Source organism: Pyrus communis, chromosome 5, assembly GCF_963583255.1.
Source record: "Pyrus communis chromosome 5, drPyrComm1.1, whole genome shotgun sequence".
NCBI classification, from domain to species: Eukaryota; Viridiplantae; Streptophyta; class Magnoliopsida; order Rosales; family Rosaceae; genus Pyrus; species Pyrus communis.
Window position 1 is genome coordinate 23,408,463 of NC_084807.1, and position 136,549 is coordinate 23,545,011.

A 136,549-nucleotide genomic window follows, 5' to 3' on the forward strand; every position below is an offset into this window, starting at 1 on the left:
GTACTATTGTCGAGAAAAAGTTATGCAACAAGTTTTTTAAGTAGAGATTTGTTAATATGCTTGGAATACGGAGTGATACACCACATGTCATTATATAAGTAGAGGGAAATTTTATTTTTTAAGTGTTACTCTACTTGTATAAGTGTAATGTCATATGGTGTACCACTCTATATTCCGAATACATTAAAAAATTTCTAAACAGTTGAGATGTTTAGTAAGGTAAAGCCGTAACTTGACCTAACTCATCATTATATACTTCGTAAACTTGAATTGCAGCACTGTAACATAGGAACAATTGTACCCATATATGCAATTTACTAATTATTTTTAATTTTAAAACCTTGAACTAAACTAATTAATTTATGCCGAGTAAAAAAAAACAAAAATTAATCCCAAGAAAAAACAGGCAGGAGGGGCTGCGGTAGTCGATGAATAGAACCCTAAAGGACCTCTTTGTTGGAACCAAATCCTGGCCGTCATTTCTCGTATCCAACGGCTCAGATTCCTCCACCGCTCGTGCTTATCATTGCCTCTTTCTCACTTCACTGTCTCCCGTCTCCCTTCTCTCCTTCGTCAAAAAATGGCTGAATCCATATTTTTGATCATCTAAGCTTTCGATTGTCGTCTCACTCACCACAAAAATCGACACTTTAAACTATTCTTTTCAGCAATTCTGAGAAATGGGTTCGTAGTTTTTGATAGAGAAAATCACTTTATCCGATGTTTTGGAGCATTCACATTTGTTTTGTAGCCTAAACCCGAGCTGAAAGTTTCAATTTTTGTTCACTTTTCAGTGGTTTTTATTCGATTTTTTTATGATTTTTTTATGTTGTTGTTGTTGATTGTATGATATGGTCACCGATACTTATTCGATGATGTCCGACATGTCTATGAAATCGATGTTGAAAAGCGGCGAGTACAATGAAGATTTGAGCATGTTGATTCGCGAACGCCAGCACGAAGCAAGTGAGCGGGAGAAGGAACTGAATATATACAGAAGTGGGTCGGCGCCGCCTACCGTGGAAGGTTCGTTAAACGCGGTCGGTGGCTTGTTCGAGGCGTCCTCGCTGTCGGGTTTCACGAAAAATGACAGCAAAGGGTTTGCAACCGAGGAGGAGCTTCGCGCCGATCCAGCTTATGTGAATTACTATTATTCCAATGTCAATCTCAATCCGCGGCTTCCGCCGCCGCTCCTTTCAAAGGAGGACTGGCGTTTTGCGCAGCGGTTGCAAGGCGGAGGTGGAGGTTCGGCGGTTGGAGATAGGAGGGTAGGTGGCAGGAGTGGTGGTGAAGGGTCACTTTTTTCTGTGCAGCCGGGGATTGGAGGGAATGAGGAGAATGGTGTGGCGGCGAGGAAGGGTGCTGCGGAGTGGGGCGGTGATGGGTTAATTGGGTTGCCGGGGTTGGGACTTGGGAGTAGGCAGAAGAGTATTGCAGAGATTATTCAGGTTAAGTGTTAGTAAAGTTTTTTTTTTTACTGGTTTATATGATAGCTTGTTATCTTGAATGTTGAATGTTGTTTGCCTTAGGATTATATGTATTCATGTTAGTTTTCTTGTTGTAATAAAGTTTGATGAGCTTAAGCTTATTGGAGTATCAAGTGATTAGATGTCATCTCTAATTTGTGTTTTATAAAGGCTTAGTCTTTACGTTTCTTCGTTAATTTTTTTGCTTATGTTTTGTATTTTGACCATTATATGATGATCACTCGATAGCTAGCTCAGCTCCTCTAAGTAGGGTGCGCCTTTCGGTTATCCTGATGAAATGGAAAAAGTCAATGATTACTGCCCTTGACAGGGTTCTCTAAATCGTTAGCCGATGAGACTAATTCCATGAGATGGAAGTGCTCATTGGGACGAGAGATTGAACTAATTCTCCTGATACTGGTTCAAGTTGTTTTAATTTATCAGGTTATTTTCTGTAGACACTGATATTGAAAGTGGAATTGTTTTTCAGTAATGCTTTCATCTTCCTTGTTAGTTATAATTTTCATTTTGCATAAATGTTTCACCAGTAAAATATAAAGTAAATTGGAATGGAAACTCTTTCTGCTTAAGGTATTTCGATGTAGTGGTCTTTTTGTTGTGCGCTTGTTTTTCCTGGTTAAGTTTGATTGTCTGCTACAAATTTTGCAAAATATAAATTGAATTTGTTTATCAGATATGCTGTCTAAAACTCTTGATATTTTAATGCAGGATGATATACATAACACAAATGTCTCAAGGCACCCTTCTCGTCCAGCTAGCCAGAATGCGTTTGATGTTGATGCTTCAGATACCCAGTTTGCCCATTTACAGGGAATGTCAGCTGTTCAGAACGGGGGTTCATCCAGTTCTCACACATATGCTTCCGCTCTGGGTGCTTCATTGTTGAGAAGCAATACACCAGACCCTCAGCTTGTAGCTAGGGCTCCTAGTCCTCGAATTCCACCAGTTGGTGGAGGAAGGACTTCCTCCATGGATAAAAAAGTTGGCAATGGTCAAAACTCATTCAATGGTGCCTCGCCCAATGTGAACGAGTCTGTAGATCTGGCAGCTGCTTTATCTGGTATGAACCTGTCAACTAATGGTAGGATGGATGAGGAGAATCATGCACGATCACAAATTGATAATCACCATAACCGTTATGATATGCAAGGTGATCAGAATCATAATAAACAAAATTCGTACTTGAATAAGTCTGATTCTGGGAGTTTTCATCTGCATTCTGCTTCCCAATCTTCTAACAAGTCTTATCAGAATATGGCAAGAGGCAGTGGATTTGGTAGGGATCTGAATAGCCCTTCATATATGTCTGATGATCTAGTTGATATTAATAATCCTGCTGTATCTTCTGCAAACTCATACTTAAGAGGACCTGTGCCAACTCATCATGGCCGAGGAAGCTTACACTCCCACTATCAGAATGTAGACAATACCTCATTTCCGAACTACGGCTATTCTGGTAGTCCTTCGTCTCCATCCATGATGGGTAGTCCCCTTGGTAATGGTAGTTTACCACCCTTATTTGAAAATGCTGCTGCTGCATCTGCAATGGGTGGCTTGGACTCCGGAGCATTTGGAGGTATGTCTCTAGGACCAAATCTGTTGGCAGCAGCCGCTGAATTGCAGAACATTAGGGTTGGAAATCATGGTACTGGGAGTGCTCTTCAGGTTCCCATGATGGACCCATTGTATGTTCAGTACTTGAGATCAAATGAATATGCAGCTGCACAGCTTGCAGCCCTTAATGATCCCACAAAAGATAGGGAAGGCATGGGTAGTATGTACATGGATTTACTTGGTTTGCAAAAAGCTTATTTGGGGCAATTCCTCTCACCCCAAAAATCACAATTTGGTGCTCCCTACGTTGGCAAGTCTGCTAGCTTGAATCACGGTTATTATGGAAATCCAGCATATGGGCATGGGATGTCTTATTCTGGAACACCATTGGGTGGTCCCCTTCTTCCAAACTCTCCTGTTGGACCTGGTAGTCCTGCCAGGCACGGTGAGCGGAACTTGCGCTTTTCTTCTGGGTTGAGGAACATGGGTGGAGGTCTCATGGGAGCTTGGCACTCCGAAACTGGTGGAAATTTGGATGAAAGTTTTGCGTCCTCTTTACTAGATGAGTTCAAAAGTAATAAGACTAGATGTTTTGAACTTTCAGAGATTGCAGGGCATGTTGTTGAGTTCAGGTAAATATTTGTCGCTGTTTCTTTAAAACTTTGTGCCTTATATGTTTCCAGATATCCACAACTTAATTCACTCATATAATACCTTGAACAGTGCCGACCAGTATGGAAGTCGGTTTATTCAACAGAAACTTGAAACTGCCACAATTGAAGAAAAGAACATGGTTTTTGATGAAATCATGCCGCAAGCCCTATCTCTTATGACCGATGTGTTTGGTAATTATGTGATTCAGAAGGTACCTTTTCCCCTTAGTTTGATTTGCCTTTATGTGCTATGTGTTCTGTGTATTAGCATGTCCATGATATGCAGTGGTTTAGTGCCTGAATGAAAATAAGTTTTGCAGTTTTTCTTTTATATGTCTGACTTTTGCACTTTGAGTTCAGTTTTTTGAATATGGAACTCCAGCACAAATAAGAGAACTTGCGGACCAGCTCACCGGGCATGTGCTGACCCTTAGCCTTCAAATGTATGGCTGTCGAGTGATCCAGAAGGTATGTATAGTTAGTTGACTGAAGACAGTAACTAATTTATCATATTGATATTCCCTTGCAAGTTTTACTATCTGGCTATCATACAAACTTAGAAGGATTACCTTCTACATATTTGTATGTGTTGCAGGAGACAAGATAAGTATCTAACCTAATATGTTTGGGGGTATCCCTGGAAATTATTTGTTAGTAAAACGAACAAACTTTTTCAGTCTGTTAAGAAAACTCCATTTAATTTTGGGTTTTCTCAAGTTTGAATTTCATGAGTCACAACAGTTGAGCTCATTGTTCTTGTACTTCCTGGGAATCGGAATACGACCTAGTAGATATAGATCATCTAAGATTTTAGAGAAAAAACATAGGTTTCTTACTTTCATAATTATGTAGATTCTTTTCTTTTTTAGGTTTCGAGGAAAAATAAATGGTTGATGATATCTATCAAATCACCAGAACTCGGCTTTCATGTGCTTTCATTTTGCTGTTCAGGCTATAGAATTTGTTGAGCTGGACCAGCAGACTAAAATGGTAGCTGAACTGGATGGTCATGTTATGCGTTGTGTTCGTGATCAAAATGGCAACCATGTTGTTCAGAAGTGTATTGAATGTGTACCTGAAGATGCCATCCAGTTTGTTGTTTCAACTTTTTATGATCAAGTCGTGACACTCTCAACTCATCCATATGGTTGTCGTGTCATACAGGTTAAGAACCTCTGCTTTCTGACTCACGCCTTCATACTTTTGCATATGCCTATTGATCATATATGTTGGATATGTTGAAGATAAATGATTATGAATGCAACTATCGCCATTCTAAATGGTATAGTAACTTTGATTTGATAGAGAGTTTTGGAGCACTGCCATGACCCCAAAACGCAGCAAATAATGATGGATGAGATTTTGCAGTCCGTTTGCATTTTGGCACAAGACCAGTATGGAAATTATGTCGTGCAGGTTTGTTTCATTTCTAAGAAACTTTTGTCACTCTACCTTCTTATTGTTAAATAAAATGAGCCCACAGTGGTTAGATGGAATCTGTTGTGAAGTATCAAACAGACCTCTTAATTTAATCGACTAACTTTCATTGTTGGATGTTATTTTGGTTCTTATTTTATACAGTATAGAGGTTCAAATTTGATTTCTCTACATTCTGGTCTCACCTTAAGCTCAAATTTTTTTGGGCTCTTCATGAATTTGTGACTTCACTTAACCTGTCAATAAAGTTCCGTATCATACTAATAATGGGACTGTTAGTGTCCATCATGTTCATTCTATGGGCGTGATTCCAGCCTTTTCATCAGTCACAGTTCAATTTAGCCTGGATCTGGAGTGTTAAAAAGAATAATACCCCATTGGTGAGATAGGGTTCTTGATATTAGTATCAAATAGAGCTCTCTATTTAAATGAGATGATTTCAGCTCCAGTCCACCCCTCGCCCACCAATTTAGTGTTTTCATATTTGTTTTCTCTGAGCTATGTTTATACACCTTACTTGGCTTATTGATTGAGTTTATGCACCCATACTTGATTGTTTCCTGGTGCAATTTATTAACTCAATACGGTTTTGTTTGCATTTACAATGAGTCGAAAGACAAATAATATATTTGGTGATGATCTGTGGAAGTATAGTTTGGTAGATGCTGTTGTTGATTGAACCGTAATCACATGCTTTGAACTGTTACTCAGAGAGTTACCTCCCTGCCTCTGGTTTTGTACCAGAGCCATTACATCAGGTTGATGACATAATATTTTTTTAAAAGAGGTAATAAATGTTTTATACCTTTGGTCCTTTGTGCTTTATAAACTTGCTGTAGATTTCAGAATAGGTTTGCATAAGCCAACTCAGAAACCGTAAAAAAAAAATAAAAAAAAAAGCTGCCACTACAACTGATCCAATGTCCCCCAAGTTGGTAGCTTGACGTTTACCTCAAGGGCGTGCATGTAATAACTGGTTTCGTGAACTTTCTTTTTTTACTTATCCCAGAAAGGAGTTGTGGATACTTTAAATTGTGGTTGAATTTGGAAACAACAATATGTAGCCTTTGCTGTATAAAGTAAATTATGTGTTTTGTTCTTCGTTTACATTGAACTCAGTTTAACTGATTGTAATTACTTTTACAGCATGTGCTGGAACATGGAAAGCCACATGAACGGTCATGTATAATTAAGGAACTAACCGGGCAGATTGTTCAAATGAGCCAGCAAAAGTTTGCGTCAAATGTCATAGAAAAGTGTTTAAGTTTTGGAACTCTTGCTGAACGGCAGGCCCTTGTAACTGAGATGCTTGGTACCACTGATGAAAATGAGCCCCTTCAGGTTTGCTGGTTACTATAAACTTTTTAGTGCGGTCAATGCCTTCTTTCATTGTATTATAATTTTCTGTATTTTTTTTATTTATCTTTACTGCTTTTCTTATCTCAATGTGCAATCTTCTAATAATCGGGTCAAGTTTGCGTATTTGGGTTTCCCGAACTAAGTGGGATCCTTTTCAAAGTGCTGAAGAGAGTCAACGTCTCTAATTTTTGGGGATTTTATGATAATACTCATAATACTGTTACAATTTGAAGTAACTTATCTATACACATCCGAAGCTCTTATGATTACTTTTATTATGATTATGCTGTTACCTGAAATGATGGTTTCTTAGGTTGAACTTTTGAATTCATTTGAATACTAGTGAACTCGTTGGGTTTACCTCCAGTTATTATCTTTGATCAACAGCTATCTGTTATATCTTATGACACATAAAAGTTAACTGTTACCTCTAAAAGTCTCAACGACAATTTGCCTCATCTTTGCGAATCATTTGCTTCTTGATGCATCTAGCTGTTTCGGCAAATTATTTGGATCGTGTCCTTAGTATGTAATAAAGATTGAACAATGTGCTAGTAATGACTATTCAAAGCTTGAATTTGTTAATGCATATCATTTTCTATTTTTAGTAACATTGCCTACTTTTCGAATGAGGTCGACAAACTTTTAAATTGTGATGGTTTTTCAGTTTGTTATTATCAAACTTTCCAAATACTACGTGGCTCTAGGAAAATGATTTGCCAGGGATTGGTTTTTAAGACGGTAATATGCATAGACTAGGGTCTTTCAATATCCTTGCTTATTCTTGTTCTGTTTGAATTTAGGCGATGATGAAGGATCAGTTCGCAAACTATGTTGTACAGAAAGTGCTGGAAACTTGTGACGATCAGCAACTTGAACTAATCCTTAACCGAATTAAGGTTCATCTGAATGCTCTGAAGAAGTATACTTATGGGAAGCATATAGTTGCACGTGTAGAGAAACTTGTTGCTGCTGGGGGTACTTTTTCGCTATCTTTTTACTTCTTTATACTTATTGATTGTTGTTTCTAGCATAAATAATATGATTTTCTAACGTAAGATGTATTGTTATTCCTCGTTCATGTTTGGATTCTTATGCTACTGATATATGAATCCGGGTTTTCTCAAATTGCTAACAAGGTGCCCAATCTTATGCAGAGAGGAGGATTAGCATTCTGGCTCCCCAGGCATCTGCTTCTTAGATGGGGCACGGGAACGAAGTTGTACAGCTAACTGAGGATAATGTGAGCCCCTCTGTTTCATACATGTCAAGTAAAGGCTCTGTCTATGTATTGAGATGGATAAGGCTCAACGGAAATAAAGATTGTTGGTTGTACTTCAAACTGTACATTGTTAGTTTGAGGGTATACCTTAGAGTAGTCGCGGCTCAGACGGTGAACACACCTGAGGCCCCCTGCAGAGGAGATAAATTTAGTGTACAAGTTTTAAGGGTGTAAAAAGCGAGGCGGTAGTAGAATTTGTGGTCGTGACTGTACAAATGTTTTACCAGGTGGAGTCCTCCATAAATTTTTTTGATGTATGGCACCCTTTTCATTAGTTTTCCTTATTTTCTAATCAACTTTTTTTTTCTTCGAATAATTTTTCGAGTTCGGATTCCATTTACAGATTCATTATGTGATGCTGTTGTATGAAATCTCAAATGTTTCGTTTGCCCCTTAACGAATGTGCATTGATATTGTCGTAAATGCATCAACAACGTATCAATAAGTTTCATTAACTCATTTGCGACAATGATATCGATAGGTAATCCATGACATACCAACAAAGAACAGACATCGGTTCCATACCGGACTAGATTCTAGTTAACCAAATATAGAAACTGGAGCCAGCAACAAATTTTTGTTCAAAGAAACTGAAACCACAATACCAAAGAACCAAAGTAATACATAGCAATGACAATACAAGAAAACCCCACCAAACCTACCCAGCATTTTGCATTAGGGTTTGGTCTGCTCAAATCAACCATATTTAGGAGGGCAAAACGTAATGACATACCTAGGAGCCGAACAAGTCTTAAGCCCTGTAGATTCATCAAAGGCGTAGCTATAAGCCCTAGGACAAATAGCCTTAAAAAGATGCCCAAAAACAGTAGGCTTGCAACTCTCTGGGTCTGCAAACTCCCCTCTGCAGCAATACCGGTCCGATTTCCCGGCCAAGCAAGCGCTCTTGCACCCCACAACCCTACCTTGTTTCTTGACCACCAAGGCAAGCGGGCAGCAAACGTTCAAGTCAGCCTCACAGGCAGCAACTCCACACCCACCACCGCCGCCACCACCTACTGGCCTCATCGAAACTGGCACATTGAAACCGTCAACCAAACTCACATCGTAGTAATGCAAGGCGGATTTCGAGGTTCCGAGTGTCATTTCAACGAGTGTGGCTGGAGGGACTCCGCCGAGTCCCCTGCATTGTAAGAGCCCGACACAATCACCCGTTTGGCATGTGCCTTTGCCGGTTTTTTCATCAAAGCAGCAGCCTTGCCTGCCCCATAGTCTGCCTGACCAGTTTTCGGGGACGTTAAGGACTTGTTGCTCGCCGCTGGAGAGGTGGAAGCCGCCGTCTTGAGGTGTTGTGTGGCCTGCATTGCCAAGGATTCCGGGCCATATGCTTTCCTTGCAGTTGTTCACTATGATGAGTTGAGTCCCATCTGCACACAACAATGCTATTTGTCAATCTAAAATTTACAGAAACCACCAAATAAGGAACGTTCAGCGTTCGATTCTCTCCGATGTAACCGAAAAATTTCGCATAAAAAAGGAGAGACAATTTGATCACCTGTGAAGGAGAGGGAGATGAGAAAGGAGAAGAGGAAGAAGATTTCAGGTGAGATTGGCATTTGTTCATATGAGCAACGGAGATGTGAGTTTGGTAACTGGGAGGCTCTTTTATTTACTACGTGTGGAAAAGTGGAAAGGGGAAGGCTCCTTCTTTCTCGCCATCACGGAAAGGAGTGGTAACTTTGCGAACAACTGCACATGCAATGGCGGTTTGCAAATTGCAAGAGTTCTAGATTTTCCTTCTTATTAAAAAGACTAGCAGATGCCCACACTGTGTAAACAATTTAATTTAATTTAATTTAATTTTATTATTATTAAAAAGTGTGATTAGTTTTTAAAATTTAAAAAACAAATCAATTATGAAAAAAATGAAACAATGATGGAGCAGTTTCTTTTAACGCCGGTATATTTTTTTATTTTTATTTACTTTTTAATTTCATAATAAGGCATGCTATGTTTACATGGTTGTGTTGTTGGCGTACAAAACAACAAAATTTATGTGCAGGTAATTACTAACTTTCTCATGATTTCCATTTTTGTTCAGTTTTGGTGAGAGGTTAAAATGGTAATATGATAGAATTTTGGTTGATAAATATGATTTCATTAATAGGTAATTTGAATGAGATTGATATTAATTGAGCCATTGAACGTGAGTTAGACGAGTTGATCAAAACATTACGCTTGCATTTGCACTTAAATTTGAATTTTTCTTTCTATAAATCTGAGTAGTTTAGTCTGTTAAACAAAAAAGCTACCAAGGTATTTGTTACCTTTTGAGATAATTCGAAAAGCTAAAAGGAAGCCATCCTACAAAAGCTTGAAGGAGGATGACATGATAGTTCACATAACCAATGATGCTTTCCACTTTTAGAATAAGTTTATCCTTTTTTGTACTAGAGTCCCTTTATAATAGCAGTTCTGTTCATGTGGATTGGATCTGTGAGCGTCATGAAGCTTGTCGATATAAAAAGAGGATTGCTTTTTAAGTGAAAAAAAAGTGAAGAGATGATGTTTGGGAAATAATGTGTATGAATAGTTCCAATAAGTAGGTTCGGAGAAAAAAAGAAAAAGAAAAATATTACATGAAACAAGTGCATTTCTTTGTTTTTTTATTCATTAATTCTTTGATCTATTTAATCCTGAAACTACAACAATAATGAAGATGTGCATGGTGAGAGGGAGTGCAAAAATCACTTCTCTCTAGTCATGTAACATCCCACATTACCCAGGGGAGTGGATCATGTAAGCCTTATATGTATATTCTCATCTTTACCTACCACGAGGCCTTTTGCGAGCTCACTGGTTTCGGAGTTCATCGGAACTCCGAAGTTAAGTGAGTTCGCGCGAGAGTAATCCTAGGATGGATGATCCTTTGAGAAGTTCTCGTGTGAGTTCCAAAAAATAAAACCGTGAGGGCGTGGTCAAGGCCCAAAGCGGACAATATCGTGCTACGGTGGAGTCGAGGCCGGGATGTGGTGGGGGCCCGGGCCGGGATGTGACAATTTGGTATCAAAGCCAATCCCTGGCCGGAAGTGTGCCGACGAGGACGTCAAGCCCCTAAAGGAGGTGGATTGTAACATCCCACATCGTACAGGAGGAGTGGATCTTGTAAGCCTTATATGTATATTCTCATCTCTACTTAGCACGAGGCCTTTTGGGAGCTCACTGGCTTTGGAGTTCATCGGAACTCCGAAGTTAAGCGAGTTTGCGCGAGAGCAATCCCAGGATGGGTGCTTATTGGGAAGTTCTCGTGTGAGTTCCCATAAACAAAACCGAGCAATCCCAGGATGGGTGCTTATTGGGAAGTTCTCGTGTGAGTTCCCAGAAACAAAATCATGAGGACGTGGTCGAGACCCAAAGTAGACAATATTGTGCTACGGTGGAGTCGAACCCGGAATGTGATGGGGGCCCGAGCCGGGATGTGACAAGTCATGTGTACCATGTACATGGAATGAAAAATATAAACACAGAATTGAACAATGTTATAGCTTTTATACATGTTTTCTCACTTGAAATGTGAGAAATCATGAATCGGGGAGCAAAATAAGGAATCAATACAGATTAATAAGTTGATTGTAGAAATTGAATTACTGATTTAATGTTACGTTTGGTATGCGGAAAAAAAAAATGTTGGGGAATGGGAAAATGTTGCATTTCCCATGCATAGTAAGTTCAGGCTTGAGAAATGATTTTCCGGCCTATAGAAAAATTGGGATAAAGTGAATCCTTCCACCCCCTTGGTATTCACTTTCTTTCCTCAAGGAAAAAAAAAAAACATTAATTGGTATCTTTTTACAACAAATATGTCCTCATTGACAATTTAAAATGCCCATTAGATCCCAAAAAGTGATAATATTAACATTATTTTTCATAAATTCTTTTAGCGTACTAAACATAACCATATGAAACTCACTATAAACGTGTTAGTAAATACTTAAAAAGTCATTAACTGAAGTAATTTCAAAACCCATGTTTCATTAAATGCTAGAAGTTCATAATCAAAATAATTTTGATACCCATTTGACGTAAATAAACATCATTAATTCTAGTTTTGTATTCATCAATTAATGTGACTTGCAAACTGTACAAAATAAAAAACTACGAAAAGTCAGCCAAAAATTTTACATACTAAACAATGTAATTAGTGAAATTATTTTTGAATTGAACAAAATAAAGAAATTAAAAAAAATATTGTTAGACAGAACGAAATAGAAAACCAGACTTAACTACCACGAATCGCCGGTTCACTCAGTTTCCCGCGGCGGCCGGCTCGAGTTTAGAGTACAATCACGGCTCGTCAGCCGGGCAACCGGAAGGTTCGGTTTCTCGTTATCCAAAACCGCTACAACTAATACCTGACCGGGTCTTTCGGACAAAAAAAACCCAAAAATTCTAAATAATGGCCAAAATAACCGGTTGAGCCAACCCTAACCGGTCCATCCGGTCTCCTCGCCCCCTTCTAACCTCCCTAACTCGGTTCTGTTTCCCTTCCTCTCTGTTTATCTGGAAGCATTCAAACCAGAAACAAGTAAGCTCTCTCTCTCTATCTCTCTCTCTCTCTCAATTTTAATTCAATTAATTTAATTGAGTGTATTATCTGCTTCATTTGGTTGCTGGGTTTCTGTTAATTATTTGGTTTAATTCTAATTAAAGAAGAAAGAAGAAAGTTCATGTCTTTGTTGTAATGGGTTTTGGCATTTTTGCATAAACTAATTAATTCTCAGAGGTTTTAGCCATGGCGTCGGGTCTGGTAATGGAGCCCGTGCCGATAACGTCGCAAAAACACGACCCGGCATGGAAGCACTGCCAAATGTTTAAGATTGGGGAGAGGGTTCAGCTCAAGTGCATATATTGTAACAAATTGTTTAAGGGTGGTGGGATTCATAGGATTAAGGAACACCTTGCCGGTCAGAAGGGTAATGCTTCAACTTGTCTGCGAGTTCCGCAAGATGTTCGGGCTCAAATGCAGCAGAGTCTAGATGGGGTTGTGGTGAAGAAGAGGAATAGGCAGAAGCTTGATGAGGAGATTACTAACATTAACCCCTCACCTCATGGTGAGGGGGAATTGATTGCTGTTCAGAATGATGTGAGCAATGGGGTACAGTTGATTGGAGTTCCCGAAACGCTTGAGCACAAGGGGTTGTTGGGGAATCAAGAAGGAATGACAAGTGGGAGGAGTTTGGAGAGAAGGAAAAGGGGGAGAGGCAAAAGTTCTTGTGCAGGACATAGTGCTCTTGTTGTTAGTAATAGTGTTGCGTTAGGTCCTCCAAAGGTGAACAATTTTGTTCACGAGGCAATTGGAAGGTTTTTGTATGATATTGGGGCCCCTCCAGATGCAGTGAACTCTGCATATTTCCAACCGATGATCGATGCAATTGCTTCAGGTGGTTCAGGGGTTGTGCCTCCTACGTACCATGATATTTGCAGTTGGATATTGAAGAATTCAGTTGAAGAAGTGAGGAACAATATTGATAAACATAGGGAAACATGGGGAAGAACTGGTTGTTCAGTCTTGGTCGATCAGTGGAACACAGAGTCAGGTAAGGTTTTGCTAAGTTTTTTGGTGTACTGTCCTGAAGGAACAGTTTTTTGGGAATCTGTGGATGCATCAGACATTATAAATTCATCGGATGCCCTTTATGAACTGCTTAGGAGAGTGGTAGAAGAAGTTGGAGTAAAAGATGTGCTGCAGGTGATTACTAGTGGTGAAGAGCAATGTATGGTTGCAGGGAGAAGGTTGACTGATACTTTCCCTACGCTATATTGGACTCCATGTGCAGCTCGGTGCTTAGATCTAATGCTCGAAGATTTTGGTAACATTGAGTGGATAAATACGGTCATTGAACAAGCAAGGTCCATTACAAAGTTTGTGTACAATCATAGTGTAGTGTTGAATATGGTCAGAAGGTCCACTTTTGGCAATGATATTGTAGAACCAGGCGCCACTCGCTTCTCAACAAACTTTACAACACTAAAACGACTGGTTGATCTAAAACACTGTTTACAGGTTATGGTTACTTCACAGGAGTGGATGGACTCCCTATATTCAAAGGAACCGGGGGGAATGGAGATGTTAGATCTTATTAGTAATCAGTCATTTTGGTCCTCATGCATCCTGATTGTTGGCCTGACAAATCCTCTCTTGCGGGTTTTGAGAATGGTTGGTAGTGAGAAGAGGCCTGCAATGGGATACGTGTATGCTGGAATGTATCGGGCAAAAGAAACAATTAAGAAAGAACTCGTCAAGAGAGAGGAGTACATGATATACTGGAATATCATAGATCAACGATGGGAACAGCATTGGTGTTCTCCTCTTCATGCTGCAGGCTTCTACCTTAACCCCAAAATATTTTATAGTTTCGAAGGAGATATGCATGGTGATATCCTCTCACATATGTTTGATTGCATCGAGAGATTGGTTCCTGATACAAAAGTCCAAGATAAAATCATCAAAGAGCTAAATTTGTACAAGAGTGCTGCAGGAGATTTTAAAAGGAAGATGGCAATTAGGGCTAAAGACACTCTGCTTCCTGGTGAGGGCCTAATCTTTTCGATTGTTTTGTTATTTCTAACTTCTGTATCATGACTTAGCTCGCAATGATTTAAGTTCTAGCACATTCGAATAAAGAAAAACTAACTAAAAGTCCTCAAAAACTTTAGTTTTAATCAAAAGGACAAAATAAAGGTCTAAGTGAATAGTACCAGGAGTGACTTTTTAGGCTAAAAATGTCCTTAACGTTAAAAGTGAACAGTACCAGGAGTGTTTCATTAAAACTCCCTTCGAATAATCCATTCGATATACATTCGTGCATGCTAACTGCTAAGTGAGATAAATATTTCTGTTCCAATTCAAGTAGCATATATGACAATATAAGCATTTTTATGTATTAGATCAATTCAAGCCTTCAATTTTGTTTACTGCCAGTAAAACGGAAGCTCTTTAATCTTTTGGGTGTATTTGGTGTAACCACGATGCCAAATTACCTTTCTTCCACATATTGAAAGTATTCTTGGAACAGAAACTGAACTTGTCATCATTGTATTCTATTCTTTGTTTTTGAACCTCTCACGTTTAGCTAATTTTATCCACAATGTACTTTTGTCTTAGCTGAATGGTGGTCAACATATGGAGGAGGTTGCCCAAATTTGACACGCTTGGCAATCCGAATTCTCAGTCAAACTTGCAGTTCGATTGGGTGCAGGCGAAATGAGATTCCTTTTGAGAAAGCACACAACACAAGGAACTGCCTTGAGCGTCAACGTCTCAGTGACCTTGTCTTTGTTCAGTATAACTTGCGACTGAAACAAATGTAAGCACAAAGCAATACTGTTATGGAATTAAGAATGGCGGTTTAAAAATAGTGGGGAGAAATTCCTTTCCTTTTGCTAATAATAATTTTTGTTTCCGCACAGGGTTGATAAGAACAGCGAACAAGATTTTATGGATCCTATATCATTTGAAAACATTAGTGTGACAGAAGATTGGGTTACCGGGAAGGACATGTGCTTAGATGACAATGGTAGTTTCGATTGGATGGAACTCGATTCAACCTCTGCCAGCACAATGCTTTTAGGGCCGTCAAATGATGATGCCGATGACTTGGGCTCTGGTAATTTTATACTTGGAAGTGGACAATTGCTAAAAATCAAATGAGCTTTGTTCTTAATCACATTGTACACTGATTAACCTTGGTCTATATATGCAGGTTTTTATGATTATGAGATCTTTAGTAGAGCAAAACACGGTGAAGAGGAAAATGTTGAAGACAATGTAGAAAATCATTAGAGCCTTATCCATGAGTAAGTTATCGACATCAAGGACCCATGGTTACGAATCATCGCCTTGTAGTTTGCAACCGAGCAGAGGAAGATGTCGTTAAGTAGATGTGCATGTTGTGTCTGCAAGATTTTGTAGCCTCCACACAGGTTGTTTTCATTTTTAGAGTGTAGTGCATTGTAGCTGATAATTTTAAGCAGATAGTTTGTAGCAACTAAAATGTTGTTAGAAAGATGAAATTTCCAATCTAGTTCTCGTCCAGATGAAATGTAAAAGTATTAGAAAATCTGTTCACTCTATCTTGGGTAAATTTAAAATTAAGCTGGTTTTATATGTGCTATGTTTCATACTACCAGTTTCTTTGAGATCGAAGAAGAAACGGGGTTTTCTACAGTACACTCGTGTATGAGGTGATACCAATTAACGCAGCAGAACAAAAAGAAAATCATTTAAAACTTAAAACACACCAAGAACACGACCTCTAAAAATATTATTAGTCGTATATCATTTTATTGTCAAAATTATTAAGCCATGTAAATTATGCGTCTAACACAGGTGCATTGTAGAACTTTTGAAGAAAACGAAGTCCTTTGGGACTTGAAAATATTGGATATTACCTTATGGTATTTAGAGAATGTGACAATGTATCTTCCTTGTTTAAATAAAAATTTCATTGCAAAGATTGTTTAATTAATTTAAGATCGGAGTCTACTCCCCTTCATTATGTACATTCGAACATACTTTTTAGTTTTTACGCTACAATAACGTACTGTCAATTTCCGCAGCCTACTTCCTCCTTCGAAATAACATCGTAAGAGAAGATGTAGGGTTCTTCTAATCCTTTTGGGCAGTCATCTAGCAGCCCGGTTAGGTCCCAATCGGTATTTGGGCAGACTTGCAGCGCAAGTAACAATCCTTTTGCTCCCAAGACTTTTGGTTTTGGCTCGCAAATAGGGAGTTCCACGTTTGGAGGAACTTCAACTGGTGTATTTGGCGCAACTCAAGCTTCTTCACCTTTTCCTTCCTCCACAACTTTCGGTCATCAATATCGTCACCAACTTTTGGAAATATTAATACAACGCCTACTTTTGGACGAACTTCAACTTCTAGTCCTTCATCTTCACCTTTCGGTGGTTCATCAGGTTTTGTCAGAAGCCCGTGTTTGGAGCATTTCGGTCCAAACCTGCTCAAACAAGTCCTTTTGGTGCTACCACCACCCCATCCTTTGGTGCTGTAAGTGGTCCAGCCTCTGGTGCTACCCTCCACCCTCCGCTTTTGGTGTTATAAGCACCCCAGCTTTTGGAGCAACAATTTCCCTTCTGACCTAAAAAAGAAAATTGAATTCCCTAATTCTGATCCTTCTGAAAATCAAACCTAGCTTGAACCAATCATATGGTCTTACATGTTAAGATTAAAATTTAGATAAGTGAAGGTATAAACTAGTGAAATTTATAATTTCACATTCGGGTTCATATTAACCAAAGGAAGAAAGTCCATGGGAGAAACGATAGAGATATAAGGCAGCACAACAAGACTAAATACAAGATTACACTACACCAATCCAACATACGAAGACAATGCAACAACATTAATTGTTTACCCTTAACATCCTTACAAAAGTGCTTCTCTCCTCCCTCCCTCCCTCCAATTATAACCTAAAAGAAAAGGACTTAAATGTGTACAAGCAACTTCCATCATCACTCCTAGACGTTGGATCAAAGTTTTCTGCAGTTGGATCAGTACAACCTTCAGGAACTGGAACATTCACTTGCTGCGCTGCTTTGCCTGCACAAAGACCAATTATAAAACCTTTAAACACACACATATTTTTTCTTTTTTTGGTGAACCCTTGTACATTTTGTAAATTTACCAAATCAAGCTAATGGATGCAAACCTCCCACAGAGGGATCTAACCGTAGAATGTTCTATCTGTCCATAGCATCTGAGTTGGCATCACCAAGAGCAGCCTCGCTCAAGTACTTATCAGCCAATTGAACTCTCTTCACATTCTCTTGCTCTTGGATAAGCATGTTTCCGTACTCGAGGAGCTTTTCGATTGTCATCTTCGGCTGCTCGAAAGTTCGGGGTCCTTCCTTTGAGTTCACAAGCTTCTTCCCAATGCCCTCCACGCCAACACCCGAAATCCACTTCCTCACTTCATCATCGTAAACCCTAGCCCTCGAGGCACCAAAGAAATCTGCAAAATCATGACAGAGGGTCAGAATGACTATCTGATAACATAACATGTCAAATTGTATGAAGACATGACATACAATGTCTGACTATCTGATTATATAACGTGTCAGGCTGTTTAAGGTACAGGAAAAACATTTAGCATACCAATAGATTGGCCCGGGAAGGTGTCAACAAGCTTGACAATGTCTTCCTTAGCAACATTGTCACTCCTGAAGATCCCAATGCAGACTCCAATGCAATCTTCGCGGGTGGGAGCCCAGTAGAACTTCTCCATACGGCCGTCACGGATGAGAGGAGCGTAAAATGTTGAGAAACCGTTACTGGTGACAATGATTGGGACACGGGGGTTCTCCTCCTTGTTGGACATACCCGGGAGCTGGACGTTTGTCGGGTTATCAGCAATGTTCATGAGGGTGGCATTAACCATTTGGTTGTTGACCGTGTATTGGGTGGTTCCACCAAGCCGACCAGCTCCTGCATCAAGATCGTTGATGAAGAGTGCACACATTTTACCCTTCTTGATAATGTCGGCCGCTTCACGGTACCTTTGCCTGATCAGATTCGCGGGTTCTCCTGCGTTTCCACTTTCCAATTCATTCTCCGGCACTCATCATGATAGGGCCGAAAAAATGTCATCAAAAAGCTAGGCTGAGTAAGAAGCAAACTTACCTGACCAAGTGACCATAAACTAGTTAGTTCAGTTTTTAGTTTTAAAAAAAAAAAAAAAAATTGGGAACCAAAATATCAAGCCAAATTTTGAAAACTCATTGAAGTAATTTTCAATTGAAAAAAAATATCAGTTCTAAGAAAAAAGTTACTAAAGAAATTTTCTGTTTAAATAAAAAAAATTGATAACAAAAGCGAAAACTGGAAAAAAAAAAAAAAAAAAAAGTTATCAAACGACTCCTTAGTTACTTAAATTTCCAATGTTGACATTTCGAGTCTAACACATGGATAATTTAAACTGAGTGACGTAGAGAATGTGTGACAAATGTACTAACCTGATTCCCATCTTGGCAAAGACAAGCTCACACTGGAAAAGATTTAACTTGACCCTTGCCTCCCCAAATACCCAAGATGAGAGGAACCTGCAAACAAAATTAAGTGATGATTCAAGTTAAGTTCCTGCAATTAATATATTTTTGGAAGAAACTCATAGTTAAATTTTTGATAGTGATATTTACCCGATGTTAGGAAGGGTCATGTTGGCAAAGTTGTACTTACTCAAGAACCATCTCGTTACCATGTTAACAGCTGTAATAACCCGAAACTTGGAAACAATTATATCGGTCGTGGATTTGGCAACGTGAAATATTCATAAGAACATATATGATCTATGAGCTTACTGTAGGAGTTTTGACATCCCTCTTGTCCCACATCGGGCAACAGTGGTTTTTCACTAGCCTTTATATAGGCTTATTCCTTCTTCTTAGTAATTAAAATTTGGACCATTTGGAAATGGATTGAAGGCTTGGGCCTTATGGTTGTGTGAATTAGGCTTGATGATTATATTATAATATTAATATTAATTAATCAAGACAAGGGGGCACTTGGGGCCAATGAATTAAAATTAATCTGATTAATTAGTTTTAATTTCGAATTAAATTTTTAATTAAATTAATTAAAATATTTTGATTAATAGACACAACTCTTTGGAAAGAGTTGTATAGCTTCAGATACATCCAAAACATGTTTGAAGAGGTATGAAAGAGTCTATATAACTGGAGTCCTCAGTTCCATAAAAAATCATCTTTTCTTCCTCCTTGTCTTCTATACAACAGTTCCATAAAAAATCATCTTTTCTTCCTCCTTGTCTTCTATACAAAATTTCCAGAGAGTAAACACACAAAGCAATTCGCTAGAATTCTATATTCCAATACGGGTTGTAGAATTAGGTAGTTGTATCCTGGTCGAGTTAATATCATTCAAGTTAATATCATTTTAATTTTTTGTATTTATTGTGTAATTGCATTCTGTATTGCAAGTATTTTTGAATAATAAAGTATAAGTATTTCGGTTTTGTATTTCGGTTATTTTATTGTTTCTAAATTGTTCTCCAACAATTTACTAAGAAGAAGGAATAAGCTTATATAAAGATTAGTAAAAAACCACTGTTGGCAGATGTGGGACAAGATGGGTCTCAAAATGCTCATGATGGCAAAGTGAGTTCCGGCTCCTTGAGGTGCTTGGTGATGAAATTGAGGTTCCATCATAAAACCAATTGGCAATATGAGGAGTAGCTCAAGATCATATAAGCACATAGCAAACCTTGTCCCTCACTGATGTAGGACAACTGTCAACACACCCCCGCACGCGTGGTGGATTTTCAAGCCTACATGTGGACAACAGCTGAGTGACATGGAGCGCATGTGGCCATTTGGCTTCACACGAGGACAACCCACTCTGATACCATGATGAAATTGAGGTTCCACCATAAAACCAATTGACAATATAAGGAGTAGCTCAAGATCATATAAGCACATAACAAATCTTGTCCCTCACCTATGTGGGACAACTCTCAACACCTGGAAGAGGGAGTCCACCGTACCCTTTCCTCTTGTGATGTCTTGTTGGTCATCGGAGGTGTCGAAGGCAAGGCCTCTCCATTTGTCCTTGTTGGCTTTTCTTCTTCCACCTCCGCGACAATCCTGAGGCTTCCGGAGGAAACCTTGGAGCTGGTGAACCTTGAGTTCACTTTCTTCAAGGTGCTTCCCAAAAAGGTTGAGCTTGGAACTGAAGCATTGCTGCTAGAGCCATTCAGGCTCAGCTGCATTAAAGTGCAACCAGTATTATTGTGATCAACTTCCATACTGATCACAAACCCATGCCTAATTGTTTCCCAAACTCACATAGGTATGAATAACTTCCCTTTCCCAAAATATGAATATGAAGTATTTATTAAGTTGATTCTTGGTTATATATGTAGTTTGGATTCATAGGACAACATAAGTATTTATCTGGAAGACTTGAAAACATTAGCCTGACAGAACATTACCCTAAGTAGGTAACTAAAATATAATTAATGACAACCAACCACTGTTTAGCTTCCAAGCAGGAGATTGTACATACAACGCGCACACAAAAAAAAAAGAAAAAAGTTAAGCCACAAAATAGGCGGAAAAGGTGTAATACCGGTGCTCGGTTGACAGCTCCAATGGTAGAGACAGCAGTGGCCATGATCTCCGTCAGATCAGACGGTTGTTTTCTAGTGTGAGTAACAGAGAGGAGGGGGCACTTCCGGTTGCCTGCAAGCACAGTATGCTATTCTTGTGTTTTGGAGGGAAAAGAACTGAGAACTGGTTTGTACTTATGGTACTTGTTTTTTAGTGCAAAGAATTTGAAATCGTTTGGATTTGCTTGTTGAATGGTTTGAGACCATCGAATCAAGATTGCCTTGATGACACGTGTCAAACAAGGAGTGCATGGAAACTCAGTCATTTGACTCATTTCTTGGCACTTGAGGTTAGTGTTTAAGCTCTCTTCTTCTACACAAAAAATTAGGCAATTTTTGTAACAAGAAAAAGTAAAAATTAGACAATTTATTGGCTACAGAATTAGAAGAGACTGGAAAAGCCCATGTCTACCATTGTGGGGTTTTATTTTGTTGTTTTCTTATAATGGAAATGCATGGAGAGATCTAGCTAATTCCGGTTGGAGGTTGCGGAACAGAGTCATGTCCAAATTCTTTTGGCTTGGGTTCCTCCTCCGTCTAGGACTTTACGTTAAATGTGAATGGTGCTAGGCTTGGTTCTATTGGGGTGATTGAAACTGGAGGATTAATTAGAGATTAACACAGTGATTGAATCACTGGTTTTATTGCTAAAAAAGGAGTTGGGGAATTTCACATCTTATCGTGAAGGCTGATTCTGCTTTGGTGGTCTCTCACATTCATGGTTCCCCTAGCCTTAATCATCCTCTATGCGGTCTTGTCTCGGATGCAGAAGTTTGATCAAAGAGAATTGGAGCTGCAATTTGCAGCATGTTCATAGAGAGCATAATTTTGTAGCTGACGGGTTAGCTAGCCAAGTTGGGTTTAAATAGTGCGATGAATTTTCAAGAGCTTGCGGAGCCTCCTCCTTGTTTAGTTAAAACTCTTTCCGATGACTGCTCTAGCGTCGCTAGAGCTAAACTAGTTGTTCCTTAGTGTTTTTCTCTCTCTTTTCTTCCATGTTACAGAAAAAAAAAATGCATGGAGAAATAAGGTGCACCATGAATAAAATTTGTGACTAGCAACCATTCATTTCCTTAAAAAAATGGATTTGTGGAAGAATTTTAACAAAAATGTTTGTGTTATGCTAGGAGCCTAGAGCACAAAGTTCAGTCAATCAAAATGTTTACAGAGTTCAAGGCCTAGATCAGATCATATTGGGCTGGCTATTTTGTTCCTATGAGCTAGAGTCATGGCCTCATAAATCTACACTGAGAGCAACTCCAGTGTTGGAGCCCTCCCTCCTGGCAATACACTATTCAATCCACCTAATGAACAGTAACTGCCCTTAATGAACAGTAAGTAGCCCTGGCAATAGAATTTGCATCTCCACCGTTACACTTCAATAGCCCTGGCAATAGGCAATAAAATATTAGTATTTTTTTTATTTATAAAATAATACAAAATAATTTTAATTGTAATATCGGATAAGATTTTTAATCGTTCTCGTTGCGCCACGTGTCATTATCCGAAGTATTATTAAATAATATGTTTATGTTATTTTATTTGGTGTGTTTTATTATTTGGTATGTTTATGTAATTTTTTTTATGTTTATGTTTATGTAATTCTTAGTATGTTTATGTTTATGTTTATGTAATTTTTTTATGTTTATGTTTATGTAATTTTTTTATGTTTATGTTTATGTAATTCTTAGTATGTTTATGTTTATGTTTATGTAATTTTTTTATGTTTATGTTTATGTAATTTTTTTTATGTTTATGTTTATGTAATTCTTAGTATATGTAATTCTTAGTATGTTTATGTTTATGTTTATGTTTATGTAATTTTTTTATGTTTATGTTTATGTAATTCTTAGTATATGTAATTCTTAGTATGTTTATGTTTATGTAAAGGACTTTTAATTAGAACCATGGACTTTTAATTAGAACGATGGACTTTTAATTATTTTATACAAGGACTTTTAATTAGAACGATGGACTTTTAATAAATAACTTACCAAATTAATTTGAATAAGGTAGATGATAATGAGAAGGTATTTATAGAAAAGTAAAAACAATTTTTTTCAGATATTTTTTTGAATTTTTTTGAATTTTTTACAATTTTTTTGAATTTTTTATTCAATTAATTAATCTCTGCCGTTGGATATAAAATTTTTTTGAATTCCAACGCTCCAGATTGTGCCACGTGGCACAACGGTAACTTTTCATATTTTTAAAACTATTTTTTCATTTATTTTTTTATTTATAAAGCATTTTAATATCCACCGTTGATCTCAGATCGAACGGTGAATATTAAATCTGACTTAATTTTTTTTTTTTACCGTTGAGATCTAACGGTCCACATTAAGTGACCGTTAAGATCTAACGCATCATGGGAAGCCACGTGGCTTCCCAACGGTCATTGACAAAACCCTTTTTTTTCTGATTTTTCTGTCGGGACGCGCCCCCACGCGCGGGTGGGGTGCACGCGCCTGACACAAAAAAATAAAATATTAGGCTGACGCCACCCTGGCGTCAGCATGACGTCATCCCCACCTCGGGCTCAAGGGCTGGCAAATCCCTCACGGGCCCTTTGCTCGGGCCTCCCCCTTCCGCCGGGCTTCCTCATGCTGGAGGCCTGCCACCGGCCCTCGGGCCTTTGTTTTGCACACTGTCCCCCGAGCAATTTGCTACGGTGGGAATGCTCTGATAACAATCTCTAAGGGCATGTTTGTTTGCCCTTATTAAAGTTCACTGGACTGAATTGCTTTGCTAAGACTACTAATCCAGTGTTTGATGCAAACTGGACTAAACTTAAATGAGCCTACGTTGGACTCGTTTCGACTAAGTGCTTCGCTAGTTCGTCCTAGTGAGACCCCCCAAAAAGCATGGGATTCCTAATCCCGTCTCCAACATCGTTTGCACACCCTTGTCGTCTGCAACTCCGACTCCCTTACCCATGCCCAGATTTCAAACCCACTGCCTAAATCTCAAAATCAATACCTAAAATTCAAAACAAAAAAATGCAAAACCCCTATAATTAAGCACCTGCAGACGAATCCTCCATACATATTCAAAACAAAAAAAAAAGGCAAAATCACCAAAAAAATTTGAGATTTCCTAGAAATTAGTGAAGGTGTTGGGTGGGGCTCCGATAAATCCTCTGCACAAATCTTTGCATAAGGAAAAGAAGGGGAGAGTGGACGAGGAAAAATGGGAGAGGGAGGGAGAGAGTGGGCGGAGGAAAATAGGGAGAGGTATACAGAAAGGAAGAGAATTCTAGAAAAATGGTGAAACAGGATACAAAGAGGGAGAGACTGGTTGAGGAAAAGAGGAATGGGTTAAGATGATTTTAGAAAGAAAAAAAAATGAAAAGATATCGGGTATTAGATAGAGATGATTCTAGAAACAAAAAAAATGATAAATTCATAATAAACTATTAATAAATAAAGATTAAATAACATAATATTTGAGTCTTTTAGTTATCCTGCTTCTTAGTCCGACACTGCATTAAGTTAGTTCAGCTTAATCTAGTCTGAGCCAGTCCAGTTTAGTCCTTTAAGCTAGTACAGATAGTCCAATGCAATAAACGCATCATAAGAGTCCTAACCTGGCCCATACTTCAAGACTATTGACCATTTCACTCATTAACACGACATAACACAATTTGATTGTGCAGATAAAACTCATCAAACTATTACAAGTGGTGGATTGCTTGCAATCAAACCTTCCTCATCTCTATAGTGTATATTTTTGTATAATATCACTTGCAACAAAAATAAAAACTCTTCCAACAAGCTAGTAACTTCATACGGCTTTAACCACTTATTTAAACCTACTGCACAACATTTTTCATAATCTGAACCGACAATTCTCTAGGTTATCAATGAAAAATAATCTGGGCAAGTTTCATTAAAATTGAGCACCATCATTCAGTTTTCCGACTGCGACCTGATAAATAGATAAACAATAAAATTTACAATAGTAGTTAAAGGGCTAAATATTTCTGATTGAGTAAATTATTGTAAGAAGGATCTATCAATGAGGACCAACAAAATGAATGATTCAAATCAAGAGACCACTTTGTGGAGCGGGCTTAAACGAGTGATTAGTATCGTATTAAATTATTAATTAATTAGCGCTTAAGCAATGTTTTTTCTGCAACCTTTTAACTCGTTATCACGACCACACGTCTCAATTTCACAAGTAGAAATCTTTAATCATATGAAGACATATATAGACTATTTCAAAATTTCACTCATTAAAACGACGTGAGAAAACCTATGTTCCATTCTAATCCTGTATATTAATTGGGACTATATATAAAGGAGAAAACTTATGTTTGTCAGTTATAATACTAATATAAGTATGATAAGTAATGCTACGTACTTTTACCACATTATTATGGGAGCATTTTTCCTCATCATCATAACTATGGTGTATATTCATCATACACCTGATCATCTGCCATATGTCATTTCATAGAACTCTAGTTAATTTTCATGTTAAATATTACTTTTTGAGTTTTGATAAAAAATTAACTAAGATTATGTGAAAGGATACATGGTAAATGATTAGGTGTATGGTGAGCATACACCATATTTTATGGTGGTGAGCAAAAATGCTCTCCATTATTATATGATATTATTCATCACCTTATGCGGCAATTTACATGGACATGCCACATCTTTAGTTTTAATTTTATTATCTGTATAATTTAAACACATTCTTTTAAATATATATATATATATATATATATATAATTAAAAAGCCTAATTAGAATTGATTAGGTCTCACGTTCCGTTTTCCAGTCCCTCTCACGCCCAATCTCCTCCCTCCTTCCCCTTTCAACCTTCTGCAATCTCCATTTTTTTGTCAAATTTTATTTCATTTATAGTTGATCATATTTGTTTTTCTTTTCATTGTCGTAAAATAAGGGTTAGCTAATCGTTTTATTGAACAATGCCTTTATGTGCATGTTTGAAAAATTGGAGGAGTCAAAAGGAACAAGTTTTCTATCAGATTGAAGGTTATGGGGTCACTATCCTTGAAAAATCCTCAGATTTGTTCTGCCATTGCTTTGCTAGCCAATTATTGAAATGGGGTGTGCTATCGACACACCCCTTTTTACTTCTCACACACCCCTTGTTAATTTATGTCCGTAGATCTTCTTCAATTCATCCGATCTGACGGCTGAAAACTAAAAAGGTGTGGGAGAAGTAAAAAATGATGTGTGAATATCACACCCCTATTGAAATTAATTGTGCTTTCTTCTTCTTTCTCAATTGGCCTTTTGTTTATTTTTTAATTATGTTCTTTCTATTTGTTCTAGAAAAGACGAGTAAGGAGGATGAAGAAGCACAAGAATCCAAGACAATTAGAGGAACCTTAAGGAGGGAGGAGGAGATTGAGGATCACAAAAAGAGTATTTGAGGACGACTGGGCGAGAGAGGGAAAAATATAAAAATTGAAGTGTTTTAATTCAAATTAATATCTCATCTCAAAAAGTTCAAATTAATATCTGTTTCCTACCAAAAACTAATAAAAATTAGTAAAACCTATATAGAAATCCAAGTATACTGTAATTAAGTGATGTGTATGTCCAACTCAGTCACCACATAAGGTGGTATAATAATGTGGTAAGAATAGCATTATTGAAGTATGCATCACTGTTGTAAAAATCCCCGCCTAGGAGCTAGGTGGCTGGCCACCACCCTGATTAATGTCTAGGCGTTTGAAAATTAAGAAAGGGCACCTAAACCTGCTGAGGCGCCTGCATAGGCCGACTAGGCACTCGCCCAGACCCGCCTAAGCACCCACTTAGGTTGCGACTCAATTAGACAAAATAGATATCTTTCATTTTGCATTTTATTTTTTTTCAATAAATTGTAAGAGACTTGTTGAATACTTAAATGAACACACATTATATGCTTGTTCCCCATATTTTCATTATGTTATAATACTTCATAATATATATGTCATTTTATTTTGTAGATTACAATGAAATTATATATATATATATATATATATATATAATGTATAAATTGACACTTATTTACACAAAATATAATAGATTTACTTAAATCCGCCTAGTCCGCTTAGGCGCCCGCCTAACCGCCTAGACACTAGACCTCAGCCTGCTACCTGACTAGCGCCTAACGTTTTTTAGAACCTTGGTAAGAATATTGGGCCTTTTTAAAGTTTTTTCCTTGCCGTTTATTTAAGATGGTTAGTCACACAACATAAACATGATATTGAAAACAAAAACTGATTGACATACACAACTTGTAACAAACAGAGACGTTATTAAAAAAAATTACGTTCATGTCTTACTGAAACCATTTGCTGTTGAATATGCAGGACAAGAAAGAAAACGCAGCGCGCAAATTAACATATAGAAAACCTGGAGCAGAGACGTGGGCTAGTCAAGGCAATGTGCTCCTGCTCTACACTCAAGTTTGAATCTCCATTCCCGTTGTTTAGATTAATTTAACCTAGAACATCCTTAGTATATATAAAAATTAAAAATAAAAACATGGAAAAACTGGAAACCACACTTCTTAATCCAGATGACTCACAAAACCACATACTTCCCAATTCCCTTGATTCTTTTAACTTTATTATCTTTTTTCTTATGATTAAATACTCTTAAATACTCTCAAGACTCAGTAGTGTGCGGTGGAGAATTAAAATGAGAAACTGTGATCAACTTGATTACTTCAGTTGATGACAGCTCAAATGTTTATCAAGAACACAAGGGAAAAAAAGGATTCACATGCAGCAGCCTTAAAGCCAGAAACTATGGCATTAGGAACAAACAAGCACAAACAGACACCAAAAAAATGTAAGCTAAGCTAGCAAACCCTAGCTAGCTACCATTGCAGCTGGGTAAAACTAAAAAGGATCGATGCATAATTGAGCCATGATAGGGAAAGACACTTTCATCGTTAAACTCGAAACCCGAAAACGGAAAGTTCCCGCCCCACCATCCCCCTCATACATTCCTTTCTCATGCATCAATTAATTCTCACTCGACTCCAAAAGGAATTTCACAGTTGTGAAATGTGAAATGACAGAAAGCAGAAAAGTTCATACATTTTGCTGAAAATAGCGTTTTGTCCCCTCCAGCTTACTCTCTCATTTGCCCTAATATTTCTGCTTTTATAACCTAGGGTTTGTGGGGGGATTTTAATTAAGCACTTATTACAACTCCTTGCCAAACACAGGAGATAGCTAGGGTTTGTTGGGGGATTAACAGCTTGCTATTTTTGAAGCTTTTTGTGGTGTTCCAGAGACAAGAACAGTCATCTTAGACCGGCCCGCCAGGAATTAAGTGGCCAACAGCCAACCTGATAATGTAAAATTAAAATATAAACATGGGGGCTTCAGACGTCGTATTATGGATTTAAAACAAGGTTAATAATGGAGAATTGAATAGCATAACGACAATTAGACGCCATGAGTCACAGGCTCTATATTCAATCCCTATGCTAGGAAACTAGGGTTAATTAATTAATAAGAAAACTAATCTCATTAGTTAAGGAAAGAATGACATAGCAGAAATCCACCAACCCCATCATTTGATTTTGACTCAAGGTATATTATAATTTGCAACAAAGTGTTTTTTCATGAGCTCCTCATGCACTGGCTTATCGACTCGTCAAATGGCTGCCCTAGTAAGTGGAATAGAGGAGAATTCCATGGCCATCTACTACTAATGAACTTTTAGTAGAGTAAAATAGTTTAATTACATTAATGAAGGTTGTAGAAAAGTAGTTCAATTTGATATTTGCAACCCTGAAATTCTGACTAATAATGGCTTCTTTTATCTTTTACAATTCGATATTCTAAACTATTCTAATTTACATTGAAAAAGATTAACGCGACAGCAAGGAAGTGAAGATCCACTACTCTAGCCAACTGTTAGAACCCACATTTGCTACAGAAACAAGATTAACTAAGGTTATCTCTATGGATCGAACCCTTTTAAGTTTAAAAAGTTTCTTACCCTTTCTCATGCTTTACCTAATTAAGTTTATTTTGGGCAAGATATACTTTACATATACGGGAAAGAAATGTATGGCTATTGTACTTGTCTCTACTAGATATTCAAGAATAATGTACTCATTAGAGCTATATATGATTCTCATTTTCCAACTTATGATGATAACGATTAGGTCTTCCATCAAGTATATTGGACTCATTCTTGAAGATTCTTTAAGAATAAGGACCCTTAATTTAGAGGCATTAATTAATCAGGAAATGCATACCCAATTTGAGATTGATGATGTACCCCATAAAGGAGACCCAAAAGAACAATACCTTTCACTAAAGTGAGGATGTCCTCTTTAGAAAACAAAAGGAATACTTGACCCTTCCAAGTGATGGCTATAAAGACAATCTAAACTTTGGATAAGAACCAGTCAATTTATAGTACCACCTGAAAAAAACCCTTGTCATCACAGGTTTAGTACTAAAAGCTTAGGACTATGACAGGATTAGGTTTTTCATGTGGAGCATGCAAATTCCTACGGCGAAAATGCACAAGCGAATGCGTGTTCGCTCCTTACTTCTGCTATGACCAGGCTGCAGACCACTTTGCAGCAGTGCACAAAGTGTTTGGTGCAAGCAATGTGTCCAAGATGCTACTACACTTACCGGTACAAAATCGAAGTGATGCTGCCATCACCATGTCTTACGAAGCTCTAGCTCGAATGCACGATCCTGTGTATGGATGTGTCTCACAAATCTTTGCACTCCAGCAACAGGTTTCCATGCTGCTAATTTACTCCAAACTTCTCATTTACACCTGTCAATACATAATTTTGTGCGCGCCATTGATCCATCAACCTTTCCTTGCAGGTCGCATACTTACAAGAGGAGATCGAAACTCTTGGGAACCAAATGGTTAATTTTGCAACTTGCCATCCAAGTAATAGCAGCAACACATTCACTGATCAGTTGCAAGTACTTTCACAAAATGGTGCTGTTGATACACAACATATCCAGAACCAGTTACCAGAACTACCAATATTTCCACACATAGGAAATGCAGCTTCCAACCAAGGGTTTAATAGTGAGATGGATATAGAGATGCCTCCTGTACATGAATGGGAAGAAGTGAAGTTATTTAGTGATCACTCTACACCTGATCCTTTAAAAAGATTTCTTGAAGGCATGGAGCAAGACATGTTGGGAAACAATGCATGGTCAAATGAGCTGCTACAAGGGATTTATATTAATTAGCTCTCAGAAAAATGCAGGAGGTAGTTCAATACGAGCGTAGGTTGACAGGAGAAAAACTTATCTGCAACTAGAGATTTATTCCTTTGTCTCTATCTCTCACAATCACGTGAGTGTGAGATAAAAAGCAAGCGGATAAATCCTCGTGTTGGTGCTAGAATTCCGTATAGGAAAAGGCAAATGTTCTACTAGTTTGTTTCTTCTCCTTTGGTTTTTGTTAATCGATTCAGGTTCTGAGTCGTTGAACCTTCTTAGCTTGAATATGTAAAAATATCCTGGTATTGCATCAGTTATGCGTGGCTACCCTATTTTTACCTTTTCCAAGATCATATTCAGCATGAAACCTTTATTATGTTTTACAATACCCACGCCAAACTTTTGTAGTCAGTTGAGAGTGAGTATCATTCAGACTCTGATTACGGGAGTGTTGAAAGTTGATTTCAACTAACTAATTAAAGCACTTTTTATAGTGTTTGACAAAAATAAATCTAAGTGCTTTATGAAATTAGGTGTTTTGAGGCCCTTGAGGAAGTACTAAGATGTTAATGTTTATGAAATTAAGAGCACTTCCATCCGTTTTACTATTGTCCAGGTAGGTAATGGCAGTTCAATGATGTTACTGTTCATTGTAAAAAATATATAATTGTTTTTGTGCAATTCTATATGTTTGTCATTGCCATGGCGAAAAGTAATTGCCTTGGTGCACAATAAAGTTATTTAATAATTAGCGAACATGTTAGATTATTTTTTGTTTTGGAATGAGAAAGATGGTTGGGTATTTATAAAAAAAAAAAATATATATTATATATGATGTTGTCATATTTAAAATAAGAGTATGATTATGTAAATCCTAGTGTATCTAGGAATATCTTTAAATATTCCTTTTAGTAGTTAATATCCTATTAGAGTTGTTATCCTAAAAGGGTAAGGATTTAACCTATCCTACTACTATAAATAAGGCACAATGGGGTGATAATACAACACACATCACAATTAAATCTCTCTCTTTCTCTCTTATTGCAGTCGGCCTCCATCTCTCTATTCCCTAGAATAGTTCAGTCAAATAGGTCTACAACACGTTATCAGCACGTTTTTGCCAAAAGCTAAGGAACTGAAGGATCGTAGGAGGAGGCTCTCTTCTACAAAATTCAAAGCCTTTTATTTGCTTTCTGTCAATCAGGTACGCTTAAAATAAAGGAAGATATTTGAAACACGAAGCATGAAAACATTCCCCATGATGCATGAACCCCTCTATATTTATATTTTCCTTCCGATATATATATCGTATATGTTTCATATATTTGTCAATATATATATATATATGTATGTTTCATGCATTACGTAATTATATTACTATGTGGAATCTGAGAGTCAAAGCATATAAATAAATTAGAAGCAATTTAGGGTTTTCAAACCCTAGTTACGTCGGGAAAAAAAAAAACAATTATGGAAAACTCTACTGCACGGCCACCACACCACCACCGTGGCACCGCCGCTACCACTGCATTAGCCTGCAGCCTAGTCGCGTGGAGCACACCACCAGGACGATGTCGTTTTGACGTCTGACCCATGGTTGCAACCCGTTGGGCTTGCCGCGAGCAAAGACAACCTGACCTCCTTGGCCTGGGTTTGGTTCGGATTGGGTTTGCAGCACCAGCCCACCTACTAACACACCCCGTAGCCATTTGCTGGGCTCTACCCTCGCACCCATGACCCATTACCAGCAACCCGTGTGTTGCTGGGCCTGGTCCTGCATCTTTGGCCCACTTGCAGCAAGCTTGTTTCACTTGCTGGGCTTTGCCTATGCCTCGACCCACTTGCTAGTAACCTTATGCTACTAGGCTTGACTTACCCTAACCCAAAAACCAGAAACCCAGCTTCGGCTGGGCTTCCCCGCACCAACCTGCAAGCCAGCTTTGGGCTGGGCTTGATCCTTGCATGGTTTTTAGGCCCAAACGAGCAACTTTTGCTACTGGGCTCACCCAGATCCCTGGGCCTGAGGCCTGTAGTCCTCCCCGTGGCCCTATGGCCTGCAACCATGCTGCAGGGCCATCCCTATATCGCAACCAGCCCATTTTTGGTTGGGCCGCATTACCTTTTTTGACCCAACGCCAATTTTAGGGACATGTCAAACTTGAACAAACTCGATTTCACTGCTTTGGAAGTATCTAGAAGAAACTACCTGAAATAGGTATAAGATGTGAAGCTTTATCTTACTACAAAGGCTATTAGAGCCACCATCGAGGCACATACCGACGACAAATTTGTTAACGAAGCTCAGAAAGCTACTGCAATGATCTTCATTCGAAGACACATCCATGATGCACTGCAGACCGAGTACCTCCCTAAGGAAGACCCACGCATCCTCTGGCTTGCTCTAGCTGACCGTTTCGATCACTAGAAATACATTTACTTGCTTGAAGCAGGACACGATGGTAGCATCTAAGCTTCCAAGACTTTAAGTCCATGAATGAATACAACTCTGAAGTTTGTAGAATCCGATCACTGCTTAAGTTTTGTAAAGTGGACTTAATCGAATCAAATCTCCTGAAGAATACCTATTCGACCTTCGATGCCACCAATATTGTCCTGCAACAACAATATATGGCACATAAGTTCACCAATTTTTTGGATTTGATCTCTATTTTACTTCTCGTTGAAAAATAGAACCAGCTTTTGATGAAAAATCATCAAGCTCAACCCACTAGCTCTAACGCCGTGCCTAAATTGCATGCAACCAATTCTAGCAGCCACAAACGATGCAAAAATCGTTGTGGCCGTGCTAATGGGTGGCAAGCCCCACCACGGGCCCAAGGTCAACAGAGCCAAGGCCCACCCAAGGGAGGAAATTTGATCTAGAAACGCCAACACATTGCCCCTAAGGCCCCAAACTTTAAGAACAAGAGAAAAGTTACCGTTCAATCAGCTTCTACTAAAATGGATATGTGCTACCGTTGTGGATCAAATGATCATTTCACGAGTATGTAGAGATACCCCCTAGGCCATTGCCAAGTAATATTCCAATCATGAGTCTAACTTTGCGCATGTGGATCATCCCAAAGATGCTACTACAATCTTGGAGATATCAAATTTTCAGGAGGCATCAGCTCTTATGGACAAATAAGTTTTTATTCTTCTAGACATGCTTTTAGGGTGTTTTACCCCTAGTGGCCGAACCCACTAGGAGTGGCCCATAATTTCTTGGTTTATGATTTAATTTTTGGACAATTTTTCTAAGTATTTGGAATAATTTATTTGGTTTTGGTTTGTTTTGAATTATGGAATATTGTTTTATGGATATTATTTCTCGAATTGATTAATTGAATGAATGGAATTATATTTATGCATGTGAGCAATTCAATCAATTTATTTCTAGGTACGTCTAATGGGGAAGTTAATTGTCTGGCTAATAGTGCTACCACGCACACCATATTGTGTGAGCAACATTATTTTACTAACTTTGTACCTAAGAACACACATCTGACAACTCTCCCAGGCTTATCCAACCTAATTGAAGGATACAGAAAGGCTCGTATCATGTTGTCCAATGGTACCGTCTGAACCATTAAAGAAGCCCTCTATTCTCCACATTCCAGAAGAACGTTGCTGATTTTTAGAGATATTCGAGATGATCAATATCATGTTGAAACAACTGAAGACAATGGTTCTGAATTTCTTTGTATCACTTCTTATGAGTATGGCCAAAAGCGTATTCACGAGAAGTTGGAATATCTCCCGAGGAGGTTGTACATAACAACCATTCGAGGCATAAAAGCCCACCATGTGGCGGGCCCTGTGCCTGAGTTCCAGAGCACTTTACTATTTTGGCATGACCGTATGGGACATCACGAACATGACATGATGCGCCGTATCCTCAAATCATCACATGGACATCATTTACCTCCTTACGTTGGATTCCCACCATGCAAAACATGTTCTTTAGGGAAGTTGGATACTCAACCCTCAATTACAAAGATTATTCACAACCATCCTAAGTTTCTTCAGAGGTTTCAAGGGGATATTTGTGGACCTATCCAACCAACATGCGAACCATTTAGATACTTTATGGTGTTAGTTGATGCATCAACACGATGGTCACATGTTTGCTTGTTGTCCACACATAACGCTGCATTTGTGAAACTCCTAGCACAAATTAATTAGCTAAAGGTTCACCACCCTTATTATCTGATCAAGTCGATTCGACTGGATAACGCTGGAGAGTTTACGTCACAAACATTTGACGATTATTGCATGTTAGTAGGGATTGAAGCAGAACATCATGTACCCCATGTTCACACCCAAAGCAGCCTGGCAAAAACTTTCATAAAACATCTTCAATTGATAGCTCAGACTTTGGTTATGCAAACCAAACTGCCGATATTTGCTTGGGGCTATGAAATATTGTACGCAACTATGCTGGTCCGCCTAAGGCCCACAACTACCCAACCTCATTCACCGTTACAATTGGTTACTAGATACAAGCCTGATGTCTCGCATTTATGTGTGTTTGGTGCGCAGTCTATGTGCTAATAATGCAACTACGTACCAAAAGGGGTCCTTGGAGAAAAATGGGAATCCATGTCAGTTATGATTTGCCATCAATTATTCGTTATTTAGAGCCCTTGACAGGAGATCTCTTTACCACACGTTTTGCGGATTGTCACTTTGATGAAATAGTTTTCCCGTCGTTAGAGGGAGATAAGCATGCTAACGTTCCTGGAGAACGCCACGAATTGTCGTGGTATGCTCCTACTATATCTCATCTAGATCCTCACACTGCCCAGTCTTAAACTAAAGTGTGACGATTTATAGATCTTCAGATTGCTCAGAGTATGCCAGATGCTTTTACTGACCTAATTAAGGTGACAATATCACATATACCTGCTGCAAACGTACCTGCAAGGATAGACGTACCTTGTGTACGTCGTAACACTACCTGGGAAAGCCGAACCGTCCCTGAAGGTGGAAATGCTGCAACTTCCACGCGGCCTAGTACATTGGCGGCTAGCCAATCATTTGCTCCTACCCTTAAGCATGGCAGACCCCTTGGTTCAAAGGATTCACAACCCCAGAAGAGGAAATCAGCACCAATTAGTGACCCTAGTTTGAATCAGACCATCGCTCACCCATATGTTCCAATGCATGGGGTTATTCTAGATTACAATGATGCCTTAGATGAGACAACCCGACCTCCCGAGAATCGCGACCCACTACGCAGTATTGGATAAGGTTTGGAATCGGAATGAGATGATCGTCGATGATGCATTTACATACACAGTAGCTACTAACATCATGCTTAGCGATGACATTGAACCAAGTTCCGTTGATGAATGTCGATGTCAAATAGATTGGTTAAACTAAAAACAAGCAATCCAGGTTGAACTCGATTCACTTGCGGAACGTAAGGTGTTTGGACTTATAGCTCCTACTCCATCACATGTGAAGCATATGGGCTACAAATGGGTTTTCGTAAGGAAGTGTAATGAGAATAATGAAATAGTGTGATACAAAGCAGGCCTTGTAGCGCAAGGCTTCTCTCAGTGCCTTAGGATTAATTATGAGAATACGTATTCCCCTTAATGGACATCATAACGTTTCACTACCTAATCAGTTTGGTAGTTTCTGAAAAAACTGAATATGCAGCTTATGGACGTGGTAACCGCGTATCTCTATGGGTATCTAGATTCAGAAATCTACATGAAAGTTCCAGAATGACTTCCATTGACTGATTCAAATAGTTCTAGACCACGAAACACTCTCTATTAGATTGAGGAGATCACTTTACGGATTGAAACAATCCGGCCGGATGTGGTATAACCATCTGAGTGAATATAACAAGTCAGGGTTATGTGAACAACGAATTATGCCCATGCGTGTTCATAAAGAAGTCACATTCTGGATTTGCGATTGTTGCAGTTTATGTCAACGACATGAACCTCATCAAAATTCCTGCAGAGCCTAAGGAAATTACCGTTCACTTGAAATCAAAATTTAAGATAAAGGATCTTGAGAAAACTTAATATTGCCTCATCCTGGAGATCGAGCATTGTTCGAATGCAATCCTAATGCATCAATTGAACTACACCCAAAAGGTGTTGTGATGTTTTAATGAAGATAAAGCAAAGTCTTCGAGTACTCCTTTAGTCGTTTAAACTCTAGATGCTAAACGAGATCCCTTCCGTCCAAATGAGGATGAGGATGAGATTTTGGAACCCAAAGTTCCATACCTAAGTGCAATTGGGGCTTTATTGTACTTGGCTCAATGCACTAGACCCGACATCTCTTTCCCTGCTAATTTATTGGCTAGATACAACAATGCGCCCACACCCAGACACTAGAATGGTGTTAAAGACATTTTCCGCTACCTCAAGGGTACAATGGATTTGGGCTTGTTCTACACCCACAAATCCTCGAGAAGTGCCACCCTCTCAGTTCTTGGGTTGATTCTGATTACGCAGATGCTGGATATCTGTCTGACCCATATAGGGCAGTTCTCAAACATGTTATGTCTTTACCATTGGAGACACTGCTATATCTTGAAGGTCATATGTCTTTACCATTGGAGACACTGATATATCTTGAAGGTCTACCAAGAAAACGCTAGTTACGACTTCTTCGAACCATGCTGAGATTATTGCCCTGCATGAAGTATCGTGTGAATGTTTTTGGTTGAGAGCAATCATGGAACATATTCAAAACACTAGTGGTATTACTTCTGTCATTGACCTCCTACGACAATCTTTGAAGACAATGCAGCATGTATCAAGCAGTTAAAGAATGGATACATCAAGGGAGACAACAACAAGCACATATCGCCGAAGTTCTTTTATTTTCACCAGCAACAATAGCATTAGAACACTGAAGTCAAGCAAATCCGTTCGCAGGACAACCTAGCCGTTCTCTTCACCAAGTCATTGCCCAAGTCTACTTTTCAGAAGCTCGTCCAAGGAATCAATATGCGTAAATTATCTGAGTTGAATTGCTTATAGTTCTCTTATTTAGAAGTTATATCTAACTCAGGAGGAATATCCATAAGCATACTCATTTGATCTTAATGTACTATTTTTCCTACGATTATGAGCATTTTTCCCATTGGGTTTTTGCTACCTAACGAGGTCTTGATGAGGCACCCATCATGAGATGATCATACTCCGTTGAGTTCATTACTTTCGTCCTCTTTGACGTTTTTTTTAGACATTATGCATACTTCTCACTTTTCTCCTTAGTCTATGGGTTTTCACCTACCTTGAGTTTTACCATAGCAAGAATTTGTGAGTTTTACTACCAATGCATACTTTATTTAGATTTGAGACTCGCATTTGCCCGTTGTACCGCCGACTTCATCAACTATTCTACCTTATCTACTGAAGATCTGATGCGATGTTTTGTTTAAGTATTTACACACTCAAGGAGGAGTGTTGCAATCATATTTAAAATAGGAATATGATTGTATAAATCCTAGTGTATCTAGGGATATCTTTGAATATTCCCTTTAGTAGTTAATATCCTATTAGAGTTGTAATCCTAAAAGTGTAAAGATTTAACCTATCCTACTACTATAAATAAATGCACAATGGGGTGATACAACACACACCTCACAATTAAATCTATGTTTCTCTCTTATTGCCGCCGACCTCCCTCTCTCTATTCTCTAGAATAGTTCAATCAAATAGGCCTACAACAATATAATATTTTTGTATTGTTATAAATAGTGTTCTCATTAACTTTTCAAATTGTTTACAATTTTTTTTTTAATTTTATAAATTGCATATTATAGAATCGTTCGATCTCCTGACCGTTGAAGATTAAACAACAGAGGACAAGTCACATGGAAAAGCTTTTGCTGCTTTGTTGTATTAAAGCCATGCGGGCCCCACGATAACAAAAGTTATTGGCTTCACTTTCTCTTCAGTGCTAAACAAAAATAAAAATAAAAATAATAAATAAATAAAAAGCCAACAAGATCCTCTTCGGATCATTTTGGTGAAATTCCTGAGGATCCGGGAATCATGTATGTTCATCGTACATCGTGCGGTCAGTTTTTGTCAAGTACTATTTGTGTTTAATTTTAAATAAAAATATTTAAAATAATTTCTGATCACACGATGTACGATAAACGGACAGGATTGACAGATCCCCGGGATCCTCACAAAGAGAATCCAACAAGGATCCGGATTAAAAATAACTAAATAAATAAAAAACATGGTTGACATCACAACGATGTTAGCATCGCCAATTGATACAACCACAAACAACCATCAATTGGGTAAGCAGTCGAGATCTATGAGTCCCACGAATTACCCCCCATTTTTGCAATTGGTAGAACATTTTTTGTCCGACAATATTTGTGCGTGCATCGCTGGAAGTGCTTTAATTAGTGATTTCATAATAGTAATTCCACCTGTTGGAGGAGGGTAAGGGCAATGATATGTAATTGTCAATATGAAAAGTAATTACATTTGTGCAACTCCACCTGTTAGGCAAAAGTAAAGGTAATTACTATTTACAAATATATATTTTTTGCTTTTTTATGCCTTTTAGTGTGTTTAAGTATGAACTATGTAAGTTTGTTATTTGAAAATAAAACTTCATGTTTAACTCCAATAATTTAATTTCAAATACAAAACAAAACATAGCATTATAACAAGCATAATTAATTAAAAATAAAAGGCGAATCCTAGCGTACTAATATAACCAAATACAATATTAAAACAATATTATTCTCAATAGCCTACAACCTAGGGCATCCAACGTTAGATATTGTGCTTTGAATTTACTCGAAGAATTGTGCGTGAATCTTCTTCCACATTTGTCGCATACTCACCTCATTTCTCGTGATTAGGTTATGAGCAACACGCACCCAAGCCTCAAGCAAAGAAACGTCTTCCCTGATAGTGAAAATATTATTTTTTTTCTTTCTATTTTTCCCATTTTCTACTGTTAGATTGATCCTAACCGTTGATTTCCTTACTCATTTGAAAATTAGACGCACCAGGTCGTGCCACGTGACATACCGATCATATTTTCAATTTCTTTTACCGTTGAAAACCCAACGGTCCAGACCATTAGGCCTTTGAAAAATCAACGGTTGTGGCCAAACCTTGCAAAGAGCCATTGGGCTCTGATTTAAAGAAAAGGTTTGAGACCTGCTTTTTGGTAGCTAACGCCATGCTGACATTACCCTAAGCCAGCAGACGCAAAGCCTGGCAAAGAAGGACGGGCATTCAAAACGGCTTGATGGAGCCTAACACTTGTGAAAAGAGGTACTAGGTGGAATATCCTGCAAATAAAAATTTAACTTTACACAGTAAACTAGTCAAATGAGCTAGTCAACTAGCTACAAGTTAGTTAGTGATATAAAGTGCAGTTGCAAGAACAAAACTTAATTGACCAATACGTTCAACTAATCATAGTTTGTCCAGATTAGTTTCACAACAATAATTCATACGCTTGAACACATTTACAAATCAATTCATTATGCAAACATCAATGACAAAGCAATTATGAATTAAAGTATGTCAGATTGACTAGTCAAGCTCACTAGTCAACTAAGTACAGATTCATCAGTTAATCAACGCAATTCTACAAATCAAGCTTAGTTCACTACAAGTTATCCTAGTCAACAACAATTCAGTTCATTGCTTATAATATGCAATGTAAACTTAGTTTGACACTATCAAATAACAATTCATAGGATGCATGAAACATATGCAAGAAAATAAGATATGTGGACAAGCTTAAAAGACAACAAACACAATAAATTTTTGGCCAGAAAAACTCACATCTGGGTTTAAAAAACTGGGGACTCTCCACTGAGTCCAATCCACTAGTATAACCAAGGTTCATACAAAGACCATACAAACTCAATTCCTAGATCCATATCTACGGAGCAGTTTTACCTTTGTGCCACATTGCCTTACATGAGATGGATTTCTTCAGTCTTCACGAAGTGGCAGCTCCTTTTGAGCTCTTCACCTTGTGGCACCAAAATAGTGTTGTCTCCAATCTTCACAAGATGACAGCTCTTCTTGAACTCTTCACCTCGTGGCACGGAGAACAACACACAAACTATGGGTTAAAAAATTGGGGACTTTCCACTGAGTCCAATCTACTAGTATAATCAAGGTTCATACAAAGACCACACAAGCTCAATTTCTAGATCCCTATCTACGAAGCAGTTTTATCTTTGTGCAACATTGCCTTACACGAGGTGGATTCCTTCGGTCTTCACTAAATGGCAACTCCTCCTGAGCTCTTCAATTTGTGGCACCGAAATAGTGTTGTCTCTAGTCTTTACAAGGTGGCAGCTCATCCTGAACTTTTTACCTTGTGGCACTGAGACCAACACACAAACTATGCATGTGATGATATGGAAATGATATGCAGATCTAAGTTCGAATGTCTAGTCAGTTTCACCAGTCAAACACTTGAAAGATGAAATTGACACGAATCCAAAAAAGATGTCAATTTGAATATTTGAAACTTGAAATTTTGACCTAAAAACAAAGATCAAAATCACAATTACAATCTACCCTGATATGCAATGATGTAGGTATTTAGTGCATGAATGTGATTTTGTGGCTAAGGTTTTCAAGTAAGAATAAAGAGGCAACTCCAAGCTAAAAATAACTCTTTCATGAAAATTTAAAACTCCTAGCCAAAACAAATGAGCATATAAAACGAATTTAAGAAAGCAATTTTAAGGTTTTTTAATCAAAATGGTCCTTGAGATTTTCATAACACATAACTTTAGTCCGTAAGATTTAAAATCAATAGAAGTTGTCTCTGAGATTGTCCATCATCCATTATTTTGGTCATTCCATTAAAAAACTCCGTTAAGTGGTCCCTGAGCTTTTTAATGGAATGACTAAAATGATGGTTGGTGAACAATCTCAGGGATCAAAGTTATGTGTTATGCAAATCTCAAGGATCAAAATTATATGTTATGCAAATCTCAGGGACCAAAGTTATGTGTTATACCCTCAACTTAACAGAGTTTTTTAACAGAATGACCAAAATAATGGATGGTGAACAATCTCAAAGACCATTTCTATTGATTTTAAATCTCAACGACCAAAGTTATGTATTATGCAAATCTTAGGGACCATTTTAACTAAAAACCCCAATTTTAAAGATAGATTTATAAATATTCGATGAAGAACATTACCTATAAAATATGTTTGATGCTCCTAGGAGATCTAGGATGAAGATGAAAAGAAGGCTCTAAAAAACTTTTCCAATCTCAAACCCCAAAAACCAAATGAACCCTAGCATGATCGTTATAAAGAGAGGCATGGATATTTCAAATAAAGGGAGCAAGCCAAGTCCATAAACAATCAGGAAAGATCTAAGGTTAAAAATCACTCTCGGGAAAAAGTGTCAGTTGACTTATGTGGGTTGTCTTAAAGTATGTGTCCAGCAAACTGGAAAGCAGCGAGATATTTTGACAAGACAAAACCATTAGACAAAATGAACTGGAAATATTAGCATGAAATGCACATGTATGAACAAACCTTTAATGTGAGAAGTTAAGCTCTTGAGATGAATATTTCTAGCAGTATGATCCCAAAAGAAGCATTTTAACCCTAAAACTATGTAGAACATGTGTGGTACAATTTAGAAGAATTAAAAAGGAAAGCCAAACAATAATTATAAGAACAAGTGAAATTTATCATGGATAAAAAGCTTGCAAGATATGAACACAACTAAAATTTTTCTCTCCCATTTTGTCATGGTAAGACAAAGTTAAGGCAGAATATCACAATTCGCCCTCCATTATTTGGACCGTTGTAGGAATTTTGGTGGGTTTGGCGCATTAGAATTGCCCTTGCTTTTGCCTTTCTTGGACCGCTGAAATGCTCTAAAACGCAAACGCACGTGAATATGTGGAAAGCCCTTAAATTTTTATTGAATGTTTTTTGTTTTTCATTTCTATCAAAAATGTCATTGTCTGGATAAGACAATAAACATAAAATTTAGACAACAATTAGAAGGAATTCCTAAGTACTTTTACAAGGGAATTACTGATAATTTCGGAAGCAACTTTTATCCCATATTTTTTTTAGTAAATTGTATCAATAGTCCTTCAACTTTAATTAAATTAGGGCAATGGTCTCTCAACTAAAAATTCATTACAATTGGTCTATTAACTCAGCAAAACGTGTAATTATAGTCATTTTCGTCAACTCCATCAGAATTTTGTCAAAATGAGTTATGTTGGAAGGATCATTGCTACAATTGGCTTAAAGTTGAGGGACCATTGCTCCAATTGTGCTAAATTTTAGGTACAATTTCTCCAGTTGGATTAAAGTTAAGAGATCATTGATACAAATTTTCTTATTTGATTTTTCATATTTGCCCCTTGATTTAGCCTCACATGTATGACACGTGGCTTATTTTGACAGAGTTGACAAAAAGACCATAGTTGCACATTTTGATGAGTTGATGGATCAATGGTAATAGATTTTTAGTTAAGAGAGCATTGTTTCAATTGAAGCATAGTGGATGGACCCATATTACAATTTACTCTACCCTATTTTTTTTATACAAATAATATGATAAGTTACATTAAAATCATCTAAACTGCAAGAATGAGAGAGTTTAAATTCAAAACACGACGCAATGAATTTAAGAGGAAAATCTTACCCATCAAAGCAATCCACTATTTGCTACCTTTTAAATGTGTTGATAATTACATCTAATACAAAAGTTAGATGATGCTTTAATTTTATAGTAAGTCCTTTTTGAGTCCCCATTAGTACGATCTCATCAAATGAAACAGAACTCTTTGGGTAAAAAAGACACATTCCTTTTTTTTTTTTGGAAAGTAAACTTGGAGGAGAAGACATCACTATAGGTTGTTTGTCGTTTATTCTGTCTCTGGGCGAGGATAGGGTTTGCCCATTTACAAGTTAATGATCTCTTCTTGGAAGAATCCGTGTTTATAAATTGAATAATGCTTGTGTTCCCTTACGGAAGAACTTACTTGTTCCCTCACCTATGATTATAATTTGAATCATTCATTCTCTTTATCATCATCTAAAAATTAGATATGCAAAAAATTATTCAATTTAGAGATCGTTTAGCCATCTATTTGTGTCACCAATCAATGATTTTTATAACAGGTAGCCAGCATTGTCATAATGAATTGTTCATTTGTTTGATGCACATGAATAACTAAACGATCTCCAAATTGAAGGAATTTTCTCATATATGATCTTTAGATAATAATAAAGAGAATGAATAGTTTGGATTATTATGTTCGTCCGGTGAAGATACGTTAATCATATATGGGGAACTAGGAACACGAGCATTATTCATTCTAATTCTCCTTTATTCAAACTGCAATTCATCATTGAGAAAATAACAAATTTATATACAAAATGCCTCAATCATACCAACACGTAATACCTAGGAGTGTGCTAAACTATTAGCAAAGGTGGAAACTACAACATTGATTTTCCCATCTACAATTTCCACCAATAGGAATATTCTTCTTCAGTTGTAAATTATAAGCGAGATATTTTAGATTTAAATCTTGTGAATAGTAAATAAGTGAATAAGCGTCTTTGTTTACATTCCTTCTGACTTACTTGGCTTGTAAATCAACCTCAAAACCAAGGTTTCCCTTAGTACTCATGATTGTATTGGATTTTCATTAGGAGATTGAATGAGATGGGATAGCACTAGATTGGATAGGACAATTTTAATAAGGAAAATTTTATTTGAACCCATGTAACCTCTTTCTACACCCAATTTATTATCTACACCCATATTAATTTTTATTAAAGAATTAATATGTCTTTAAACCCAGAGTTATTACCTAAACTATCATCCCAAACCCAGTTCAAAATGTAAAATGATCTTTACACCCATTTATAGCATTTCCCATGGCTACAAATGCAACCTCCTTCATGTTTCCATGGTCGCCATCCTCGACACATACGCATACGCATACACATGCTCTCTCTCTCTCTCTCTCTCTCTCTCTCTCTCTCTCTCTCTCTCTCTCTCTCTCTCATCACCAACACCAAGTAGTCATAGTAGTTGTGCATCAAATTCAAGTTGTTAAGTGTTTGATGCTTCAGGGATGTTCAGTCTATAGACGGAGTTTTCAAGAAATGGGTTGTGTAATGGCGTGAAGAACGAGCATGTAAGACCGAGATGGTGGCCAAGAGGTCCAACAGTACCAATGGTTGTTGGAAGCAGTAATGATGAAGCCCAAGTGGGTGTTTCAAATTTTTTTTTTTCAAGGAAGGGGGGGGGGGAGGGGGTGTGTGGAGCGGCTTTATCTCGAAATGGACTTGGGTACCTTCGGAACAAGGTTTGCGTTGATCGACATACAAAGGACTATTCATGCTGAATGAAAGAGAGAGTGCCCTTTGTTTTTTTTGCTTTGAAAAGTTCCACAAACACCAAGTTTTCAATTATGTGTTATACGATGCTCGAAGAAATCTCACCTCTGCAGCCTCAAAGTGCACTGAAAGCTTGCAGTTGGAAACTAACATTTTTCTTTCACCTTGTCTGGTTGCAACTCCTTATCAACAGCTAATGTTGCACAACCGATAGAAGCACTTTCCTCGGACTGAAAAAAACTTGTTTTTCTCTATAAAAATTATAGGATTTTAGCCGAAATGAACATAAGATAAACAAGAAATCATGGTGGAGTTTAATTATAATGTGTGGGATTATTGATAAATTTTGGTTTTATTATTAATTTCATATTATACTTGATGGTAATTATAGAATGGGATTAAAAAAAACAATTAACATCTATAATTTAAGTTGAGGGTAGAAAGAGATTACATGAGTTTAAATAAAATTTTCCTTCTAATAACCATACAATGTTAATATTTTGCATAACATAAGATTAAAGAGGTGTCTTCATTGAACAATATCATTTGAAGTTGCGTTTTGATACCCTCGGTCCGGTCTTCAAGTGCTAGGTCCTAGGTCGGTGTCCAGCTTAGTTAGGAGGTCTTGGGTCCGAAATTTGAGTCCAGAGTAATAAGATTGAGCCGTAAGTGCTAAACATAAGATTACATTAAAGATAATCCAATACTGCTGCTTATGGCCACCAAATGGTTTCCGACTTACATAAATGAGTGCAACACCATCGTAACGTTCTGATAGCGGTACCTAAATGCTGGTTTGGTATGGGATACTAAACCAAAAATCGCATATCAAATTCCGATCCGAAAAGTTTCAGGACGAAAATCTCATGACCGATCCCGAAACGAAATTTCGGGATTCCCGAAATATTTTCGGTATTTCGGAATTTCCCGAAACCGAACCCGCATCAGAATCCAAATCATCTATATTGAAATTGAAATCATCCGAACCTGCATTAAAAATCCAAATTGAAATTAGAGACAAAGTGACAGTGAATCAGTGAAGATTGATGGTCGAGAGAGAGACAAAGTGAAGAGATAGACCCGAGCCCCCAATTCGAAACCCTAAGTTTAATTCGAAATCCCACACACAGAGAATCACTGGAGAGAACCGGAGGTGGGGATGAAGCCGTGAGGTGTGGTGGTGGCCGGAGTGGAGAGAGTTCATCGGAGTGAGATTATCATACGGTGGAAGATGAGAAGGGCAAAATGAGATGAGAGAGAGTGAGTAGGGATGTTTCTGGGTTAGGCGGTGTTGGATTGAGTGGAAGGTGCCGGTTTCTAGGTTGTAGAGAGAGAGAGAGAGTGAGAGATAGACAGAAAATAAAAGAGAGATAAAGCGTTAGGTGGTTTATGGGTTGTAATTGTAGAGAGAGATGAGACAGAAAATAAAAGAGAGATAAAGGGTTAGGTGGTTTATGGGTTGTAATTGTAGAGAGAGAGAGAGAGTTCTTCTGTCTTTAGAAAGCAAAAGCACCCGTGACCCATCCCATTCCCATGTGTTTGATAAGACTTTTGTCAGCACGCCACAAACTTAAATCATTTTAATAATATAATAATAGCCAATTGCACATTCCAACATATATATATATATATATATCTCCTAATTAATAAAATTTTATTTCTCAACTAAAACATGATAACAGGACAAATTAGTCTTCTATCACATAAAATGTAGTTTTATATATCCAAATTTTGCTGTTTTTTATTAAAGCATCACTTATAGAAGATGTTAAAATACATCCAATATTAAAAAAAAAAACCTCTCACTCCCCCACGTTCTTACTCTCTTTCTCTCTCCTTCTTATTTTCTAAAAAAATATGTTTATACAGACAAAGTATGTAAGCAAATGATATATATAAAATATTTAGTAAAATTTGATTCGAGACTAGAATACGGATTATTTCAAAGTGTGAGACCAAATCCCATACCAAACAATTCAGGTTCGATTCCAATACCAAAATTTTCGAGATTTTTTGTTCTGTATTTTTTCGGTTCAGTTTTAATATGATTTGAAATTTTCGGTATTTTTTTCCAACTTTCATTTCATGAAAATCCTTCACCAAAAGGACTAATTTAATGATGTGACTTTGTATGTATACGATTGAGACCGGCGTAATCTATACGGACCAAGTCTACCTTGATAATGCGACCGAGAGAAAAAGGTTGGGCTGAATAATAACTTTATTGTTCCAGTCAAGCCTGAACTAGATCCAACCTACCCCTGGATAAAAAGAGGAGAACAGACTTGTTGGGCAGCCCAAAAATGTATCCAATCAACATCTTTAAAGGAGATGTCAAAATGTACACATCAGTTATAATATTAAAAAAAAAATCACACTAATATTCTCCAACTGAAATGTCAAATCTTATGTGGCGATAACATGGATTGCAGCAAAAGAGGTAGCTGTTAAATTTGACAACATCTTCAAATATTTTTTTATTAATTATTAAACGTATTTTATTAATTTTTAATTAGTTTAATCATTTATTACAATTAATGTTGAGTTAACCAATGCAATTATCTTACTTTTTTTTCTTCTTTTCAATTAAGGAAGGTAAACAAATTACTGATTAAATTATAAATATCCTTTATTAAATTTTAATTAGTTTAATAATTTATTTTATAAATTAATAATTTAATTTTACATATCAGTTAGTTAGAGAACAAGATTTTAAAAAATATCAAAATACCACGTAAATGGTCAAAATTTAAATTATATGTTCAAAATTTACCATTCTTTTTAAAAATGGTCGTACTTGCATCAACTTCTCGAAGCTGGTGGGACGCACACTTTCTTGGGATACTCAACCAACGACTAAGTGCACTTTGTGTTGAGGTAGGCAAGAATCTGTGCCAACTTTCTCGCGGTTTGTGTATATGAATTTCATTCGCGAATTATGTAACACTGTAATGGTGTTATGGTGGGACTCTCAAAGGCTCACTGCTCACAGTTGGTGGTGATTTTTTTTTTTTTAAATTCTTTATAACATGATAATTTAACGTTAATTTATGTACCAATATTATAAATGATTGTGAAAAAACATAAGGTGTTATAGAGTTCATATAGAGTCCCACTTTTTAAATGGTCTCTCCAACATTTCTCTTGTTAATATAATGGTATGAACTTGATTTGTAATAATGGTATAACATTGTTATAGTAATGATTTTAACTTTTTATATAATTGGCCAATTAGTACTACGGTCTAGTGGTATTCCTCTTTACTTGTAAGTGAGATACCTTAGATACGATTCTCGCTAAAGATGAATTTGAACCATATTATCGCTAGCCTATTGTGAGGCTTAACCCACTTCCCTACCTAGCAGGTTTAACCCATTCCCCCACCTCCTTCATATACAATCGATGCATTACAGTAAAGAATGAATGCGTTTTTATTCAACTCAAAGTTTCATGCTTAGTATACCAAGTTTCATCTATTTTCAAATATCAAACTCATAATGACAAATTCTAATGAGACTCTTTTAAAGTGAAACTTTTTATGGACTCTTTATCACCTTACTGTTTAACATCAATTTTCGTGCCAATCTTATAAAACATTGTGGCAAAAACATGATATGACAGAAAATCCATAGAAAATCCAACTTTTGAGAGAGTCTCCTAAACATTTTTCACTCAAAATTTCCAAATCATGGAAGGCCTTATAAGCTCAACTAAAAAGACTGGCAATACCCAAACGCACAAACGAAAACATACAATGCTAGCAACCTTCTCATTTTAATTTCTCATCTCTGTAAGTGTTATATGATATCCAAATCTTCTATTTTCCAAATTACTTTTTAAAAGTATTTTCTACAAAAAGAAGTAACTAAATTCAAATTCAATTAATCATCTCCCTATTATTATATAATAACTAGACCCATCTCAATATTTTAGTTTCTCACTCACAATATAATCTCATCTTTCACAAAAAATTAAAAAATTTAAGTGCTATTTTTCCATCCACTATTATTCCTAAAATAACCTCTAATATATATCTAAATTATTTTGTTAGAATAATAAATATTAGAGTGCTGATAAGCCTACCGTTAAGGCCTTCCTTCCCGATTTTTATTTCAGTTAATATTTCAAATTTTGGTCAGTTCCTATATCTCTAACTGATTGCAACTCTTCTTTCCCTCTCCACCACCAACGCAACCCCCTTCCAAATCCCACGACTAAGCCTCATACCGAATCCCAAAATCTCATCCTCATGTCCCATTTCCAAATTCGCAATAATCCGATTCCACTCGTCCAAACCCAATTTCTTCTTCTGGTCTCTCATTTCATTTTTCAAAGATTTAGATAATTATTTTATTAGTAAAATGTTGTGAATAACTCTTATATGTGATTAAACTAGAAAAGTAGAAAATGAAGAAAATGTTTTTTTTCTTTTTGGAAACAATGAAGAAAATGTTTATTTAAAAGAATTGAGACAGTTGCAGTGAAATGGTGAATAGACAAAAGATTTTTTTTTCTTTCTTTTTTTGCTTTAGTCCTTAAATATTATTTTACACGAGGTAAATTGATATTAATTTATTTATTAAAATGTGGGTAAAAAGAATAGACAAGGGTGAGTTTATGAGCATTTTATAATAAATAGGCCATTACTTCCTTTCTTTTTCAGCATTATAACTAAATAATAATTAAACACTAAAAAGCGTTAACTTTGTTAATCGGAACATTTTAACAATTTCTAACATAGTAGATGATGCTTTAAAAAATGGTCATACTTTTGCACTCTGGTGCAGATTCTGTCTCATTGTTCCCCTTCTTTCTTAACAACTAACAATTTGACTCACTAATAATATCGTTTGTAAAAAACATAAAATTTCTAGCATGGTTAATTTGTTGTAGTTAATCATTAACAAAGATGTAAGAATAAACGGTTCTGATCATAAACTAAAATCGTAAAAAGAAAAAAAAAAAAAAAACGTCATTAAAAATAGTCCAAATCAAGGATTGCTAACATCCACATTCATAGCTGACTTTCGTACCCCTTTTGGACTCGCACACCCCTCTTTAAAAGTTCTTAGAGGGATACGTGGAATGTGTTTATCCTTTTCCTTCGACGTATTTCGAGTCCTAACACGACTCAGTCATCGGTCATGTTCCTGCAGCGTACATTTATTTCCAGCATGTTCAGTCAATTCATGCTGATCCAGAAAAAGAAGAAAAACACCATGACGCTGCATTGTTTTTCAGAAAGTACACATGCAGAAGTCAATTGAATCCTTGGAGATGTTAACTGCTCCTTATCCTGTCCTTAATTTTCAATTTGATTTACCAACTTGGCGACTACCATACTCTTGTTTAACCACCCTTGACCCGGACCAACATTTTTTTCCTCCTTTGGAGGGGGAGAGTTGGTGAAGAACCAAAAGAGGAAAGTACCCCAAAATTATAGCGGAATATGCCACTGTGATCGTATTTTATAAGAAAGTTAAAACACATAGCAATGTATATATGAGTAGTTTAGAATACCGTTACAATAACATCCCCATTGTACATATTTGGGAGATGATAATCTCACAACAGTTTTTCTCCTACACCTCTCTTTACTTCTAAGCACCTGATTTGATAAAAACATGATTAAACAGAAATGCGTAGAAAGACATCGGGCGTATAGCCATCATTTCCCTATGAGCTAACAAAATTCCGTGTCAAATTTCCAAATAATGCAAATTGACTATCATGCACTGACATTAGTGAAGTTTTCCCACCATTTTTTTTCTTGACGTCACCTAAATAAATATTATAAATTAAACAACAAAATAAATCCTAACAACTCACTTCTTCTAACAAATGGCAATATACTCCAAATAACTTGATGAGCTAAAGCAGTCAAGTCAGGCGACCAACACCACCAATTATTTCTTTCACCACTTGTTTAAAGAAACTAGTGTCAGGAAAAAAGGAGAATGACAAAAAACAAAAAGATCTAATTCTAAACCAAACACCATCTCAAATTCATCTAAAAAATTCTCACATCCAATTGTACCAATGATCCAAAGTTTCTTGTTACTCAAACATTACTTGATCAATACCGCAAACATGAAAGGAAAGCACATACAATCATCTGAGTAAACTCTATTAAACAAAAGGCACGTAAGTAATTCACAGACCCTGACGTAGCCAAGTTGACTAAAGTTCTCTCTACTCAAATTCGAATCCTCCTCCCGTAGTTTAATTAGAATACCACTCGACATGCAATCAATTTGGATGATTGGGAACTGTCATCTGTGAACTCCCTATTGTCTCCATAATCCTAAAGTGTCTCTAAACAACTTAACTAAGAACTATGGCACTATATTATTCTTCATATATGAGCATATCCTTGTATAAACAAGATGTTTCTCGTGGATTAAAGAAGAATCAATTATGTAAACAGTTCTCTTAGACCAAACAGGAAGTCTCTACACACTGTCAAATCTGTCGATCGTCCCATCAAATCATACAGCCCTAAACCCTAAAACCTGGCAAGCATAAAGGCCACGATACCAACCTGCTATCAAGTTATCTCCCATCCAAATAAACCTCAATGATATTCCTGTCGGAGCATGCACTTAACTGGAAACTCGACTTTCAATAATTATCCATGAAACGACATTTTTGGGAAGATGCAGATGACAATATGCAGAAGATCAACGGTTGGCATACATTACTGAATTTAACGGTGCATACACGCTTATGAATTCATAATCCATGGGACGTTATTGAGTGAACCGGAGACACTAAAGCAATGCATAGAAAGACTCTTGGAAAGCTTACCAATAACGAAGAATTTTCACAAACGATTTGCAATGGAAATTTCAATAGCTCCAAACCCCTCCATCTTCTTGACTATTTCTTCTTCTTTCCCCCTACAGATAATTAAACGAAAGATCGAACGAACAAAATACATTCATATGATCCACCGGTTTCGAAACAAAGCTCTACTGATAAACAAAAAGTAAATAAAACCTAACAACAAAACTACAGACTTGAGATTTAACAAGCAAAAGATATAAACAAAATAGACCTCCTACCTTTGCTTGCTGTGCCTATAAAAGCTGCCAAAACATATTTTTGCACAAAACCAAAAAACAAGTCAGTGATCACACCAAATCTCTCTTTTTCTTTCTCACTCTCTCACTCTAAATCTTTGTTGTCTCAGTAAGATGGAGGTCTCGTAGGGGGAGGACCCCAGAAAACATCATGAGGGATCTGACCGCCATTCGCAAGTAAATTCGGAGGCAGATTGTAAACAGCCATTGCACTAGCATTCTCACCAACACCTCGAGATCCCGAATTCACACCTGATTGCTGCTGTTCCTGCGGTATCTGCATTCCTCCTTCTCCGCCTTGCTCTTCCTCGAGTGGCAGCCTCTCATATGTTGCATTTGTGAACGTAGCTGCAATAACAATCACCGGACCAGAAGCCACCAATGCTCCCATCACGGTGCCTCCCACCACCTGCCCCTGGCCGCCCGCCAAGTACACGGTCAGTCCTGTCGCGCCAGGCGGTGATGGGGCAGGTAGGAACGCCCCTGACAACGATAGAATCTCAAACCTTCCGTGCAATGTAATCACTCCAGTTGGCGCTGCTGGTTGCCGAAGAGTTACATTAGCGACAATGCCGCTGCCGCTCAGGACAGAGACGCCTCTATGCCGTCTTTGAGAAAAGGTGGCAATGCTGTCTACAATGTCGCTGCCGCTGCTGATTTCCAAGACGTGGCTTCGGAGAGCGTTGGGGCTCTCTTTAGTGATGACAACGGGCGGTTTGGGCTTGTTTTTGGAACCAGGGGGGCGGCCACGCGGCCTCCGGTTGCTACTTCCTGGCTCGAGGCTGTCATGGCTGCCGCTACCGGTGTTAGGGCCTTGATCATCGCCTTCCAGGTCATTATTGTCCCGACCATCTTCGTGGTGCTTGTTGTTCTGCTTGTGAGGGCTGGTGCTGCTGTTGGTGGGAGTAGTGGTGGTGTTGTCTTGCTCGTCGAGTTGTTCCTCGGTGTTTCTGAGGTGGAGAGACGGCGGAGTCGAGGAGATTGAATCCACATGACCTCCTCCGCCCATGGAAACATTTCCAGCCCACCATCGATTCGCCATGGCCTTATAATTAAATCTTGGGAAAATATATAATAAAAAAACCTAGAAAACAAAATCCAAATCCGAGCAAGAAAGGAAACAAATCCAAATCCAAGCTCTTGCTTTTACACTCTTTCTGTTTTTGGATGCATAACGACAACCACGGTTGAACCACCTATCTAGCTAATTAAGGAAGGTAAAGATAAAATCTTTATCTTCTCTCTTTAATATTGCACCTCTCTCTCTCTCTCTCTCTCTTCTTCTTCTTTGTTTGCTTGCTTGCAGGAGCAGATTGAAAGATCTCTCTCCAATAAGCAATATAAAAACAATCTCCAAATCCAACAGATAGAATCCAAAAACCTTATCCCTTTTCACAAAACCCACCTAAACCCAATCTCCTTTTTATTACTTGAAAACCCTAAAAGCTAAAAACCCAGAAATATTAGATCCAACAAACCCCATTTAGAATCCAACAACCCTAACCCTACTTGTTCAAAAACCAAATCCAACCTCAACAATCTTCATAACCCACCACCCAAAATACCCAACGATTCACATATTTGAGCTCACAACAGTAAAATATATATATATATGTATATTTTTGGGTACCCACAAAGTGCATCCCTTGTGTTCTTCTCTGATAAGCTTTTTGAGTTTGAGCAGCTTCTAGCTTTTCTTCTTTCTTCCTTGGAGCTTGGTTTGCTTTGCCCTCTCTCAAGTCTAATCAATGGGAAATCTTGGGTTGGCCAGTACGAGCAAACTAACCCAAAGATTTTGTTTCTGTGGTTGGGGCCTCTTCTCCTCTGTATTTTCAGTTTTATCTCTCCTCTTTTCTTTCTCGTTCTCTCTCTCTCTCTATTTCTACTGCAAGACTGCACCTTTTTACCACTTTGGGGGCTGCGGGGGGGTGTACGTTAAGGGTCCCAACGCTCCCTGGCGTACGATAACATATCTTTAAACTTGTAAAAACAAAAACAAAACAAAAACAAAATAAAAACAAAACAAAAACAAAATAAAAACAAAACAAAAAAATTATGAGGGAAAAAGAAAAAGGCGGTTTTGCAGAGTACCTGGTTTTTTCTTGTCCCTCCGGTTTTGCCTTTACAAGTTCCGAGCTTCCAAGTTGAGTGAGATTTTAATCCTCTACAGTCATCACCAACTGGACTCTCCAACCGCAGCCAACCACCAGGAAGAAAAAACGCACCTTTGTATATCGAAATTACCGTTGTGCCCTCATGAGGTGACGTGCGGGAATTTGATTTGACGTTGAGAAAGCAGGGATGGTGGAAAGGTGCAGGGCAAGTGTGCAAGCCAAGGTTAAGAATTGGAGTTTATCTCTCCTTTTTTGAGTTTATACAGACGGAGAAGAGAGAGAGAGAGAGAGAGAAGGAGTGTGGGGGTAACGTGCGCTTGGAGTAGTGGGAAGTCGTCATTGTCTGCGAGTCGCGACACGGTATCGAATGCCAATGTCTGAAAACATCACCGCCAGAAACCGCGACCGATGACCCATACTTAATGCCGTCTCCAGTCATGTAGGAAGCTTAGAGAATACGGAAAAGAGGATCCTCGCCGGATCCTTATCTTACGGATTCTAAGAGTTTCATGATCTCATCCGTTGATTGTATATTGTACGATCTATTTTTGTTAAATATTATTTATATTTAATTTTAAATTTTAAATTTTAAAATAATTTATGATCGCACGATATATGATGAACGGATGAGACCACGAAATCCTTAGAAAAAGATCCGGTGAGGATCCTTTCCCAAAGAATACCGAACACCAGTTTTATCCACCTCCAATCATACCAGCCTAAATTTTTCCAATCTCACGTAAAATGAAGATGTTGAAGCTCGTCGATACCTAATAAGAAATGTCAAATGATGACAGTTCGGTTAATGTAACAATTTAATGTTTTATGTCAAATTTTATGTTTTTTTAATTAAATTGTTAAATATTATTTTATTATTAATGTAAATCTTAATGGTTGTTTTTACTTAAAAAATTGTTGAAAGGTTAATAGAATAAAGGACTTACTATTAATTAGTGAAAAATAAATTTCACGTTGATGTTAAAGACAATCAACAGTCGATAGGCTTAAGGGCTTTATGCATTTAGCCTTAAACTAAATTTAGCTCTGGTTTTTTAAGGCCATCTCTAAGTTAAATCGAGAAAGGGATCATCTTCAGATTCATTTCATATAATCCTTCTTAGTAAATAATTTGGACTTTTGAAATTTGATACAACGGTTACAAACAAGGATCCACTTTAAAAGTTATAATAACTTTAGTTGTTTAATCAAATTTTAAGGACCCGGATTGTTTGATGAGGAGGATTAGGTGGAATGGATCTGGAGATGATCCCTTTCCGTTATATCGAGCCTTTAGCTATTTTTTAGTTTTTTTTTTTAATTAATATTTTAAATAATATTGTAGAATTAAATTTGTTTATCTCCCGCCATGTAGAGTCAAATTTTGTTATTTGGCTTGTGATACACATGTTGGGGCTGTTGAGGAGCTTGGAAACCTGGTATACATGGTCTGTACTTGAATAACCTTTTATTTATTTATTTATTTAACAAACGATATTATTTATAGTAGAGTAAGAGAGTGAGTTAATCATTACAATGGATTAGCCATAATAATATGATTCAAATTCTCCTTTAGCGAGAAACAAACATAAAACCTCACTTACAAGTGAAGAATACTACTAGAAAAATAGTACTAAGTGGCTATTCTTGACTAAACTTAGCCCTAATTCTTTTTAACAAATTCATGTTGGCACTGCTGCAGGGACAAAGCCAGAGATTTGTATGAGCGGGGGTATCCTCAAATAACAAAGTCACAATTAAAAATCTCAAGAATTTATTGAACAAAACATTAATATATTAATCCATAAAGTTTTTCATACAATATATTACAATATTCCTCGAATTGTTTTCATGTTTTGAAAGCGTTGTATAACAAATCATTACCATACCATTAAATATCTCTTTATATAAAAATAATTATGTTATCATTCATCCATTGATCTCTAAATTAGAATGCTAAATTCTAAATTGAAATGCCAAAAACAAATTAATGAAGTAAAGTCGTATAGAATACCTTGTGGAGTAAAATTCTTGTGTTGAATTTTAATAATTGATTACTTGAACACCAACTATCTATAACAGTCCAAATTCAATTGAGTTTAGGTTGAATGAAAGGGGAGGAAAAATCTGAAGAGGTTGATGACTGGAATTGTTTTGTTGTACGTGGTGTAATGAGTTTTGTGTGGATTAACGACCTAGGGTTAGAAAAACGGGGAGGCACAATTAAATTAATTGTTAATTAAATTGTCATCAGGCAGGGCATTTGAAATCCAAAAACGGTAGACTAGTTTAGCTGCCTACCAATTTTTTTAATTATAATTTAATTAGAGCTGGTTATTGAGAATTGAAACCCAACTGTACATTTTTTTTAAATGAGTGGGGGCTGCTGGAGACAAATTTTGCAAATTAGGGCTAAAAGTGACCTATAATCTTTGGTTTGAGATGGTCTTCGTATATATGTGTTGGCCTTTGGTTGAAACTAAAAATGGCGTGTAATTTATTTACTGGAAAGGCCTACATTGTCAGACGAGTCATATGACTTGTTCGTCTTTTAACACAAAAATTTAAAAATTTAAGATCCGTTATCCAAATATATTAATGAATTCAACGATTTGTAACATGATCTGAAAAAAGTCAAAACCCTTATATTACATTGCAAATTGTAAGAAGAAAAACCTCGAGTTGGGCGGCTAATCAAATCAAATAATGTTGAATTGTCATTGTCAGTTACTTGCCCCTATAGTTTCACCATTAATATTGTCAAAAGTGATATCAGTAGTTTTGTATCCAAACAATGTCAAAATGTGAGTGCGAACCTAGAAATAGGCCGAATTTATTTTAAAAAATTTTAACAAAAAATTTATAGTACTATTTATTTTAATGAAAAATTACATTTTTACATTAAAAAATTAATATTAGTACTATTTATTTTACTCTTTATTATATCCTTATCGTTAAAACTTAAAGTTTTTAAATTTTTTTTCATTAATTTTTCTTTTATATTACTCTTCAATTCGAATTAGCAAAAAAAAAAAAAAAAGTAATTTGATGGTTGAGTAGCACAACTTTAATATATGCCATTATACCAAATGATCAGGATTATTAACCAATTGGTCCAACTGTCTTACAGCAAATTTTAGATGCTTCGGGTTTAGTTTTTACTTTAAAAAGGCGAATTCCATTTTTTCAAGCTTCAAAATTCAAGAACATTTTAATCACTTACTATTCAATTTTAATTTTGAAGAAATAAATATGTATCATAAAATTTATGGAGGTTTTAACTAAAAATCTACAGTATTGTTTATTTTAATAAAAAATTATATTTTTACATTAAAAAGTCAACTCTAAAACTATTTATTTTATTTTTTATTTTATTATTATCGTTAAAACTTAAAAATTTTCAAATCTTTTTCGCTGCTTTTTCTAAATTTTATTTGGGGTTCGTATGTCGAGTATTTCGTTTTGTTGGCTTTACCAATGTTAAGCCTAATGTGACAGTCCTAAGCCTAGGCCTAGGTAGTAGCTACTGCGGACACTCCATTGGAAAGTTGATGTGGGCTTATGAACAAACTTTGGCCACCTGATATGTGACAGGTTTTTACCATTTTTAAGGACGCAACTTACCTTCTATTGTTCTACGTACTATGTAGTATGTCATGAGTGGTCGATAATGAATTTTACATTAATAGAAGGATAAATTTTGCGTAAGTATATAATAATTTGAGCTACTTTATATATTATCAATTAGTTTTTATAGTGAAATCTAAACTTTCTTTATAATATCATAGTAGGTTGGTTCACGTGTGAAAGTCAACGTGCATGTGCTCCAATGTTATCCATGTGTTAGACTTGAAAATTTGTCACACGTGTGGAAGGTGTGTTGAAAATGGATCTCACATAGATGGAAAGAGAGACTTTGCATGAGTTTATAAGTAACTCGGGCTACTTTCTATATTACAAATTGATTTATAGTTAAATCTCAACTTTCTTCATGAGAAAGTAGGAATTGAATAATAAAATTATATTGATTATGCCACGTGAAAAAAAAAAACCACCGTTTTTTAACAAAGGTAACAATCTAATTTACAAATTAAAAAAGGAATTATTATTAACACTTCAAAAATCTTATTTGGCACTCTAAACTTTCTATAATTAGAAAGAAAAATACACTTATAAGCAGTGTAGAATAAAATTTTTGAAGTGCTAATAACATTTTCCATTAAAAAGTAGCGATTGATCTAGTATATTTATAACGCTACTTACTATTTCTTTAAGTTAGCAATTTGGTTTCGACAATATATTTCATTTTGAGATTTTAAGATAAATATAAGATATAAAAATATCAAAATAACAATTAGAATACGGTGAGTTAATTGAAGAATGAGTTGACAAATAGATGAACGAAGGACAATTTATAAGAAATTTTCTCTAACTTCTTTGGAGGAGATAGTAATTAGCAACTGGCATATGACAATGTGTGTATGAATATTTTTTATTTTTGTTTTTAAAAGATAAAAAAAAGGAGAGAGAAAGAGGGATTGGAAAGGGAGGTTTTTGGTTTTTGTTTTTATTTTTTATTTTGTATTTTTTAATATTAGATATATGCTAAAATCAGATGTATGTGAGTTTCAATAAAAAACAGTAAAATTTGGTTTTGTGAAGTTATATTGTTGCTCATCAATAATTTTTTTCTGTAATAGAAGACTAATAATCTTTTCATCGTTCTTTAGTTGACAAAGAGAATTTTAATAGGCAGTGTAGATTAGTATACCCACATTTCAAGTATTAACCCATTTTTACATTTTTACCCCTTATGTTTTGTTCAGGATAGTTTCTAAAACTAAGTCATGAAAGGTTTTATCCTCACACGAGATTTTGAAATTGCATCAGTTGATATTTTATCTATGTTCGGTGCATGTCAAATGTTAGACTCCTTTATAGACTACGGAGATGGAAAAATCATATTTGCATATCACGTTGTGCATCTAATTGTCGTTTTGGAATACAAGAAGTCAATTTGAAGAATAGCTAAAAGTAAAACTTCATGATTATTGTTGACTATTGTTGGTTAACATAGTGTAAATGTGACTTCTAAATCAACACAAAAATTACATAAAACAATAAAAGAAAACTAAAATTTTGTAAGAGCATCTTCAATCGTGCTCTTATTTCTTGATTAAGTTTTAACTAAAAAGGCTATAATGTAACTTAGCCCCCTAAAAAAAAATTTGGTTATACTCTCTAGTTTAAGCAGTCGTAATAATTGTGGACAAATAAGAATATAATTCTTGTTGAAAAATTAGTAATAAACACTGGGTGCTTCTTTTTCGTTCTCTAGATTTAAGAGCTCTTAGGTGAATCTTTAGAGTGTCAAATATGATTTGTCAGAGTTTTATTTGAAGATTGATGTGACAATATTAAGTTGATGTCAAAATTTCTTTCATTCGAATGCAGAACGTATCCGCTTTGATCCCAAAGCAGAATATATCCGTTTACATGTTTGCGATATCCTTTTTATCTTTCTCTTTTCTGCAGTTGCGCATACTTAATTATGTTTATCCCTATTTATTGTTTTATTTATTTATTCAATTCGATAATCAAAATTACAGAAAACGAGAAAAAAAAAAGTATGATTATCATTTTTCTTTATCAGTGGAGAATATTCAAATCAGTATCAATAGGTTGATGCACTGGTAAGCACGTCACTACTTATGTTCACTTTCGTAGCAACATCACTAGTCTCCTCATGAGTCATTTGGTATAATTTTGAAAGTTAGAAAAGCGATTGGCAACGAAAGAAAATAATTTTGACGCTAAAATCAAACTACCTTACAAGTTTAGAGTCCGTCTGATAACCATTTCAGTTTTTAGCCAGTTTCTTGCATTGACTTGATCAACAAATTGCGATTCATCAACCTGAAAATATCAATGTCAAACACGAGCACAAAAAAAAGTTCGACGCCGGGTAAAAGTACTAGTTAGAACTAGCAATCTCAAGTTCTGTACATTGTAAACAAATCAAACAAAAATATTTCACCACTCTGGCAAGAAATGAATCCTTCCCTTCCAGATTTTCTCGACGTAACAAAAAATTGGGGTGTGGGGAGTTAAAAGAGGGGCCTAAGTACCCTACTACGAAACACGACATATATGATATCTTCAGACAACAAAGTTATAAGGACGGCGTAGAGAAGAAGATAGTATATGAAGGAAGTTGAAGATGATTACTATGATAAAGTTTGATCCGTTTGGGTTTTCCCCGACCACCGGGTATAGCAGTTCCATGTGTGCTAAATCCCGAGTCTTGCAACTCTATGGCCAAAATTAAGAGGTAGCATGCCAGAACATGACCGCCTCCCTCAGTACTACTAAATGGTGACGACCATGTGTGCTTACTAATCTATCTATTCTATTAAGAGAAGAGGGTTTGTCAACTTTTTACCCTCTTTTCTTTTAATTTTGTCCTCACTTTTAAATACACAAGGTTGACATGAGGAGGGTAAAATAGTAATTTTGTATATTTTGAACTTTTTCCCCCTTTTTTCTATTTTTCCCTCACATTTGATACACAATATTTACATAAAAATGGCAAAATAGTAATTTTATATCGAAATATTTACATAAGATTAAAAAAATTGCCCCCTTTCTTCCAATTTTACCCTCACTTTGAATACACAATGTTAACATGAGAAGGGGCAAAGTAGTAATTTTGTATCTTTTGAACTTTTTCCCTTTTTTTCCTATTTTTTCCACACTTTAGATACACAATATTTACATAAGAAGGGCAAAATAGTAATTCTATATCGACATATTTACATAAGATAAAAAAAAATTCAGTTATTAAGAGAAATTATCTCACTATCATTTTTTCATACACGTAAGTGAAATCATGATGTTTTTTGGATAGTTTGAATGAAGTGAAGCGGTTGCGCTTGAGGAAAACGTGAGAGGAGGTGGACGGTTGTACACACACACAACGTGTGCTCATCTGCTAGTATGCCTTAAAGAAAACAGATCCGGTTCCAATGACTATACAACATTTTTAACCACCACCGCTAGAACCTTCAGCAGGAACGGTTTCAGTTGGAAGCATGGTGCCCGTTGCATCAGAGACTCGCCCTGATTCACCCTGCTTAGTCTCTGACTGCTCTAAAATCGGATCACGGGAAACTTCAGACTGCAAGGATGGAGCAATTTTATTTACATGCAGCCATGTCAACTCCCACAAGCTATCATCTCCTACGTCACTTTTCTCCACAAGAACTCCCCTTAAAATCATTACGATTAAGGTGTTCTTAAGTAGCTCCGGCACTTGGTCCCGTAGCTTCTCACATTTTCTCCCTCCAACTTTCACCTTCATATAATTTTCCATTCGATTGAGAACACCCAGCCATAGTTTGCTGAAGGTTGTTAACTGCGATAGCTCGGGTAGTAACTCCAGAAAAACTTTGGACAAGAGCTTCAAGGCTAGGATAAGCGTGCCTTCCATGTAGCGGTATTCCTTTGGGGAGTGTCCCTGTGCAATTTCAAGCAAGTCATCAAGCATTGTGAAGATCACCGTGTCAAAGCACTGTAACCACAGGCCATGTGGAAGAGGAATCCCATCCACTCCAGTCAAGCACTTCCGTAACATGGACAAAGCATGGTTCCTAACCTCTTCTCTCTGGTCCAAACAAACTTTTCTCAACCCCTGAACAAGCCGCAACCACATTCGCCCAATATCCTGAGACATTTTCACAGCTTCTTCCTCATTCATAGATTGGTTAGCGTCAGAGGCCCACCTTGATAAACAATCAACAGAACCTGCCATAAGATCCAGTGCGCACACAGATCGCTCCACCTCTCCAACACGAGACTCAGCAAACTGCCTTGATGCGTCAACACAGAAAACATAATTGGCAGGAAACAAATGAGCTCCTTCAGACATAATGAAGAACAGTGCATCGAACCCAGCCTCTGAAGCTTCTGGGTGCGGAGCAGTAATGGAGAGTAGTGATGTAGTTATGCGCCACCCCAATTGTGATCTTATGTGAGAGGCATTTGCTTTCACAAGGCGACCAACTTCCTGCGTAATTTGCTCACAGTATGCATCCGCAACCCGAGCATCAAGCTTCAAAACAAGTTGCAATGATCGCAAAAGATCATCAGCAAGGTCCTCCTTATAGGGAAGCAGCCGCTGGCAAATCCGAAGAAGTCCAAAAACAGCCTTCTCTACCAGGGCACAAGGCATCACGGTAGACTGAACAATGTTCGATATGTGCTCGTACACAATCTGCCAAAGAAGCATAATCCTATCCCTGTTATTTAGGGTAACAGCTATCAGCAACTCCAAACAGAAAACTGCAGTATCTTCATCCTCAGGTGAGCTGCTCCCTTTCTGGGGTCGTCCTCCAGCCCAGATGAGTGCCCGTGCAAGCTGTAACAGGGATTTAGCCTGCAGAAACTTGCTCTCCGAAAATATGCTATCAATGTGGCACTTTTGAATTGTTTGAAGGGTGCGCTGATGAACCACAAGTTCTTCTTCAGTAGGCTGTGATCTCGGCTCCTCAGTGTCAAGAGATAATAGCTGAGTAAACCGGCCCATCAATCCAGAGGATTTCCTAGGAGTACTCAGAGGGGGCATAGGAACGGATGACAGAGAATTGGTTATGGCCTTGCCATGACCTGTGTCAGCAGAAAACTCAGAATCACCAGCTGCTTCACTGGCCACAAAAGCCGACAGAAGACCAAGTTTGTGTAATCTTAAGATACAGTCAAGAACACCTCTCCAGCCTGTGCGAATGTGATCACCATATGTATTGGCAATCGTGAAAACTGTCACTGTTGACATTCTAGCTTTTGGGTCATCACCAAAGGCTAAAACAGGTTCCTCATAAGATGACGAGTTTAAAAGGGTTGTAAACTTACAAAGAGACACAACCAGATCGTCGAGCACATCTTCAAAATGATAGCATGCTGCAATCTTTGCAACAGATAAAAATCCATCAATGCATTTTTGGTAAATCTCTTCATGTTCTGCATGATCAAATACCACAGAAATGGCAGCAATTGTGGGGCCTGACATTATAGCAAACATATCCTGGTCAAGGTAGGCTCTGGTATCGGATTCAATGAATGGAGCATTCTTCTTAGATTTGTGTATTAAATCAATCCAACGGCTTGGGTTCATTTCAGGATAACCAGCACCTTGTTCTGGAGTTGTGCGGATCTCATTCTTGCATATTGAGTGGTAAAGCTCTGAAAGGAATTCTCGAGGTAAATCATCACCTCCATTGATGTGTCGATTATTCCGAATGAAATCCTCCTCTGTCATCTTCTTCTTCACCTGAACATTGTGCTGGTCCGTGTTGAGCAATATAATTGAATATGATAACACGAGAGCAGAATCCTTGTTAGCCAGAATTTGTGGTGATTGCTCATAATATCTCTCTGAGAATGCTTCAAGCACCCTTTGTATTTTTTGTGATTCTCCAGGCAATCGAAATGTCTCCAGAAACAGTCGCAGTGCAGTATCCAAATGCATGTCTTGGAAATCAAAGGTACCAGCAAATTTATTAAGAACCTGAATACAAAACTCATCATGGTTTCCCAGGAAATCCCCAACAAGATTCTTGTCCAACCCAGCAGTGTACCTGAAAAAACAGGCCACACTTTCAGGATCAAGTTTGTCAGGCAAGAGATGGGTTCCTTGGAGGAACTCCAGCCCTTTCTTTGGGTCATGGTTAAAATGATCAGCTCCAATCATTAGTCCTCTCTTTATGTGCTTCCTTCGGCGAACAAATGGAACCCAATGAGTCGGATCACTGTAGTTGTCACATTTCATCAACCAGAATGGAGTATACTCATCAAGATTCATAGGGGGAGCTTGAACAGCACTAACTGAGCCATTCCCTGCCCTCTCTGCCATTCCCTGAATAATAGCAATAAGACCATCCAAAGCAAGAATGTGAATTGAAGACAAAAGCAAATTAACAGGGAATGCACTCTTTGACAACATTTTAGCAAGCTCTTCAAAGACATTATTGCAAGTTATGTCACAATCTAAGTTCGCGTACATCTCCACCATGAAAGTTTTCTGTCGGCAGAAGTCCACAACAGACTCCATGGCAACCTCCTGCTGCTGATAAGAAGCCCCATACCTGCTTTGCACAAGCCTCAATATCACACATGAAAAGAAAGCCTCAAGCTGTAGCTTAAGTTCAGTGCGGAGATGGTGATACAGATTGAGGACAATGCTGCATACCATTGAAAGAATAAGTGGACTTGTTGATAGGCCAAACTGCATCAAATTTTGAAACAATTCATCCTGAACCAAACTTAATAACTTGGTGTGATGCCGAATGGAGGACCCGCCTAACTCTATAGCGCAATTAACCAAACCCAGTGCAAAAAGGGGGACATCTTCGTCAAAAGCTATGGTATTATACCTGGGACCCGTTCCTATATGCTCAACCACATTTAACAATGAACACAGGAAGTCAAATATTTCCACCATGCAGGGAATCCCAAATGGCTCAGCCATGAGTTGCACGTCATATTGATCAGCCTCCTTCCTGCTAGAACCACCAGCTGTCTTTTCATCAATCCCAGATTCTACAAGACCTGAGGAAGCATGCAAAGCAGGATTTGTAGATAATAGATGACTATCAAACTGAGAAATCATGTTATCATTCTCCAATTGTCTACTCCCAGAAGCATGCTCATTATTTTGCCCTGCAATCTGCACAAGAAAAACACCATAAATTCGTGAATAAGAAAAGTATTTAAGACTGGACATCTGCAGGTCTAACTTCTTGTTTCACTCTCGAGAATTAACAGATCACCTCTATGCTAAGACCCAATAATACTTGTCAATTTTGATATTAGAAGTACCTCTCCATTGATGGTATTGCTTCCATTTGGCAATGCATGTTCAGCATGGTGAACATCTGGAAGGTGTGAGAAAATACATCTAATAATTTCATGAATTGTGTGGCGAGCTATCCGCTGCAACAACTCACCTTTTGTTCCCGCTTGATGGACAATACGGAAACATGTGTTCACTATAATGCAAACATGCTGATTGGTCAAAATAACAGATGCTTTACTCTTCATGCAAGCTAGAAGAACCTGCAGTATCTTCATCAATACCACTTCTTCTGATGCAGGATCAGTCACCTCAAATCGGCAGCCAGTGACTGCATCAACTAATAAGTGCATGGCATCTTCAACATTTAAGGAATTTTGATTGATTACATCAAGTGTTAAGATATTGTAAACAGAAGACAAAGCCACACCAGTAATTGGTGCACCAGTTTCATCCGATCTAATCACATCCAAAAATGGCCGGAGATACGCAGAAGGATTGATGGAATGCATATGGTGCTTCCATGAAAAGATTTGCCTGCGTAACGCCTTTAAAGATTGGATTAGAGGGTGTTCCAGTTGATCATCACCAGACACATAGCGTCCTCCCCATCTTACATTCCTCCTCATAACCGCTAATACAGTGCCTATTTCTGAATTAATGATGCATGCTAAAGTAGCATGATTAGAATGCGTTGCATCACATTCCCCATGTTCTTCCTCAATTTCCTGGATTCTACTTTGCAGCTTCAGACGCCCCATCGTTCAACAGAACCCAGATTCTACCAGTATTTCCCAACTTCTACGACCGAAGCAAAGTAGCATATGGGGTATCGCATACTTTCAAGATCTACCAAGCTTAACATACCCAGTAGAAATCCAACATATCAGCTAACCGGGCAATGAAACTACACAAAAGTTCATAACTATTAGCACCAAATTCGAACAATCACGACCGCCATGGAATCATTCAATGACATTATAAATCTTCATAAAACCTTAAAGTATTCGACAATTTCGATTCTAATAATAATATAATCCATATTCCAAAGACTCAAGATTTGATTCTAATTAGAAAATTTGAAACTAAACAAATGCTAATCAGCAGCTCCCAAAGAAATGGGAGTGAAAAGGAAAGTGGGGATTCGTAGTGATCTTTAACATTTCGAATCCCACAGTTTGGGTGCCTCAGATTTGGGTGAGAAAAGGAAATTCAAATTCCGAATTTCATATGGGCACTAACCCGGAAGATTCCCGCCCTTCGACGGCAACGGCGATCTCATGCCGGAAGCCTCTGAGTCCGGTTTCGCGGTGGTTGCCGGCTCTAATCGTCAAGTTCGGGTTCGACCCGTTCACCAACCACCTTGGTACCAGATGTCTTGGTGAACTGTATAACAATGGTTTCCGCTGTTTTGTGCGGGCCATAAAATGGGATCTTCCAATATATTCTCATCAAATGTGGACCGTCTGATTTCTTTCATTTTTCATGATGCCCATAAAAAAATATCTTTTTTTGTTTAATACAAAGAAAAATTATTGCCCTTCAAGATCAAAAGATATGTAGTAAAATCATAGAGAATTCGAACGTACAACAAATATTATGGGTCAAATTTGAGACTTCAAAGATATAAAAACGAAAAGTATTACTAAACTGTATATTAATTAGTATAAGAATTGTTATTGGCATTTCAAAAATCTTATTTGTCACTCCAAACTTTTTATACTTTGAAAGAAAAATATACAATAGTGTATAATGAGATTTTTGAAGTACGTTAATTTTGATTTATTCATAATTATAAACTTGTTATGATACGGCTAAAATTCAACATATCATGTTATTTTGTAAATCAACTTGAGGGCTCAGAACGAAAAAGCCAAGCTCAGGTTTGCCTCGTAAAATTTGATTTACGTTAACGGAAAAGAAAGAGAGTTTAAACTCAAAATGCAGTGAGTTAAAAAGGTGACGTAACCTTGTAGTTTGCTTAGAATGATGGTTTTTACAATAATTATGTCGAAGCAATTTCATCGAATAAATTTCATTCCATATGACTTTTCGGTCTTTTCCCACATTGTTGAACCCCTCTGGTTGTGAAAGCGTCAAAAGTTGAATTCAAATGCTGGGGGAAGAGCTGTATTGCCCGTAATCTAATTCCTTCTCTACCCACACAAGACTCAATACCGCATCATCAAATACCAACTTTCGCAACCAAACATCTTTCAGACAACCGCATCAGTAGAAGTCAGAACGAACCAACAATTTGCGATGCACGAAATTGGAATCATCGATGTCAAACATGGCACGATAGATGCCGAGTAAAAATACGAGTCACGTGTGGCAATCGTTGAATTCTGTACATTGATGAACAAGGCAGTACAGAAACATAGATGGATTCACTAGCTACCTTTAGGCAAAGAGTAACACTGCAACAGAATTATCCGGAGGCAAATGAAGGAAGACGAAGATGAGTACAAAGAAACGACCAATCCGCCAGGTTTTTCAAACACTAGTATGTATATCAGTTCCCTCTGTAATAATCCACATCTAGCAGCTCTACAAAAAAAACAATCAAAGATGTCGTCTGCAAGTTTCTGTAACATAAAAGTTTCGTAACAGGATGCCTCCTACAATAACTAAGTATTCGGGATCACGCGTGCTTATTAACGTGCACGAACAGGACCAGTTCTAGTTGCAAGCAACTATACAACAGGCTAATTTGCAGTGCCAGAAACTTCTGGCGACGCCATTTCAGTTGGAAGTACATTACCCTTTTCATCCGAAACTAGACCTCCGTTTTCACCCAGCTTAGTCTCGGGCTGCTCTGAACCTTGATTGGGGAAAACCTCAGATTGCAAGGATGGAGCAATGTTATTGACATGTAGCCATGTCAACTCCCACAAGCTGTCACCTCCTAGAGCGCTCCTTTGCACGAGCACTCCCTTTAAATTCATCACAAGCAAGGTGTTCTTAAGTAGTTTGGGTACTTGGTCCTGAAGCTTCTCACTTTTTTTCCCTCTAACTTTCACCTTCATATACTTTTCCATTCGACCGAGAACACCCAGCCATAGTTTGCAGAAGGTTGTTAACTGTGATAGATCAGGAAGCAGCTGTAAGAACACCTTGGACAAGAGCTCCATTGCAAGGATAAGAGTGCCTTCCATGTTGCGGTAGTCCTTTTGGGAGTGTCCCTGTGCAATTTCAAGCAAGTCGTCAAGCATTGTGAAGATCACCGCATCAAAGCACTGTAGCCAGAGACCGTGTAGAAGAGGGATCCCATCCACTCCCGTCAAGCACTTCTGCAACAACAACAAAGCATGGTTCCTGACATCTTCTCTCTGGTCCAAACAAACTTTTCTTAGTGCCTGAACAAGTCGGAACCACATTTCCCCAATATCCTCAGACATTTTCACCGCTTCCTCCTCGTTCACAGCTTGCTTAGCCTCACAGGCCCACCTTGCTAAACAATCAACAGAACCTGCCATAAGATCAAGTGCGCGCACAGATCGTTCTGCCTGCCCAACGCGAGATTCTGCAAACTGCCTTGAAGCATCAACACACAGAACATAGTTGGCCGGCAACAAGTGGGTTCCTTCTGACATAATGAAGAACAGTGCGTTAAACCCAGCCTCAAAAGCATCAGGGTGCCGGGCTGTGATAGAGAGTAAGGATGTAATTGTGCGCCACCCACCATGGGATCTGATGTGAGAGGCATTTGCTTTCACAAGGCGACTGACTTCCTGTGTAATTTGCTCACAGTAAGCATCAGCAACCCGAGCATCAAGCTTCAAGACAAGCTGCAGGGATTTCAAGAGATCATCAGCAAGGTTCTCTTTATAGGGAAGCAGCCGCTGGCAAATCCGAAGAAGTCCAAAAACAGCCTTCTCTACCAGAGCACAAGGCATCACAGTTGACTGAACAATGTTCGATATGTGCTCATACACTCCCTGCCAAAGAAGATCAATCCTATCCCTATTATTTAGGGTAATAGCAATCAGCAACTCCAAACAGAAAACTGCAGTATCCTCGTCCTCAGGAGAGCTGTTCCCTTTCTGGGGTCGTCCTGCAGCCCAAATCAGTGCACGTGCAAGCTGTAGGAGGGATTCAGCCTGCAGAAACTTGCTCTCAGTAAATATGCTGTCAATATGACACTTTTGAATTGTCTGAACGGTGCGTTGATGAGCAGCAAGTTGTTGTTCAGTAGGCTGCGATCTCGGCTCCTCTGTCTCAAGAGATAAGAGCTGACTAAACCGACCCATCAATCCAGAGGATCTCCTAGGAGTGCCTATGGAAGGTACATGAACAGATGAAAGAGAATTTGATACAGGCTTCCCAGGCCCTGTGTCAGCAGAAAACTCCGACTCATCGGCTGCATCACTGGCCACACGAGCTGGAAGAAGACCAAGCTTGTGTAATCTTAAGATGCAGTCCAGAATATTTCTCCAACCTGTGCGGATGTAATCACCATACCTATTGGCAATTGTGAATAGAGTCACAGTTGCCATTCTTGCTTTTGTGTCATCACCAAAGGCTAACACAGGCTCCTCAACAGATGATGGGTGTAAAAGGGTGGTAAACTTACAGAGTGATACAACCAGATCATCCAGAACATCTTCAAGATGATGGCATGCCGAAATCTTTGCAACGGCTAAAAATCCATCGATGCAAGTTTGGTAAATCTCTTCATGTTCTGCGTGATCAAATACCACAGAGATAGCAGCAATGGTAGGGCCAGACATTATAGCAAACATATCGTGGTCTAGGTAGGCTCTGGAATCAGACATGATAAATGGAGCACTCTTCTTAGATTTGTGCATTAAATCAATCCACCGGCTTGGGGTCATTTCAGGATAACCAGCACCTTGTTCTGGAGTTGTTCGGATCTCATTCTTGCATATTGAGTGGTAAAGCTCTGTCAGGAATTCTCGAGGAAGATCACTGCCTCCATTGATGTGCCGATTATTCCGAATGAAATCCTCCTCCGTCATTTTCTTCTTTACCTGAACATTGTGTTGATCTGTATTGAGCATTATGAGTGAATATGACAGCAAAAGCGCAGCATCCTTGTTAGCTAGAATTAGTGGTGATTGCTCATAATATCTCTCTGAGAATGCTTCAAGCACCCTCTGTATCTTTTGTGATTCTCCAGGCAATCGAAATGTCTCCAAAAACAGTCGGAGTGCAGTATCCAAGTTCATATCTGCGAAATCAAAGGTACCTGCAAATTTATGAAGAACCTGAACGCAAAACTCGTCATGATTTCCCAAGAAATCCCCAACTAGATTCTTGTCCAACCCCGCAGTATACCTGAAAAAGCAGGCCACGCTTTGTGGATCAAGTTTGTCGGGCAACAGATATGTTCCTTGGAGGAACTCCAGTCCTTTCTTTGGGTCACGGTTAAAATGATCAGCTCCAATCATTAACCTTCTCTTTATGTACTTCCTCCGGCGAACAAATGGAACCCAATTACTAGGATCACTGTAGTTGTCACACTTCACCATCCAGAACGGAGTATACTCTTCCAGATTCACTGGTGTATGTGCAGAAACAGATCCATTCCCCACTCTCTCGGCCATTCCTTGAATAACAGCAATAAGGCCATCCAAAGCAAGAATGTGAATTGAAGACAAGGGGCAATTGACAGGGAATGCACTCTTTGACAACAGATTAGCAAGTTCTTCAAAGACATTGCTGCATGTTATGTCACAATCTAAGTTAGCATACATCTCCACCATGAAATTTTTCTGCCTGCAGAAGTCAACAAGAGCCTCCATAGCAACCTCCTGCTGCTGATAAGAAGCTCCATATCTACTTTGTGCAAGCCTCAATATCACACAAGAAAAGAAAGCCTCAAGCTGTAGTTTAAGTTCAGCTCGCAAATGGTGGTACAAATTAAGAACAATGCTGCACACCATTGAAAGAATAAGTGGACTCGTTGACAAACCAAACTGCATAAGATTTCGAAACAATTCATCCTGAACTAAACTCAATAACTTGGGATGATTCTGAATGTGGGATCCACCCAACTCTAAAGCTGAATTAATCAAAACCAAGGCAAAAAGAGGCACATCTTCATCAAATGCTATGGTATTAGATCTAGGTCCCATTCCCATATGCTCAGAAACATTTAACAAAGAGCACAGAAAGTGCAATATTTCCACCATGCAGGGTACCCCATATGGCTCAGTCATGAGATGCAAATCATATTGAACAGCCTCCTTCCCAGTAGAAACCGCGAGTGCATTTTCATCAATCCCAGGTGCTACCAGGCCAGAAGGAGCGTTTGATGCAGGACTTGTGGATAATGGCTGACTATCATACCCAGAACTCACATTGCCATTCTCCAATTGTCTACTCCCAAAAGCATACTCGTTATTTAGGCCGGCAATCTGCACAAGAAAAAACAACCACAGATTCACAAAGAAGTTCTAAACATTGGACACCTGCGCATCAATTAATAAGTTTACACTGTATAATCAACAGAACACATCTAGGCTAAGACCTAATGCGTGCAAACTTTTTTAGTCGCAGTACCTCTTGTTTTCTAGTAGTGCTTCCATTTGACAGTGCATGTTCAGTGTCGTGAACATCAGGAAGGTGTGAGAAAATACATCTAACAAGTTCATGCATTGTGTGGCGAGCTATCCGTTGCAACAACTCGCCTTTTGTTCCTGCTTGATGAACTATACGGAAACATGTATTCACTATAGTGCAAACGTGCTGGTTACTCAACATAACAGATGCTTTACTCTTCATGCAAGCCAGAAGAACCTGTAATATCTTCATCAATACCACTTCCTCTGATGCAGGATCGGTGACCTCAAATCGGCAACTAGTGATGGCATCAACTAACAAGTTCATGGCATCTTCAACATTTAAGGAATTTTGATCAATCACATCAAGTGTTAAGATATTATAAACAGATGACAAAGCGACACCAGTGATTGGTGCACCAGTTTCATCCGATCTAATCACATCCAAAAATGGTTGGAGATACACTACAGGATTAATGGTATGCCACTGATGCTGCCATGAAAAAATTTGCTTGCGCAATGCCTTTAAAGACTGTACTAAAGAGTGTTCCAGCTGATCATCACCGGATATATAGCGCCCACCCCATCTTACATTCCTCCTCATAACCGCTAATACAGAACCTATTTCTGAATTGATGATGCATGCCAATGTAGCTTTATTTGAATTCATTGCCTCAAAGTCCTCGGATTCTTCTTCAATTGCCTTGATGCCAGTTTGCAGCTTTAGACGCCCCATCTCTGAACAATATTCTTTTGAATAGAACCAAAGTTCTAGCTGTATTTACCACCTTCTATATAGAGAAGGCAAAGAAGCATAGGCAACACATACCTAGTTGAAATTCAACATATCAAGTAAGCTAACTTAAGTACAACAATTAATCAACAAGCGTAAATCAAAATGATCGTAATCATATCATATGCAGACATTTAAACTTCCATAACCACTACCACTGATTTTCAACAGCCATGACTGGCCGGCACCCACCCTCACTGCCACTGTAACCAATATCACAACCATAACTTCCGGTCTCGGTCTATAATTTAAATGTCTCGCTCTATAATTCATATGTCTTTAAATGTACACATACCATTTAAACACACTATAAACAACATTTAAAACCTACACTGCCTTCACTAATAAAAACATAGTCAGGTGGTATGCATCATACTTAAACTCCAACTATCAGTTGAATAAAACTAAAATTTCAAGCAACGGAAAATTACTCGTAAATTTCCATTAGAAAAAGTAAAGATTTGAATCTAAACAGATAACTTAAAACCTAAAACAAACACTAAGCAGCTCCTCCCCCCCCCCCCCCCCTTCCGACATTGGCCCTTCCAATGCTGAATCCCAAATTCGGACGCCAAATGTGCTCCAAAACATCAGATTTAGCAGAGACTGAAAATTCAAATTCCAAATTTTCGTTTGGCTACTTACCAAACAGTCCTGCTTTCCACCTCGCCGGCGATCCCGAGCTTGACGCCTCCCAAATCCGGTTCCTTCCTCTCCCCCACCGGTTCGGGCACAACTGCAAGCTTCGGGTTCGACCGCTCCGCTTCTCTGGTAACAGATCCGGCGCGATCCATTAAAATCAGGAAAATAAAAAACGCAAAAAAAATAAAAATTCGGAATGCGAAGGAGACTTCATGCGAGTGAAGTTGCGTGAGAGAGAAGAATTTACCTTGGTTGGAAAAATGGAAAAGCGAGGTCGAATCCCTAGAGTCCGGCCAAGGATCTAGAGGACGAAGAAAAGAAAAGTAAACGAGGAAAAGAAGAAGAATTCCACCGTGTTTTATTAGTTTGGCTTTTTTTTGGGTCTGAAAAGATAAATGTATTAATCCGATATTATGGTACAGGCTAACTCAAGGGAAGGCAAAATTATTCAAGTACGTTTGGGTGAAAAAAAGATATATAAAAGTTCAGCTCAATTAAATAAATTAATACGGGAACCTAAATCTCTAATTTTTGACCACAGAATGCAGTGTCTGTCACTGTTACAGCCATACCGAAATGGTAACACTAGAGAAAACGATCGAGGGATGAAAATGAACAATACATCGTAGCACAAAAGTAGCAAACCCACAACAAGAAGCACACCACATCCATCCAGATTTCTTCATCAAAGATGCAAAACCAAAAGATAGGCATTAGATCCAAATCCCATTCACAAATCCCAGCAAATATATATGAACATAGTAACACATTGATAGAAGGTTAGGCTAAAGGGTAAGTAAAATACCCTTACTTTGGCCGAAACCACAATACACTTGGCCTTGATGGAAATCCGGTAAGTCGTTGGGGGGGGGCATATTTGACCCAAAGTCTGCAAATCAAAGCAAAGGATGGGATGAGGATGGTTGGGGAAGGGATGCAGAGGGGAAAAGTGAGGGGATATGGAGTTTTGGAAAAGAATGGCCAGAGGAGAGGGAGGGGTAGAGAGGAGGGACATGAAGTCCAAAAGTGAGACAAACTCACGGAAAAGTTTGAGACAAAACTCAAGGAAACTGAGAAAAATCTTAGGGGAAAATTGAAAAAGAGAGAAGATAATCAGGAGAAAAAAGGAAAGAGGAGAACAAGTAATTTGGACAAGGATAGCCACCGGCACCCAAGCCAAAGGCTAGGGCCGACGGCAAAGGAGCTTGCAAGGTTGAGAAACCAGAGAGAGTCTCACACGTTTTCTCCGTTTTACTTTTTAGCCAAAATGGTTATTTTAGATTGGCATAACTCATCACTTTAATCGTAAGGTTTAAAACCAATAAAAGTGATCCCATTGTCAATCATTTTAGTTCTTTTATTAAAAATTTCCATCAAATTGAAGAAACCACCCGCTCAAGTTGAGGAGTTGATTTGGCAAAAATACTCTCAATAAATCTCAAGAACCAAAGCGAAGAGTTATACCAATCTCAATGACTGTTTTGGCTAGAACACCTATTATTTAATTTGTGTTTGGGAGATTGTGAGAGAAAACAACTTTTTTTCCGATTGGATACTTAAGTGTTGATTACTGTGCTTGTTTTCTATTTGTGATATATCACAAAATTTGCTTATTCTACGATATTAAAAAACTACCACTTAGTACTACGCTAGTGATATTTCTCTTCACTTGTAAGTGAAAGATCTTAGGTTTAATTCTCGTCAAATGCAATGGTAAACCACAAACTTCACCCACTCCCTTACCTCTTGAGAATAAAATAATATCGTTTAAATACTTACAAACAAAGCTACATTGTGATGAGTCTCTTTAACAAATATGCTAATAAAGTTTGTTATTACGATGATATATTTCTCTCTAGTTATAAGTACACGATGTCTTAAATTCCACGTATAAATTCAAATTGCAGGATTTGGGGCTCTCACTCATAGGTGCGAGCAAGCGGACAGAACCCCGGCCCCATTTATCCATATTCAGATCTCGCTCGTTATCCGCTGACACAAAAACAGAGAAAAAAATCCGACTGGAAATTCGCAAATGGCGCTTCTCAACGTCTCCATCTGCTCTTCCAAACTCCCCCCAAAACCCTCCCTCTCTCTCCCCCATAAACCTCACCCTTCCCGCCAACACCTCCCTCTCTCCGCCGGCTATCCTCCGCCCCAGGTACACTGCGCTACCTCGCCTCCTTCTCTCCTCCATTTCCGCTTATCTCGCACTGCGCACACCCGCGTACGTTAGCCAATTCGCTCTGATGAATTCTCACTTTTCAAATTTCCTGCACAGCTTGTAAAGAATCGCCTGGAAACTTCTGGAAGTTCTGTGTTGTCGCTGGGAGAGTCCGTATGTAAGGCGAGCCTTATCGCTCTGCTCTCGGCCTCTCTGTTCGTAGCCAATCCTGCATTCGCCTTTAAGGTAAGTGTTTAATCCTGAATTCCAATAATCTGTTTGGTTCCGGAGAAAGTGAAGGAAAATTACTCAATGTACTAAGATTTCGTCTCGTTGTTGGTGAAAGGGTGGGGGTCCGTACGGTGCGGAGGTGACTAGGGGCCAGGACCTCACCGGCAAGGACTTTAGCGGCAAGACTTTGATCAAGCAAGACTTCAAAACGGTCCAAAATCGATCGAATTTGTTATATGCAAAGCGTTTGATGCTTTTACATTCGAAAATTTTGAATCTTTGTGTGTTGATTTTGTTGCAGTCGATATTGAGGCAAGCGAATTTCAAAGGCGCCAAGTTATTAGGTGCTAGCTTCTTTGATGCTGATTTAACAGGTACATTTGTTTTCAATTATTTATCATCACGAATGCTGTAACCTTCGAGTGGCGTTGGTACGTGTTGCAAATGTTTAGGAAGAACATGGTTAATGGGTTGTTTTGTTTACTGTGATATTCTCTTTCCAGGGGCTGATCTTTCTGATGCAGATCTAAGAGCTGTGGACTTTTCTTTGGCCAATGTGACAAAGGTGAACTTTGATGGAACATTCAATTTTACATTTGATTAATAAGAAACCCTAATTTAGATGTTCTGGCGTTCCACCATCAGTTTTGTGGTAAATGGTGAAAAATGTAGATAAGGGGATAATAGTGGGACTGAAAATGTTCCCAGTAACTTACGAATGTTCAGTCGATGAGTCTGAAGTTCCGATTTCCAGGAGTTATGGGGTTACAATGTGGAATAATAAGCAGAAGGATGAGAGAATCCTGGCTGTAATCCGTTGTTTGAGTCCTCTTAAGTTGGCAACATAGGGGGGCCACTTTTCTGGAGAATTTTACTTCTTTTCTCTACTATTTAATTTGGCTCAGTTTTGTTTCTTAGTAAGATTTGCAGCTCGAATTGTTAATCATGAATACCTCCACACCTTTAGAAAATTATCAGTCGGAAGCTCTCTTCGTGTTGTCATTTTTCGAGGATATTAGAGGGAAAAAGAGATTTGAGGTAGGTTAGAGTGATGGAGTTTCATGCTTTATCAGGTTTGTTTTGATCGGGGTCTGGTTAACTTGTGATGCAAGTGCCCTTCAAGCAAGTTCGCAATAGCATTCTTAATGGAGTTTCATTTGTTTTCTGTTTTTGAGATTGCAACGAGAATGAAATTGGTAGAGCTTTCCAATCAAGTTCATTAGAGAATTTTGAGGAATTTACCCTAAAATAGCATCATATTTAGTAGAAAACAGTTAAACCAGTCATTCAATCAGACAGCTAGCCTTCAGTAGTGGAAAATGCTTTCATCAACTAGTTTGGCTGAACCTTATAAATTTTCCACTTTCCCAGTTTTACAGTTCTGTTAGTTTCCACCCGAATGCAGTTACGTTCCCATCCCTTGGTCAATGCCTCAGGTGTTGGTAGTAACAGTTGGGTTCCACTGGTCCCAAAGTTCGAATGTCCAAGCATAAAAAATGAAGTAGGAAAGGTTTCCATAATGTTCTAACTTCTCACTCGCACATGTTCCACTTCTGCAGGCGAATCTGAGCAACGCTAACTTAGAAGGTGCAGTAGCCACAGGCAACACATCTTTCAAAGGGTCAAATATTACGGGTGCAGGTATGTCAAGATTTTGCTCAATGCTAATATTTCCTAATGCTTTGACTTAACCCTTACCATTCGGGACTTCATCTCAAGGTTTACTCTAATCCATTCGAGCTACGTTTAATACTACAAAGAAAATGGAAAATTAAACAACAAAAAAAAAGATAAGCTTTTCATCTCGTTGCTGTATCTAGTTTTCTTTCCAGTCTACACAGCAGCTTCAGTTTTCTTTGGCTAGTTTCCATGGAAAATAGATAATGGAATGTTTCCATTTCCTTGGGGCAAACCAAGCATATCTTAATTTTCTAGGCTGCGTAAATTCAAATCGAGTGTACATAATCAATTTTGGACGATTTTCTATGTATGTTGCCAGACTTCACAGATGTGCCTCTGAGAGAAGATCAACGGGAATATCTCTGCAAAGTTGCCGATGGGTAAGAATACGATACTTTATATCTACACATTCATCTTCACAAATCTGCTCCATTTTACAATGAAGCCACTGTTCTGTTAACAGGGTGAATCCGACAACTGGAAACCCAACACGTGAAACCTTGCTTTGCAATTAATAGATCATTGATCAAAATATAGGACGACATTGTAAGGAGGGAGTTGGTTAATATTGGATACACAGGAAGCTGCAATTTTCACGAATGGAGCGTGTTACTTAATCTGATGTAACTATTGTATGGTATGTAAGTAATTGTTCGTTCCATTTATTCAAACGCATACATGAACACACGTAAACTATGGCCAACCAGGTACGGTTTGATATACTTTTATCAGTTAACTTTCTGTACCATTCACCGTGTCACCATGTTTCATGTAAGTAACCATTGTCGGAGGCTGAGGTGGGCAGTCAGCTGAACTCTTGTCTGTTCATTGTTTCTCCTCCATTGACAAGGAAACCATTATTGGCATCGTCTTTCACCAGGTATTGCGTCTTACATTTATCGCAAATTTTCTTCGGTGACAGTAGTAATCTGCTTTTAGCTTTCACTTACCAATGGAACAAAGAGAGTTTAGCTCCACCTAGATTAGCAAATAGCAAACAACAGTAAACCTGTTAATGCTATGCGTTATCGTGTGTATTCTTCATTTGCTAGTAGTAGTGCGGCTGCTTTCAGGCCATTTGGTGTGTTTAGCTCCAACTGGTCAAGTTGCAAGTGCAATTTTAACTTTTGTTGTTGATATGAGCCTAAGGCCACTCCCATTCGAACTTTGAAAAATTGACACACACACATACAAGGACATCGAAAAATGACACGCTATTATTGTGTGCTATAAGAATACGATCACGTGATATAATTAGTTTGTGTGGTATAATTTGGGGTTTGTATGAGCCTGTTTAGATACATTAGCTTTGCCGTTCGTTCGTATTAACACAAGTAGACTAGTTATATCATGTGATCGTATTCCTACCAAATGCTTCTTGAGGATTACTTTCTTTAGCAGAAATAAAGAAGAGAGATTGAGATACAGAGGAAGAGAGAAATTACAAGGGGTAGTTGCTTAAGTGTGGACTAATCTAAGCCTTCGATTATTGCTTGAATTAGTTACATAAGTGGAACGGTTGAATAGGCTAATCTAGGATTTTTAGTCAAAATGGTCTTTGAAATTGTTATAACTCCTCACTTTGGTCCCTGAGATTTAAAATCGATAAAAGTGGTTCCGGAGATTGTCCACTATCAAACATTTTGGATATTCTGTGAAAAATATCCATGGAATTGAAAAAACCACTAGTTCAAGTGCAGGAGTTGATTTGATAAGAATATCATCAATTTAACGGATATTTCTCACGAAATGACAAAAATAATTTATGGTAGACAATTTCATAAACTATTTCTATCGATTTCAAATTTCAGTAACTAGTTTGGCGCTAATCTATAAGTAGTATGCTAAGCCCCCACAAAAGGCCTCTAAATTACGTAGTCCCGCAGCATTGCCAAATATCCTAAACAGACATAGTGATTGATTCTGTGGGTTTGCATGTCCTAATCCTAATCTCCAGATCTCCATTCGTTATGACTCCGCGGTTCTTAATCTCACAGCATTGCCTACGTGGAGCCGCCTCCTACAAAATCACACCCATTAGATTATACCACTAATCACAAATTAATCTGAAAACATATCCACTAATCTACTGTGCAACGTGGGAACAAACTCCCCTACAACGGGGATGATTGGGGAAGTACGTTAAGTTAGTTACTCCTGTCGTGTGAGTAACATATGATAATGCATGATTAATTTGAATTACTGTCGCAATAGCATTCCTAATGCATATAAGTTTAGGGCTCGTTTGGAAGTATTTTGAAATGATCGAAAGCGCTTTTGGTGAGAATATTTTTAGAATCAATCCTTTATAAAAACGTAAGTAAATCCTGCAAAAGCACTTGAATTACTTATTAGAAGAATGACACAACTCTAGGAATCACTTCAAGTTCTTTTACAACCCCAAAACATTTTCTCTGAAACCGCTTTCAGTCATTTTAAAAGTACTTCCAAACGAGTCCATCCAGCAAAAAAAACTCAAAACATATATAGGACCCATGTACAAAACAAGAGGAGTATTATCATTTATGAAAAGAGCTAGGGTTACCTTTGTCCAATAGCGAGGGTCCATCTTCTTTGAGGAGACTACAATCCTCTGCGTTGCATGGGCATATTCTGCTCTGTCGCATTGCTTTCCTTCACTAGCCACAAACCTCCTGTAAATAGTCACAGACCCGCCCCTAACAAATATGACCTGGTCCAAGAAATAAATGATGGGCTGCTGACACAGGTCGGAACTCACGGGTCGGGTATTGAATGTGAATGGTCCGTCACTCCAGGTCCCCCACGTCTTGAACGTCTGCAACGGCATCTGAAGATCCATAGCACCGATCAACGACGGGTAAAGCTGAATGGTGTAGCCCCATGAAACGGACATCGACCATTTACGCCGGTGGTCGTAGCAAAAACTTTGTTGTAGGATCCGCCCCGGGTCGAGCCGGTATGCACGAAGGAGGGACTTGAGTGAGTCTAAATGGGTCTGGTTCGGGAACATGGGTTTCATGGAGTCCAGGTGGTGAAGTGACACAAGTGGTGTCAATGGGTGCGCAGCTAAGATACCGTACGGGTCACCTCTGATATCAAACTGAAAAATTACAATATACCAAACAAAAAATACGATAAGCGTTTTGATTTATAAAATCATAAAATATTAACGTAATGGCGTGATACTACTGTCTTACTAAGTTTTACTAAGATTGAATACTGCTAGACTAAATAATCGTGTTTAGCAATTGAATTATAGGATATTTTTTTTTATAATTTTAACATTCTTAATAAGATGAGAGAAAATTGATTAATATGGTTTGAACATGTAAAACGAAGACCTACAGACACTCTGGTTAGAATATACAATTACAAGACAGAGGCTTAAGACCAAAAGGGTAGAAGAAGATCTGAGAAGACTTGGACAAAGACTCCAAGAAAATATTTGGATTACTTGATCTAACGGAATATTTGGCACAAAATCAAGCACAATAACTTTTTAAAATTTATACAACCAACTTCACTTAATAAGATAAAACTTTGTTGTTGTATCATTAATTTCGACCATACAATTATGCCGGTGAAAGCTAGTGCCTTAGCAAAATTCACCCACCAACCATCTTGCGTAAATGGTTGGAAAATTTGAAATGCGACGAAGCATGGAGGAAGATAGCACACAAAGACAAAGCAGAGCCGTTATTTTCACCGGGGCCACCCGAGAAACCTCCGACAAATTTTGAAACAACCAGTATCACACGTACGAGCGACGAAATTACCGTTCATAGTTGATCAACAGTGATCGCGAAATAGCTCAACCTTACGAGAGATATCACAAGTATTATACATTTCTATCTCAAGCCATGATGCACAAAAATTTTAATTTTCTCTCATGTCAGTGAAATTGTGCGAGACCAGTTTAAAATAGGGATATGATATCCACACATATTATTTTACTTTTCACACACCTCTGATTAATTTTTATTACTTTATTTTTTTCATTTCATTTGATTCGAGGATCTAAAATTAAGAAAATATATGAGAAATATAAAAGGGTGTGCACACCCTTTAAAATATGGTTATTGTAGCGTTTCAGTTGCATGGAACGGAACTGGATCTCCTCCTGAGCATAGGGTGGGGATCCTCCTAACCGGGTCATCTGGGTTTTGAAATTTGATCAATCTTACAGTTAAAGTGTGGACTGGAATGCTTTACGACTGACGTGTGGAAGCAAGCATTAGCTACCAACTTTTTTCAATTGCATGGCTCCATAAACGCCACAAAAACTGGTACAGTAAGTGGGTACATATTCCAAAAAATAATTTTTGATTACTAAAAAATGAGTAAGAACTCTTACTCTAAAAATTCTAGTTGGACAATCTAGTGTAGAAATGCATAGGTTGTTCGTAATACTTTTACCAATTATGTTCATCTGTTTTTCTACAATTCGATGATTAGATGATCTTAGTTTTAATTGAAATTTTGCAAAGACAATATTTGAACAGTGATTCATAGTGTGAACGATTCCAATCATAAACACAAAGTTTCATAAATTGAAAACGAACAATTTTAGATAAAAATCTTACGTATTGTTTGGGTAACCAAATATTATTCTATTCCAAAGTTTTTCTAAGTAAAGTGGTTAAAGACAAAGGAGATCGATTTCATGGTCATTATGTTTTGGGCCACTAAACACGCTAATATCTGTCGTAATAAAGTAATACAGAATATTCACGAAGAAAGTAATCCTATGAAGAAAAAAAATGCAACTTCAAGGACACGTATCCAACCTTTTTGCTATAAGACACGACAAGCCAAACACATGCATGCAGCTTTTAAATTCCTCAAATATTTAAAAAAAACAGAGCAACTATAATACTACCAATTATAATATGGTTCGGGAGCTTAAAATATTCACTTACCTTTTTAATAATAATAATAATTTAAAACAAGTTCATTTATATTTTCGAGTCAATGTTTTTTTAACAAGGGCAAAACTAAAATTTTTGTACAGTGAGCTATTATTATTTACGCAAAGATCAAAGTAAACTTGAAATTGGGCGTGACGCTCTAAGTAGCATTAAATTTCTTTCTTCCAAATTTTACATTAGAATTAGAACGTATTCTAATTCTAGTTTTATGTCGCTGTTTGTGAAAGGTTGTCAACTTCTTATGTAGGATTTACTCATTTGAAATCCAAAGAAAAATACTGCTACACCAATAATTCAACGGTGTTTAGCTCTAATAATTATTGTTGTCTGAGTTCAAATTTTGATTTAAGCTTTCTAAACGTGGGTTATCAAGGTTTTCCAACATAATTGACACTCGGGTCAATTAATTAAAACTATCTGTTATGATGATTGATGAGGTGAGGTGGCGGCTCACCATTGGGTCATCTAACCGAAATTCAATGACCCGCCCACTCTTGCCGTTAAAAATGCGTCACAAAACATTAATATTTTCTCGTATTTTGGACTTTTTTTTTTTAAATCTTTCCACGAATAAAATCAGTAAGGAATGTGTTATTCATATATTTTTTTGTTATTCTTAACATGTTGCTTATTAATTTATGTTTTTGATTTTTTTTGAATTCATAAAATAAAAAAAGTGTGGGAAGTAAAAAAAGGGTGGCGGATAGCATAGACTTTGTATTCCACCACCTTGTCCCCTAGCAGCTAAGTAAAACCACCGAGCACCGCCGCGTGCAACCAAAAAAGGCAAGAAAAGTATAACGTACCTGGTGGAACCCACCGAGTTTAGTGAGCGGCACACCCATCTCGCTGACGCAGGCCGATACCCGCTCATCGGAGCCGTAGAAATTAGAGTACCTCTCCAGACAGCCGTCCATCAGCTCGACCAGCTGTGCCGCGAGTGGGTAGCTGATCGCGAACCCGCCGCCGCCAAACGCCATGTCGTACGCGTGCATCACGTCCTGCTCCACGCTCTCCGAATTCCCGCCAATGTAGTACATCCGGCCGTGGTCGTACCTCGCCAGCACCGAAACCAGGTTGTCGGTGAAAAACACCGTGTCGTCGTCGCCCATCACGAACCACCGCACGTTGGGCAACCCGAGTTTAAAGCTTTCGTACACAATCCGGGCGATACGAACCGCCGATTGGGAACTCGAGTACCTGAACCGGGTCCAGTCCTCCGACACCCGATACGGAATGGAACCGGAGAAGTCCGTTTCGTTTTTGGGTTTCGCGTCGAGCCATACGAACCCGCGGGTCGTGTTCGGGTCCCACCAGAGTTCCGCTGACAGGCTGCGGTCACGCCACGTGGTGAGGGAGGCGCCGATGCCGAAGAGAATGTGGGTTATGTTAGTGGGTTCCGGTTCGGGTCCGGGTCCCGGTGCTACAGAGTCGGCTTGGGTCCGGACTAGGTCCGGCATGGGGAACCAGTGTGACTTGGTGGAGAAGGCGGAGAAGAGCGCGAGTGAAATCGACGTGACGAGGCAAAGGAGGAGGCCCAAGCGCAGGCAGAGGACCAAGTAGTCGCCCGTTTTTTCCTGGAATGCGAACAAGTTGGAAGCTTTGAGCTGTTCCTGCCGAGTCGGACTCGTTTTCTGCATTTTTTTTCTCACTTTTGCCCCAAAAACCCCTGCACAAGTTTTAATTTGAAACCGGTAAGTTCCCGGGGAATCGGGTATTTATGAAATTGCCCCGGACTGCAGAAAAATCTCTCATGTACGCCCAGACCCAGAAATTCTCGTATCAGAGCTTCTGGTTGAGAGACGATGAAAGGGTCAGGGTAGGAGGAGGAGTAGGAAGAATCCGTACGATGATAAAGAGTAAGAACAAATGGGTTTTAGAGAGAGAACGTATGTGAATTGTGTTGTGGGAGGAAGAAAAGAAGAAAATATATGAAGGAGGAGTGAGAAAGCTGGCTTTTACTGGTTACAGAGATGGGAAAATTGGGTGTGGTTTGTGCTGGCAGAGGTAACTATACGTACGCAATTTTTGGGGCGTCGTTCGTTTTGATTTTTTATAGGTGTAAATATTGTAAATATGGAAAAAATATGAGATGGGGAGGGTTACATATTTTATTTGATTTTTAGAGCAACTCCACTGTGGGAGTTTGCTCGGGGTACAGGCCAGGAAAAAGGGCCCGAGAGCATGGCATGATAGCTCCAGCGTGGGGAGCCCGATGGACAGTGGAGGCCCGAGCACCAAGACTGTGAGGAATTGTCAGCCCGCGAGCCCGAACTGGATCTGACGCAGGGTTGACATCTGCCCAATTTTTTTTGTCAGGCACGTGCACCTCATCCGCGCGTGGGGGCACGTCACCCGACACGGTTTCAGCGCCTGGGGCCCACGGCACAGTTTCAAAAAATTACCATTGGGAAGCCACGTGGCTTCCCATGGTTCGTTGGATCTCAACGGCTATATAATGTGGACCGTCCGATTTGCAATGGTAAAAAAAAAAGAAAAAAAATCTTATTTAATATCAACCGTTGGATCTGAGATCAAAGGTTGATATTATTCTCCTTTATAAATTAAAAAAAGTTTTAAAATTCAGAAATGTTACCGTTGTGCCACGTGGCACAATCTGGAGTGTTGGAATTCAATTTTTTTTTTTAAATTCAACAGCAGAGATTAATTAGTTGAATAAAAATATTTAAAAAATTGTAAAAAAATGAATAAAAATCCGAAAAAAAAATTGAAAGTTTTTTAAAAAAATTGTTTTTACTTTTCTATAAATACCTTCTCATTATCATCTACCTTACACCACAATTTCATATTTTCTCAACTACTTTCTACCAAATTCCTATCTTTCTCTCAAAGTTTCAATCCTTTTTTTTTTTCAACCAAATGACTACTGATGCAGGTACGAATTGGATGCCTCTTGAAGATATTGCATTGTGTACTAACTGGGTTGAAGTTACTCATAGTTCCCTTACAAGTAATGAGATGCAGTTGCGAGAAATGTGGAGTCTTATTCATACCAATTATCTTGAGAAAATGGTTAGGAAAAGAACCAAAGAATCGATGTACAGTGGTTGGAAATTACTTAGCTAATCGTTTAGTACGTGGAGAGACGCCTTGGCACAAGCCAGTACTAATATTCGAAGTGGGGAAAATTTCGCGGATCGGGTAACAATATATTATTTATTTGTTTGTACTATACCCAAATTTACATTATAAATATTTGTTTGTATTATTTATTTGTTACCTACCTTCATTATAATTGTGACAGCCCGTCCCTAAAAGTATGATTTTTATAATTTTTATTACGTGAAATTCTGGGAAAATCCTAGGGGCAAAGCATGATTTTCGAAGACGTATGTGATTCTCATATATTTTGTCATATTTCTTGACATATTTGGATAGAGCTCGACCTCACGGACGCGTAGGCATAGGTAGAAGTGAATTTGGAGTTACGGTTGAAGTTTTATTGAGTTATTGATTCAGCCGTACAAGTCACATGAGGTGACTCCGGCTAGCATGTTGATGAGCTGTTAGGTAGCATGTTGATGAGTTATTAATTCAGCCGTACATGCCACAATAGGTGGATTCGGCTGACATACCATTTCATAATGATTTATTTCACCTAGGTTACTTATTCTTGTTGAGATATTTGACACAACATAGCTGTGAGACTGTTATTTTGGTTATGATTTTGAGTTATAGTCATGCCTGTTATTTTCTGGGAAATTATACAAGTGTTAAGGCGAGGGGTTATTACTTTTGATAAGTGAATGGTTTTTGAAAAGCTTTGTTTTCACCCACTCACATTTTCTATCTTTGCAACCCTCCAGGTTCTAGTAGTAAAGTTTCCGTATCGACGATGATTCGTGGCACTTCCCAGTACAGGTGGCTTCTTATGATGGTATAATCGTTATCTTACCTTACTGTACTCTACTTATGCTCTGTATCACGTGTGTATGGGTCGTGTATTTAGGCACTTTTAGGTTTAAATTTATTTATAGTTTATACATTATCACACTTTATGGCTTTGTCACCTTCCAGGTGTTGGCCAGCATAGCTTGATTCGGAGTCCTAGTGGACATTCTGAGTCGGGGTGTGTCAAATCTCGAGCTCACCTCTCACAAACCCCTTTCGAACCTACACGAATCTTTGAATCTTCATCAATGGCATCCTTCATCTCAAAGCTCTCCGACGAGTGCAACAAATGTAAGGATTTCATCGACCGGAGCGCTATCAAAACGCTACACTTGGAGAGTGACCTAAACACGACTCATCAAATTCTAGGGCCACTTTTCAAAGACGCAGTGCCATCGTGCATCACCAACCTCCTCAAGGAACAGTGCCTGACACCCTTGCTGTTTATTTGTTACCTACTTTCATTATAATTATTTGTTTGTATTATTTGTTACCTACTTTCATTATAATTATTTCCTATCTCGCATTGTGTAGCAACTTCAAGCACAAGCTTGGTATGGTGCCAAAACCAAAACAAAAAATAAATCATTCAACCAGTGGGAATGTTGGAATATTGTCAAAGATTATCCTAAATTCAAAGTTGTACATGTCGGTCCAGAAGTTTTCATGAACATCACGCCTCTACACTCTACACCTTATCGTAGCTCGCATGTTCACGAAGATAAAGCAGAAGAAGTGCCTCAAACGCCCCCCTGAACAAGCGTCGGGATCGACCCGTTATCCAATTAGGCCTCAAGGTAAGAAGGCTTCAAAGAGAAAAATGAGTGCTTCGAAGAATGATTATGCAAAGTATATGAAACAACTTGCTCGCCAAGGTGAATTGACTTTGGTGAGGGAAATGGTGAAATTTGAGGCTGATAAAGCTAGAGAGGAGGCAACATCCTTTTGATTGGTTAAACAATTCTTCCTCTTGCTGATTGATTTCCCACAACATCCTTGAAGAAGAAGAAGAAGACATTGTAAAAATGAAGCAGAAACTATGAATAATGATAGAGATTTTGGTGAAGAATGAAGCAAAAACTATGAATAATGATAGAGATCTTGAGAAAACTGGTGTGAGATTTGTGAGGATGGATGGTGGATTACATGGAGGATTCATAAAGGATTAGGTTGTAGATAATGCCACGTGGCATGCCGTCATTCTTTAAAAATCTGATGGAAATCTATCCTCAAAGATTGTAAACAGATTATGACACGTAGCGCGACATGATTGGTTAATAATCTTATCGGAAATCCATAACCAATAATTGTACTTTTAGATAATGACACGTAGTGCAACGAGTACGATTAGAAATCTTATTGGAAATCCATCACCAATAATTGTCTTTTCGGATTTTATGACAAGTGGTGCAACGAGAACGATTAAAAATCTTATCCGAAATTACAAATAAAATTATTTTGTATTATTTTATAACTTTTCGGATAATGACACGTGGCGCAACGATAACGATTAAAAATCTTATCCGAAATTACAAATAAAATTATTTTCTACTATTTTATAACTTTTCGAATAATGACACGTGACTCAACGACAAATAAAATTATTTTGTATTATTTTATAATAAAAAAAAATATTAATATTTTATTGCTTATTGCCAAGGCTATCGAAGTGCAACGGTGGAGATGCAAAAGGCGATTACTGTTCATTAAGGGCAGTTATTGTTCACTAGGTGGATAGTATAGTGTATTGCCTGGGAGGGGTTCCCACGCTGAAACTGCTCTTAGGGTCTGTAATTAGTAAATAAGAAAAATGTTAAGCAGATCATTATTTGACGTGACAAGCAATGTGTACTATTTAAATGAATGTTGTATGTATTACGTTATTTATAAATAATTATGTACTATAGCAATTTCGTTAAGGAGATTGTGGTTCTTGTTTCAAAGAAACCGTCATGCGTTATTTCATGTAAATTATTGAGAAAAAGCAAAACCTATGTAAAACATACAAAAATATAACTAGAAATTTTCAATGCAAGATGTCCGGACAAGTCCTCTTTCAATTGGGAATGGGGACGTTCGCTAGACTAGTTATTCGTATAGTTGTGCATTGAGTTTTCAAGCTTTTTTATGTTGGTTTTGATCTATTATCGAGTTACAGTTGTATACAGCCTAGAACTTGAGAATTAAAAATTCAAATTTAACATATTAACATGTGTAAGATGATCGGTGAAAACAAAAAATGCGCAAATAGATGGCGGGCGGCATTTGTGGAGGTGGATGTCGTTTTAAGAGAAAAACATAACGTATGAGGTTAAATTTGATTTTCATATGTATTGAATGTCATTTTCTATCGTTTTCAGAGAAAAACATAACGTAAGACGTTAAAATTTGATTTTCATATTATAGGATGTCATTTTCTTGGTATAAACATTATTTGTACCATTGGAATCAAATCATCCATTAGTTAGTGACTAAGCCTCAATACTTGTCAAATTACTCATGGAAGTTATTCATGTTCGCATGTTCATAAACGACTCAAAAAACTTTGATTCTGAAAATGAATCATGGTGGAGGAGTGAATGCCGAATCACTTGAGTTACAAGTTCGATATCTAGCAAATTAACTAAATATTTTGAAAATTAAATCAACGCCAATCAAATCTTCGCATGTGAACTACCCTCATTAAGCATCCAATAGAATCAATGGATAATTTAGAAATGCTTATAAAATGGTTGAAAACGTTTTTAGATAAAATGTTTTTACGTTTCAAAAGCACTTGAAGTGCTTTCCAATGTTCACTTACATTTTTGTCAATGATTGATACCAAAAACATTTTCACCATAAATTCTTTCAATAATTTTAAAAACACTTTCAAACCAGATCCTCTTTAATTATTACTAAAATGAGAGATTCGATGAACAGAGAAAATGCCACCTCCTTGTTCTTCTTTTTCCCTGCACAAAACCAAACCTTTACTTTTTTAGGTGTTTGGGACGATGAACCCAACTAAATGGAATCATGAGGGAAGGTGATTCCTCTGCATGATTAAAAAATCGGGTAGAAAACACAATATTTTGACAAAGATAGTGATGGAACGTACACGTGTCCCCGCATACATGGTCGAATTAATTGTTTCTCTGATTTGAATATAATTGTTTATTTTGTCCCTAATTTAACAAGAAAAAAATGTTAGAGAGAACATATTTTGTAAATTCTTTCTCTAATAAAAGTGAGACATAGAAAGGCGGAATCTATATAATGTCAAACAAGGAGGTATAACTGACGACTTCTACGGCGGCAAACTCAACGGAGTCATGTATTGTGGAATTTATCTTTATTACATAGATGGTTTAGATGTGGTTTACAAAATGTGGTCTCACTGACATCATTATGGGTGTGCACCTCCAGTTAAGAGGATTCTAGAGAGATCATATTTTGTAAACCACATTTAAATCATCTTGCTAATAAATGTAGAGTTCACAATCAAGTAGATCACACTACTATTAAAGAGATGTTTTAGACGTGGTCTACAAGATATGGTCTCTAACATTTTTCCAGGGAAGATATTTTTTAGTGTACCCCAAAAGTAGAGAATGATTTACATGGTACTAGTACACTGCCAAGATATCGTTACGTGTTAACGAAATAAAAATATGTGAAAGTTTTTTTATCCACTTGTCTTTGTTTCTGGGCGTGGGATTGTTAACTACATTGTAAAAGATAAAGAATTGGTACATAGGAAGAGGAAGATGATAGAGAGAAACAAAAGAGATTCTAGAGAGAGAGTTTAGAGAGAAAATAGGATTCGTATTAACTAACTAAATGAAGATTACACACACTATTATTATAAGAGAAATCATAACAACCTTACTAACTATATTAATAACTGTATTTCTAACTGTATTGCACTTGTACCCGTAATACTCCCCCTCAATCTCAACTGGGGAAACCCAGATTGAGATTGGAAGAACATCTGCAATCACTACTAGGAAACCCAAAAAAAACAGAACAGCTTGAACCAACTGCAACCTTGATTCTGTAAATATGGAAATTCTCTCGAACCTTTTCTGAATAAAGAGTTTGTTATAGTTGCAGAGCAAAGGCACGAGTGTTATATCGACAAGAACCTTTTATGACATATACAAGCTGCAGAACAGCAGTGAACATCAATCCGCCCCAAATACATTCACTGACTCACTGCAACAAACTCAGTCTGCCCCAAACTCAATCAGCAAGCTCAGTAGGAAGCACATCCAAAAGTCTAATATTCCTCTGCCTTGTGCAGGAGCTTCAATCAAAGAACAACCTCTTGTAAAGTTGTAACACACCCTCATACTGGTTATAACAATTTCTTGCGGGTTTACCCTTCGTGGGATTTACCATCAACAATCTCATTCAACTTGGCTTCGGCCTTTAATATTTACAAAAACAAAAAATTAACAAACTATAGGGTGGCATCGGACTTAACTATAACACCACGGGATCACCCTTCATGGATTTTACCAAAAAACAACTTCTTTGAACAATGGCATTGGCCCTCACAATTTCAACAACTGAAAATCAACATTTATGTAGGATTACCCTTCATAGGATTTACCTACTCAAAACACGGGATTACCCTTTGTGGGATTTACCTATTCACATCACGGAATTACCCTTCGTGGGATTTACCGTTTACAACTTCTTCAAACTTCATTGTATAACCAAACTTACTATAGATTTATGCTAACAATTGAATTGGTTAGACTCTGAAATTATAGGCTGAGATAAGAAACATACAGCACAAGCAATGCCTGAACAACAACAACAAGAACATGGACTAGGTTGGTCTTATGGAAATTATGTTCCTCCTGATCACCTATCACCAGTCCTGAGCCTTAGAGACTCCACTCAGTTTCAAGAACCTGTTGCTGCTCTATATGCCCAAGAAGCCATTGCAGCACGACAAGGCATGCCCCAACAGACACCAGAACAAGGCATAGGTTCATACTATAGAATTCGCAACTCTGTCACTTGTAATATCCCAAATATCACAAACACTGATCTTGAAATGAAGAATCTTGAAAGCAAATATCACAACCAACTGGAAGAACCTAGAAAATGAATGACTCTATATCAACTGAATGACTGCACATATCAACAATTTTCATAGGCAAGAAACATATATGGCTTTGTGCCTCAACAATTTTCCAAACAATTCAACACTTTTCAACAACTACAGAGACTAGAAATGGCTTTGTGCCTAAATTTTAACCTCAAGAACTGATCAATTTTACTGTGAATCGAAAAGAAATGACTTAATTTCACGTTTGTCTGCAGCTTCCAAAAGCATAGCCATTGCTTCAAGAAAGAACATCTTAAGGGAAAGAAAGGAGACATCTGAACCAGATTTTTCAAAGACCCATCTTGAAAAAATAATCGCAGAGCCCCAATTTGCAGAACCCTAAGAAACCTGCGAAGAAGAAAGAATCTCCAGCACCGACAAAAACCACCATCTCGAACAACTCCGATTTGAAACAAACTTTGCAACGATCTTCACAAGAAAATTTTGAGCTAGGCAATTCGTCAAACACTTGGGATGCACATAGGTCTAAACGTTCTTCCATACCAGAGAACAGAGCACATATCAAAATCGTAGAAAATAGAATTTAGAAATCCAAGATCTCAATCAACAGTGCAAAGAATTAGTCCTGCATCGACTTATTTCCCATAAATCCAAACAACCCATCTCTCCAAGAAGCCAGAGGATTCCCCCGTTAATCACAACATGAAAAGCTAAAAGAAGCTTACTTGTCGCCGCCGCTGCCATATTCAGAAGAAAAAAAGAAAAAAAAAATCTCGATGGCCCTAGTTCGTCAAACCCGGAAGCGGACCTGAATCCCAAGCTTCCCGACCGAAATTCAGCAATCTGAGACTTGAGTTTTGCTTGCATTCGCCATTGAAGATGACCCATCTTGACAACAGTCCGCCAACGGCGGGAAAGTTCAAGATGGAAAAGTCGCCGTACATTCACCACCTCCGCTGGCATGGCTCGCTCGCTAAGCTCACGTTCTGGTCCTTCGTCTTCCTCGGCATGATCTTGATCTTCTTCTTTTGCTCGCCATCCTCCAATTCTCTGTTGTTTTGTATTCCTTATGCTTAAACACCGACAACGACTGCCCAGTACCCATTGGACTCCGCTGCGTACGAACCATGTCCAACGTTGGTCCAGGAACCAATGGATCTTAGTTCTTTGACGGCAAGTCTGTCGTCAACAAGGCCGCACGTGACTTCCCCAAGAACGATCAACCTAACAAGAAAAATCAACCAGAAAACACCGAAAAATCAACCCACAAACAATCGCAGAAGCGCCAAAAATCTAATGGAAATTGAAGAGAAACTAAACTAAGAAAAAAAAAGAAGTAAACTACTACTAAAAGAAACCACCAGAATCCATGGCGTGAGACTGATGGCTCTGATACCATGTTAACTACATTGTAAAAGATAAAGAATTGGTACAGAGGAAGAGGAAGATGATAAAGAGAAACAAAAGAGATTATAGAGAGAGTTTAGAGAGAGAAATATGATTTGTATTAACTGACTAAATGAAGATTATACACACTGTTTTTATAAGAGAAATCCTAACAACCTTACTAACTATATTAATAAATGTATTTCTAACTGTATTATACTTGTACCCTTAATAGGGACGCCACATAACAGTATGTCTATGTAATATAAGTTGTTATGCTAAAAGTGAGACATATAAACCTTGTGGTCTAACTAAGCAAATATTAAATCACATAATATAAATTTTATCCCCGTTCCTCGTACATGATTTTATGTGTGGATGTAATGAGTTGTTTATGTCGAAAATTGAAGAAATTTTGTAAGAATTTATAAGAACTTTTGGGCACCGTATTTGTCAATTACTTTTAGGATTGGAACCTCAACTTATTATAATAATGCTTTTATTCACGTGTGAAACCTAGTACTCGTAGGTGCTCTATGTTGATTAGGTACATGCTCTTAATTTGAACCTTAATTTTTCGTAAAGATATCATGCATGTTCACTCATGTGAGAATTGTGAAACTTAACAAGCATACATACTTTACATTAACCAAATAATAGTAAAATAAAATGAGCAACGTGTGCAATATATAGTATAATAATTGTATCGTTGTCAAATTAAAAAAAAAAGAAACTTTTTTATTTAAAAGAAAAAAATGATGACAAAAATAAAGAAGAAAAGTTTTAAATTATATTAGAAAAAAGGCCGGCATCGGTTTGTTAAGGATTATTGGGCCACTGGCCGAAATGTTAAAAAGCCCAAATTAAATGGTATTAGTCCACAGCATGACCAATAAGCCCAAATTAACTGGTATTATTGATGGGAATATGGGATGATAAGCATCTAAGAGCATTTTCATCTTTTAGACCATCTCCAATTTTTACGTTAAAATTGAAAAAATTTAACCTAAAATTTTAACCTAAGAGTTGGAGATGGTCTTAGAACGATATAATTGCCTAGGCTATTGGGTAATTAGCAATTATTGCCTTGTTGAACAATAGTTGCCCAAGAATATCTACACCCTGTAAATAAATTTCCTGAACAATTGGCATAAAAAAATTATTTAGAAAAAATAATATCATGTTCAATTTTCAAAGAAGATTTTCAACTAATCCCGTCATGCCACATGCTATTATTGAAATTACAATTCCATCCCATTCATTCCACGGTTCATATTCTCTTAAATTTTATTTGTTTGTAATTATTTATAAGTTTTAAACATTTATTAATAATAGAACTAATATGGACGGTTGGATGACATTTTTATTTCAATCCAAGAGTCTAGGTGGTGCCACATGGACAACAAAGTCTTTTATAGATTTTTTTTTGAGTTTTTTTTTTAAATCAGGATTAAATAGACTGTCGGATTTAGAAAATGCAATTGTCTAGATTCTCGGATGACTTGCGCCCATGCACTTGACACAAAAAAACTTTATAACGTGGGTGGCGTCAGCCTGACGTCATATTGTCTCAAGCAGGGCCTCATGCCAATCTCGCCTCAGCTGCTTGCTTCGTAGGAGATGGGCCCACCCAAGAGGTGAGGCAAATGGCATGGGCTGGAGCAGATTTTGGAGGAGTTGGGGGATTCCATCACTCAATAGGTGGGGCAATTTGTAGGAGTGAGGTTGCTCTAATGAATTGGTTAGTGTCAATTTTAACATTTATTTTAATTATATTGTTAAATGCATCTTAAGGTGAGTTGATCATTCACGTGCGGACACCCAATACAAGTTAGGAGTATTTGCCCTTTGCATTGGCCTTATTGGATATTGCATGTGTTTGTTTTTTAGGGTAACAACATCTTAACTTATTTCCAATTTTTTTTTTTTAAATGTAGAATTCTGAAAAAATGAAAGAGACATCCCCTAAAACTTTTATTAGCATGATCGTATTAGATTCTAAAACAACCACTAAACTTCTCATGTTACGTTAACAAGGGAAGACAGCTAAAATCTGAGGCTTCAATTCAAGTAAATGTATTTTAATTTTTTTTTTTTAAAATATAACAAAATTTGGATTTGACTATAACAAGTACCTGTATTTATTAAAATCACTATCTCCACGGTTAAATAGTGATTGTATTATATACATATATTTATAAAAATTATATATGACCGTCAAATACTGATTGTATTAAATACATGTTAATATTATAGCCTAGCCCCACAAAGTTTAAAGGTAAAAACTACAAAAGAAAATTACAGCCTCATGATATTTGTGCCCTTAATTTTTTTTTTTTTTTTTTTTAGGGGTTTCCAAAAGTTTAGGGGGAGGGGAGGCTACCCCATCCCAGGGTGAGGGTACACCACTAGCCTGTTTGAGGATTTATGAATACTGTCTTAGCCTCTTTTTTTTGTTTTTACAAATCTTCCTTCAAGAGGGATTGCCGGCAGCGGAACTTGAACTTAACTAGACCTTGATCTAGTAAAAAGGACAATCTTTATCAACTCAACCAACCATTGTTAGCCCTCAATTAGTTATTATGAAAGACAACATTGAACGATCTTAAAATTGTGACATACTAATTTTTTTCTTCCCAACAACCGAGATCGGATGAGAGAGAATCAAACATGATAATACTCTCCATTGGTTTTGCTCTTGATTTCTTTTATCAAGTTGGTTTTACTCTTGAATATGGTCCATGCATGATTATTACTTGTTTTAGTCGATTACTTTAACCTAATTATACTTGATCAACAATACTATACTTATACAACTTGAATTAGTCACAATATTCAAACCTTACTTAGTTGAACTAGTGCTTTAATTTTCTTTCTTTTTAGTCACCAAGTGTCACGTCATATATACGAGTCCATGACTGGACTCTTTCTCTCAGTCGGCACATGGAATATTAAAATTACAGATCCCTAAATAAATGGTTATTCTTAATTAATAAGGTTTATTTTCAGTTCTTTCCTTCTTGTTTTTGTAATCAAAGTTATAAATATCAAACATTATCGAGTTCCCTTTCAAATTTTCTTGTTCCACAAGTTGAGAATGAAGACATTTTAGATAGAACCCTACAAGTAGAAGACAATCCTAATAGTGTTTTTTTTTGTTTTTTTTATCAAATTAAATCAAGAAGGCATTCATATATATTCTTTAGTAGTCAATGTTGTGATCAATTAAATGGAGCGTTCTATGTTGTGTACCTTTTGTATTTTGTTTTTATTATATATTATTGAAGGAGAACAAGCAAACCAATACAAAGAGAACAACTAGAAGTAAAAATCAATGGAAGTCGGTGAAGGATTAGGTCAGTCGAATTACACATAAAATTTTGATTGTCGAACTTCTATCATAGCCTACTTTCTTCCCGCTCATAGCAATTTTTTAATAACCAAGCCTCTGGATTTTCCCTCCAACACACCATAATCAGAGCAAGTAACTGAAATCACTTAAAAATATAATTCTGTACTGTAGCCTTACTCTCTAATTTGTTTAGGGTTTTTGATTTACACAAAGCTTGGCCAAACCCAATTAACAGAAAACATTTGAATTATGAAACATCTGGCCACTACTAAATGAAAGGGAATCAAATCCAGCAAATTATCTCGCTCTAAGCTCCTAGCTTGAGTATGTATAACGTCCCTACCATGAAAGCATTTTTTGTTCTATCAAATAGGATATTTGACCATTCAACAACCTATTATTTTAATTTTGACTTAAATGTCAAAATGGTTCTCGTGTTATAGTCATATGACCAATTTAGTCCATATGTTTTTGATTTGGCTAATTTAGTCATTGTGTTTGTCTATGTTAGCCAATTAAGGATATTTCATTTAATATTTTTTAAAAATTCATAAGAAAAATTATATGAGATATATTTACCCTTTCTCTTTACAGAAAAATGAAAATCAATGAGAAATAACACATATAAGAGATAAAACTTCCAATCTGAAAAATGATTACGGTTGTGACATAGAAAAGAGAGAGGGTAGTGTAGGGAGGAGGTCGGGGAGTTGGAAGGAGAATAATTTTTCTTTTAATTTTTAATTTTATTTTATTTTTAAATATTTTAAATCAAATAAATAATTTTATAAATAAGTTTATAATAATTTATAATTTTTTTTTACAGAAATTAAGTGGAAATGTCATTAATTGGCTAATAGAGATAAACACAAGGACTAAATTGGTCCAAATGAAAACACATAGACTAAATTGACTTGATGACTAATCTAATCTTAGGTTTATATACGTGTTAATTGAGACACTTAGTACTATAATTAAGTTATATTTTTTTACATTTGTAACGTTGAGTTCTTAAGATTGAATATCATGAATATCGAGTTCAATTGCACCTCTTAATATAAGTATACCCAAAGCCTAGTAAAAAGCGAGCAAGAATTTGGAACTTCCAACTCGAGTTCGAACTCCCACATGTATTCCACCAACTACCTAAACTACATGAAAAGGTAATTAATTTGTTATTAATTTGTTATTAATATGTGATGAGATACTTCTTATACTCATATGTATACATAATTAATACAATGATTACTTAACTGAATACGTTAATTCATTTGGTCCTTGGGTTGGCAGGTGGCTCGTGCACTGGCTTGTCAAAAAGTTTAGCATATAGTGAGATGATAAGGTCAACAAATAGCTCGAGTTCCAATTTGTCATTTTGTTTCATGCCTATTGTATTCCTTAGACCATCTTTAAAGGAGATGTCAAATTTTGAACACAAAATTTAAATTTGAATGTTTATGTGGCATATTGTTATTTTTATAAATTTTGTTCTCTAACTGATATGTCAAATTTAAACTATTATTTATTACATTATTTACTTTTTACAGTTGTGATTAGTATTTTAAAACAAAAGATAGCTATTAAAATTATAAAAAGTATTTATTAATTACTAAAAATAGATTTGAAGCTGCTGTCAAATTTGACAGCAACTTGCTCTGCTGCCTTTCCATGTCATGCCACATAGAAATTGACATTTCGGTTGGAAAACACTAATGATGTCTTTTATTACCGTTATTACTGATGTGGACTTTTTGACATCTCCTTTGGAGATGCTCTTATAATTTTTTTTTTTTTTTGTTTTGTCAACCATCATTTTTCTAATTTAGTGTCATTCATGTGAAATCTCGTTCCAAATTATGTGTATGTTCATTTTAACGGAATTATGAAATGATTATTTTACCCATTTATCCCCTCACCCTACACGGATCTTCCCTTTCCCTTTTGGCATATTTTCCTTATCTTTGTCTGCCACGTGGCACACCCACCTCATTTCCCCCCTTCTTTCTTTCTTCTTCCCCCCCTCCCCCCCCCCAAGTACACTCTCTCTTAGCTCACTTTCTCCTTCTCTCTCTAACACATACAACAACCATAGTGACCTCACCATCTGGACTTCCCTCATTTCCCTTACTTTTCTTCGATCTCACCCTCTCCCTCCTTCTTGACACTGTGCAGTCACTGTGCTTGTGACTCCGATGAGATTCCAAGTTTCTTCGATCAAGGTAAGCATCCTAGAACCCTTTAGATTATGTTCTAGTTTAGATTAGGTTAGTTTTGAGAACTTTGGTGACATTTGAACGTAGAAACACCTCGAGAGGAACACTTTTCAGTTTTTCAGCGAAAGACCGTAAGTTGCAGGCCATTTTCCAGCCAATCTCGACCTTGACTCTACTCCATCTTGGTACGACTTGAATCCTTACTCTCTTATCTTCATTTTTGGCTTTTGAATGGTGAATTTTGGTTAAGATTTGACCCCAAAACGAAGTCGTGGGGATTTCTCGGCCAAAACTCCGGCCTTCTCCCTCGCAAAATCAGGTCAAAAGCCAAACCCAAGCCTTGGGCCGGGCTAGCAGGCCCAAACCTCTTTAACCTAAAACCCAGCGCCTTCGGCCCACTAAGCCAACCCAAATCAAATCCCTTGGGCTGGGTTACAAGCCCAAAACAATTAAGCCCAACCCATTTCCCTAAGCCTAAAAACCAAAAGGAACTCAGGCATTTGGGCTGTGTAAGCTTGGGCCTTCGGCCCAAGGAACCCAAGCCCAGAAACCCTTTAGGCTTAAGCCCAAACCCAAGATTACCCCAACCCTGAACCTAAGAGCGCAGTAAAGGGCTGTCGGTGCTTGCGCGTGAAGCACACTCGCGGCCGTCGACCTTTCAGGCGAACTTTCCGGCAACCCATCTCGGCACGTGGCGGTCGGAGCTGCCACAAGGGGGTACTCGAGGTCCCCCCTTATGTTTTTCGACATCTTGAATTCGTTTATGACGTCCATTTCCCGAAATTCAATCGTTATGGTAGAGTTTTATTAATTAGACCCTTTATGTGCTTAGGTGTGATTATTAGTGGCGTTTCCATCCTTCCTATTTCGCACGGCTCTTCAACGATGGAGTATCTGTGAGTGGACCCCTTCTAAAATGCATATTTTACTATTAGAAATGCATATATGAAAAGCATGATTTAATGGTTACGTTTTATGATTAAAGTAGATTTTACTTATTATGAGATATCATGCTTTACTGAGAATATTTTAGAATACCATAATTTATCGATTTTCATGTTCTTTGTAGTATATATGATGGATGACTATATACTATGAAGATGTTTTGAGATATATGTACTTATGTTGGAAATATTATATTCAATGTTTTGTGCTTATCTAGTGGTCACTGTTCTACTACAAGCGATGATATTTATATTGGCTTCGGTCGGGTGATGTAGTGGCCTACGGGTCGGAAGATATTTATTTTGGCCTACAGGTCGGGTGATGTAGTGGCCTACAAGTCGGAAGATATTCATATATTTGGCCTACAGGTCGGGTAATGTAATGGCTTCAGTCGATTATGGTACCACTATTTAGCACATTATATATAATATATGTTATATGAAAGGTTTAATGGCATGCTAGGGTTTTCGGACAACCTATTACATGTTATACTATTGGGTTTTCATAAACCTTAGGTGTTAGTATGTTGATGAATAACTGTTTTAGTATTATATATATCAACTTGGTCTACTCATGTTTGTTTTGCGCCCCCTCAGGATATAGGAATGAGGCCTACGATCCGAACTACGAGGCATTCCCCTACCAGTGATATTGTGCCATCTTCTCTGCTTTTGACATCACTTGTAATAGCACTTTCTGTCACACCTTTCGCTTGTATTCTGAATTAGATGTATACCCTGAACATGTCATGCATTATCACTATCATTTTTATTTTACGGCTGAATATTTTTATATTATATTGAGTAGTTCACAATGAAATTTGTATGCATGTTTCACATGTTCTTGGCATATGCATTCACTAAATGGCTTGCGTCACCCTCGGGTGTCAGCCAGCATGTGGCCATCCCGCTAATTTATGTGGAACAAATTGATTTTTTGTTTACAATTATTATATTTGAGTCTTATATATAGATAATGTGGATGAGTTTGATACCAAATACATAGGTAATGTGGATGGGTTTGATACCGAATGTGTAGATAATGTGGATATACAAGTTTTGATACCTATCACGGAGGCTTTATGACCGACGAGTCTTGCTTTCCTAAGGTCGTCATTTTGATGACCTGAGAGGACCAAATGCATATTAGCCACAAGATTATATTAGTTTTGATCTAGAAGCTTAAAATGTTTGACAACTTAATAGATCAAAACCAACTTAAAATCCATGAACCATTAGAAAAATCAATTTCTTGTTCTTCGTTACTAATATAAACTAATATAAACCTTAGAAAATATAAATTAATATTTTAAATTGTCAAATATTTTAAGCCTTTGAATATAAACTAATATAATTCTATGGACACTAATATGTATTTGGTCCTCACAAATTCTCAAAATGAAGACCTTAGAAGAGTAGGACTCTATGACTAACAAGTTGTTTTTTATGAATTCAAGTTTTTAAGGGAGCAATTGCAAGTTTTAAAAAATTTAAATTCATATTTGATCAAATAATGCATTTAATCAAGATTTTAAAATTTGTTTTTTTATTTATCTAAAAGGGAAAATTCGTCACTAAAAAATCAATCCTAACATTTGATAGAAATTAATTACCAAAATATTTAATTTGGATTTTCTCTAAAATATGGGGTGTAAAAAATTACTTGTAGGGAGGATATACATACGATTTAAGTGTACATGTAGCAAGGTTATTTTATTTTATTTTATTTTTTTTGAGTTGAAACGATAGTGGTTTATTAAGATAGAAATAATGTCAAACAGAATCGAAGAGGGCCTCCACAAGGTAATATTTATTAAAACGTCCGCATGCATTCATGCTATGTACTTTTTACTACTATTGTCAACGTAGGATTTCCATATTATGATCATGAATATGCTCCATTGCATATACATATATGCTATTGAAGCAGTCGTTAACTGTCAGATTATAAATATTGACAATTGATCAAGCTATTACGAAGATAACTAATTTTATACAATGCCTTGGGGAGAAGAGAATTGATAGTTCTAAGTGAAGAAGTAATCTTACCCAACTTGTAGTACTTAACCATTTCTAATTATATAAGTAATCGGTATATTTGACATTTTAAATTCTTTTCTTGAAACCCAGTTCACCAAAAACTAATTTAATGGATATTTTAATATTAACTAAGATAACGAAACTATAAGCAAACACTTAAAGTCTCACTAATTCTGCATTATGAAGTAAAAATATATTAATTATTATTTATGTTGAACAAAAATGTCATATATATTGACTTGTTAACTTGGCGTGATATGGAGGAAAGTTACAAATTATGATTCTGCACACGTGCTCTACAATAAGAAGATAATTTGATATGACCATATCAAGACTGATTGGGTCTTTCAAATGAACAAGCATAATCATGTGAAATTTATGAAAATGATGCTTTCACCACATTCAATTTATGTGCCATAAACCTTGGTGCTTGATCCAACATGTGACATTGGGGTAGACGAGGACCTACGTACTTCTAGGGTTGTGTAAACACAAAAGAAAACAAAAAGAATAAGACATGCGTAATGGAGTTGTATACTATTGTATGCATCTTAATAAGGGTATAACTAAGTAGAGGCGGATGCAGGACTTCATCCTTGTTGCATTCCAACAATAGCGCACATCACACCAAATATTTTCTTTTAGTTTTTATTGTGAGTCATTTCGTTAAGCACTTGGTTGACCCATACTATTGTGCGCTTAGTGCACATTATTGCCCTTTAATGCTCTTTTAGTTATGTTTTTATGAATAAAACAAAGAGTTAACTCATATATGTATAGGGATGGGAGATCAAATTTATAAGACGAATGGGAGGAGAGATGGTTAATGGGTCTTCTTCTTATTGAGCTACCGTAATCAACTCAAATATTCACCTCCTTATGGTCTTGGACGAGGATCAAGTGATAGAGTTGCACTGGAGAGATGAAGATGTTTAACTTTTGTTGAACTCATCTGTTTTTACGGCAAACAAACGATTGAAAAAGAAATATTTTGGGAACTAAGTATATTTTTTTCAAACAAAAAACTGAGAGGGGTTAGGGCACGTGCCCCAGACCTTGATCACATTCGCCTCTAAAGAGAAGTAGTACACTAAACTCTAACTGTTGGAACGAAATTCGCACACAACCATTACTCTATGAATAATGGAACAAAATTCGCGCACAGACATTGGTCTATGAATAATCGTCGAAATTGCATGAACGTCTGTGTATAAGGGGTTTGGGAGGAGAGGGAGTGATTGAATATGGGAAGGATTGCCTACATATCTCCTCGTGAGAGAGGGAGCATCAAATCACATGTAGTTCCATGTATGAGCATGTAATGATGAGCTGACCATGTAGAGATGCGCTGAATGAGTTGTGGGGTATCGTGAGGTATGAGATCCTCTCTTGAGATATATACCCCCCCCCCCTCCCTCCTCTCTATGAATGTGGGATTATCCCTTGAGACATGGGATACCAGTTTCTTTGAGCTCTAGATGGGCATATTTATGGCGTTCAATGAGAGTCCTTATAAGAATGGATATCCATATTAAAAGTTAGGAGAATCCTAATAGGAAATCTAGAAAGAGATCATTTCCTATTAAGTTAATGATTACTTGAGATGCACACCAATCCCATGATAATAGGAGAACCCATGATTCTCTTATAATCAGAATATGATCATGATACATTTCTTGAGGACCAATTACGTCGTTCTTAATAAGGGCAGACCTTATCTATCGTTTCGATGCTTATTAGATTGACTTGTTCTGATAATACCTTTAGATGATCCGATCAAATCATGTAGGTTATTAAAACCGTCTTTATCTGATCGTGTAAGGCAGAGGGTCCGGAATTGAATCCTTTTCAAAGCTCTGCTAATTTCTCTGAGGTCCAGTCTTTGTAGCTTTCCCCGCCTTGGTCTGATGGTCCGAAAATCATGATCCTCCACTAACTAGCCAATAAGGTAATACATTACTAATGAGTTGTTCGGTACCCCTACCATTTAACCTCATAGTTTACGCTTGAGCGTTAATCACTGTGCCATGGTACAATGACGGTAAGTCAAGATAATAAGAATGTAATTATATGGTTATGTATATAATTAACGTGAGATTCAGTTTGTTCATAGTTGAAATCTTCTTCTAAATAATAGTCTAGATAACGTCCTAGGTGTTTACTTACCACGAAAAGGACTAAATGATTAGGACAATTTGCACTGAAACCATTGATCAAAAAATTGATTTACATGTCTCATCTAGCTAACCAGAGATTCAAGAAAATACACCAATTGGACCAAGTTAGCTATATAATATATATATATATATATATATATATATATATATATATATGTTATATGAATTTCACCCTCGCTTCACAGGTCTTTGTCTTGTCTGTGGAACTCTCTTTCTCATCATGGATTTGTCTCCCTTCCCGCTTACGGCGATGGATGGCTCCTATCCTACATCTTATTCTAAGCTAAAAACAAAATGGTTCCCATAGAGTCATCATGCTCTTCTTCTTTTTCCATTTTTTCCCCTAATAATATCCCCAAATATAAATAGTTTGTTGAGTACCTTTATTTTAACAGAAGAATTTTGGCCACTCAGTACTACGGTCTGGTAATATTTTTCTTCGCTTATAAGTAAGAGGTATGAGGTTCGAATCTTGTAGATGATGAATTCGATACCAAATTAAGTTACCCATTGTGTGGCTTAGCTAAACTCCCTCCTCCTCTTAATGTAAAATATATTGTTGTACTAAAAAAAAACTGAATAATTTGTATGACATGATGACAATGTCGCATGCAATTTTTTCAATATAACATGGTATTATTAACATGAAATGTCATAGTGTGACCGTATCGTAAAAATTTTAATCTCAATTCAGAATAATTTTGTGCGTGTCCGGCTACCTAGCAAGCTATAGGTAGCTTACATAACTTAGGCATTTGATTTTGAGCAGTATTTGCGCACATTTCTATTTCTTTTCCTCTTTTATATATATATATATATATATATATATATATATATATATATATATCAATTATCAATTAACGATTGTTAGTGTTTTCATGCATGTGGATCAAAGCAAATGCATGACAGTTGCTTGTAAAGGGGGCCCTCTATAAATTCCCAAAATAATACTAGAAACAAGAACTGTGTAGAAAAGGAGCTAAAAACCAAAAGAGTAGCTTCATTGCTAGAGCCAAAATAGAGGAAAGTAGGAAAGCCACGGCGTAAAGTTAGTACCAAGACCCTTTCATCTGACCTCTTTCTCTTACTCATATATTCTCAAGTTCCCACCATCATCATCTTCACAAATGAGACCAATATGAGAGAGATAGGAGAGGATTCAAACTCTAAACTTGGTTGCAAGGGTTAACGATGATCTCTCCTATTAAAGCTCTATGCCCCACATCACAGTATTCAATTCTATCAATTTTATTATTATCGATCACTTAAGTTACAAGTCCGGTTCACGAATCAGTATTTACTATTTAAGTTATTCTCAAATTATATATTCAACTCAGGATCTCATAAATACCTCTACTTTAGTCTTATAACACTGGTCTCTCTCTCTCTCTCTCTCTCTCTCTCTCTCTTTGGTGGGCTAGCTCTTGTGGATGAAACAAGTTCAGTGCTGGGTGTGGCTCAACTGCAGGAAAGAGAAGATCTTGAACTCATCATCAGCACCATCAATGAACTCATCAGCACTCATGAGTGGTAGCTCATCAACAACATGGGAAGAGAAGGCTTTTGCTGAAGATGCAGCAGGGCATGGTCCTCTTGGTGGTTGCATATGGCCTCCAAGATCTTACTCATGCAGTTTTTGTATGAGAGAGTTCAGGTCAGCTCAAGCCTTGGGTGGCCACATGAATGTCCACAGGAGAGATAGAGCTAGACTTAAACAATGCTTTAACCCTAATATTACTGCCACTACACATGATCATCATCATGTCCCACATCATCATCGTCATCATCATATCCATGATGTACATGATCATCATCATCATCATCATCATCAGCCTATAGCCTCCTCAGGTCACAATCTTGACCCTAATAATATCTCGTCAATATCATGTCCTTTCTCTTCACCACCTTCTTCTAGGGTTCCCCCATCTGCAGCTAATTTACTAGCTATTCAAAAGGAGAATTCAGGTACTGAAGAACCAGCTTTTTTTCTCTCTCCTCCTTTTTCTTCTACTACTACTGCTACTGCAGCTCCATCTTGGTCATCAGATAATTCAAAACCTGATGACCAATTGGAAAAGGAGAATATCAGGGAAGACGCCATATCCCTTCAAGGTAATTATGATCATGGCGATCACTTTAATGTGGAAACCGACTTGTCGGTGGGCTTGAATATTTCGGCTGTCAGCAGAAGCAGATCACAAGGTGGTTCTTGTGGGGAAGAAGCAAGCATAAGTTGTAAGAGGCCTAGGAATACTACTAATAGAGCTACTTCTTCATCATTTCCATTTTTTCTACAACCAGAAGTAGAGGTAACTAGAGCACTTGCGGCAAGCTCCATGGAAGATTTGGATCTTGAGCTCAGGCTTGGTGACCCTCCCAAGGTGAAATGAAAGTATGTAGTTGGCCTGGCCAATCGGCATGCAGTTGTATTATTGGCTAGCTAATCATCTTGATCATGTTAATTGTTGCAGTTAATGTTTTAATTAGTTTTTAGGAGAAAATTAGAAGAAATTAATCACTTTCAATTTCTGTTTTTTCTCCTCCACCTTTTTCCATCTCTTTCTTGGAAAAACCCTTAATTAAAGATTCAAGGGTAACAGAACATGCCAGATTGAGGTTCCATGTGCACATAATTGAATTCAAGATTAATTGATTGCACTTTATTTTCATAATTATTTGTCTTGTCAATCAAATATCCATTTTTCAGTTCTGATCGATGGGTTTTTGTTTCCAGTATATTAGTTACTATATATTGCTAATATTGATGTGATGATAACATGTTATGCTTGAAACTGGAAGTTAAATGACAGAGAGCAAACTGAAAAAGCTACACAAGAAGTAGTTGGAATTTTATATCTTGATATGGCAGGGAAAGATATGATAAGTAGTGTTGCATTAGGGTTTATGAGAGGTGTGATATATATTCCATTCCACGGTTCCACCTGTTAGATAGCTAGACAGATGAAGGTCCAAAGATATATAAAGTTCCCATAAATTTTTAAAATCTACCAGGTTTGCTGTTGCAGTTCAGGTTTTAAAAAATTCAAACAAGTACACAGTAGTTACCATTAGTTGACTGCCTGTTCTCAGACTACTTGAATCATGAGAGAGAGAGAGAGAGAGAGAGAGAGAGAGAAGCTTCTTTGTGCTTGTTTTTATGTTTATTTCCTTTGTTGTTTATCTTCCTGCCAAGAGAGGTAGAGACTAGGGAACTTAACTGTGAGAAATTTTTCCAAGTGCCGGGAACACCATGACACATGGTGTTCCCTCACACATTAGGATTTTGTTTTATTTATTTATTGAAATATAAAATTGAAGGATATCCAACATGTCAAATCCTAATGTGTGAGGGAACACCATGACACATGGTGTTCCCGGCACTTGGAAAAATTTCTCCTTAACTGTATCTGTGAAGCTGCAAATATTGTTGAAAAAACTGACTACTAGCTGACATCAAAAGTCATTTCAGCTACAATATCCCATAGTGTACTGAAAGTAATTCAGAGATCAATTAATACTATATACATTATAGTATATAATTAACATGAAACAAATCAAATTCCAAGATTTTAAGAAGCACTTCTATGGAATATCGATCTGTTGATCTCTTCTGTAATTCTATGCTATGGTAATCACTCTCTAATCGTCCAAATAGTCCATCAACTCGATGGAATCAAATTCGATTGATTAATGTAACAAACAAATTAAGAGCACCATTAAATAATCCGGGCACAGAGAGAAACAAATAGTCCATTGTTTTTACTTTTGGAACCATTTTAGCTACATGTTGAAACCCTCAACGACCAATCACCAACCGCCCTATAGATATATAAAATAAAAATAAAAAAATCTTAGAATGGAGAGCAACTTTCATGGCACATGTACACTATAATTATAGCGTTTGGTGTCAATGATACGATGTCATGCGAAAAGCAACATACAGGTGGCATCATATCATTGACACGGGACGCTACAATGGCCGTGTACTTGTGCCATAAAAATCTTCTCTTAATAAGTTTCCAAAATTAATGTCAAAATTTCAAAACCCTATATAGACGAGACTCCTATCTGGTTATAGTAATGCCGTAACCCTAGAATATACATACAATGGTTTCTTCCTGCAGAAGGGTTTTAATGAGTGCGTTTTTTCAACGTTTTCTTTATAAGGTAAAAGGATGATGAAACATCTCTTTTGATGCACTTTCAGATGGTCTCTACTCTCTGGAGGGAATTTATGTAACCCCAACAATATTTTTACCACTTTTAGGCGATGGAAGTGAAAAATGGAAAGACTTTACTTTTTGATGTGCATGCTTTCATCACACACACATGAACATTTCCATGAGCATGCATGAATTTCGAGGTGGGTAAAAAGGATAAACAGGTATGGAGGTTTTGGTTTTACTTTGGTTTGGATGAGGGCGCTGTTTCTGTGTAAGGAGGGACGGAGGGAGGGTTTGAAAAGTTAACGGTATTATTTTGGGGCAGTGTCTGGTCTGGCTGTTCGAGTAGTTCGGTTGGTTTGGTTTTACTTTTTGCCGGTTATCGAGGTCTGAAAATATTATTGAGAGATGAGTTAATTTGAGGTGCAGTTGTAGAGCCAGAAAATCACATGGATATGAGATGTCTCTCTCTCTCCTCTGTTTATTTCCTTCACTGAATAGGAAATTTTTACAAGGGAATGAGGAGATATTGCAGTACTGATCAGCTTTAAGTGAGCTTATGACAAATTGGATAGTGATCTTCATAAATGGCTTGTGGTTTTTGGTTGGTTACTTGGGTTTGGTGCTTTGTTTTGAAATTTTTTACAGTATATTGGTGTATGGATGCATTAGTGTTTGAACAGTTAAATTAAGATTGTCAAAATCTAGTCATGCAAATGAATCTAGCCGTCTAGTATATTGGTGCATCGTACACACCGAAGCAGAGTAGCATTGTAGCATTTCGGCTTTTGCATTTATACAGACATCTGACCCAACTGTTGTCCTTGAAGGAAAAGCTAGATTCGGCCTAAAAGTCCAAAACTTGAACTGTGATATGAAGCCCTAGTGGTGCATGGTACGTACTTGGATTGGCCGGAATTGGGCAAAATGCTTATAGGATTGTGTATTTGTTTGAGAGTTTATAGGATGCATGTGGCCCAAACGAACATGTATCATTGATGGAATGAAGATTTATGGCATTGAATTGGTAACATTTTCGTATTTTCTTTAATTTCTTTTTTTTATTAGAGAGAGAGAGAGAGTGAAAGTCTCTATCCACGAAATAAAAAAGGTTTGAATTTGGGATGCTATGGGCTAAAAAGAGGAAGATTCTGGTAAGATTTTAAGTCAAGTATGATTCACACTTATTACCGAGTTCTTTTGTAATAAAACTCAACATGCATGTTCTTCTAAATTAAACACATGTTACTAGATGTTAAGTTTTATCAAAAAGACCTTGATGATATTAAGTGTGGAATTTTTACGTATAAGATGTATATTATCTTTTATATTTTTGACGTGGGACTCTATTCTTCAACAAAAAGCTGTGTTATTTTTTCAATAGACCTATTCTTGGAAGATTGGTGATTCAAACATTGCACTTCCTCGGTATGGAGTATGTTTTTAAATGCTTGAGCTACAATCTTTTTTTTTTAACAAACTTGAGCTACAAACTCTTTGAAAACTCAAAGTTGTTTTTCATTTTATCATCATCACATCACATGTACATTTCTTCAACCTCTGTCACACTAACGCTTATCACTATAGTCTTTTTTCTTTATTATTTATTTCTCATATTCCTCTTCGTGTCTAATAAAAAAGGTTTGAATTTGGGATGCGATGGGCTAAAGAGGAAGGTTCTGATAAGATTTTAAGTCAAATATGGTCCACACTTAATATTACCGAGTTCTTTTGTGATAAAACTCAACACTTATGTTCTCACAATTTAAACACATGTTGCTAGATGTTAGGTTTTATAAAAAATACCTCGATGATATTAAGTGTGGAATTTCCACGTATAAGATGTATATTATCTTTTATATTTTTGACGTGGGACTCTATTCTTCAACAAAAAACTGCGTTATTTTTTCAATAGACCTATTCTTGGAAGATTGGTGATTCAAACATTGCACTTCCTCGGTATGGAGTATGTTTTTAAATGCTTGAGCTACTTTTTTTTTTTTTTTTTTTTTTTTTTTGACAAACTTGAGCTACAAACTCTTTGAAAACTCAAAGTTGTTTTTCATTTTATTATCATTACATTAAATATACATTTCTTCAACCTCTATCACACTAACGCCTATCATCATATTCCTTTCCGTATCTAACATAAAAAATGAAAACAAACAATAAAAAATATATATATATAAATCAATTTTTTTAATACAAGATATATAAACATTGACGGCCAGAGAATTTGAGTTGTACGGTGAGTCTGTTTTAATAAATTATTATCAAACTCGGTATGCAAAGTATTTTTATGAGCAACTCATTATTTCTAAATCGGTATGAGACATTTAACATTTAAATGCTTAGTTTTTAGTCCCCCAGATAGAAATAATGGATTGCTCATAAAAAACACTAACCATTGACAAATAACGCTTTACTGTAGTGGTGTAAAGCAATCATGCCTATTCCCTCTAGATGTTTGTATAAGTGCCCCAGAGAAGAAAACGGGTTGCGGTTGTGACTTCGATTCTCGAATTAAATAGGTACCTTTTGTAGAATCTGAAAAGGGTTTCTTTGGGTTTTGTTGTGGGATTTAGGTAAAACAATGTTGGGACTAACATCAGGAAGCCAACCACTGAGTGCACTTCTGAAGAATATTCATCACTCATCGCTACCAACTTAGAATCTACTTACCATCTTTCCCAACTTGTTCCTCTCTTGAAAGCATCCGGGCAAGGAAGCATTGTGTTTATATCCTCTGTTGCCGGGATGGCGGATACATTTATGCAGTAGGTAAAGGTGAGGCATTCCACTGTTTTTGTGTCTTCTTTTGCCCCATGTGATGATTATATTCGATTGAGTGCGAAAGGAGAAAGCCAAGTCTTTATGTTTTGTCTCCAATTTTCTTTTTTCAGCTGCAATCAATCAGCTTACGAAACATCTGGCTTGTGAGTAGGCGAAAGACAAATATCAGGAGCAATGTTGTCTGCCCTTGGTACATTAGAACCTCACTTGTGGAACATGTAATTCTCTTTCCTCGCTATGGCCTTTTAGGTGCTTCACCTACACATATAATTCTTCTGTGTCTGGCCGAAGACTGGGCGCATTTATTCCCAACAGCAGGCCAGCCCACTAACCCAGGCTCAATACCTGGCCGGAATTTGCCCCAAAACTCATTTTTGGCCCAAGAGATTGAGCAAGTTTGGGCGAGATTAGAATCTAAAATTAAAGTTTTACTCAAAGGGTTGGAGTGGGTCTAAATGCAAATTACATTGATTGCGAATATGTTCTTTCATCGGGTTATTAGGTATTCGGACAGGCAATTTTATATGAGTTACATGCTTACAAATGGAGTCATATACACTTGCTAATGTTCAGATGTATTCTGGAAATATAGATACAAGAGTAATCGACATGCTTCTTACGTCGTGTTCAACCTAGGAAAGTGGCAAGAGACTATCTGATAGAATGTATGAGGTATCAGCAGCTCAAATATAAGACTTTGAACAATATCAAAAGATGCATAAAGGTATGATTTTGTAGACCCTGCCGTGGGGGCTTTAACCTATATCCCACTCAGTATGCTTTTCTTGCAAATGATATTCGATAATTACTAATTTTAGTGGTTTAGAGTTGTGGAAACGGAAAGGTTGTTCTTTTGTGATCAAAAGATTACGGTTTCGAGTTGTGGGAACAGCCTCTTTACAAAACAAGAGTAAAGTTGCGTAAACGTTCCTCCCCTCTCGCAAAGCGAGGAGCCTTGTTGGCTTGAGGTTGCCCTTTTACTAATTTTAGTGGGACACAAGAGGGCTACATGCAGACATGTGCCAAAGGTATTAAGTTGAATTTCTTTTTGTCTCATGGAGAATAACACTTTGCCTTTTCATACGTGTGCGTTTACTTTGCGAGGAATGAGTACTTTTAACACCATCGATCCTCCTCTCAATGGTTGTGTTGCATTTCCGGTAGTCTTTTATCATCATACTGAAGCATCGTCATCTTGTTTCCCTTTCCCTTTTGCACCTCATGTTCTCAGGAATCAAGTACTGAAACTAAATTAGTGTTTGTGTCCCACCATTTCACTGGATCGTGCTGAGTTTTTTTTCTCTGGTATAGTACACATCCAACATTACACATCTCTTACTGTGATATATTCGATAGAATGTTGATATGCATCCCATAATCTTATTTTTCACTCACTTTTTAATGAAAAATAATTAAAACACTTAAAATGAGAAACAAATCAAACCTTCACATTTTATCTCTTCATCTCTCACCACATTCTAACTCTTTTGTCCCCCATCTTCTCTTTTGTCCACCCCCACACACCCCAAATTCTCTCTCTTCTTTTCTCCCTACTTTTCAACCCTTATTTGAATTGGAATTTGGGAATAAATGTGACCATGAGTCTTAAATCCAGATCTGGTAGGGGTAGAAAGAAAGAGATAAAGAGAAAGAAAGAAGAAAAGAAAAAGAAAGGAACGTAATTTTCCTAGAGGCTAAGAGAAAAAGAGTTGTCGCCATCATATGTGGTGTTTGGTTGGGATTGCATTCGATTGGGTTGGGCAAGGACTTCCGTGCTGTTCCATTTTCCTAAAATCTCCAAAACTCATTCATTTTTTATATTTATTTTATTTAAAACTTAAAATTGTTTGGGATATTTTAGGAATATGAGTGGGTGGGAAGATAGTGTTTGGTTTTCTGAAACTTTTTCTGGCAGGTGAAAATAAGTGGGTGGGAAAATAAGATTATGAGGTGATCATAGTAACGCTCATTAAATATTGTACAATAAGAATCGGCTAATGGGTTGAGATTAAGATACAAATTAAGACACATCCAGGATTCGATTTTCTTGCATGTAACCAAAGAAAGAGATACTTCAATCCCCTAACATTGACGTTGATTCTGTGCATTTTATGTTTATGTAAGATTGGATCTGCCGTGCAATGGGAATGTATCAAAAATTGGCTTCCGTTGAAGTTTTCAAATTTATGTTTGACCATTGTTCTCTATTTATCGATCTGTTGTCGGGTACGTATAATTTAACAAAGTTGCTAGCTGGTTTCAGTTGCTGGATAACAAGGAGTTTTTGGAAGAGAGAACGCCGCGAACTACATTGCAGAGCCTGAGGAAGTCTCATCTCTGGTAGTATTCCTTTGCCTGCCGGCTGCTTCGTACATCACCGGTCAGATTATTTCTATGGACGGAGGAATGACTGTAAACAGTTTCAGCCCTACTAGCTGGCCATTTTGATCCTCTGTCTCTCACATTTTTACCATGCTTGCTTCCTAATGTTTGCACATTTTTTGGATGAATGGATTTGTACCACTCATATTGTTAGCAACGAACCCTTATCCTTTGAAGTGATGTCGACGGTATGAATTGTAGAAAATAACTACGCTTGAGGCACATTGGAATAAAATTGTTGCAATTTCGAGGAGTGGTTATTAACACTCTATAATGATCATTAGGCGCTCCTTTCTTTTGTAATTTTGTTACTGATGAGTAGTGTAGAATGATTTTGATAAAGTGTAAATAACAACACCCTTATTGGTATATTTGTGGTAATCTTTCACCAATGATGCCAATGCTTAATGCAATGTGATTGGATTGGATTGGATTGGATTGGATTGGATTAAATTGGTCTAGAGTTTTAAAAATATGTCAATTGTCGGGGAAAATAAAAGCATTATTAAAAGTTTGGTGATTAGAAAACTTGAACCTTCTCAATTGACAAGATATTAACAGTTAAATATTTATTTCTAAAATATAAAAATAAATCTAACAGTTAAAATATTTTATATAAAAATAACCTTATAATCTGAAAATCTAACGATTGTAAAAATCAATTAAAATTGGACATAAAAAGTAGTATATAGAATTAATAATACTTTCTTTATTGCATAATAGACAGGTGTACAGAAGGATGAAGACGTGAGATATTTTCTGGTGAAAGGAACCCACCTTACCAGCAAAACAACGCCTGTTCCAACCAAGTTCCTTCATTTCAAGGCAAAACTTGTAGCAAGTGTGACGAGAAATATGTTCAAACCACGAGTAGTAGAATACATATAATTATATAAACGGAGAAATTTTTACTTTTTAAATTGTTAATTTTTTAAAACAAATATATCACTACTTGTATCATGACACGTATCATTTTATTTTATTTTTCGAGTACACTGGAAAATTCGTCGTGATTGATGTGAGGAACTGGGTCTTCTGGGTTTGTACGTGGCAACCAACATCACCTGTTCAACGTTGAAACACCAACGCAACAACCCTCCACGTCTCCCAAAACCATCGAAGCGTTTTCGACGTCTTCTCTTCTCCTCTTCCTCCCACCTTTCTGCAATGTCGTGGGTGTTGGGAATTAGGAAGTTCGAATACGTGTTGCCATCGTGATGCATGTTGATAACCTAGAAGGTTTTTTTTACGGAATTTTTGTTGTTATTATTATTGCTTTTCGGTCCAATTACTAAATAAAAAGCCATTCCAAGTTCCAATCTAACTGTCCATTATACAATGAATTTAAGAGTCTTCTTATTTTTTTTAAGTGAAAATTTTAGGTTTGATTCATGTAAAACAATTAATATTTGTGTTGAACTTAATATTTAACTGTGTCATTTTAATGATAAAGTATGATTAAATTGGTACTATTACGATGAGTTTTTCATTGTCTAAAAGTCATTCGAACTAAAATTTAATATTTTTTCTCGATTAAAATTTAAACTTTCAATTTGACTATGAGCTTTTAGTTTTTTAGAACCTTAGGCCTCGATTGGTAAGGCCCCTCAAAACCAAAAGATGCAAATGAGAATGAAAGCTTTAAATTTAAACCGAATTATTACTAATTCATTATGAAGCTTAAGTCCACCCTCTCCCCTTTAATGTAGATAATATTATTTATTAAAAAAAAATACGGTTAACTTAGTCTCATAATAAAATAATAATAATAATAAAATTTAAATTTATTTTTTACGATAATCGAACTTCAGGCCTCTCATATATAAATGAAAATAAATTCCATTAAATCAGATAACTAAGGCCTGGTTTGGTACTGAGGTGATTTTGAAAAAAGCTGGTATCAAAAAAAGCTGGGAGCTGTTTTTGTGTTTGGTAAACATTCAGCTTCAGCTTTTTTTTCACAGTTTTGGGTGAAAAAAAGCCAAAAACAAGAAATAGCAAAACTCAGCTTTGAAAAACCGGTTTTTTTTAATATCTGTTCTACATAAAGTTTACCAAACACTATAATACTGTTTTTTTTTTCAAAAGCACTTTTACAAAAAAGTTTACCAAACACTCTGCTGCTTTATTTCACAGCTGCTTATTTACACAGTACATCAAAAGTAATTTTTTTTTCAAAATACAGCAATACTAAATCAGCCCTAAATCACATCAAATAAGAACGTTGAGTTTCAATATCCAAATTTTGTTATTACGAGCAGCGAAGAAAACCCTGGACCTAACCAGTAACCAAGATGGGTCAAGTGAACCATGGTCAGAGGAGGATGTTGAGGTTGAGTCACTCAGGGACAGCGACTGACCTTTTATGACCATTGACGTGGCAATTCATCCAACTTGTGGGTCACCACATGTGGGGAACCGGAAACTCGTTGCTTGACAGCCCATACCCTTTACGTGGCAGGTGGTCACCGGTTGTTCCAATGTTATTACGTTTGGGCCACTATGTCGCCTTTTTTATACGGCCGAAAAAGAAAAGTAATGTTTCACTAAAGTGTAGGAACTCATTCTTAAAATTATTTAAGTTTAAATTATCGAGTTTTGTGTTTATAATTATAATAATTTATATTATAGATTTTGCTCTAAATATTATTTTTGCAAAAAATAAAGAATTAAAACTACATTCTTTTAATCAATTATTGTAGCTAATACACAAACGGTTCGTAATGTTTTTACTAATTTCGTTCATCTGTTTGTATACACTTCTATGACTAAACGAATTTAGTTTTAGTTGAATTTTTACAGAGATGATCTTTATAGCGAGACTTATAATATGAATAGTTTTAGTCATAAACACAAAGTTATATGAAGCAATAACGAACAATTTTGAATAAGAACTATGCCAATTATTATTAGAGAAAAATGACAAATCAACATTCAGTATGAAATACAAACCAAACAATACAACTACGCCTAAATAGCTTAACAAATTTTGTAAAAAATTGCCAAATCTAGTTACAATAATGTGTTTTTCTTCTACACCCAAACATCGAATTATCATTTTTGTGGTGTGAAATTAATATATTAAATTGAATACAAAAATCTCTTCCCAATTGGGAAAGTCCACAACAAAATGCTTTTATTAATTTTGTTCATCTGTTTGTGTACAGTTTGATAACTAAACGAAGTAAGTTTTAGTTATTTTTTACAGAGATAATCTTTATAGCAAGACTTATAATATTAACAGTTTTAGTCATACACACAAAGTTATATGAAGCAGTAACGAACAATTTTGAGTAGCAACTTCTGTCAAATATTATTAGAGAAAAATGACCAATCAACATTTAGTATGAAATAGAAACCAAACAATACAACTACGTCTAAACGGCTTAACAAGTCGTGTAAAAAATTTTCAAATCCAGTAACAATAATGTGTTTTTCTTCTTCACCCAAGCACCGAATTATCTTTTTTGTGGTATGAAATTAATATATTAAATTGAATACAAAAATCTCTTCCCAATTGGGAAAGTCCACAACAAAAACTTTAGCTGTTGGTGTTACTCGCGTGTGGGAAAGAAAACCAATCTGGTACATCCACGATGACGCCACGTGGTGGTATATGGAAGCAGCGATTAAAATAAAATTTAGAAAAATATTTTAAAAAAGAGAGAGGGGTCGGTCGTGGACCACATGCGTGTTGAAGACAGGACACCGCCTATACCTAACGTGTCAACCCAAAAGGAGGCCACGTATACGTGTCGAGAAGGACGAAGCACGTGTTCATAATCGAGGTATGGTGGAGATGAGATGGACGGCAGAGATGAGAGCGCTCTATTCAGTAGTTCGACGTCATACCAACTGGACAGTGTCGGATCCTGCCCGAGATGGTGACGGGCAAGCTGCCCGCGATTAGGCGCGGTGGCCCCCAGGTGAAATTGTTGCGGGTGATGAGGTGGCGCTCTCCTCCTTCGTTTAGAAAAAGCTCCATCCAAACCCATTGTATTGAAATCCATTTTCTCTTCGTTATATACAGAGAACTCCAAGCATCCTCTAACGAGCAAGAGAAGAGTCTGTTAATGTTTTTTGTTGGCGTCGTTTGTTGATCGATTTTAGTATTGGTCTAGTTGATTTGATTTGCGATGGCTGGAATGTGCTGCGGTGTTGTTGGAGAAAGCGAGGCGTCGGCGACGACGACGACGATGACGACGGACTCGAGCTCCAGGACCTCGCGGCGGAGGAGATTGGACCTCTTGCCGCTTAAGTACATAGCTGAACTGGCCGTCCAACCGACGGCGGAGAACGGGCGGAAGCGGCAGAAGATCGATCTGTACTGGTCCTTATCGTCCGTACCACAAAACGCAGCCGAGAGCTCGAAAGAGGGACTCGAAGAGTCGAAGCCTAGTGCTACGGTGCGTGTTGTGGAAGATGATGCTGGTGTAAAGAATAGACGTGGTGATGAGGTGTCCGAGTCTGTTCGCGTGGAAAACGAAGCGGTTCAGGCGCCGGTCCAGGAGAGTCCCCGGTTCGGTATGACTTCGGTGTGTGGGAGAAGACGAGACATGGAAGACGCCGTTTCGATTCACCCGTCTTTTTTGCAAAAGGAGAATCCGGAATTTAACGGAACTCACTTCTACGGCGTTTTCGACGGCCATGGCTGCTCTCATGTAAGCACACTAATCCTATTCAATTAGCCTAATTAATCTTCGTTGTTTACTTAGCCGCTTCGCTTTCGATTTTTCGTTTTTCGTTTCGGAATTTAATTTTGTTGTTCTTAATTCGATTTTCTTCTTCAGGTGGCCTTGAAGTGTAAGGACCGATTGCACGAGATCGTAAAGCAAGAGCTCGAAACCGAAGGCGAGACCGTACAGTGGAAGGACGCCATGGAGCGAAGCTTCTTGAAGATGGACGAGGAGGTCCAGGAAGGGAACCTCAAGGCACAGAGCTCGAACTGCCGGTGCGAACTCCAGACTCCGCACTGCGACGCCGTCGGTTCTACGGCGGTTGTGGCCGTCGTCACCCCGGAGAAGATCGTCGTCTCCAATTGCGGCGATTCCCGCGCTGTGCTTTGCCGAAGCGGCGCCGCGGTTCCTCTTTCCTCCGATCATAAGGTGTGCCTTTAGCTCCCTCGCTTTTTTTCCCGACAAACAAACACAAATAGCGGATTAAAGTTAAATAATCGGTACTTTTTGGATCTGATAAAGTCAGACTACAAATTCATTGAACCGAATCTGTCGCTTTGGCGCGTGAACTAATTAGCACTTTGATTGCGCGTACACAACACGTTAGCTAACGTGCGATTATATTGATTGTGTTTGTGCAGCCGGATCGACCCGACGAGCTCGTTCGGATCGAAGCAGCGGGCGGTCGCGTGATCTACTGGGATGGCGCGCGAGTCCTCGGAGTTCTTGCCATGTCGAGGGCCATCGGCGACAACTACCTGAAGCCGTACGTGATATCGGAGCCGGATGTGATGGTCACGGAACGGACGGCGGAGGACGAGTGTCTTATCCTTGCCAGCGACGGCCTTTGGGACGTGGTATCCAACGACACCGCCTGCGGCGTCGCGCGCATGTGTCTGCGCGCGCAGACGGCGGCTTCGCAGTCGGAGTTGTGCTGTGATGCGGCGGCGAGCTCCGACAAGGCGTGTTCGGACGCATCCATTTTGTTGACGAAGTTGGCCCTGGCTAGGCAGAGCAGCGACAACGTCAGCGTCATCGTCGTGGATTTGAGAAGACCAGGGAGGTCCTAAATCCGGTGTCGTTTGGTTACGCGATGATGATATAATTACCGATCTAGCCTCAGAGAAAGGGAAATTACAAGAGAGTAGCTTTCGATTTGTTAATTTTTAGTTGTGGGCTGCTCGTAATTTTCTTTTAATTTACACGTTGAAGGAAAGAAAATTTAGATTTCTTTCTCTGGGTCGTTTGGTTTATTTTTTTCTCTCTTAATTTTTAGTTTTTCTTTTTATTTTACAATATCCGCTTTGACTGCAGAACGTTGCAGAAATGTGTTATTATACGAACTAAATTGTTTTTTTCTTTTACTTTTGGATGTTTTGTTGCTTCTCAAAATCAATGAGTTTGCTTAAAGTGTTGTTATTGAATTTCAAATGTGATGAACTTGTTTTTATGTAAATTTTGTAAGGTGAGATTATGCGAGATTAGCTTTTGATCAATGTTGTTGAAGGAGGAAGGACCGTCCCACCTAGAAAATCCTCCGCTACTAGATTTTGTTAATAATATGAAGAAAAAGGAAAAAGTAAAACAATGAGGGGACCAGGCCAGTATACCATAAACAGTTAACGAAATTGATATGTTTGTTAACAATATGAAGAAAAAGGAAAAGTAAAACAATGAGGGGACCAGGCCAGTATACCATAAACAGTTAACGAAATTGATATGTTCTGGTTTAAGAATTCTTTAGCTTTTGTCATTTGAAATCGGGTTTTCATAATTTTGTTGCTCATGATTCACTGTCAATGTCCACCTCCTCAACATCAAATTGCTCCCCGTGACCTCGAACGGAAGAGTGAAAGCCCAACGCAATCTCTTTTTATAAAATGAGTTTTAACGAAAAACTCACATATTGTTCATTTTAACGAAAAATCATATTTTTACACTAAAAAGTCAATCATGATACTATTCACTTTACCCTTTATATTATCCTTATCATTAAAACTCAAAGTTTTCAAGTCCTTTTTATTAGTTTTCCTTTTTATAAAACATCTCAAAAAAATTAGATATCAAGTAAAACAACTATTTATTGCACTAAAATTAGCAAAAACATCCGTCAAACAATATCTTTCCTTGAAAATATGCGAAAAACACAAGCACAAGCGCCCAAGAACTTTGAAAAACCATGAAACATCCATGGAGCGACTTGATAAAAGGTGGATGACATGCATAGAACATCGAATGTTCTGTCTCCATGCATGAAAAAATCTAAACATTTTCTCAATTTTACGGTGAGGGCAGACATGTCCCAAAATACGTTACTTTTTTAAATGTACAATTGACATTGAGATTATCTAGATATTGATCCTAACTATGAACTCGATTGTACGTGCTTTTAAAATAACTGAAAATGTTTTTAAAGAAAATGTTTTTGAGTTTCAAAAGCACTTTAAATGTTTTTTTACATAAAGCACCAGTTTTTTGCTTCTTCCATAAAACACTTTAAGTGTTTTTCCATGATTTACTAATATTTTTAGTAAGGATTGTTTCTAAAAATATTTCTACCAAAAACGTTTTAAATCATCATAAAAGCACATCTAAACGAGTTCTATGTCAAGTGAATAACTGAAGAACAAGTCAAGTATATTCTATAAAAACAGGAAAGCGACAGATTTCGGATGTGTTTAGTTCATGTAGACCTGGCATATGGATCGTTCACGTGAATCGTTTGGGACCCCTTCTATCTCCGCCACCGCTGTCGCCGTGTGCGGATAACTGTGAGCTCTCTCTTAGTCTCAGCCACCCGAGTGGCTGGCCAAAGCTGGATAGATATAGTCCTACCGATCGGCAATTGAGGTGGGCTGAGTGGGCGGATTTCGGGGGTTCCACCACCCGATTTTTATTCCTCAACAACAATGTTAGGGGAACACACACATTGTCCTGCTCAATGGGATCCCGACACGTAGCGTTTCGTATGTGATGCTGGCCTTGCGGCATCAGCATCTCTTAACTGGCTTTGATTTGTTTAGATTCTGATGGTGATGGGCATGGACCCAAATGTTACCGAGGAAGAGCTTTTTCTGCCACTTTAATAACGCCAACCCTTTTTCAAAAGGGTAAGAAATGAGGTGGTGGTATGATATGTTGGTGCATCCTTCCTCAATTGAGATAAGTAGGAGAACAAAAAATAACTTTGAATGATCGGCCGTTTTACATGCTTTGGGATAAATGTGCATAGAACCGGAAATATATGTTTGGGTACTACTCGTTACGTGACAGTGTTGTGTGTAAAATTACGCACGTGAATATATTTCTTGGCGGCCGTCAAGATTTTTCCCTTTTTATCACACCAAGTAAATATGGGTATGATATTTCTTGGATTAATGTTATACTTATCACATATTTGTACCACATCTCCAATAGAGGTAGGGTCTACAAACACATGTGGATCCCATCTTTATTGAAAATATGGTATAAATATATGATAAGAGTAATATTTTTATATTTCTTGTGATACAACTTCAATTTTTCTTGAGTGTTTACATTCATTTAGTTTCAGCATATATGATCGTCGAATTTAATCCAACAGATTTTTGTCAATTAGCTTAAGTTAAATATGTTTTAACATTAAATATATGTAAATTCGAGAAAAACCGATGCAACTAATAAATGCTCTTCTATGATCGGTTAATCCAATCAGATTTTGTCTCAAACTTTGTTGTAAAAAGTAATCGTGAGTTCAAATATCATGCATGATAATTGTTGAATAACTAATCAAGCGACTGAAGCGTCAAATAATAAGTAAAAGTAGTACAACGCTTGTAGAAACGTATCATGTGATCACTAAAATTTTGATAGGTGACCAAATCTCGTAAACGTGTATCATTATCAATTCTAAATTCTGATATTATATGATTCTACCTGCTCGGTGTTGTCAACTGCAAAATTATAAAAATTCCAGTTTCAATTGGTTGGTGTGATGAAAATTGAAATAGTACTCAAATTTTATGATACTATGTTCCTTCTGGCTTCCTTGCGAGTCGTCTGATCCAATTTTCATTTTTGTTTGGATTTAGTTGTGTCCCACTCCTCAATCCTCTAACCCAATTGCACTCTTTTGAAGAGAGGGTGACAAACTTCAGCGGATCCACTGTACAACATAAGACTTACATAAAATCAATGTTTGAGATTTTTTTTATACGGTCGATATTTCCGTGAAAATATATAAGAAATCAGATAAACACATGGAATGGGCATTCGGAAAAACTCTTAAATTTAAGTTAAAATCAACATATTTTGTCAATATTTTCGACACATTAATTAAATATTAGAGAAACTCTTATATTTGATTGAAACCAGTGTTTGACATTTTCTAAATTGTCATTTTAAATTTCATTATTTTCCTTAAAAAAAAAAACAACTGATATCAATATATCCATCAATGATGCCACAATTTTGCATATCGATATTTTTATTGATACCAATATTGTAAACAATGCATAAAACAAATTCACCATTACGTAGTTTCTCAGCTTATTACAATGACGATGAATATATCTCGTGTAATGTTTTTTATAAGGAATCCGGATTCTCTTTGGATCCTCTTTGTGAATCTCGAGGATCTGTAAATTGTGTTCGTTCATCGTACATCGTGCAGTTAATTTTTATCAAATACTGTTTATATTTAATTTTAAATAATAAATTTTAAATAATTTCTAATTACAGAATATATAATAAACAAATACGATACGCAAATTCTTAAAATCCCACACAAAAAGAACTCGAAGAGGCTGCTTTTTCTTTTACAGGCACGCACAAACGTTTATGCTTTTTTGTCAATCAAGTTTTTATCGGGTCAATTTTAGTAGCTTGCCGTACATATATAATCACGTGTCACCCTTACTGGAAGAGAGGACACAAAACAATCCAACTCTATTATTATATTATATAATACCATGTGAGGTGGACCAATCAAATAATGAAAACGCATTACACAATGAAATAATTAAAAGAGAAGAAATAAAAAAAAGAGATCACCCACCCACACTTTAGGGATTTGACTTAATAAAACAATATCGAATTTAATACCATTTAATATCGCATTTAAGACCACGTCACTAGTTGGGAAGCAATCAAAGTCAGAAGATCGATGATTCGTAGACTTGGAAACTTCTATTCGGCCTGGTATTGCAAAACCATGTACGGTTTACTATATGATTATTATATCTTTACACCTAGTTCGTTTTTTAGTCCCGTAAATTCTCATATTAGTTTCTTAATCCTCGAAAATCATGGGAAATTCAGGAATTATCCGTCATTTTCGCTAACACCATCTATTTATCCGTTAAATTAGGGGTACTTTAGGAACTTCATCTCTCAACACTAAAAGTGAATTTCTTTTTGTGTAAGAAAATTGAATACATTGAATTTTTTTCCATGGTTCATTATGTGATTTGTTAGTTGGTTAAGTTTAGCCACGGTTCGATTTCCTACCAACTTTGAAATCGCATTGCCTTAATTTTCTAGTTGCTAAAGTTCAACCTCTTTCATTTGTATTTTTATAGTTCATATTTCATTTTGTTATAAGTTTTAGATATTAATTTATAATTTTCATTTGTTTTTTAGCTTCTTTTATATTTTTTAGAAAAGTTTTAAGTTGAAGTTCCTAATATACGCTTAAATTTAATGAAAAAAAAAAGACGGCATTGGGGATAAATTCGAGAATTAAAGAACTAATATAAAAGTTCAGAGACTAAAATTAAATTAAAAGTAAAGTTCAAGAATCATGGTTACGATTAAACCTTTTATACAAAAATATTATTATTTATTTATTTATTATTTTTGTATAATATAATTCAATCTGGATCATTATGCATGGGGGATGTAAATTTGTAGACAGCAGTGCAGTGCAGTGGGGTTCGGTCGTGACTCAAATGTCTTCACATCACATGCTATGTTTGAAACTTTGAGCACCTGCAGATCTCTTTTTTTTTTTTTTTTTCCCTAGTAGCTGAGAGCAAAGGAACCCTTTTCGTTGTGTTCGCCGTTCGGATTAGGTTAGATCAAGAGTTCGATTGTTTTCTTTACAACCCGAGAAAACGCATTACCATCTTCAAACGTATAATTAAGCACATTCTTTGGTTTATCTTAGATGATTTAAAATTTGAGAAAAAGATTTGGGTTTGATTACAGAATTAGTAGACTAAGCATATGTTCTGGTAATTTTCTAATACAGTAGAAAAGATCATTTACATTAAATGTTAAGTTGGGTGTAGAGAGACGGAAGCATGGTTCGAATAAATTTTTCCTAGTTCTAATCTATGTATGAATGATTTTGCAAGGATCGGATTAGAAACAAGGTTTCTGATTTTCATTTCAAAAGTTTTGGATCTAATCATAATTTTTAAATTCAAATGAAATTGAAGTTATCTCGATTTTTTTTTTAATATAATTTGGAATCTATATTGTTAACGCTGAAACTAGTAAGGTTAACAAAGGACATTGACGGTCAAATACAGGTGCAAGGGGTGAGATGAATCATAGTATACACACAAGAAAATATAGTGGGTTACCCATAAACAGAGCTAAATTCACTGTAATTTGTGTATATATATGTGTGTGTGTGTGTGTGTAAAGTTCAAATATTACATAAAGGGGCTCAAGAGCCTTTACATGGTATGGTGAAGGAGAACAATCGGGCTTTGCGAGTCAAGTCGCCCCCTATCCTATGTGAGAATGACTTATATGGCACAGGTACACCGCGACAGTGACATTCTGTACTAATGAAATAAATACAGTGGTTTTACGTAGTGGTGTACCAATGCTATGTAAGTTGTTCACCTCCTATGTAAATGGCTGGGTTTAGTTGGTTTGGTTTGGGTTCACCACCAAAAATCTCATCTTGCCAATCAAAGTTCAAAAATATCATCTCATCTCATATTGCACTCTGTTCGGATCTTCACATCTAGTTTGTGTAGAACGAGATTTTTGAAGTGCTAATAACATTTCCCTATTTTATTTTATTGACCAAAGATTATGTTGGACCGAAGATTCAGTCAGATTTAGGTTTAGGTTTTGGGTTTTGGGTTTTGGGTTTAGGTTTAGGGTTCATCAATCATTCTCTCCTGCAAAAATGAATGTGCATAAGGGAATATTGAGGGTTTGGTTTAGAGTATGACTGAAAACATGTCAATTTCTTTAGCAACCATTTTCAAAAATAAAATTTGGACCCAAGAAATGACTTTTAAGCACCTATTTTTTTCTTTTTGCACACCCCTATATATATATATATATATATATATATATATATATATGTCTCCGTTGAATGAGTTTCTTTGATCTCTGTAAAGACTTCAATTAGAAATGACTTTTGCAAATCATGAGAAATTTATACCAAATAAACTGATAGCCTTCAATAAGAACGCAGCCTCAAATTTTTTGAACCCCGTAAATATTAAACATTGAGAAATAAAAAATTGGATATCGATATGACCAATATGTACATCGTACGCTAAAAAATTGAAATTCTTAAATAAATAAATAAATCATAATCTAAATTCACGACTATGAGGATTCTATTTCACAAGGAAAAACAGGTCCTCACTATCCGGACGGAGTTTCAACACTGATCTGAAGAATTCTATCAATCTCTCTCATTACCGGTCCATGGCACCGTGAAGCGATGGTGTTTGACAATCTGGTTTGCTCATTTTCCCTTTTAGAAGATTAGTAAGATACAATCTGGTCATCATGTCCCAATGCTTCAACCATGCAAGAGGCGTTTTTCGGCAATAAAGAGTCTATAACTTGCATGAGGCCCCTCAGATGTGTCTCTTATACTGACGCGCCAACCCATGGCATTTCCGATCGCTTGAAGTTCATCCATGATAGAAAGAGAGTCGCGGATGTATACACGACCACCAGGTCTTAGCATCCGGTCCATCTCAAGCATGATTGTAGAGATATCGCATCTGTTATAATGTTATGAATCAAATCAGGCTTTACAGAAAGAAAACAAAAACAAATGTGTAAAACCGCCACTTCACTCCCAATGCATCTCACTCCCACCCCAGGAACAAATCCAGATAATCCAAACGTCAAATTATGGAATGAAAACTTCAAATCAAACAGTCAAGCATCAACATGGTTATAAACCTCAACCTCAGCCAACGAACAAAAGAGAGAAGGCATGCAGGATGATCACGACAAACCAAATATAATTCTGCATTGCTTTCCTTTTCCAGTCATGATTAACTACTACTCAACAAGAAAAAGCCTTTCCATTTTCCCAACCTTTAAATTAACAACTTATCAGAAGTTAAATCCAACGCTATTCTAAAGTAGCTCTGTTTCAAACTAAAAAAATAATGAAAATGTTTAGATTGGAAGGAGAGAGAGAGAGAGAGAGAGAGCACCTTTTTCTCTCAATAGAGAAAAGACCAGCTGCATGCAATAAATCGTAGGTTCGTGGGTATGTATCAAATGGTTCACACCTGATACATTTAATGCAAATGAGTAACTTTTAAATCAACTGAACTTATTATAAGCAGCAATCATGCCATACAAAGAAAACCAGTAGGTAATGTACCAGTCATGCATTACTCCAATGAGTCCACGGTCATATATAACAGGTAAGGTGTTGGGGCCACTAACAGGAACCACATTCATAACCCAGCAATTCAAATCATGTTCAATTAGTGCCGATGCAAATCTGCCAACCAATTAAGAGACCAGAAGTAATGAGAAAATTTTAGCAAAAAAAATAGAAATGGAAGACCAGTAGAGCACAAGATAAATACAATACCCTCCAAAGCCAGCTCTCATGTCCATTACGTTTCTTAATTTAAACTTCTTCCATTTTAAACCACGAACATAACCTCCAATTAACTCATCGTTATATCTAGATTCTGCTTTGAAGAGCTCCTTTCTGGATATATAGGCATCAAGTTGTATGCTCTGAAGCCGATCAGGGGGAGTTTGCAAACGTGCAGGCCATGCTGTGACATTTGCTCCATAACCATTTTCAGGGAGTCTTGTAATGCATGACTTCAGATCAACATACCTGAATCATCATACAAAGAATACCATTAACCTTCAGAGAACAAGAGGCAAGTGCTCTACATGCACATGAAAGCTCTTTTGGATCTGCAGAAATAAACTTTTAAACTCAAACTAGACCTCAAACAAAAGGTCAATTCAGAACCAAAAACAAAAGATAAAAGGGAGTCCAACATTTTCAAAGAGTTCATTGCAGGTTTATTCCAAATTATCTCCAATAAAAAATATGTATGGCCTTAATGCAAAGGAAAGTGGTAGGACGGAAAACAGTTGGTATGCATTTAATTAATATCTGAATTTGATGAATAACCTATCTTACTTTAAAAAATTATCAACTCATTATTAAGAGAGGAATTGCGGATGTACCAAACTTTGTCTGGGTCATCACTTGGATCACATAATGGAGGTTTGGTTCCTTCATCCCGATTCAGATAACAGCTGTTGTTAACCGGCTTTTTCCATATTGCAACGTAGCCTTGCTTCGACACCAATTCCCAGCAAAGCCGCTTGGTGAGGTTAAGCATCTCTGGAAAAGGAAAAATGAAAAACAGATTTTATTGTTTCCCAGGCACAGACATGATTAGCAAAGCAGTGATGTCATCAAACAAGAAGTTAGTACACAAGGTTTAATTGTTTCCCAGGTCCAGATATGATTACTAAACCCTTGCAACCACTTCTCTTCTCTTCTCGATCCTTCCACATTCTCAAAACTAGGAACAGAGTCATACATGATGCCTAAAGGAAAGCTAGATTAGAAAGTTTCGTGTGCAACAAACAAAGTTGTTTTGCTGGCTTGTCAGTTAGTATAGGTCTTCAAGAAACAATTGAAATTGAATATTTGTGATTCACAGTCAAACAGAAATTATAGTTTGTGGGATGAAGTGATTAACTGGAGGCACAAAATGTTATTTTGCTCTCGATTCATCTGGGCTAGGAAATGCTAATACAAAAGCTGCAGAACTTTCAAACACTAACTAGCAATCAATACACTATTAAAAAGTTTCCCCAAAGAAAATTTTCACGGTAATACCTTGCCACTGCTCCTCTAGAACGTCTTTGTGCTTATAAACTGGCTGTGCTGCCCAAGCAAAGTATCCTCCTGCCCTGAGCATCCTATTAACCTCAAGCAGCAATATGCCATCTTCATAACAAAGAAGTGAAAGAGGTAAAGAAAACACAATCAGAAGACATCCCCCGCGTGACCATCATGTAACTAAGGCAGTTCAGAGGAAATTAAAAAGTTTAATATAAGTTTTGCATACCGTCACGAGTCCAGTTAATCCTACAACGTGAGCAATGTATCAAGTCAAATGCCTGACTCGGGTACAACAAACGGTGAGTTGCAAATGCTGTTACCATGGCAGGCACACCACGTTCAAGAGCAAATTGAATCTGGTTCTCATGGACATCTTTAGGTGCAACTGACATGGTAAGGACATCTCGCGACAGCAGATACGCACCAAAACTCGCAACACCACATCCAACATCCAAAACAACTCGTATATGCTGACCAAAGGTGATGTCAGGGACCGCCTGCAAGATTAATACTTTGACCATCAGATGATCAGAAGAACAATAATCCAATGCTCAAATTACACATTTCCCAATTCCGTCGACTTTAAACAGTATTAACCTTAGAAATATCAGTCAAGTAACCATTTGCTCCATGTATAAACTGTGTACCGCCTCCCGGAAACTTAAACTTGTTCTTCTGTCTGGTAATCCAGTTCTGACCCCCTTTATCTTCCACTAATTTTGTATGAGGTACGTTGAAGTACCAAACCTGCAATGAAGTGACAATTTCGGAAGTTCGAAAAGATTAATGCTTTAATCTTAAAAACAAATACTTACATACAGAAAGCTAAAAACTTTAAAGTCTCAGAAAATACCTCGTCCCGGCTTTTAGGCCATGGAATTGGGGTCTTGTAACTCTTGGGCGGAGGAACCAAGCAATTCAAACCCCGACCAGCGTCCGGGCAATGCCGCTCGAACCGCTCGCCTTTTGCCGTCGATTTCAACCTCTTAATCGCCTCCACATTATCCAAACACGGTATGTACTCGCTCATACTCTTCGGGCAGAGCTCGAACCTCTTCACACTAACCCGACCCGACCTACTCGGTTCGCTCTCGGGCACAGTCCCGTTCTCGCTGCCCCAATTCTCCACCACCTCATCGGGATCAAAATCCCCCACCTCGAACTCGTTGGACATGGTGCCGTTCTCGTCGACGATCCCGAACCTCCGGACCACATCGGGCGGCGGCGGAGGCGGCAAAGAAGGAGGAGGCGGAGGCGGCGGAGACGGAGGCGGAAGCAGTGGAGGTGGAGCTAGGGTTTCGTTTATGAGTGCGGAGAGATTGAAAGGCTTGTCTAGATTGGGCGAGACGGAGACGGCGGAGGGTGCTCGGCGCGTGGTGGTGGTGAAGAAGAGGAGCTGCTGGGACCCATCGGACCAGTGCTTCCCGAGGTAGAAGCAGGTGACTGCTATCATCACAAATCCCCAAACTTTCAGGATCAATGGGATTCGCAGCCAATCGCCATTGCCCAAAATCGCCATGCTTTTGACTTTTCAGGTAATTAATTCAATTCAATTGGGTGGAATCCGAAAACGACGAACGCATCGAAACGAAACGAAACGCTACGCTGTGTTTTGGTGGGTTGAATCGGAACCGGGGTGGCCAAAGAGTGAGAGCAGTGAGGATCTGAAGGTTGAGTGTGGTTGTGGTGTGGCCGAAGAAGAAGACAGACGGTCACCGACGGGGGTGTGAAATTGTTTTGTGGAGGGAGTAAGATATGGTGACACGTGTGCAACTGGCAGAGGTGAATTAATTAGCAGTTGGCAGGGGTGAATGTTGCGCGTAAAATATCCAAATAAACTGTTAAAACTGATCACTTTGCAGTGTCAGACATATAAACGGATTTAGCGTTTTGATCAAATAAATAATTATCTAAATTTTCATACGTTAAATTCTTTCAAATGTAAATTTTTTTTAGAGAATAGTTATTGAAAAAATGATGTTGTTTACATGTGAATGACGTTCATTTTTATTGTCGATAGCATGTCAGATGCGTTTTGTTCGTTATAATGATATATTGTTTATATTGACAGCTTATTCTATGACTCAACAATAAGTGTATGCATATAGTCATTATAAATTATAAACATGGTAGTGTTCATGTTCATGGGATCTGTTGGAACCAATTACACAACTATAGTTTTAGAGAACGAGTGGCGTGACATCGTGTACCATACTTGACAAAAGAGCCTTAGGTTAGACGTGTAAGAGATGAGTTCATGTAGAGAATTGTGTGTTTTGCTTATACCCAAATTAGTGTGTTTATAGAAACCTTGAATCCTTGTAAGGAAAGTAATCTTTATTTAATCGGAAAAGTATCTAGGAAGAAATCCTGAATAAGATATCAAATCTTTCTAAAATTATGATTACATTGCTTAATTCTCAAGACATCATAATTTGACATGAATTAAGATTTCCTTGTTTAGGAGACAAGAAATATTTATATTTTATAACGAACTTAAAAGTTAAAAACTAATGGACCTGTGCCTAACTATCTTTGGCAGAGATAATGTTGAGGGTTTCTCGATTATTCCGATGACCCAAAGTGCCACATGTCATGGACCAAAATTTACGGTACCACATATTCTAAACCAAACATTTTTTCTAGCAAAATGAATGCCGTCAACTGTAATCAATTCATATTGTTTTAATGGGAGTCGTAATAGTCATCAATGTATGCGATAGTAAGTAAAACCAGCCAATTCGGCCATGGTATTGATGGTGTTCATGTATGACATACCCAAGTTTGATGTGCGATGCACTTTTTTTTCATTGTGTTAATAAACGCAAAATATGTTTGTAATTTGATTGCATATCTATTTCTAGTAAATATGCTCTAAATTAGGTCATATAGAAATGATAACGATATTATCTCAAAAGTGAGATTCTTTATAGACGTTATGTCATTTAATGTTTTTGACACAATTTTTTATCATATTGGCACGAAAAGTAACTTTAAATTGTGGAATGATAGAGAGTCCATAGAAAAGGATAAATTTTTCAATGTGGAAGAACACAGTCGGTACACCAAGTGTTATAATACAAGTAATTGAAAATTTATTTTTCAAATATCCAACCACTTGTATTATGTCACTTAGTGTACTGAACCGAATTTCTAACCCACTGAAAAATCTCTTCATAAAGAATCTCACTTTAAAAGAGTCACATTAACATTTCAAATTCCAAATCATAATAATTGATATTGACAAAAAAAAAATGATAATTGATAAGTTTTAATGAATGGACTTGGGCCTAAGTTTGCTAATTAGCCAAATTAATAGTTAATTTACTTCCAAGTCCTAAAACTTAATAAAATAATCCTTTTAGACCAAATCTTCTCAAGTCCATCCGGACACGTCACCCGAACCGAAAAGAACTATAAATTCGAATCGAGCCCCAGCCCATCTGGCCCGTCAGGAAGCAAAAACGACCCGCCTAACCCCAAAAAATCTCTTCAGTCTTCTCGAATCTTTATCTCTTCTCCGGCGACGCATCGTTTCTCCTCCCCAATTCACCACCCAAAACCCAAAATTAGGGTTTCATTTTCCCAATTTGCGCAATTTACATGCCATGCCAAGGCCGCGCCTTGACCGCTTGGCTTTCTAGGGTTTCAGCCCGGACCCGACGGTCCGATGCCGCCGATTCGGAAACATTTCAGAGGGGCGAAATCGGGTGAATCCATGGGGAATTCGAAGCCTGGGTCCGACCATGAATCGTGCTCGAGATCGATCAGCGAGACTGTGAATGGCTCCCACCGGTTCACGATAAAGGGGTATTCGCTGGCCAAAGGTATGGGAGCTGGGAAGTATCTGACGAGCGATACGTTCACGGTGGGCGGATACGATTGGGCAATTTACTTTTACCCCGACGGTAAAAACCCCGAGGATAGTAACGCGTACGTCTCGGTTTTCATTGCTTTGGTTAGTGAGGGTACGGATGTGAGGGCTCTGTTCGAGCTGACGTTGGTGGATCAGACGGACAGTGGGAAGGACAAGGTACACAGTCACTTTGATCGCGCTCTCGAGGGCGGGCCGTACACGCTGAAGTATAGAGGCAGCATGTGGTATGTGTTTAAATGGGTTAATTGGCGGGTTTTCGTGCCTTAAAGATCTAATTTTTATGATAAAATTGAGTACATTCCCGGGTTACGGATAGGTTTTAATGTGTTTTATGTGAAATAATGGTGATTTAGCAGCTTGGTAATCAATTGGGTAATTGGGATTTGAATGTGATTGGTATGGGTGTTCTTTCAGTGGGTATGTATGTGATTATGCTAGATTGGCATTCTAGTTGTTATATTTGGGGCTTATAGCTTAAGTGGTTGAGCTCTCTGTGACATCGGTCTACCTATCTCCAGTCCTTAGGCTTTGCTTTCCAAAAAAAACGAGAGAGAAAAAAATGCATAAAACTGTACAAAAACTTCAAATGGATACTAATTTTTAAGATATATCATTGTTTAGTCTGGTGTACTAATGTGTATGTTCATCCAAATCTTGAAATGAACCATTCCTCTTCAGTTTTCTTTTTCACATTGTTGTTAGTAAAACCTAGTTTGAATTGTACTTTTATTTAATAAATCACTTGGAAAATCAACACAACTAAAGAAAGAAAAGATGATTTTGGTTAGGATTTTTTTTTTCTCCATAGAAAATGTAAAACAGACCCAGAAGTGATGGTGATAATAATATTAAAGGTCTGATTGAGTTATTTATGATATGCTTAGTTCAGACCCGAGATACATCTACTTTAGAAATGTTATATATAAAGAAATTATTTTGTCCGGTGAATATTAATCATATTAAAGATTATATTTTGGAAAATCCTAACGTTTCATTATCAATATCTACAATCTATACTATTGTTAAACAGAAGTCTACCTGTCAACTGTTTTTGCAAAGTTCTAATTTGAGAAGTTCATCGTTTATTGTTGATCAGACTGTTTATAGATTTCTTGCAGTTTATGTAACCTATTTTTCAATTTTGGTTAAGCTTACTGATTTCCGAATATTGGGAATTTATGTTCAGGTGGGAACTTTCTGCATGTTTCCGTAATGAGATTTACTTTTCTAATTTCAGGGGTTACAAGAAATTCTTCAGAAGATCAATACTAGAAACTTCTGAGTTCCTTAAGGATGATTGCCTTGTATTGAACTGCACTGTTGGAGTTGTCAGAACTCGCCTTGAGCAACCAAAACAATTTACAATCACTGTTCCATCATCAGACATGGGACGAGACCTCAAGGACTTTCTAGATTCTGAAGCTGGTTGTGACATAGTTTTTCAGGTTGGTGATGAACAGTTTAAAGCTCATAAGTTGATACTTGCTGCTCGGTCTCGTGTATTTAGAGCGCAGTTTTATGGACTTGTTGGGGATTGTAACGTGGATAAAGTAGTTGTGAAGGATGTTGAGCCCTTCATCTTCAAGGTAATGCTTCATGATCTTGTTGCTTCCCCTTGTTACCATCTGAATAATAGAGTGCGTTAACATTTGTGCACTTCTGTGTCTCTCCATAATTGACATTCACCTTTTACACTTTTATTAGTAGTCAAAAGGTTCTTTTTGAATTCAGTTATCAACTGAACAAATAAGAAATCTTGGGATGATCAAAGTCAAATGCTAGCATTATTTTGTTAGATTAGGAGCTTTCAAGACAAAGTAATGATGATAATAATTACAAGTTATCATATAATGCATTGAGTTGTTAAATTCACTTAAATATAAAAACTTATCTACAGGTTAAAGATTATCTGGAAAAGTGATATTTGTTTCTTCTTATGTTCACATTAGCAAACTACAGTGCTTGTTGGGGTCTGCTTGGTTGGTGGTATAATTATTGCAGGAATCCCCTAATATGAATTAGAGAGAGTCATCTTAAGGTTTGAGTTTTTATACTGTTGTTGTTCGATTGTTTACAGATATAATCAAACGTGATAAATCAAAAGTAGCTGATGGCATGTCTGGATTCAGATTCAACATGTAATTAAGGGTACATGTGGGAGTTGATTGCTTAGAACTGGCCTCTAATAAGTGAAAAGTTGAACCAGTTTGAGCTTGTTTCAGTAACATGTAACTGTGAATATTACACTGGTCCATTTGTCTTTGTTTCATTAGTTGAGATTTAGACTAGAAGTTCGCTCTTTGGCTTGTGGCCAATATTCACAGTGATACCGACCTTTCCTGATAAGTTTTATCCATATGGTTTTATTTATGTATGCTCTTATTTTGAACACGTTTAATGAATTTAATAGAGATCTTGGCACTTTTTTCCAGGCAATGCTTCTCTTTATTTACACGGACAAACTTCCTGATACACGCGAAGTTATGGGCTCATCACCTTTGTGCACATTCACTGTCATGGTGCAGCATCTGTTGGCAGCTGCAGACCTGTATAATCTAGATCGACTGAAATTGTTGTGTGAATCAAAGTTATGTGAAGAAATCACTACTGAGACAGTGGCAACTACACTTGCGCTAGCTGAACAGCATCAATGCCGACAGCTTAAGGATGTCTGTCTTAAATTTACAGCAAATCCGTCGAACTTGGGAGGTGGGTGTTACCCATAGATTCTGATGGTGCAAGCTTTCAGGTTATATCAGTTTTGAATTTTCTCTGTTTCTTAGTGTCTCAAGTATCCTTGATGTAGTATCATGCATGCCTGCCTCATCATGCATGCTGCAGATGTCCTTATCAATGTCTATGGTTTCAGGATGTCAATAAGGACGTTCCTTTAAAATTTATGATATTTCCATTTGGGACGGTGGGACCTCTGGTCAACCTTTCCGTCTGGGTCCTCTGGTCAGCCTATGGTGACACCTTGATATCTGGCTGATCGAGGGGCAGCGTTCTGAGAATGGTATAGTAGGATTTCTATTTTGGCTGATTGTATATAGGTTCTTCCCCTATACATTCTTTTTCCATTAAGTTATAGAAAGGAAAGAATTACGATGAATTTCACTGTTTCTCTCTCTAATGGTAGAAGAGTGATTCAAAAAGTTGGACCCTGCATGAAATTGTTACAATTTGCCATATTTTAGACCCTGGAAACTGGTTTAAACCAGAAGTGCTGTTAATTGGTCTTAACAAGGCACTGACCTCTTCACCCACCCACCGTTTGCTATATTTAAACTCGAATACAGTTATCAGTTTGTTCTAAGTTTTTAGGGATTAACCGATGAATTCCATATTGGTTGGTTAATAATTGAATGACCATTTTGAATGGTCTGGAACATCTCAGAGTTCCTATAATTCCGTTAGTGTGCATTGATTTAACCGTAGTTCCTTATCCTCACGTGGTTGAATGTCATGGTTATTCTGCTGAAAATATTGGTTGACCTTATCTTTGTGATGCATTTGATATGAATCTGGACGGTTTCCTGTTGCAACATGAATTTATGTTACTACCCGTGAACATAAATTTTCATGTGTTCTTTCTCAAAGCTTGTATTTTCCACATCCGTCCTCTTGCAACAATCACTTTCAACCTTTTATAGAGGAATTATTTTTTATTTTCTTTGCATGTAACTCTATTCATTTGGCAGTGTATGTTGTAAAACTGAATATAGGACTCATGACTGCTCGTGATTTTTGCAGCCGTAATGCAATCAGAAGGGTACAAGCATCTAGAGGAGAGCTGCCCATCAATGTTGGTAGAGCTGCTGGAGACATTTGCAGCGGTGGATGACAATTCTAGTCTTCTGTCAAGTCGGAAGAGGAGTGGCAGCAGCATATATGGACTAGATTTGCCAGCAGATGGGGGTGGGACTGTAGCAGAATCAGCAAATCCCAATGGTAGGCGCGTGAGGCGGCGGTTTTAGCATATGTAGGTTCCTGGAGGCCACAAGCCTGAAAGGAGTGGTAGTCATGCATGGCGGGCGTGTATTTGTCACTTACCGTCTTGCGTTATGTCAGGCACTCCTTGTATAAAGGTTCTGTGGGGGTTACTGTTGTTGGATGTAAAACTGAGAATTGTATGGTTACATTGTGTGTTATGTAGGAATTGTAGGTAGTCTCTCCTTTCCAATGGAAATTTTTACTGAAAAGCATAGTGTTTAGGTGTTGAAATTTACTTATTCAGTTTTAGCTTAATGTTTGCTCAAGTAACAAGCAACTCCGAGGCAATTTCGGACTCGCGGTCTAAGATCTTCGGGGTTTTTTAAGAACATTTGATATGAAATGTTAAAGTTCTTTAATGTTGTACACTGTTTTGATGTGTTGTTGGGGGGGGGGGGGGGGGGAAGCTATTATACCAACAGAGAGATGTATATGAACTCTTCTAATGTACAAGTTATAGGCTAACGTGCTAATGAATTCAACAAATTGAATTCGTTTGGGGGTACATTGTTAGTGTAAAGGTATAACTTCATCGTTAGTTCAAGAGCTTGTAGGTTGAAGTAGTTAAAAGAGTATTAACCATTATGCTTGAGATTCTATGTTCGATTTCTCTTAAAAATGGCTCCATGTCAAAGAAAAAACTATAAAATGAAGAATTTAGTTACAATACTTACATTTAATCGTTAAATGATGATTGTGTTAAAAAGATATAAGTATTTTAGTCAGTCCCATTAATAAGACGATTGTGCACACTTCTTTTGGGCTAGACTGCTAGTACATGGCCACACTCATGGTCATGGGTAGAGCCACTAAGGGACCAGAGTGGTTCTAGGCCTATCTTGACAACTGTGTAAGAAATTTCTAATGGCCTCAAGCTTGCAGTTGTAGAACCGTGAGACATGAGAAAAAAAATGAATTATCTTCATGAAGAAGTTGAGTTGAACGATGTCGTGTCTTATATTTTTCTAACAGTTTTGTTTGTTTTGTCTTTGTGGTTTTGGGAAACTCATGGATAGGGTTTAAAATCGTTCTTAATATTATTTCTAAAGCAACCTAATCAACTATTATTTACCCTCTTTTTTCTGTCAAATGATTCAAATTAGATTTCTTTGTATTTTCTTCCTATAATTTCAAATTTTTTACAAGTTACGGTGCTCTTTACCCCACCCCCACTTAGTTGTACCATACACTTCTTCATCCTTTTGATTAAATTTAATGGGTCTTTCAGTTTTGTGAAGATTACTTCAGTTGCTCATGTTATGATTCGAAATTTTTCTCAATACATATATGAAAGGTCCCCTCACACAAAGAGTTTTAGCTCTACCACTGGCCACACTTTTTGAATATTGCAATGAAAATCATAATATTGTAATAGAAATCAAATTCATTACCAAATTTTAGGAGCATGATAGAAAGAAAAAATTACATAAAATATATTGATAGTCACATATAGTAGATGCTACTGCTGGTAGGAAGGTAGCTATTTGAGATTTTTGTCTCCAAAAGAACTTGAAGCGTCCTGAACTGTGGTGTCAGGCCAGAGAAAGGCACCCATTGCAAACTCTCGCTTGTGCGCTAAGTCACCGTGCATGGGCAACCCATATTCGGCAAGAAGGCGGTCGAGCTTCCACTCAGCCATGCCCTCGTAGTCCTTTTTGGTGTATCTCGGGTAGTGAAGCGGCATCTTGAAGAAGCCCACACCGCTGCTCATTTTTCTGCTTTCCATCTGATTTTTCCGCTCTTACTAATCACTGTGCTCGATCTAGAAATTCGGTTTTCTGTGTTTTAGTTTGGTGTTGTGAGCTTGAGTTATAGAGATTTTACGAGAGTTAATCCTTGAAGGCTCCAGAGGCATGATTAGGGTTCACAAGAATCGGTTGGCATACCTTCTCATAGCATGGTATTTACGTGCATGTGTGCATCTGCATGTCTAGAGAGAGACTCTTAACGAGAACAGCATGACACTAACCCAATAAGAAGGCTAAAGCAAGCATTGGA

At 37.3% G+C, this 136,549-nt stretch overlaps 13 protein-coding genes and 2 pseudogenes across 16 annotated transcripts; 8 read left to right on the forward strand and 7 right to left on the reverse strand.

Annotated features, from left to right (window-relative positions):
• Nucleotides 1-481: 481 nt before the first annotated feature.
• LOC137733606 (pumilio homolog 1-like) lies at nt 482-8,114 on the forward strand. The gene is made up of 9 exons (XM_068472738.1): nt 482-1,448; nt 2,196-3,673; nt 3,765-3,906; nt 4,055-4,162; nt 4,646-4,858; nt 5,000-5,110; nt 6,278-6,472; nt 7,294-7,468; nt 7,648-8,114. The coding sequence occupies exons 1-9, from the start codon at nt 852-854 to the stop codon at nt 7,689-7,691; spliced, it is 3,063 nt and encodes a 1,020-aa protein (XP_068328839.1). The 5' UTR covers nt 482-851; the 3' UTR covers nt 7,692-8,114.
• A 117-nt stretch (nt 8,115-8,231) lies between these two features.
• Nucleotides 8,232-9,346, reverse strand: LOC137733608 (thaumatin-like protein). Its single transcript, XM_068472739.1, has 2 exons — nt 9,286-9,346; nt 8,232-9,157 (listed from the first exon to the last, which is right to left on the reverse strand). Exons 1-2 carry the CDS (start codon nt 9,344-9,346, stop codon nt 8,469-8,471), a joined length of 750 nt encoding a protein of 249 aa, XP_068328840.1. The 3' UTR covers nt 8,232-8,468.
• Nucleotides 9,347-12,299: 2,953 nt separating this feature from the next.
• On the forward strand, nt 12,300-15,897 carry LOC137735296 (uncharacterized). Its single transcript, XM_068474710.1, has 5 exons — nt 12,300-12,315; nt 12,512-14,320; nt 14,896-15,097; nt 15,201-15,397; nt 15,494-15,897. Exons 2-5 carry the CDS (start codon nt 12,523-12,525, stop codon nt 15,571-15,573), a joined length of 2,277 nt encoding a protein of 758 aa, XP_068330811.1. The 5' UTR covers nt 12,300-12,315; nt 12,512-12,522; the 3' UTR covers nt 15,574-15,897.
• A 1,582-nt stretch (nt 15,898-17,479) lies between these two features.
• On the reverse strand, nt 17,480-20,937 carry LOC137734438 (ribulose bisphosphate carboxylase/oxygenase activase, chloroplastic-like; annotated as a pseudogene).
• An 8,460-nt stretch (nt 20,938-29,397) lies between these two features.
• Nucleotides 29,398-30,154, forward strand: LOC137734439 (LOB domain-containing protein 33-like). Its single transcript, XM_068473706.1, has 2 exons — nt 29,398-29,676; nt 29,771-30,154. The coding sequence occupies exons 1-2, from the start codon at nt 29,398-29,400 to the stop codon at nt 30,152-30,154; spliced, it is 663 nt and encodes a 220-aa protein (XP_068329807.1).
• Nucleotides 30,155-50,781: 20,627 nt separating this feature from the next.
• On the reverse strand, nt 50,782-53,552 carry LOC137735108 (AT-hook motif nuclear-localized protein 15-like). Its single transcript, XM_068474485.1, has one exon. It carries the CDS (start codon nt 52,627-52,629, stop codon nt 51,694-51,696), a length of 936 nt encoding a protein of 311 aa, XP_068330586.1. The 5' UTR covers nt 52,630-53,552; the 3' UTR covers nt 50,782-51,693.
• A 6,883-nt stretch (nt 53,553-60,435) lies between these two features.
• On the reverse strand, nt 60,436-65,937 carry LOC137734920 (ARF guanine-nucleotide exchange factor GNOM-like). 3 transcript variants are annotated; one of them, XM_068474247.1, is made up of 3 exons: nt 65,787-65,937; nt 64,571-65,451; nt 60,436-64,418 (listed from the first exon to the last, which is right to left on the reverse strand). In XM_068474247.1, exons 2-3 carry the CDS (start codon nt 65,303-65,305, stop codon nt 60,741-60,743), a joined length of 4,413 nt encoding a protein of 1,470 aa, XP_068330348.1. In that variant the 5' UTR covers nt 65,306-65,451; nt 65,787-65,937; the 3' UTR covers nt 60,436-60,740. The 3 variants fall into 3 exon arrangements, with proteins under 3 accessions (XP_068330348.1, XP_068330350.1, XP_068330349.1); XM_068474249.1 differs by having other exon boundaries at nt 64,571-65,541; XM_068474248.1 differs by having other exon boundaries at nt 64,571-65,937.
• A 574-nt stretch (nt 65,938-66,511) lies between these two features.
• Nucleotides 66,512-72,914, reverse strand: LOC137733782 (ARF guanine-nucleotide exchange factor GNOM-like). Its single transcript, XM_068472965.1, has 4 exons — nt 72,754-72,914; nt 72,510-72,632; nt 71,073-71,900; nt 66,512-70,927 (listed from the first exon to the last, which is right to left on the reverse strand). The coding sequence occupies exons 3-4, from the start codon at nt 71,805-71,807 to the stop codon at nt 67,253-67,255; spliced, it is 4,410 nt and encodes a 1,469-aa protein (XP_068329066.1). The 5' UTR covers nt 71,808-71,900; nt 72,510-72,632; nt 72,754-72,914; the 3' UTR covers nt 66,512-67,252.
• Nucleotides 72,915-74,431: 1,517 nt separating this feature from the next.
• LOC137734039 (thylakoid lumenal 15 kDa protein 1, chloroplastic-like) lies at nt 74,432-77,455 on the forward strand. Its single transcript, XM_068473293.1, has 8 exons — nt 74,432-74,667; nt 74,788-74,916; nt 75,017-75,112; nt 75,203-75,275; nt 75,405-75,466; nt 76,461-76,542; nt 76,901-76,961; nt 77,045-77,455. Exons 1-8 carry the CDS (start codon nt 74,542-74,544, stop codon nt 77,094-77,096), a joined length of 681 nt encoding a protein of 226 aa, XP_068329394.1. The 5' UTR covers nt 74,432-74,541; the 3' UTR covers nt 77,097-77,455.
• Nucleotides 77,456-77,858: 403 nt separating this feature from the next.
• Nucleotides 77,859-83,465, reverse strand: LOC137735537 (uncharacterized). The gene is made up of 3 exons (XM_068474965.1): nt 82,298-83,465; nt 79,127-79,663; nt 77,859-78,601 (listed from the first exon to the last, which is right to left on the reverse strand). The coding sequence occupies exons 1-3, from the start codon at nt 83,129-83,131 to the stop codon at nt 78,482-78,484; spliced, it is 1,491 nt and encodes a 496-aa protein (XP_068331066.1). The 5' UTR covers nt 83,132-83,465; the 3' UTR covers nt 77,859-78,481.
• Nucleotides 83,466-103,733: 20,268 nt separating this feature from the next.
• On the forward strand, nt 103,734-105,048 carry LOC137733297 (probable transcriptional regulator RABBIT EARS). The gene has a single exon (XM_068472449.1). It carries the CDS (start codon nt 104,011-104,013, stop codon nt 104,968-104,970), a length of 960 nt encoding a protein of 319 aa, XP_068328550.1. The 5' UTR covers nt 103,734-104,010; the 3' UTR covers nt 104,971-105,048.
• A 4,284-nt stretch (nt 105,049-109,332) lies between these two features.
• On the forward strand, nt 109,333-111,984 carry LOC137734440 (tropinone reductase homolog At5g06060-like; annotated as a pseudogene).
• Nucleotides 111,985-115,919: 3,935 nt separating this feature from the next.
• On the forward strand, nt 115,920-117,958 carry LOC137733493 (protein phosphatase 2C 37-like). Its single transcript, XM_068472640.1, has 3 exons — nt 115,920-116,579; nt 116,709-117,023; nt 117,236-117,958. Exons 1-3 carry the CDS (start codon nt 116,055-116,057, stop codon nt 117,662-117,664), a joined length of 1,269 nt encoding a protein of 422 aa, XP_068328741.1. The 5' UTR covers nt 115,920-116,054; the 3' UTR covers nt 117,665-117,958.
• A 6,045-nt stretch (nt 117,959-124,003) lies between these two features.
• LOC137733989 (probable methyltransferase PMT11) lies at nt 124,004-128,407 on the reverse strand. Its single transcript, XM_068473215.1, has 9 exons — nt 127,535-128,407; nt 127,279-127,428; nt 126,908-127,178; nt 126,676-126,786; nt 126,012-126,171; nt 125,392-125,649; nt 125,176-125,298; nt 125,003-125,080; nt 124,004-124,558 (listed from the first exon to the last, which is right to left on the reverse strand). Exons 1-9 carry the CDS (start codon nt 128,198-128,200, stop codon nt 124,351-124,353), a joined length of 2,025 nt encoding a protein of 674 aa, XP_068329316.1. The 5' UTR covers nt 128,201-128,407; the 3' UTR covers nt 124,004-124,350.
• Nucleotides 128,408-130,141: 1,734 nt separating this feature from the next.
• Nucleotides 130,142-134,913, forward strand: LOC137734751 (BTB/POZ and MATH domain-containing protein 3). Of its 2 annotated transcripts, none has more exons than XM_068474028.1 (4): nt 130,142-130,782; nt 131,796-132,144; nt 132,991-133,267; nt 134,312-134,913. In XM_068474028.1, exons 1-4 carry the CDS (start codon nt 130,352-130,354, stop codon nt 134,533-134,535), a joined length of 1,281 nt encoding a protein of 426 aa, XP_068330129.1. In that variant the 5' UTR covers nt 130,142-130,351; the 3' UTR covers nt 134,536-134,913. The 2 variants fall into 2 exon arrangements, with proteins under 2 accessions (XP_068330129.1, XP_068330130.1); XM_068474029.1 differs by having other exon boundaries at nt 132,991-133,307; nt 134,312-134,524.
• The last annotated feature ends 1,636 nt before the right edge of the window (nt 134,914-136,549 follow it).

What these genes read in the sequence shown, in the direction of transcription:
- LOC137733606 (XM_068472738.1), top strand. Translation starts at nt 852, where the DNA reads ATGGTCACCGATACTTATTCGATGATGTCCGACATGTCTATGAAATCG. An exon ending in GGGCATGTTGTTGAGTTCAG is followed by an intron (nt 3,674 to 3,764) that starts GTAAATATTTGT and finishes TACCTTGAACAG; the next exon opens with TGCCGACCAGTATGGAAGTC. An exon ending in ATGAAAATGAGCCCCTTCAG is followed by an intron (nt 6,473 to 7,293) that starts GTTTGCTGGTTA and finishes GTTTGAATTTAG; the next exon opens with GCGATGATGAAGGATCAGTT.
- LOC137733608 (XM_068472739.1), bottom strand. Translation starts at nt 9,346, where the DNA reads ATGCCAATCTCACCTGAAATCTTCTTCCTCTTCTCCTTTCTCATCTCC. An exon ending in CATCTCCCTCTCCTTCACAG is followed by an intron (nt 9,158 to 9,285) that starts GTGATCAAATTG and finishes TGTTGTGTGCAG; the next exon opens with ATGGGACTCAACTCATCATA.
- LOC137735296 (XM_068474710.1), top strand. Translation starts at nt 12,523, where the DNA reads ATGGCGTCGGGTCTGGTAATGGAGCCCGTGCCGATAACGTCGCAAAAA. An exon ending in TAAAGACACTCTGCTTCCTG is followed by an intron (nt 14,321 to 14,895) that starts GTGAGGGCCTAA and finishes CTTTTGTCTTAG; the next exon opens with CTGAATGGTGGTCAACATAT. An exon ending in TGCCGATGACTTGGGCTCTG is followed by an intron (nt 15,398 to 15,493) that starts GTAATTTTATAC and finishes CTATATATGCAG; the next exon opens with GTTTTTATGATTATGAGATC.
- LOC137734439 (XM_068473706.1), top strand. Translation starts at nt 29,398, where the DNA reads ATGACAGGATTAGGTTTTTCATGTGGAGCATGCAAATTCCTACGGCGA. An exon ending in TCTTTGCACTCCAGCAACAG is followed by an intron (nt 29,677 to 29,770) that starts GTTTCCATGCTG and finishes CTTTCCTTGCAG; the next exon opens with GTCGCATACTTACAAGAGGA.
- LOC137735108 (XM_068474485.1), bottom strand. Translation starts at nt 52,629, where the DNA reads ATGGCGAATCGATGGTGGGCTGGAAATGTTTCCATGGGCGGAGGAGGT.
- LOC137734920 (XM_068474247.1), bottom strand. Translation starts at nt 65,305, where the DNA reads ATGGGGCGTCTGAAGCTGCAAAGTAGAATCCAGGAAATTGAGGAAGAA. An exon ending in GCAATACCATCAATGGAGAG is followed by an intron (nt 64,419 to 64,570) that starts GTACTTCTAATA and finishes TTTCTTGTGCAG; the next exon opens with ATTGCAGGGCAAAATAATGA.
- LOC137733782 (XM_068472965.1), bottom strand. Translation starts at nt 71,807, where the DNA reads ATGGGGCGTCTAAAGCTGCAAACTGGCATCAAGGCAATTGAAGAAGAA. An exon ending in GCACTACTAGAAAACAAGAG is followed by an intron (nt 70,928 to 71,072) that starts GTACTGCGACTA and finishes TTTCTTGTGCAG; the next exon opens with ATTGCCGGCCTAAATAACGA.
- LOC137734039 (XM_068473293.1), top strand. Translation starts at nt 74,542, where the DNA reads ATGGCGCTTCTCAACGTCTCCATCTGCTCTTCCAAACTCCCCCCAAAA. An exon ending in CCGGCTATCCTCCGCCCCAG is followed by an intron (nt 74,668 to 74,787) that starts GTACACTGCGCT and finishes TTTCCTGCACAG; the next exon opens with CTTGTAAAGAATCGCCTGGA. An exon ending in CTTTGGCCAATGTGACAAAG is followed by an intron (nt 75,467 to 76,460) that starts GTGAACTTTGAT and finishes CCACTTCTGCAG; the next exon opens with GCGAATCTGAGCAACGCTAA.
- LOC137735537 (XM_068474965.1), bottom strand. Translation starts at nt 83,131, where the DNA reads ATGCAGAAAACGAGTCCGACTCGGCAGGAACAGCTCAAAGCTTCCAAC. An exon ending in AACTCGGTGGGTTCCACCAG is followed by an intron (nt 79,664 to 82,297) that starts GTACGTTATACT and finishes GTAATTTTTCAG; the next exon opens with TTTGATATCAGAGGTGACCC. An exon ending in ACCCTCGCTATTGGACAAAG is followed by an intron (nt 78,602 to 79,126) that starts GTAACCCTAGCT and finishes GTGATTTTGTAG; the next exon opens with GAGGCGGCTCCACGTAGGCA.
- LOC137733297 (XM_068472449.1), top strand. Translation starts at nt 104,011, where the DNA reads ATGAAACAAGTTCAGTGCTGGGTGTGGCTCAACTGCAGGAAAGAGAAG.
- LOC137733493 (XM_068472640.1), top strand. Translation starts at nt 116,055, where the DNA reads ATGGCTGGAATGTGCTGCGGTGTTGTTGGAGAAAGCGAGGCGTCGGCG. An exon ending in ACGGCCATGGCTGCTCTCAT is followed by an intron (nt 116,580 to 116,708) that starts GTAAGCACACTA and finishes TTTCTTCTTCAG; the next exon opens with GTGGCCTTGAAGTGTAAGGA. An exon ending in CTCTTTCCTCCGATCATAAG is followed by an intron (nt 117,024 to 117,235) that starts GTGTGCCTTTAG and finishes GTGTTTGTGCAG; the next exon opens with CCGGATCGACCCGACGAGCT.
- LOC137733989 (XM_068473215.1), bottom strand. Translation starts at nt 128,200, where the DNA reads ATGGCGATTTTGGGCAATGGCGATTGGCTGCGAATCCCATTGATCCTG. An exon ending in ACTTGACTGATATTTCTAAG is followed by an intron (nt 127,179 to 127,278) that starts GTTAATACTGTT and finishes TTAATCTTGCAG; the next exon opens with GCGGTCCCTGACATCACCTT. An exon ending in GATTAACTGGACTCGTGACG is followed by an intron (nt 126,787 to 126,907) that starts GTATGCAAAACT and finishes TTTGTTATGAAG; the next exon opens with ATGGCATATTGCTGCTTGAG.
- LOC137734751 (XM_068474028.1), top strand. Translation starts at nt 130,352, where the DNA reads ATGCCGCCGATTCGGAAACATTTCAGAGGGGCGAAATCGGGTGAATCC. An exon ending in TTGAGCCCTTCATCTTCAAG is followed by an intron (nt 132,145 to 132,990) that starts GTAATGCTTCAT and finishes ACTTTTTTCCAG; the next exon opens with GCAATGCTTCTCTTTATTTA. An exon ending in AAATCCGTCGAACTTGGGAG is followed by an intron (nt 133,268 to 134,311) that starts GTGGGTGTTACC and finishes TGATTTTTGCAG; the next exon opens with CCGTAATGCAATCAGAAGGG.